The sequence below is a fragment of the Esox lucius genome, chromosome 25 (assembly GCF_011004845.1).
Source record: "Esox lucius isolate fEsoLuc1 chromosome 25, fEsoLuc1.pri, whole genome shotgun sequence".
NCBI lineage: Eukaryota > Metazoa > Chordata > Actinopteri > Esociformes > Esocidae > Esox > Esox lucius.
In genome coordinates, this window is record NC_047593.1 from 635,217 (window position 1) to 777,348 (window position 142,132).

The following is a 142,132-nucleotide window of genomic DNA, read 5'->3' on the forward strand; positions in this document are numbered from 1 at the left end:
TATCGGTTACACATAGTGACATAGGCTTGTGCTTGTACTTACGTTAATGACAGATACCTAACGTTACAAGTTAGACTAACAGCTACTGTTTTAACAATGTACTGTCACATACGAGCATACATCTTTACGATTATATTTGACTAATGACAATTAGTAATTTTTGCAATACATAATTACTTCGCAAAATATCTCTTTCTGTTAATTAAGCATAAACATAATTAACAGAAAAAAAACTTACTGTGTACTACTCCTCGTCACTTGCCATTGGAAGCTCGTAGAAGCAGCCTACGTTTCTCCCCAATCCTGCAGCTTGTGATTGCAGTACCAGTTTTGGCCACAATCCTACATAAGGTTCCTTTAACTGATAAAATGAAATGACGTGATGTCAAGGCAAAGACGTGATAACTAACGAGAACAGGGTTTCTACCGGACCGGAAGTATCAATCAGTGGAATTGGGTGTCAAATGTAAACACCTGAACTAAATAGTTTAGCTTTATCCGTATCACAATTTTATTTAATGTTAACAATATAGTTCTCAATTGATGAATGGTGATGTGTAACCAGTGACAGAGTTAATAGGCGTAACCTTTTGGAGGCATACCGGTTGTGTTGTCATTATTCAATCTTTGGCTGCCACAGTAGACATCTACCGTTTCGAGTGCGTAGTAGGCAGCTTACATAGTAAGTACAAGTAATTTTATTAGAAATTATGTTTTGAATTGTGTTGCTAGTATAAAAGCTGGCAAATGACACATTTGAACTTTTTAAGAATGTATAAACGTTAAGCTTTTATGTATTATATCTGTAGTTTAGGGGTAAGTGGAGTTCAACACAGCCTTGTTTGGAAAACACCTTTTTGGTCCTTCAGACCTTGGTATGTAGTCTTTTAACATTTAGTAATCATCAGCTTTGAATACCTGTATACGCTTGGTCTTCTGTTAACCCACATTGTTTTTATTTCAGACCAAGTAACAAACATCGGTGTCAGCTATGCTGCGGTTGTGATTTTCCGCAAGGTTGTGAACCGATGCTTCTTGTGTAAGTGCAAACATTCACAGACATTTTCAGCAGTGTTCTAAAATGTTATTTACTTTATGACAGTATGCATACAGCTGAAATCTTCTTACTCTATATATCAACCAACAGTGTGGAGCGGGTGATGTTGATGACTACAACACCATAATGCAGGGGTGTCCAAATTATTCCACGGAAGGGCCGTGTGTCTGCAGGTTTTCACTCTCCTTGTACTTGATTGACTAATTAGTTGACTAATTGGTTAGTTTCTACCCTCACCTGGTTGGTTAGGTGTGAACTGGGAACCAATTTATAGGAAAAAACTAAAACCTGCAGACACACAGCCCTCAGTGGAATGGTTTGGACACCCCTGCCGTAATGGCTTCAGTTACGGAACCCACCACCTTGTGGCTGTACAGCGTCAGAGTTTCATAGTTACTCCATTACACAATGCTTGAAAACTAAAGGTAATAGATTTTTTCAGTCAACTCATCAAAACTGTGATGTATGTAAATTAATGTTTGAGTTAGAATATTATATTAACCTGTAAGTGGATTGTTATTTACATGATTAACTAGAGAAATTATGAAAGATAGTGACCAGACCATCTCAAAACATCCAAACAACGATACCTCCATAGATAATACTCACAATACAGCAAAAAGACCCCGCATGTCAGCACCAGGGTCACCCTGTGGAAAATGTTCGCAATTTATACAAATTAAAACTTCTCTGGTATAACAGTTGATTATTTCAGGTTCAATTATGTGGATCCACGAGAACAATCACTTTCACAAAACAGAGTATAAATTCAGAGACCAACAGAGTAGTGTCATAACAATTGTTCTGATGACATATTATGGCTTCCAGCTCTTTATACTCCCCCTTATCAGCCCCCAAAATATTATCTCTAATGCTATGAGATACATACAAAACAAGTCGTCATACTAATAGGCAAACAAGATAGAACCCTACAATGCCATGGCAACCATAGTTCTAGGTCATAGTTAACAGACCTCCTGTTCTAAGCTACCCCTAGTGTCTGTCCTACACAAACAGAAGAACACAGAGGAGACACAGGCAACTTTACCTTGGAGCCAACTGAACAGGGTCGTAGATAAGGTTGAGGCCTGGTGTCTTGGTTGTGGCCCTAATCACTTCTATGAACAAGGCATGGTGACCTAGATCCTCTTCTATATGTGGCAACCATGAACAGTCTAAAGCAATCTAAGGCCTAATCTAAAAAAGTCCATCTATTATAGTTAATAAGAATCTTTAACAACCCCATCAAGAGGTACAAAACTGTGAATCTGTAGATTACACATGAGCAAGTTAAAACATTGTTGCACAGCGACAGACATTAATCCAAAGATGCTTTGTTTGGGGTTTGTTAACCATGATTAGTAGCCCACATTTTCTGGACGATCTAGTTGACATACCTACATACTCTCTGACACATACTCATTACAACAACCCGGTTGATTTTGAAAGGTTCAGATCTATAAAACAGACCGGTTATGGTGATGTTAGAGTGATACAACGGAATCAATTTGACAATGTGGAATTACGACAGTCTGTACATTTCCAAAATATTGGTGAAGTTGATGATTTTGGCACATGCTATGCTCGCATTATGGAAGGCTTGGATACTTTGATTGTTAGAGCTTCAGACTTTACTAGGACCCACCGATCATCTACAGATAGAGTTGTTTGGTGAATCACTGATCTCCTCAGTACATGCGACCATGAGAGCTGGTGAATATAATGAACACACTATTGGAAGGTTACTAGAAACTTTTATGCAAAGTAATGCAGAGCTTTTGGTTGATGAATCACTAGAGCTACTGGTGCAAATTGCCAACGACCGTGAAGGTGGTGTGGTGCAACATGAGGCTCAAACGCTGAATCAGATTATTGAAAAAAAAAGCATTTATATGTGGTGTTGAATAATGATTCTTCATGCTTTTCAATTTGTTTGATGGGTATGTTGAACCCACGGTACACGAATGATGAGGTTGATGCTGGTTTAGCATTAGATGATTGTGTGACATTCATAGATATTGCCCGGTTTTAAACAAATGACAGGATGTAACATTATTGTCTTTCACAGAGTTTCAAAACAGTGAGGACCAACATCCTAGAACTGTCTTTATGTACTTACACGACAAACATATCTATGACGAAACCTGAAAGGTTTTTTGGGGGTGCCATATGTCTGTGAGTGGTGTTATACAGGTTTTAACATCCGTGGTGATCACGGTTGTAAACACAGCTGTAGTGTATGTCTTCGTACAGATTGTCATACCCAGCCTCGGAACACAAAACAGATATGTGGATATGTTATTCTGACTTTTGTTAAGGCCATCATAAAGGCTTAAAGTTCCACAAATGTGCAGGTTGTTGGGTTAGCAGGTGTGACCAGAAGGTATACTGTGTTCATTGTGGTCATCAATACACTGTTAGTATTACCAACTATAAACCGCACAAGAGACAGTTGCCAATCCTGTGAACGGTATTCACACTGACAATTGTGTGTGTGCAATAGGCTTTGATAACGAGATGGGGTGTTTAGCCGGAGATGGTTGTGTCACTGCTTTTTTCCAAAAAGTTTAGGCAACCAAAATATTCTGAATACAACTTTATAGCACACAACTTGAAAGGCTTTGATGGTTAAATCTTGATGGAACACCTTGTTACCAACGGAATTGGTGCAACACTTATTGCTAATGGTAGCAAGCTCATGATTTTTACAGACAGCACATTCAATCTGAGATACATTGATAGTCATTGTTTCCCACAGATGATGCTGGTGGCTTTGCCAAGTGCTATGGGTTTTTTAGGATTTGAAAAAAGGCTACTTTCCTTACAAGTTTAACATCAAGGAGAATGAGAACTAAGTTTGCCCACATCCAGAACCACAATACTATGGTGTGAATACCATGATGGCTAAAGAAAATAATATTTTACGATTGCTTTGGCTTGCATGAAAGTCTTTTGCAACAGATTCCTCACCAAGGATACAATCACATTAGTCCCCTCAGACAACTATCACTGTTGTCAGAAGACATTCTCAAACAGTTCAATCCAATGGCTTGAATATCTGGCCTCTGATAATATATTGATACAGCATGCCCTGAACTGGGGTGAAATGAAAATTGGGGCATACTATGTTCATGGATATGCTGAATGCGATGTTGTGTGCATAGCCTATGCATTTCTAGACTGTTTCTGGTATGGTCACCCAAAGTGTCATTGTTCAACAAGCATGAACCCTTTGACAAAGATTCAGTACCGGTTGAGGCACCAACAATGGCTGGCAAAGCTTGAAGCTTTGAAATAAAAACACAACGTACATCCAAGCTTTCTTGAAGACCTTTGATGCCCCAGAGCACCTTGACCCCTGGGATGCTCTTTTCGGTATTCGTACCAACTCAATTCATTTTAAGTTTACGGCTCAAGAAGGGGAGACTATTCAGTATAACAATGTCTGTAGTCTTTACCCATTCTGCAACGAGACAAATACTTATCCGATTGGGCATCCAAACATAATCTTTCGAGATTTTAAACCACAAGACACGTACCGTGGTATTGTTAGGGCAAACGTGTGTCCGCCAAAAGGCCTTTACCACCCAGTTTTACCGCACAGAGTGAGTGCTAATCTGTTCTTTCCCTTGTGTAGATTATGTGCAGAGGCTGAAAACCAGGTAACTGATTGTTCACATACTGATTCAGAAAGAGATTCAACTGGTACCTGGGTTTTTATTGAACTGGTTTAGGCTGTTGAGAAACTTTATCGCATTGTGAAAATATTTGAAGTCTGGGATTTCACCAGGACATCAGATAATCTTTTTGCAGATTACATGAGAGCATTCCTGAAGCACAAGCTGGAAGCTAGTGGGTTCCCACCAACAGTCATTGACGATGATACTAAAGATCAGTATATTTGTGAATATCATGAAAAGGAGGGTGTGCAGCTTGACAAGGAAAACATTGTTGTAAACAGTGCTCGGTGATCTTTGGCCAAATTGGCAATGAAAAGTCTTTGGGGTAAGATGGGTGAGCGGACTAACCTTATGAACACAATGTTAATTACAGATCCGGAGGAGTTTAGCCACTACCTTTTTCCAGTGAAATAGAAGTTGGTCATTTCTCTTTCATCTCAGACACATTTGCAATGGTGCAGTGGCATTACACAAAACAGACACCAAACCACGTAACAGCAATATTTTTATTGCTGCTTTCACAACAGCTTATGCTAGACTCAAGTTGTATTCAGTCTTGGAGAAGTTGGATAGAGGTGTGCTCTACACAGGCCCTGATTCAGTGATCTTTGTCTCACGCCACAGGGATTGGGTGACTTGACCGATGAGTTACCAGATGGTAACAGCATTACACAATTTGTTAGTGGTGGGCCAAAGACGTACGGTTACAAAACTGTTAAAGGTCTGACCTGTCTCAAAGCAAAAGACATTAGACTCAACAGCTACAACTCGGGTATTGTAAATTTGAAGACGCTAACAAGACATGTTGATAACTATGTACGAGGTTATGGTGGTGGTGATGATCATGTCCTTGCTAATGCAGACACAATTGCTAGAATGATAAAAGAGCATTCACATTGAAAAACAGAGTAGTGTCAAAGCGCTTTAGAGTTGTATACAACAAGTGTGTACTGCTCCCAGATTACAGCACAAGGTACCTTACAGGTACTAAATGACATTCTAGGATGGATAGCGGGTTTGAACCACGACTACAACACCCATTCAGCTGCATCATTAACGGGCCCAGTAACTTGGGTAAAACTTCTGGTATCTCAGGGTTGAAAATGTATCCACCGATCCGCCCGTCGTCCAACTTCCACTGCTGTGCCAACATATCCTGGTGTAGTTGATGAATTTGGGTTAAACTCTGCATCGGTTTCTTCTGGGCTTGCATGTTGATCGGGTCTTTGCCAGCCATTTGTAATCTCTTGCTGACTCGCTGAGCAGCGGTTAAGCTGGTAGCTTTCAATGGTGTTTCACCCAAAATGTTGATCGCTGCACAATCCGCCATGATTTGTAATGTGTACGCAAGTTTACTCAGACAAGACTGAATGACCATCACCGGGGTCTGCGTGGTTTAACTGCACAGACCACCCCAACCACCTATCGCTTCATAAAATATGAAAGGTTAACACCCACTGGTTGTAAGACATCTGTTGTAGCACTTATCGGAACATAAAATGCCAGCGGGTTTAGCATTGCTGAACCCTGGCGCCTATTTGTTAAACATCAAACATCTTGCTGCTGATATATTAATTGCCTGGGAATTTAACATTCCAGAACCCTAAGACCCATTTGTAAAACATCAAGCATCTCACTACCATTATAACACCTGTCTGAGGTGCTTATCAATCGTTGTAAAACAAATTACAAAGTAACCGGACATGCATACGTCCCTCTGGAAGTTACGCACTAACACATGTCATGCAGGTGTGGAATCTGAGCATTAGGAATTACAATGTGAATGTACACTCACCTAAAGGATTATTAGATGAGGATGGACATGGTCAGAAACAATGCTCAGGTAGGCCGTGGCATTTAAACGATGCCCAATTGCCACTAAGGGGCCTAAAGTGTGCCAAGAAAACATCCCCCACACCATTACACCACCACCACCAGCCTGCACAGTGGTAACAAGGCATGATGGATCCATGTTCTCATTCTGTTTACGCCAAATTCTGACTCTACCACCTGAATGTCTCAACAGAAATCGAGACTCATCAGACAAGGGCAACATTCTTCCAGTCTTCAACTGTCCAATTTTGGTGAGCTTGTGCAAATTGTAGCCTCTTTTTCCTTTTTGTAGTGGAGATGAGTGGTACCCGGTGGGGTCTTCTGCTGTTGTAGCCCATCTGCCTCAAGGTTGTGCGTGTTGTGGCTTCACAAATGCTTTGCTGCATACCTCGGTTGTAACGAGTTGTTATTTCAGTCAAAGTTGCTCTTCTATCAGCTTGAATCAGTCGGCCCATTCTCCTCTGACCTCTAGCATCAACAAGGTATTTTCGCACACAGGACTGCCGCATACTGGATGTTTTTCCCTTTTCACACCATTCTTTGTAAACCTTAGAAATGGTTGTGCGTGAAAATCCCAGTAACTGAGCAGATTGTGAAATACTCAGACCGGCCCGTCTGGCACCAACAACCATGCCACGCTCAAAATTGCTTAAATCACCTTTCTTTCCCATTCTGACATTCAGTTTGGAGTTCAGGAGATTGTTTTGACCAGGACCACACCCCTAAATGCATTGAAGCAACTGCCATGTGATTGGTTGATTAGATAATTGCATTCATGAGAAATTGAACAGGTGTTCCTAATAATCCTTTAGGTGAGTGTATATCCGTGGGGGAAATCCATTTTGAGGATTTTCTGGTTTTATCAATAATCATCGGCCAGGATTTTTAGTCAGGTAAACTGATTGCCAGTTTCAGCGCTTGACTTAAAAAATAAGTAAAAAATAAGTGCAGGAACTGCCAAATCGCACATTAGACTACGTTTATCAAAATGTGTTAATAAGGATTGTTAAAGTAGCCTATCCCAGACAGCTCTATTGCCTTAAAATGGAACTGGAACTCTGTTTGCCTAAAATTAGAAGTACCGGTACGCCATTCCAGTTCAAGTCAAGCGCTGTTTCGAGATGAGTAGAATTGCACGTTTATCTATTTAAATAGGAAACAGACACTACTCTTGTCTGACAGTAGGTGGTGGTAATTCAACCTACGTTGAAATCTGCTGTAAGAAACCTAAAAGACCGACGGAAGTGAGGTAAACTAAAACAGAATAAATTAGTAGCGTCATGCCGGCAACATTAGAGATCCCGTAGCAACAATAAGACTTCCGGTTTTGGGATAAAAGTCTGCGGTAAAACACAATATTAACAATATTAAATTGATTTGCCGTTTTGCTTAGACTATATTGTAAAAATATAGATAATAAAAGGAATATATACATATAAAAAAGAAATGTATAGAAAAATGCTGTTTAAATGGTACTTCATAAAGGATGAATAATATACTAAGTTGGAGCACATTTAGAAATGGAAATGGAGTTAAACTATTGTTGTAAACATTTCATATCTGATGATGATGAATCCTTGATGATGTAATTCTTGTTAATTTGCTGGTGTTCATTAGTTGTATATCGGCTTGTTGTGCTAAATCCAGCAACACTATACTTTCCACCTCCTACCCCATTGCAACACACTATAACATACTATACACGAGATACATATTGCATCATACAATTGGCCACAATGTAACTCAATGGATATGAAATACATATTGCCCTTTACAGAAAAAAACTATTCTATATGCCGCAGTGAATGTATTGTAGTAAATGTTCAGGGGACTGTATAGAGGGATTATATACTAATAATTAAGGGGGACTATGTATTTGAAGTTGTTGCTGGCATTTTAATCCACCCTTGCCATTGGCCACAATGTTACACAATGGGTATAAAATACTGCACATATTGCGTCACAGAGCAAAAACTATTCTATACTTCGCAGTGAATGTATTGTAGGAAATGTTCAGGAGACTGTATAGAGTCTCCTGAACATCACATAATTGCAGACTAATCTTCTTGTAACAATGTAATCATTCAATAATGTGCACATGTACTATGGCTCTCAGAATGTTTGGTGTATTTCAGGTGCTGATATCCTGACCAGTGGTATGGCCGGACTAAAATGCCACCAACAATATATAGTGCCCCTTTTTTGGCGTGCAATCACTCAATCCACTCTCCTGACATTTTTTTACAATACATTCACTGCGGCGTATAGAATAGTTTTTGCTCTGTGATGCAGAACTGTTTTTTCTGCTTGGGTCACTATGTATTTCATATCCATTGAGTTATATTGTGGCCAATGGGATGGTGGAGTAAAATGCCAGCAACAATTGCAAATACACAGTGCCCCTTGATTTTTTTTGCATATAATTACTCTATCCACTCTCCTGAGCACATTCACTGCAGCGTATAGAATAGTTTGGTAACACTTAATTTGAAGTGGTGTGCATAAGAGTGATGTGACATTGTCATGATACTGTCATAGTCATGACATGACACATGTAAGAATCATTATGAACGTTTATGAATGTCATTAGGTGTCATTCGGTTGATTGTCATTTTTTATGCAAGGTTGACATTGTTTGGGATGTCTTTGTTATGACAACTTGACATTAACCACAACAACATTAGATTAGAGTCAACTTTGTTATTGAACAAGTACAGTACAATGACATTTAAGGAGTAGGGTAGCATGTGCAACTGAAATTCAGGGATAGCAGCAATGAGGTTCCCGACATAGTACCTGTAACAACTGAAAACTTCAGACTTTACAAGGCAGTGTCAGAGTCCAGTTGTACAAAGGGTGGATATGGTTAGTGATGGGTCACAGAATTCAGCAGTGTTACAGCAGATGGAAAGAAAGTGTTCTTGAGCCTGCTGGTGTGGGAATGAAGAGACCTATACCACCTGGCTGATGGAAGGAGGGCAAACAGTTAGTGGCATGGATGTGAAGGGTCCCTGATGATGCCACACACCCCCAGATAGCAATGAGTCGGCCCTCTAGAGACAGTAGAAGCGTCAGAATGTCTAAATCACAAACACGTTTGCCGGCTCAGCGGCAGCCGCTTTTTAAAAGCGGCATTCGCCTTCCTACCACCTGTGTTCTGCGGCCGGCCCGTGGGCCAACCGCCGTTCCACTGCCGTGATACAGAAGGCGGACCTTCCGCGGCAAATGCTATTTTCTTTTAATATTTATAGCATGCAGTTCATTGAGAATAATGATTGATCAAACCAGACTAATTTCCATTTGGTGTTTTAATTCCACATTTCAAAGTACAGTAACTGTCATTCAAACAAGATGTGTCAGATCACTGAAATAAATAACAGGCAGAAAATAATATACATATAAATACACACTACAGAACATGCAGGTTTCCAATTACATTTTGGTTAAAAAAAAAGCAGCCATACAAGCAAATTATAAACACAATAATTGTTAATAATATAAAGAGGTCAGCTCTGGGATGAAAATGATTACCAGTAAACATAAAAAGTAATGAGGATATTTGGTACCAAAGAATGTGCAGGATACCAAATAAATCGAGGTATAACATCACATTTTCAAGCCATTTCTAACAATAGGAAAAGTGGTAATAATTTAGAGTAAAGCTCTAGAGTAGAATAGACCATTATAATTGCAATGCTGACCTGAAGCACAAGATTTACACCATGCTGCAATAAGATCTGTGTCTCTTGTATCTGTGATAGACAACTTGACATATATATTTATATAAAAATACGGAGGTAAAAACAGTAGTAGAACAGACCATTATAACTGCAATGCTGACCTGTGGCACAAGGATTTACAAGCTATATTTAACAATAGAATAACACTTAAGCACTGTGACAGAATGAAAAATGCTAAAAACAGAGTAAGTAGAATATTTGGTACCAGGTAATGTGCAATATCACGTTTTAGAGGTATGAAATAAGATTTACAAACTATAATAGAATCGTTAAGACGGAATGAAATAAGCCAATACTAAAGATACAAAATAAAACAGGGTGCATTTGGTGAGTGTAGTCTGGCACTTCTGGCTTCTTGATGTTACTGACTGCAGGATAAAGAAAGTTCAGTGATGCTGGGGTGCCAGTAGTCAGCCTAGGTTTAAGGGGTCGGCTGTGGGTCCCTCTCAGCTGTGCGGCGCCTTTTTCTGCCTTCACGGTCAGATGCTCCTTTCAGGTAACGCACCTACAGGGATTCCCAGAATAAAAGAAGTAGTCAGTCCTGGTCCCTCAAATACTAAACTATGACATATATATCTAGGTCTACTACATGTAAAGGTATTAAACTAACAACCACAGGTGTTGTTTGCAAGTTGTACCTGATTGCCCAGTGAGAGCAAACGTCTTCAACATTGTCCCTACTTGCTTCACCTGCTCTTGAAGTGAGCCGCTGTCATCCGAAGCTACAAAATGAAAGGCATATGGTAATTCTGAACCTACATTACACACAAAAAAGTCAAATTTAAGAGAGTGCACGTTCTCACCTGCTTGTGCATTGCATTCCCTCAGGGCTTGGTTCTCCTCCCTCAGAGCTTGGTTTTCATTCTGGAGTCTCTGGAAATCTACATAATATATATTTTTTTAAAACAACTACTAAAGGCAATATTTTCAATACTGTTAAAACACTGGACAATAAGACATAGGCCTAGAATATACCTTCATAGCTGAAAACTTTGTGCTGTACATGAGATGCCAGGGGCGTCCAAGGGCCAATAACAAAGCGATGACTTTCTCCTATTGATAATCATTGACGTAAAAATATGTTTGAAGTAATTGCATACATTTAATGAATTGCACTTAAATGTAAAACTTAGTTTAGCGCAACGTATTACATACCTCCAGCCTTTTCACCCATATGCTGCCAGGGTAAATTTGCTGCTGGTGGTGTAAAGCTTAGTACTTGACGAGCTGGGGGAACAAACATAACCGCTTTAATTTCACTGCAGAGATTGCATATTGAGTAATGAAACAATAATTGAACTGTTCAAAGCTAATGATGTACAACACACCTCAACACCTTTTATCCAGAAAGTCAAGTGCCCTAATGAAAAACATCTTATGGATAAAAGGATTCCTAATCTTAAATAGAAGCAATAGTTTCCAAGACAAAAAACGTCACAAATAACATCACTTTACTTGTACTCAAACTCTTGGCTCTGTGAAGTGGAGTCTGGATTACTGGGGAGAAACCTGGTTCTGAGAAAGAGGGAACAGAAATTTGAAAATCTAACAAAGTGTACAGTTTAGTTACAGGATCACAAATTAAGCATCACAGCAATACATTTTACATACCAACTCTGAAGTCTACAGATGGCTCAACATTTTCCTGGTTTTCTGGAATCAATGCAACTTCTGTAGTATGTAGTGATTCAAGTGAATGTCCTGTGTGTCCCTCTCAACTCTTTTCAATATTATTTTCCTTTTGGCCCAGTAACTAGACATTGTGACTAACAATGCATTTACCTTTAAAGCCAAAACGATTGACCAACAGTAGGTCTCTTGGGTGAAGATAACCGGTTATGCTCTGGCCAAGGTATCTGCAAGAAAACGTCCCAGATAGCAATGAGTCGGCGGACCGGAGGCGGTCCTCCAAAGACAGTAGAAGCGTCAGAATGTCTAAATCGCAAACACGTTTGCCAGCTTTCCGCCGGCGGCAGACGCTTTTTAAAAGCGTCTGCCGCCGTTCTGCGGCCGGCCCGTGGTCCAACCGCCTTTCCACCGCCGTTATACAAAAGGTTTTCGAGCGATCTGCCGCTTTTATATATATATATATATATATATATATATTTAATATTTATAGCATGCAGTTTATCGAGAATAATGATTGATCAAACCAGACTAATTTCCATTTGGTGTTTTAATTCCACATTTCAAAGTACATTAACTGTCATTCAAACAAGATGTGTCAGATCACTGAAATAAATAATAGGCATAAATACACACAGAACATGCAGGTTTCCAATAAAATGTTGGTTAAAAAAAAAAAAAAGAACAGCCATACAAGCAAATTATAACACAAACACAATCATTGTTAATAATATAGAGGTCAGCTCTGGGATGAAAATAATTACCAGTAAACATAACAAGTAATGAGGATATTTGGTACCAAAGAATGTGCAGGATACCAAATAAAACGAGGTAGAACATCACATTTTCAATCCATTGAGTAAAGCTCTAGAGTAGAATATTCCATTATAATGGCATTGCTGACCTGGAGCACAATATTTACACCATGCTGCATTAAGATGTGTCTCTTGTATCTGTGATAAACAAAACTTGATATACATATATAAAAATACAGAGGTAAAAACAGTAGTAGAACAGACCATTATAACTGCAATGCTGACCTGTGGCACAAGGATTTACAAGCTATATTTAACAATAGAATAACAGTTAAGCACTGTGATGGAATGAAAAATGCTGATGTTAAAAACAGAGTAAGTAGAATATTTGGTACCAGGTAATGTGCAATATCAAGTATCAGAGGTACGAAATAGTATTTCCAAGCTATTATTAATTGAATAACAGTTAAGCACACTGATGAAATGAAAGTAGAATGTTGGTACTAGTTAATGTGCAATATCAAGTAACAGGTATGAAATAGGATTTACAAACTATAATAGAATCGTTAAGATGGAATGAAATAAGCCAATACTAAAGTTAAAATACAAAAAAAAAAAACAGGGTGGATTTGGTGAGTGTAGTCTGGCACTTCTGGCTTCTTGATGTTACTGACTGCAGGATAAAGAAAGTGTTCCAGTTCAGGGATGCTGGGGTGTCAGTAGTCAGCCTAGGTTTAAGGGGTTGGCTGTGGGTCCTTCTCAGCTGGGCGGCTTTTTCCTCCTTCAGTCTGATGCTCCTTTCAGGTAACGTGTAACGTTAACCTGGACCGCCTCATCAGTGGCATCCTGGGTTGCCGGGTTCTTCCGGAGGGCCCCTGTAGAAAATACAGATCTGTCATTACATTTGAATGGCATAAGGGCATCTACTTAAAAAAATTACTTTGAACAATGGTCTTCAGGAACAGGTCTCTAAAACAGGTTTTATCCCCTATGCCAGTCCAGGTTGTATTAACGGCAAGGTTATTAGAGAAAATACTCTGAAGCATTCTCCACACTGTTGTCTTCAGGTCCCTCCCACATCTGATAGCCAAAAACCGAAGCTGAAAATCCAAAAATGTGTTAAATTACATTTCTCGCAAGCTTCTCATACATAAATATAAAATGTGACAGGCTGTGGATTTAGACTGTAGAATATACAGTGTACAAACTTAATTTGACTTTTTAGATTACCCTACGGCCTTATAAACGAAAGCAACACACTTACAAATTGTTCCTGGAGCTCTTTATCCTCCCTCAAAATGCTGTCAAGAAACACCAAATCTTCCTGGGTGTCTAGGGGGAGTAACATCCCCTGGCAGGGATAGCTCTCCAACAGACACATTGGCACTGAAATGTTGCAGCATAGTGTCCATTTTGTTTTCCATGCTACGCACAACATCGCCAAACTCTCCAAGACGTCGCAGCACTAGGGTCTGATCTGCACCTACAGGGGTTCCCAGAATAAAAGAATAAAGTAGTCAGTCCTGGTCCCTCAATTACTAAACAATGACATTTATACCTAGGTCTAATACACGTACATGTGGACCCAGTGGGAATTAAATCAACAACCACAGGTGTTGTTTGCAAGTTGTACCTGATTGCCCAGTGCGAGCAAACATCTTCAGCATTGTCCCAAATAGCTTCACCTGCTCTTGAAGTGAGCCGCTGTCACCCGAAGCTACAAAATGAAAGGCATATGGTCATTCTGAACCTACATTACACACAAAAAAGTAAAATTAAAGAAAGAGTGCATGTTCTCACCTGCTCGTGCATGGCTCCCCTCCCTCAGGGCATGGCTCCCCTCCCGCAGGGCTTGGTTCTCCTCCCGCAGGGCTTGGTTCTCCTCCCGCAGGGCTTGGTTCTCCTCCCGCAGGGCTTGGTTCTCCTCCCGCAGGGCTTGGTTCTCCTCCCGCAGGGCTTGGTTCTCCTCCCGCAGGGCTTGGTTCTCCTCCCGCAGGGCTTGGTTCTCCTCCCGCAGGGCTTGGTTCTCGTTCTGGAAAACTAAAGGCACTATTTTCAAAACTGTTAAAAAACTGGACATTAGGACATAGGCCTAGAATATACCTTCATTGCTGAAAACTTCATGCTGTACATGCGACGCCAGGGGAGTCCAAGGGCCAATAACGGAGCGATTACTTTCTCCTATTGATAATCATTGACGTAAAAATATGTTTGAAGTTATTGCATACATGTAATGAATTGGACTTAAATGTAACAGTTTAGCGCAACGTACTACATACCTCCAGCCTTTTCACCCATTTGCTGCCAGGGTACATTTTCTGCTGGGGGTGTAAAGTTTAGTACTTGATGAACTGGGGGAAAAAACATAACAGCTTTAATTTCACTGCAGAGATTGCATATTCAGTAATGAAACAATAATTGAACTGTGCAAAGCTAATGATATGTACAACACACCTCCACACCTTTTATCCAGAAAGTCAAGTGCCCTAAAGAAAAACAGATTATGGATAAAAGGATTCCTAATCTTAAATAGAAGCAATAGTTTCCAAGACAAAAAATATCACAAATAACATCACTTACTTGTACTCAAACTCTTGGCTCTGAAGTGGAGTCTGGATTACTGGGGAGAAACCTGGTTCTGAGAAAGAGGGAACAGAAATTTGAAAATCTAACAAAGTGTACAGTTTAGTTACAGGATCACAAATTAAGCATCACAGCAATACATTTTACATACCAACTCTGAAGTCTACAGATGGCTCAACATTTTCCTGGTTTTCTGGAATCAATGCAACTTCTGTAGAATGTAGTGATTCAAGTGAATGTCCTGTTTGTCCCTCTCAACTCTTTTCATTATTATTTTCCTTTTGGCCCAGTAACTAAACATTGTGACTAACAATGTATTTACCTTTAAAACCAAAACGATTGACCAACAGTAGGTCTCTTGGGTGAAGATAATCGGTTATGCTCTGGCCAAGGTATCTGCAACAAAACCGGATTGTTAACGTTAGGAATATACAGTAGCTATGCTGTGGGGGGGAAACGTTATCAGCCAAATGTGGAACAGTGAAATTGTTAAAAATAAAATGTATTCATTGGGTGTTGTGATTCAAGTGAACACAGAATGTTCCTCAAACATAAAACGTACAGCAGTTCAGAGAATTAGAAATCACAATCGCCTTAAATCCAGTACAGTAGCAACACAGCACAAAACATGCTAGCCACAGTGTGTACTGTAACAAAGGCAAAACAGCATGTGCTAGCTAACACTTACTCTAGCTACTGGACTAGCAGCATACTTGTTCAGGCAAACAAAATAATTTAAACAACATATATACATCGTTATTTTTGTAAGAAAGACTAAGTTTAAATTTTTGTGTTTTCTAGATGTAAAGCTTTTGCTACCTATTATAGCTCGTTAAAATTCTACATGTACTAGCAACATTGCGTAAACAAGGTTACTTTAGCTAGTTAGGCAAGAACAAAGATGATTACACATTTTAAATATATAAACTAAAAACAATGTAAACATAATATTGCGTTACACAAAAAGGAAACATGTACTTACTTAAACGATGGTAGTCGATGACTTTGCTAGCTAGCAAGCTGCAACTCGCGATTGAGCGACGAACTGATGCGAATGTGTGTCTAAAACCAACATGGCCGGTCGATTTTGAGAGTATAGCCTTGTATTTAAAAGCGTCTTGCCGCCGGACGACCGCGGTCCATTAGACCGAGGCAACCATAGAGGCAACCGCCAGAGAAAATGAAGCAGTCGGACCGCCGTCATCTCGCAAGAAATGGGAGTGACGTATTCGGCGGCAAACGTTTCATCCCCGCCAGCAGGACGCACCTATAGCCGACAGCTTAGGGCCGGCGGCAAAAAGAAGCCGTGCGGATATTTTTTGCTATCTTGGCCCTGTGCAGACACTGCTTGTGCTGGAGGTCTACGATGGCCGGGAGCTGGGTACCAGTGATGTGCTGGGCTGTTTCCACCACCCGTTGCAGGGCTTTCCAGTCAACTACGGAGCAAACGCCAAACCATGCTGTGGCACAGTTAGTCAGAAACATTACCTGTCATAAACATGTCATAGCAAGCCTGATTATCTATTTATATATATATCCTGATATATCTATCTCTATTTATGAAGTTGGTTAGATAGTGATAATTTAATTCTTTTCATGTTAAAAACAAATAGAACATGGCTGAGCAAGTTTGCAAAGTGCTACCCGAACTAACACTTGACTGGAGCTAGCATACAGCTAACCAACCGAAGCCAGCTAACAACAAGGTATAGCTAATAGCTAACCCTTACAGTGCAACGACTGCAAAGTTCCTAAACAATACAGTTACAAATTAAATAATAATAATCCTAGGGATATTGTCAGGAGTGTTGTTTTCGTAAAAGTACCATACAGTAACAAATTCGTTTTGTCCAAAAGAACGCACCACCGTCATGGCATTTTACATAGACATGGGTCTCTGGCATAGTTATATTATTACCACGCTTTTCCAATCCTCTACATACACATTAACAGGCAAGTTATCAAACTGTATCGAAAGGTCCTGTGTACTTTTGTACTTTACCGACCAGGAAAACAGGATGAGAAAGACATGGCTTTTCCTTGAAGAGGAGAACGCGCAGGTGTTTGGCATGGGCAAAGTAAAATGCCAGCAATAATTGCAAATACACAGTTCCCTTTGATTCTTTTGCATATAATCACTCTATAGAGTCTCCTGAACATTTCCTACAATACATTCACTGCAGCGTATATAATAGTTGTTTCTGTATAGGGCAATATGTACTGTATATTATAGTGTTTTGCATTGGGGCTTAAAGAGGGTGTTGAAATTTTTTTGTAGCTAGATGTAGCACACCATTCCCCATGATTAGACAGGTTTGTCTTACTCTACACACCCTCCTGAACATAGCTTTCTCTTTGGAATATTCAATAGTTTATGAGCTACTAGGCAATATGTATTCCGTATTCAGTCATTGGCATTGTCAGAATTGTGCCCTTGGAACGTGTTTTAATACCAACTTTTTATAGAAATTACTCTTCAATATGATCAAATATGAATTGCTGTTAATATTTTGAGAGGTACATTTTCTTAAACAATAAACTCAATTTGTCAGTTTTGTTGGTGTCTTTTAATTTAAATTTTCGTGGCCCGGAAGTGTTTCTTTAATGTTGCTCACAAGACGCTGATGAATAAATGTTATGACACTCCTCTCTTGATCTAGCCCAGTATCTTTCACCTTCATGAACGGCAACAGAAAGGCTGCCAGAAGACAAACGTGATGAGTTCCTCAAGAAGAAGTGAAAGCGATTGGCAGGGTTTGGTCAATGAAGTAAGTCTACTCTGGTTAATGTTTTTATTTGTCCCGCACTGTAAACCGTTTGTTCCGTATGGCATGCGCATCATGATCTTTACATAGTTCTTTAGTCTTTAGCACATTAGAGCTCATTAGACAGGCGACAATTCACTCAATGAAATAAATAGGCGGTACGTCGTTTTTCAACCACTTACCAGATGCTTATGTTTTTAAACTTTTTATTTTACGTCTAATTGAAATATAAAAATCTCTATTGTAAGTTGACGCATGTTATTGAAGAGGAAGCATTTTGTTCCAGAATACAAGCTAACAGCAAATCTGTATTACCTTATTATTGTGTCAAATTGTTAGTGATATTTAAACTTCCCATAACATCATTTTGATATTACCTCTTTTTGCAAACAACTGTTTTTAATGGTGCAGAGCTGATTTTTCTCCAGTAAAACACCTAATGGAAACAATTACATTAAATCTTAAGATTAAAGGAATTTCTGCTGCAGCTGCCTCTCTCCCTGGTTAGTCCTTTCCCAGGCTATTTAATACTAGCCCCTACTGGATAAATTTCTCAGCATGGTGTTGTCTCTTTGCTTAAGTGTGCATTTTTAAAATGCTATGCATGTTTTATATTTTCATTCATTTTGAGATGACTCTAATCTTTGCTCTAACCCTTTAAACCCTATGAGATGTTTCCGCAAGGTGGGAGAATGTAGAGACAAGATTGGCCTGATTGTGATGGCGGTGGCTACAACAGTATGCTGTTGTCCACTGCCGTCACACTGGAAAACTGCTGGTCTCAATGGACTATTTAAAGATTGGTTCCCCAGTTCAAAATTATTTTCGGGTTGTCCAACTATTCTTCATTAATACAAAATCAATCAATCAATCAAATTTATTTATAAAGCCCTTTTTACAACAGCAATTACAAAGTGCTTTACAGAGACACCTGGCCTTAAACCCCAAGGAGCAAACAACAGTTGTGTTGAATTTCAGTGGCTAGGAAAAACTCCCTAAGAAGGTCGAATTTTAGGAAGAAACCTAGAGAGGACCCAGGCTCAGAGGGGTGACCAGTCCTCTTCTGGCTGTGCTGGGTGAGATATTAAGAGTCCAATTGGAATAATAAATACATTTCTCTGGGCTAAATCCAGAGTCTATTTGATTTTAGACTAGGTCAGAAGTATGACCAGGTGGACAAGGACAGGGACCGCAACGGGCCCCCCAAACCAGGTAATCCGCAGGTGTGGACCAGGACCTCATCTCCTCCTAAACTTTGAAACTGGAGAACAAAACAAAAAGAGAACCATTCCCTCTTATCCAGGCCGTTCACATTAGACAAATGCACAGCACATTGTTTTGGGAGGTATAGATAATATTTACATTTCACTCCATATTGATCATATGTCACACATTGATCATATGTCACACAGAGTTAGCTTTGTTGGCCATTGGCTGGCTAGTTGCCTATTTGTTAATACAGGACTGTTTTTATATTATGACAAACTGTATGTTGGTATGTACTCAGTTTCTGGTGTGTAAGCGCAAGTTGGAGAGCAAGAAAGAGGCCATCCTGATCTTGTCTAAGGAGCTGGACACCTGTCAGCAGGAGAGGGACCAGTACCAGCTGATGGCCAACCAGCTCAGAGAATGCCACCAGGGACTCAAGAAAAAGCACAGGGAACTCATAGTGAGTCTGCACCCTACCTCTTTTATGTACCCCAGGTGCCCCTCAACTAGGGGTATGTAACCCTGTTCTTGGAGAGCCCCAGGGTATGCAGGGTTTGCATGGTTTTTGATTTAACCAACCTCAAGGACCAGGTGTATTAATTTTAGTCAATCAGGGAACTGATTAATTAGCTTTTTTTGGTCAGTTTAGTGATTAACTAAGGGTCTGTTCACACTACCAGTTACCGGGATGACATTTCCATTTATGTAATATTTTAATAATATGTAAATACACTTCTGTTCATGAGAACCTTGCCTGTATAAATTCTGTTGCTTCGGTCTTTTGGGTTAGTTTATCTATTTAGATATTTTCATGACCTGAGGTTTGATTTGAATAAAATAACAAGTTACTATAATCAGACTATTGAAAAATATAATTTATTTTAGGGGTTTCAAAGTTAATGTGTATATGTGTGTGATTAATTTAAAATACTAAATGCCGTTCTTTTTTTGGCCTTAGAGCAGTCAATAGTTAGCGCTTGATTTTAGCAGGAGCTGTTAGGATTACGGTACCCACCCAGTAACTTTACTGGTGGTTGACTTGTCCTGAGCACACCACTTTCTTTTTTTAATGCATAGTTGGAGAGTAGGCATTCATGTTGTGAATCGTGTGTACGATAACCGCCCAGCACATCACAGGTACACAGCTCCCAGCCATCGTAGACCTCCAGTGCAAAAGTGGTGTATGTGTGTGCGGCGTCACCAGGGACCCTTCTCATCCAAGTCACAAACTGTTTGCAACTCTTTGTTCTCACACCAGCAGGCTCAAGAAAGTATTTTTTTCCATTTACTGTAACCCTGCTGATCTCTGTGACCCATCACAATCATCCATCAGGAAAGCTACTGTTTACAGGCACCCATCAGAACCCCATCTAATTACATTTCAGTCTAAACATCAAAAGACAATACCTTGAAAAGCTTAGGTGTGCTTCAGTGTGGATCAACTTACTGAATATATTCACTATTTATTGGAATAATGCAGCAGAGTTGTCCTTATAAATGAACATTCAAAAATGTTCTCACTGTAAAAATGGTTTGCTAGCAGTAATATACAGTGGGGAGAAAAAGTATTTGATAACCTGAAAAATCGGCAGTGTTTCCCACTTACAAAGCATGTAGAAGTCTGTAATTTTCATCATAGGTACTCTTCAACTGTGTGTGACGGAATAAAAAAATAATCTGGAAAATCACTGTGTAAAGATTTTCAAGTAATTAATTAGCATTTTATTGCATGACTTAAGTACATCAGAAAAACAGAACTTAATATTTGGTACAAAAACCTTTGTTTACAATTTCAGAGATCATACATTTCCTGTAGTTCTTGACCAGGTTTGCTCACACTGCAGCAAGGATTTTGGCCCACTCCTCCATACAAACTTTCTCCAGATCCTTCAGGTTTCAGGGCTGTCACTGGGCAATACAGATTTTCAGCTCCCTCCAAAGATTTTCTATTGGGTTCAGGTCTGGAGACTGGCTAGGACCTTGAGATGCTTCTTACGGAGCCACTCCTTAGTTGCCCTGGCTGTCTGTTTTGGGTCGTTGTGATGCTGGAAGACCCAGCCACGACCCATCTTAAATGCTCTTACTGAGGGAAGGAGGTTGTTGGCCAAGATCTGAAAATGATACATGGCCCCATACATCCACCCTTCAATACAGTCGTCCTGTCCCCTTTGCAGAAAAGCATACCCAAAGAATGATGTTTCCAGCTCCATGCTTCACGGTTGGGATGGTGTTCTTGGGGTTGTACTCATCCTTCTTCCTCCAAACACGGCAAGTGGAGTTTGGACCAAAAAGCTCTATTTTTGTCTCATCAGACCACATGACCTTCTCCCATTCCTCCACTGGATCATCCAGATGGTCATTGGCAAACTTCAGACGGGCCTGGACTTACGCTGGCTTGAGCAGGGGGACCTTGCGTGCGCTGCAGGATTTTAATCCATGACGGTGTAGTGTGTTACTAATAGTTTTCTTTGAGACTGTGGTCCCAGCTCTCTTCAGGTCATTGACCAGGTCCTGCCGTGTAGTTCTGGGCTGATCCCTCACCTTCCTCATGATCATTGATGCCCCACGAGGTGAGATCTTGCATGGAGCCCCAGACCGAGGGAGATTGGCCGTCATCTTGAAATTCTTCAATTTTCTAATAATTGCGCCAACAGTTGTTGCCTTCTCACCAAGCTGCTTGTCCTGTAGCCCATCCCAGCCTTGTGTAGGTCTACAATTTTATCCCTGATGTCCTTACACAGCTCTCTGGTCTTGGCCATTGTGGAGAGGTTGGAGTCTGTTTGACTGAGTGTGTGAACAGGTGTCTTTTATACAGGTAACAAGTTCAAACAGGTGCAGTTAATACAGGTAATGAGTGGAGAACAGGAGGGCTTCTTAAAGAAAAACTAACAGGTCTGTGAGAGACGGAATTCTTACTGGTTGGTAGGTGATCAAATACTTATGTCATGTAATAAAATGCAAATTCATTATTTAAAAATCATAGAATGTGATTTAGATTCTGTCTCTCACAGTTGAAGTGTACCTATGATAAAAATGACAGACCTCTACATGCTTTGTAAGTAGGAAAACCTGCAAAATCGGCAGTGTATCAAATACTTGTTCTCCTCATTGTACATTGAAGGGTCGTGTCTACCTATCACAGATCATATCTCTGGTCTGGGAAACGTGGTCAATGTAAACATTCCTCATTCCTGAGGTTCGCAGAGTGTGACCTACAGGGAGAGAATCTGTTGTTATTATTATCTAGGCACATTTAACTTCCAGTGAAACATACAATAATATACACTCACCTAAAGGATTATTAGGAACACCTTGTAGAATCTGAGCATTAATAATTACAATATGAATGTCCGTTTCATTGGAAGTGAATGTGCCTAGATAATGAGAACAACAGAAACCTCTCTGTTTGATTATCTCTCTGCAGGTTGTGGTCTAATGACCAAAGGAATGTTTACGATGGCCATTTGGCATGGGGGTTACTGTCTTGGAAACCTGATCTCTGCTAGGTAGACACACCCTTCAGTGTGTATATATCAGCTTGTAACTAAAATTACAGTGAGAAGAGATTGACTGAGATGAGATTGAGGTTGTGTAAGGAAGACCAGGTCCGTAACCTCATGAACAGGACTTTCTAATGCTGCAATAAATAATATACTTTCTCTCTCCCTTGACAAACGGGTATGCTAATTATTACAACCACTATACGTAACGGCCGATTTCTAACAACCTGTTCAATTTCTCATTAATGCAATTATCTAATCAACCAATCACATGGTAGAAAACCGGAGGTCTTATTGTTGCTACAGGATCTCTAATGTTGCCGGCATGACGCTACTAATTTATTCTGTTTTAGTTTACCTCACTTCCGTCTGTCTTTTAGGTTTCTTACAGCGGATTTCAACGTAGGTTGAATTACCACCACCTACAGTCAGACAAGAGTAGTGTCTGTTTCCTATTTAAATAGATAAGCATGCAATTGTACTCATCTCGAAATAGCGCTCAACTTGAACTGGAACGGCGTACCGGTACTTCTAATTTTAGGCAAACAGAGTTCCAGTTCCATTTTAAGGCAATAGAGCTGTCTGGGATAGGCTACTTTAACAATCCTTATTAACACATGTATTTTGATGAACGTAGTCTAATGTGCGATTTGTCAGTTCCTGCACTTATGTTTTACTTATTTTTTAAGTCAAGCGCTGAAACTGGCAAATCAGTTTACCTGTCTAAAAATACTGGCCGATGATTATTGATAAAACAAGAGTATTTACAGAAAATCCTCAAAATGGATTTCCCCCATGGATATACAGTCACCTAAAGGATTATTAGGAACACCTGTTCAATTTCTCATGAATGCAATTATCTAATCAACCAATCACATGGCAGTTGCTTCCATGCATTTAGGGGTGTAGTCCTGGCCAAGACAATCTCCTGAACTCCAAACTGAATGTCAGAATGGGAAAGAAAGGTGATTTAAGCAATTTTGAGCGTGGCATGGTGTTGGTGCCAGATGGGCCGGTCTGAGTATTACACAATCTTCTCAGTTACTGGGATTTTCACGCACAACCATTTCTAGAGTTTACAAAGAATGGTGTGAAAAGGGAAAAACATCCAGTATGCGGCAGTTCTGTGGGCGAAAATGCCTTGTTGATGCTAGAGGTCAGAGGAGAATGGGCCGATTGGTTCTAGCTGATAGAAGAGCAACTTTGACTGAAGTAACCACTCGTTACAACCGAGGTATGCAGCAAAACATTTGTGAAGCCACAACACGCACAACCTTGAGGCGGATGGGTTACAACAGCAGAAGACGCCACCGGGTACCACTCATCTCTACTACAAATAGGAAAAAGAGGCTACAATTTGCAAGAGCTCACCAAAATTGGACATTTGAAGACTGGAAGAATGTTGCCTGGTCTGATGAGTCTCGATTTCTTTTGAGACATTCAGATGGTAGAGTCAGAATTTGGCGTAAACAGAATGAGAACATGTATCCATCATGCCTTGTTACCACTGTGCAGGCTGGTGGTGTAATGGTGTGGGGGATGTTTTCTTGGCACACTTTAGGCCCCTTAGTGCCAATTGGGCATCGTTTAAATGCCACGGCCTACCTGAGCATTGTTTCTGAACATGTCCATCCCTTTATGACCACCATGTACCCATCCTCTGATGGCTACTTCCAGCAGGATAATGCACCATGTCACAAAATCATTTCAAATTGGTTTCTTGAACATGACAATGAGTTCACTGTACTGAAATGGCCCCCATAGTCACCAGATCTCAACCCAATAGAGCATCTTTGGGATGTGGTGGAACGGGAGCTTCGTGCCCTGGATGTGCATCCCACAAATCTCCAACTGCAAGATGCTATCCTATCAATATGGGCTACCTTGTTGAATCAATGCCACGTAGAATTAAGGCAGTTCTGAAGGCGAAAGGGGGTCAAACACAGTATTAGTATGGTGTTCCTAATAATCCTTTAGGTGAGTGTAATTCCACATAAGAAATGGAATAACTACGGGATCATAGACCAGCAACCTTCTATTTAGATTTACATGGCTTACATATGCTGTCAGTTATTACAGTAAGTTAGGGTCTGACATTTAAGAGATATGACAACTTGTATTTATTTAGTTAATCAAGCACTACCCATAGTTTACAATAAAACACAGTATGTTTTAAAATGCAGTATATATTTTTTTTAAAACAGTGGTTTGCTAATGTCCTTGTCACTACTGGTAGCATGAAGCAGTGCCTGCAGCCCACTTAGTTTGCACAGGTAGTCCAGCACCTCCATGATGGCACATCCATACGTGCCATCACAAGGTTTGCTTTGTTTCCCGGTACAGTCCCAATGAGTCTCGTTTTCTTGACGTGGTTAGCCGTGTACGTGTGTGCCGTTTACTTGGGTAGTGATGGCTCCAAGATTCACTGTGGGAAGACGTCAAGTAACTGGAGGGAGTTTGATGCTCTGGGCAATGATTGGCTGGGAAACCCTGGGTATTAATGTGGATGTCAATTTGACACGTCCCACCTATCTGAGCATTGTTGCAGACCATGTACACCCCTTCATGGCAATTATATTCCCTGATGGAAGTGGCCTATTTCAGTAGGATAATGCACACTGCAGATATTGTTCAGGAATGGTTCGAGGAGCATGCCCCTGAAAGTGTCCTGTGGTTTTGTGGATTCCATGCCTTGGTGGGTCAGCGCTGTTTTGGCGGAGGACCAACACGTGGAGGAACAACAGCATATTAGGCAGGTGGTCATAATGTTTTGGCATCAGTGTATGTGTAAATGTGTGCAGCATTAAAGGAATAGTTCGTCCAAAAGTCACATTTCAGTGACAGTCCCCTTACCCTGAGTTTGTCCTTCAGGCACATAGTAATTTTTAAAAAACAATCTATTATTCAGCTTTGTCTCGTTTAGTAATTAGCGTTATTAGCATCATACAAATTCATGAATGGAAACCGTACGTAGCCCTATCGCAAAACTACTATAAAACACTCCAAACTATGACAAGTGGTGTTGTTTACCTCGAAGAACATGACAATGTTGTATTCCTCTAAATACATTTTTGTGATATAATTCTCATTTGAAATAAACAGGTTCTTCCTTTGTTTACCGCTTACGGTACATTTACCGTACTGTTTAATTTGCTTGAGAGAGAAAGGAAAATACGTATATATTATGTCTGACTCTGAATACAAGCAGGAAGAAATGTTTTCTGTGGATAGAGCCTTACTTGTTCTAAACATAATACACAGAAGATGAAGTGACCGAATAGAAGCTTGGACAGCAGCTAAAGGGGTCGATGGTGAACACGTTAATCCCCATTCCTTCCCTTGCATATCCAGAGGCAATGTGTACTTTGTGTATATGCCATTGTAGAACAATGGGAGAGGTTACACATCCTTGGCTCTATCAGTTTTATTTCTACGAATATGCTGTCCAAAATTAACACCTGCCAAGCACCAAATGCAGGTAGATTTTACGTTTGGCGAGTAAATATCAGAAGGCTATCCGCCACATTGGCAGGTAAATGTTTGTTCCCAGTATTTCCCTAATATTGTAATCAGAGCGGGTGGAGAGCGGCGCCGCTGAGTTTGGATGCGCCACAACAGAAAAACGCTTACAAATAATTTTTGGAGACAACTAACAATATACACTCCAACTTGATGTATAATGCACCAGGGAGTACCGGTGTTTGTTTCCCAAGCATACATGGACCCCTATAGACCCCTCATTTGCTTTATGGTTATTAAGATGGGTCTCAGGTTTTAAAATGCTTGGCCATGTTAGATTCTGTCCACATTCGATCCATCAACAAAATCATAAAACCGGAAGTCAGGTGAAAAATGTTTTGCTTGAGTCCAAGATGATCTTACATGTTCTCCAATAATTCCAAAGTTGACACAGTCTTTTATATCAGAACACATAGGAGGTGGTCAGTGATCATAGCAACCATTACAAACCATTATTGTCTATTTTCCTCCAATGAGAAAGGTTTATCCTACATAAGACATTTGTATGGTATGTTCCAATCTTCCCTATAATCCATTGGTCTATCGATAGAGTGTATAAGTCATATGGACAACTCGTAGCAGAAGGTATGGACAGGATGTATGGATAGGATGTGTGGGGCCCATCAGTAACAGGCATCACGTCTTATACATTGTCCTTTGTTCAGAGTTAATCAGGAGTTTCTCATGCCCATAACATTTCAGCCAATTTCTCTGGTTTTACTATTCATAGGTATGTGTTTGAGTAAAATTAACAGTTTTGTTTTATTCTATAAACTACTGAAAACATTACTCCCAAATTCCAAATAAAAATATTGTCATTTAGCGTATTTATTATTAGAAAATAACTGATCAAAATAACCACAAAAATATGCATTATTTTCAGACCTCAAATAATGCAAAGAAAACCAATTTGTATAATTTTTTACCGGACCGCGTAAGTGGAGCCAGCTAAGAAGAGCGAATGTTTCTTACTGAGTGCCTGACTGACTGACTACCCCTTGTTAAATAGCGTAGTGGTTAGAGAAGCGGACTTGTGAACTATAGGTCCTGAGTTTGTATCTCCTCGCAAAGTACGCATTATGAATTATTCCGTATTGGCGAAAACTTCGCTGGCTAAAACCGAAACCTGAAACTGTGTACGGTTTTATTGCGACTGTTTCTGGCATTAAATAGTTAAACTTAAGTCTCGCTAGAAATTGCTAGATTTTTATGATAATTCCTAGGAAGTTAGTAGTTACTAGTAAGCCTATTACTGGCTAATAAGCTGTTAAAAAGGCCAGTGGCAAAAGCAATAGAGTTCATAGACGCTATTTGGGGTGGAGGAAAACTTAATAAGAAACGTTAGTCAGTTTTACACAATCCTCTATGGAGTCTAGCAACTGCTGAAATGCCGTTGCGTAGTGGTTAAAGACAGTGCCTCTCATGTGGAAGACCTAAGTTCGAATATATTGAGAGCATGACATTTATTAATTATTTCTGGTAGATTCCACGATTCTCTCATCTTGTCACTTGATGAAAAAGTTAATTATTGTCGCATTTATTGATAGTAATTGTATAAATAACTAGTATGTTGTTTTGCCATGAAAGAAAAAAATAAGTTATTATGCCATGAAATGAAATAGCTTTGGCAGACTCGCTAGCAATTTCTCTATTCTTATGACTCTTAAGTTAGTAGATACCGGTAAAGCTTATTACTGGCTAATACGCTGTTCAAACGGCCAGTGGCAAACGCAATACATAGTAAGAAACGTTAGTCAGGTTAACTGTATCAATGTCATTTACGAATGGCCAATTAACTATTAAAACAGACATGTTCAGGATAGAGACAAGAGGCTATACTGACACCCAGCACCTGTACAGCTCTGTGGGTGTAGTGGTAAACGACACAGCCTTCCATGTGGGTGTCCTGGGTTCGAATCTCAATATGGCAACATGCAGGCAGGCTGAACAAGTCTTGCCTGGTTTCTTGTTCAACAACAAAATACTAATGTTTTAACTTAGGAAGAGTTCAGAAATCAATATTTGGTGGAATAACCCAGATTCTTACTGTTGGGTGACTTTTGTTATGGACATTTTGAACTAAGGTACATTTGAGAAATGTCTGTCTTTCCATTGGCTAGTATGCAAATCTTTACTTTGATTATTACACACGTCTGTATTAGGTATTAGATACTTTTGAAGACCATGTTCTCCTGCCTAGACAAAGAAGGGTGTCATGCCTTTTGTTCCTCAGGAATGTGGTCCTTGGGGGGAAGTAGGAGCAATTGGCTTGTTTAGGTAAATGCAACAGTAAACATTATGGCAGGAAGGATAAGGTGGGGGGACAGCCCGCCCTTTGGGTAAAAACATATGTGACACGAGACAGATGGGCAACAACTTACCACACCCCTTTTAACTGTAATAAATACGAACTGTTCATGTATTACGTTAGAGACTCCTCGGACGATTATGTTTGTAAGCGTTTGACGCGTATCTCTTATTTGCAAATAATAATAAATGGTTAAACTGTGCCAAGCGAATTTTGTGTCTGTACTTCCTCATTAAAGAGTTCTGATTGATAGAATTGCCATCACACTTTATGCCACCCCTGGCAAAAAAATTCAAGTAGCTCGACTTTGTTTGATGGCTTGTGACCATCAGGTTCAGGTCTGGAGATTGGGCTGCCCATGACAGGGTCTTGATCTGGTGGTCCTACACCACACCTTGATTGACCTGGCTGTGTGGCATGGAGAATTGTCCTGCTGGAAAAAACTATTTTCAGAGTTGGGGAACTTTGTCAGAGCAAAAGGAAGCAGGTGTTCTTCCAGGATAACCTTGTACTTGGCTTGATTCATGCGTCCTTCACAAGGACAAATCTGCCCGATTCCAGCCTTTCTGAATGAAGCATCCCCATATCATCACCGGTCCTCCACCAATGTGTGCGAGACACTGTGGCTTGTAGGCCTCTCCAGGTCTCCGTCTAACCATTAAATGACCAGGTTTTGGGAAAAGATGACTCGTCAGAGAAGATGACCTTACTCCATTCCTCTATGGTCTGATCCTTATGGTCTTTTGCAAACTTCAGCCTGGCTCTTCTTTGCTTCTCATTGATTAAGGGCTTTTTTCTAGCTTTGCACGACTTCAGCCCTGCCCCTAGGAACCTGTTTCGAACCGTCCTCCCCGTGCACTTCACCCCAGCTGCTGTTTGCCATTCTTTTTGTAGGTCACTTGATGTCATCCTACGGTTGTTGAGTGACATTCGAATGAGTTGACGGTCATCTCGGTCAGTGGTTTTTGCCCTCTGCCAGTCTGTAGCTTTGTTGTCCCCAATGTCTGTTGCTTGACCTTGTTCTGAAGAACCAGCGTCTTTGAAATTATTGGGATGGAATCAATCTGACGCTCACTATCGCTCTGCCAGTAAAGCCAGAATTGAACCCTTCTTTTCCTCACTCAAATCTTTTCTTTTCAACTTTTTTGTCATGCTCAGTAGTAATTTTTTTATTCAAATTACTTTTGAGGTACTACTTGCAAATTGTTTTTGCTGGATTTTTGCCATTACTTTCCTTGTTAAATTAGATTTGGTTCAGGTAATCACCTAATCAGTACCTTTATTAAGTAAAATGAGGTGTGCCTTTGTTCGAATTTAACAGACACTGGAATGGAATGGCTGCCATACATGTAGAGATGCTGATTTTTAGAAAATGTATGAGTGGTCTAAAAAATCCAGAGGGGGGGGGGGGGTGTGTGTGTGTGTGTGTGTGTGTGTGTGTGTGTGTGTGTGTGTGTGTGTGTGTGTGTGTGTGTGTGTGTGTGTGTGTGTGTGTGTGTGTGTGTGTGTGTGTGTGTGTGTGTGTGTGTGTGTGTGTGTGTGTGTGTGTGTGTGTGTGTGTGTGTGTGTGTGTGTGTGTGTGTGTGTGTGTACATTTTATTAGAGATTACAACAACAGCAGAAACAGTTGAACTGAAAAAACAGCATTGGAAGTAAAATAAAATGAGAAAATAATAAAAAATAATAACACTACACATGTATCACTATAAACTAACACTAGGGGGGAATAGAAGTCCACATAAGTAGATTTAAATTAGTACAGATTGTTACAGTTTTTATTTCTATTTGTTTAAAAAAAATAATATTGAAGAAATATACTGTCTGAGTTCTCCATTAAATGCCATATAGCATGGTTTCTTTCTTGTGAACTTATGAATATGATATTTGGCCATAATAATGATGAGATTTATCATATACACACGTTTTTCTTTCCAAAACAATAATCAACCTCAATATTTTCACTAATAAACGTACATAGATTTTGCCAGAATTTTTTAACAAATGGACAATGCAAGAATAAATGCACAATAGATTCTTCACATTCATTACAAAAACTAACGATTACATCAGTCTTTCTTAAAAAATGTAAACATTTAATATAGCTCTTGGCTGGATAATAATAATACATTTAATTTGGGGGACGGCTTTCAAGACACTCAAGGACATCTCACATGTGGAATGGGCTTAGAAACAGTGAAGTACAACACAAAAACATTAGATTAGTGCATTTAAAACTGATATCTGAGAACTATGTTAAAAGGAGAGAGAATATGGGAAGGGTGAGAAGAGGATATGAAACCTGTGTCAAAAGGGTATAGAAAAAGGATAAAATAATGATTGTGTTGGGACTGAGGAAGAGTTGAGAGCTAGAGGTTATATGCAACCTGGAAGAGGTGGGTTTTGAGAAGTTTTTTGAATGTGTTGATTGTGTCTTGTGTGATGGCAATTTCTAAAGTCCAAACTATTTAAGAAAATGGTAGGTAAGACAGAGGAAAACTCAATTTGCACAATAATCAGTTTATTCTTGCAAGGAGAGAATACACAGGTTACAAAGTAACAATGAATAATCTCTAAAGTAAAACAGGACAAGCATCATCATTTAAAGAAGAGTAAAAAGGGGAGTGGTAATATGTATGTCAATAAAACACATTCACATGGTAATCCTTTTCAACCTTTTAGGAGTCACAATGTCTGGACACCCAAGGATAGACCCTAAAAGTGTTATACAGATTAACTCATTTACGAGTAACTAATCCACTAGTGCCGGTCAAGGATGATGTTCAAGGATGTCTCCCTGAGACAAACACCAGACCCCACTCTACCTACATTCCTTTACTTATCCAAACATGGGGACTCAGTCCTTTAATCAGTAAGAACACATCAGTGTAAGAAATTTCCCTGACAATCCGCCCTATATCATAAAATGTCATGTAATACAAACATGCAACGTTTAACCAATCAGACCATTTACATCTATTCATTAAACTTCAGACTACTACAAACAATGCTCTTGAACAACCTGATCTTTTATGATATCATCATCCCAGTAATTTGGGAACTGGAACATCTCTGAAACATCAGAATCCTCATTTACATGCTGCTGGACCATTACCTGTGTTGCAAATTTAGAAACACACACTTTTATTAAACAAGACAAAAATATACCACAAACAAACAAAAAGGCAATGGCGGCTAAAGCAGTAGTCAACAACTTGTATATTGTCATCCCCCAGGGACCAACCATAGAGGAAAGTCCTGAGAATGGGTCCCACCCATGAACTGTATGAAGCTCTTCTATTCCTTTATTAGTTTCTTGGACTAAATTAATTACTTTTTGTGATGCATCTGAAATGTATGTAAAACATTCAGATCCCACCACCTTACAGACACCGCCCTGAGAAGCCAAAATCATATCTAGGGCCATTCTGTTCTGCAGAGCAACTGAACGGGTTTCGCTCAGCTCCGTGCCTATTGCCGCAATTGTCAGTTGTCAAATTCATGTGTTTCTCCAACACTTTGGACAGAGCCATTATCTCTTCCTGTGAGGTGTATGTGCCATATCCTGGGATCAGAACACTAAATATACATTGAGTTCTAGTAAGTGTTCGCTTATGGCGAAATTGGGACTGATATAAAGCTGCCATTTCCCTGTGATCTGCTCGCCTAATCAAAGGGACCAAGTACGCCATATAGCATACTCCACCTGCGTCTCTAGGAATGCAACTGTATGCTTTCCCTCCACAGACTATATAGACCTGCTCCGGCAAAGCCCCTAGAGTCGTGAAGTTGGTTTGAGTTGTGGTGGAGCAATCACTTTGTCCTAAACTCTGTGTGGCTCCTGAAGCACCTGTAATACAGAGTGAGACATTATGCAATTCATAAACAGGTATTGGTGACCAAATCTGGGCACAATCACGCAACCTGAGTTTCTCAGGTATAGCTGGAGTAGAACAATTATGTAAATTGATGGTCATTGAATCTAAATTCATATATCTCTCCCATGGGATATAGTTAACCACCGCATCCATACGAATTGAGAAACCCGAGGGTAAGGGATTACAGGTCATACCTGATCTGACTTCATCCTCCTCAGTGCGACAGTCTGTCGGCACCAGGATCATTTGCATCCTTACAATGAAGCCACGTGCTCCTACTCGCTCGGTGTAGGTTAGCCTAAATAATTTGGTTATATTCACTCCCACAGGACGACGGTGATTGTTAAATTCTACTATCACCATATAGACCAAATCTAAGTTAGCCCCACCCGGGTGGTCAGGAACGGCAGACGGGGTATAACAGTCCTTATCTGGTGGTGTCATTTGTGCTGCCACCTCGGTCCAACCGTGTGCCTGCCAGTCTGCTACTGAAAATGGGATAGGGGTTAACATACGTGAACGTGAAGATGTTGGTATGTGTTGACAGATCCAACAATCAGTCATGTTCTTGTGTTTTGCATAGTCAACCATTATCCTAAGGGCTATGTTGTCTGGCTCTAACAGTGCTCTCCTTACTCTACTTGGTTCAGGACGTCGTGGTGCAGGAGTAGGAACTACAGTAGTACGTGCAACTGTTAAGGGACATATCATAGCGGGTCTACCTTTAGGGAAGTCAGGTGATCTGCAAGGGGTGTCATCCTCATCGGTACTGAAACACCAGTAATCCTGGATTACTCCTAGAGGTTTGGAAATGTTAACAGTACAATAATCATTATCATAACATCTCCACCTATTCACATGGTTGGGCAAATAGTATGAGGGGAACATAGTGTTCCCTCCTGTATATAGGTGAGTCCAATACCACTTATTATCCTTCAACACTGGGCTTGTCAGTACATAGCAATCCCCATCCGGGGGGCAGTTCATCATGTCACAAGAGATTAACCTAGTCCGTTCAAAATCAGGCCCTATCTGTCGTTCTGACCTTTTCTTATGGAGTACAAATGTCTCTTTCCTTGCTTCATTAGGTGTCATATTTACAATCTGTCCAGAATCATCACAGTGCGGTTTGGAAATCCACACTATCGGTATGGTGATGATAATACTCAAAATCAGCAGGCATGGTGCATCTCATTCCTCCAGACCTCCTGAAGGGGTTCCATGGTCCTTGTCTCTCTGGCTCCATGGTCGCAGGCTGTGTTGGAGTTGTTGGTTACTAGCACCACAACCCATGCCGCCCTTAGGTAACTTCAATTTACCTATTCTTTCGCCGTATCTTCTAACGCTGGAGCCTTCTTACAGTGCGTGGCGTGGACCCAGGTTCCTCGTTCGGCAACCTTGACAGCAGACTGAGTGACCAGTTGAACTTGGTATGGACCCAACCAGCGTGGCTTGCTCCAGTGCTTTCTCTTGCAGTCCTTGATGACTACCCAATCCCCAGGCTCGATGTCGTGCAGCGGGCCGTCAATGGGAGTTGGTAGAGCAGCTTTTACACTCCTGTGGATGTTGTTCAGAACCTTTGACAGATTAGTGCAGTAAGTTAACATTGTATCATTCACATGTTCTGTGGTGAGGTCTGTATGAGTAGGGGCACCTAAGCCTGTGTTCATTGGTCTTCCAGTGATGACCTCATGAGGGGAGAGGCCTGTTTTCACCCTGGGCCTTCCTCTCATGTATGTAAGCACAAGGGGGAGTGCTTTAACCCAGGTCAACCCTGTCTCCTCACCCAACTTTGAGAGTTTTATTTTAATTGTCCCATTTTCTCTTTCCACTGCCCCTCCACTCTGCGGGTGGTAGGCACAGTGAGTCTTCAGATCAACTCCTAGGTACTCAGACATCTTCTGAATAGCTCCGTTCACAAAATGTGATCCATTGTCACTTGACAGTTTCTTAGGAATACCCCATCTGGGTATGATTTCAGTCAATAGTGCCTTAGCAACCGCCGTTGCATCAGCCTTCCCAGCCGGGAAAGCCTCAACCCATTTGGAAAACATATCAACAAACACAACACAGTATTTCTTTCCCTCGCAGGGGTTTAACTCAATAAAATCCATCATTACATGGTCAAAAGGACCATCAGGAGTAGGATGGCTGGACTGGGGGACTGCTTGTCCCCGCCCTATATTAAACCTCAAACACACCAGGCATTTTGAACAAAAATGTTGAGCATAATTCGTAAAGCCCTGTGTGTACCAATACTTATTTACAATATTCACCATCCCCCCTTTTGAAGCGTGATCTTTACCATGAGAGAGCACCGCATAGAAATGAAACAGACATTTTGGTAAGCAGGGGTTACCATTAGGGCCGATCCAAACAGCATCCACATAGGATGCCCCTGCTTTCTTCCAAGCGGTTCTCTCTTTAGGCGAAGCCTGAGATTGCGCTTCAACAAGATCAGAGAGGGAAACTGTGGGGGTCAGATGGGTCATCTGCAAAGCAGAATGAGGGGGGGTCTGAGCAGCGGCTTTAGCAGCTGCATCTGCCCTGCGATTCCCAAGAGAAACAACATCTCTGCCTGTAGTATGGGCCTCACATTTACAAATGGCTACTTCCTTAGGTAACAAAACAGCTTCCAAAAGGTTACGAATAAGTTGGCCATGTTGAATCCGTGTACCAGAAGAAGTAATAAACCCCCTCATTTTCCACAATGTACCAAAGTCATGTACAACACCAAAAGCATATCTACTGTCAGTGTAAATGGTAACACTTTGACCCTCAGCAAGGATGCAAGCTTGAGTGAGAGCAAACAGTTCTGCAGCTTGAGCAGAGAGATGGTGTGGCAATCTGTGACCCTCAATCACATCATGATCAGTGACAATGGCATAACCCACATTATTGACAGCAGAAATAGGAGATTTACTAGCAGACCCATCAACATAAAAAACAAGATCACAATTCGGTAGAGGTTCATCAGACAAATCATCACGAGTAGTACACTGTTGGTTAATAACAGAGAGGCAGTCATGCGGCTCACCATCCACCTCAGTGGGGAGGAAAGTGGCCGGGTTCAAAACAGGACTCCTTACAATAGTGACATGGGGTAAAGACAGTAGAACGTTATGATAATACAGAAACCTAGCACCTGACAAATGACTAGTCTTGTGTTCCAACAAAATAGAGGCAACAGAGTGAGGAACTTGTAGCTTAAGTGGGTGGTAACACACCAGAGGCAGAGACCGCAAAACAGCATCTGCTGCCGCTGCCACAGCCTTCAGACAGTAGGGAAGGCCTTGTGCTACAGCATCCAGTCTAGAAGAAAAGTATGCAATTGGCCTCAACCTTATCACCATGTTTCTGCATTACGACTGAGGACATATAACAATTCTTTTCACAAACTGCTTGAACAAACTTCTTCTTAGGATCAGGGAGCCCTAAAGTAGGAGAGGTAGCCAAGGCCTGCTTTAAGGACCTAAAAGAAGCATCTCCCTCAGGGGTCCACACTACCCTATCATGAGACGCGAGCTTCTGGCCATGGGCCATGTCCTGTAAGGGCCGTACCAAACGAGCATATTCAGGAACCCATTGTCTACAGAAACCTGTCATGCCCAGAAAAGACAGAAGTTGAGTTTTAGTGAGAGGTTTTGGGATGCCAACAATGGCTTCTATTCTGTCTGCACTGAGACTTTTACCCTCTGGTGTTAGTTTATGGCCCAGAAAAATAACGTCTTTCTGGACTAGCTGTAGCTTATGTAAACTGGCTTTATGACCTTGCGAGGCCAAGTACTGTAGCAACAGTACAATGTCCTTTTCACATGCATCTTTATCTGGGGAACAGACAAGAAGATCATCAACGTATTGAATAAGGGTGCTGCCATGTTTAAATTGGAACCCTTCCAAGTTATCTTTTAGCGCGGACGCAAACACTGCAGGAGATTCACAATAACCTTGAGGCAATCTTGTCCATGTGTACAATTGGCCGGAAAATTCAAATGCAAACCAAAATTGCGAGTCCTTGTGCACAGGAATGCTGAAAAACGCGTTGGCTAAGTCGACCACTGAGAAAAATGTACTATTACTTGGAATTTGAGTCATGATTGTATATGGATCAGGTACAATTGGTGCGCGCGCATATACAGCCTCATTAACTTTTTTAAGATCTTGTACAAATCGCCAAGCCACAGGTTGTCAATCACTTTGGCTTTCTTTACTGGGAAAATAGGAGTGCGACAGGGGCTGTTTGGACATGGAACAATTATACCTTTTTCTAACAATGCTTTAAACACGGGAGCTATCCCTTCAATAGCCTCCGCTTTCAATGGGTATTGAGCCTGGCATGGTCTATGGGGTCCTCTAGGTGTAACTACAAGAGGCTGTGCATTGTTAATCAACCCAACATCATATTTATGCTGTGACCATAAGGAGGGTGGAACTTCCGCTAACCTAGGATCTGTAGCAGCCACCTGGACTGCACAGACCTGATGGACCCAGTCGTCATGCGGCACAAGATGTACTTCCCGTTTACCCAAAACGGTGCACCCAAACCTCTCTCTATAGGCCTGGGCTGCCACGGAAAATTCCACTCCCACCATGTGACAAGGGACCCAGTCCAACACTTTTGCACCCCTTCACCCAAGGACCCAAGCTTGCCCACGTGCCAAACACAGGTTTAGCAAGCGGGACATGGGGGTCTGAACCCTCCACATCAAAAAAGCGAGGCACCTCTCTCACATTCCGCACAGACCATGCACAAAACCCTTCCGAAGACCAGTATACATATTCACCCGTTAAAAAAATCACATTTACCATCACCAAACCACACATTCTCAAAACCAACATCCTGACTTTCTGAAACTTTCGCTGAGCAACGCAAGTCGCCCATTTCCATAAACTGGGCCGTACCTGTGTCTACTCTCTTCATCGCTTTATTTACCAACTCATGTGAAACAGCTCTAGGACCGGTACTTTCTAAATCCCACGAATAACAATGATCAACAGACTGCGCACCATTTTGAACTGCTTGCAAAACGGTACGTTTAATTCGCATGCCTTTGTCTGAACATTCTAATGTGATCCCTAACTCTGTCAAGTCCCTAGCTAACAAATTAACTGGACAACAATTGGAAAACAAAAATGAATGCCTCGGATAACGCTGGCCCTCGTCGTCTACAACCGACAGAGGGGTTGTAAATCGCTCCGTAGTCTGTCCTCCACTAGCCCCTACCGTAATTATAGTTCTACCACTCAATTTCGGAAGCGGATCCCATTCCTGGGCTCTAAGTACAGAATATCCAGCTCCAGAATCAACCAAAAATTCTATCTGTTTACCATTAATTGTAAGAAACATTGTGGGTTTAACTTGGTACTCTACATGTTCTCTAAATGCTTGTACATTAAGTGTCTGCATAACATCAATATATGCGGGGTCATGTAATGGATTGATCTCACCGGTAGATGTGTCCTGTCCTGCCCCCTCCGAGCGTCAAAACCCCTCCTGGTAGCCTTCGTTTCTCCGAGTTCCCCTTGGATTGTTCACTGTAAATCCACTGGAATTAAAATTGTCTCTATTGTTTTGTCCATCTTCCCTTGTGTCTTTTTCAGGACAATCGCGTACCCAATGTTCAAACGAGCCACACCGATGGCAACCTTTGTCATAGTTGTTTCGGTTAGCAGACCCTCGTCCTCTGCCTCTAGTCTGTGTTCGTCCTCTCGCTCTGCCCCGTCCTCGGCCTCTTTGGTCGTAACCGCTGTAAAAACCTAGTTGGGCCATCTGTAATTGGGGATGTTGCACCAAGGTCGGCCACGAGCGAAGGATAAAACTTCCGGGCAGGAGGGGGACTATTTTGAGACAGCTTCGGTGGCTTTTCCACCGTTGATTCAGGAACGGCTGCAGACTTTGCACAGTGTTATAAGGAGGAGGTCGTCAGGGAGGGCAGTCCAGGTCCACATCCACTCTAGTAGGAGAAGCCAGAACACATTGATCAGTAGTCCCTACACTACTCTGTCTAAATCTTTTATCAGTCTCTTCTTTCCACATACCATAAGCTTTCCAATCAACTTTTCGTTTCCCTTTCTGTATTTTTTTAATTTTCCCCTGCTCGTATTCCTCCAACTTCTCTTCCAATCCATGCAACTGTCTTTGGCTAAAGCTGCCATTTTTCGGAAAACCCAAAATTTCCCAGAGATTCAATTGTTCACAAGTCCAAACACCATACCTATCTTTCATTATCTCTGCTGGCCCAACGTAACTACGAGGGACGTTTAATGGTTTACTGCCGGACTTACCCATGTTCAGAAAACCTGGCAAATTAACGTGGCGAAATGCAAGATCTATTTTAGTCTAAATAGTGTGCTCTAACACATATACTTGCGTCCTAACGCAAAAAGGGAGTCCTAACTCTTAGTATACTCGCGCCCTAACGCTGAAGTGCCCTAACACTCTTATCTCAATTAACGTGTTCCAAACACCTGTTAATAGACCCGTCGGCCCATAAGTGAGATAATATAACTGCAGATTTAAAATGTGCCCTAACACATATCCAATGGCCTTTTCCAGACTGTATTGTGCGCTTACCTCCAAATTCAATTTCCACGGGCAACCTGTACTGATCATGCACAAGTCTCAGCTCCAGCCAGGCACTCCTTCTCAACCCCACAAAGGATAGCCTTTTTAGGGGGATAATGGAAGTTCCAGAAAATCTCTTTCTGGCCGTGCACGGTTAACCTGTTTGGAAAAAGGACTCAAACCGATCAGGATTAGGATCCCGGACGAGCACCCCAAATTGTGATGGCAATTTCTAAAGTCCAAACTATTTACGAAAATGGTAGGTAAGACAGAGGAAAACTCAATTTGCACAATAATCAGTTTATTCTTGTAAGGAGAGAATACACAGGTTACAAAGTAACAATGAATAATCTCTAAAGTAAAACAGGACAAGCATCATCATTTAAAGAAGAGTAAAAAGGGGAGTGGTAATATGTATGTCAATAAAACACATTCACATGGTAATCCTTTTCAACCTTTTAGGAGTCACAATGTCTGGACACCCAAGGATAGACCCTAAAAGTGTTATACAGATTAACTCATTTACGAGTAACTAATCCACTAGTGCCGGTCAAGGATGATGTTCAAGGATGTCTCCCTGAGACAAACACCAGACCCCACTCTACCTACATTCCTTTACTTATCCAAACATGGGGACTCAGTCCTTTAATCAGTAAGAACACATCAGTGTAAGAAATTTCCCTGACACTTGCACTCATTGAGGAGAGATGGAATTGGGTGAGCAGAGGGAGCAGGAGGGGACATAGATCAGGAGAAGGTCTGTGAGGTAGGAGGGAGCCAGGTGGTGGAGGGCTTTGTATGTCAGGAGGAGTGTTTTTAAGTTAATGCGGTGTTGGACAGGTAGCCAGTGTAGTTTAATGAGGATTGGTGTGATGTGCTCTATTGAGTTGGTGCCAGTGAATATTCTGTCTGCAAAATTCTGGACTAGTTGTAGTCGATTAATGAGTTTGTGAGGGATTCTGGAAAGGAGAGTTACAGGAGTCTATGCGGGAAATGATAAAGGCATTGATAAGAGTTTCAGTGTCAGAGTGAGAAAGTGAGGGACATAGTCGGGAGATGTAACGCATGTGAAAATATGCTGTCCTGATACTGGTTTGTTGGTGCTATTTGAAAGAGAGGGAATTGTCCAGCGTGACACCAAGGCTTATCACCGTTGTTGACAGGGGGACTGGTACACCAGTTATGGCAATGCTGAGTTTGTACTGTGTGGTGAGGGTAGATTTGGAGCCGATGATCTCTTTCTTGCTGCTGTTTAGTTTAGAGGTTCAGCTCTGGGGGGGGGACAGGAGATGAAGTAGAGCTGGATGTCATCAGCATAGCAGTGAAAGGGAACATTGTGGTGTCTCATGATCATACCCAGGGGAACGAGGTAAATGGTGAAGAGTAGTGGACCTAGCACCGACCCTTGGGGTACACCATGTGTGAGAGACGCACACGCTGATCTGTGACTTTTTCTTCGACAGATTGTTGATGGTAAGAGAGGTAAGAGGAAAACCAGGAAAATGCAACACCAGTGACACCAACACCACCCAGACGTTCCATGAGGTTTGGATGTGAGAGTTTATCAAAGGCTGCACTAAGGTCTAGGAGAACGAGGATAGAGAGCAGGCCTGAGTTAGCTGCATGAAGGATGTTATTGGTTATTTTGACCATGGCTGTTTCAGAGCTGTATTGTGTATTGCCAGACTGGAAAGGTTCATGGAGGTTATTTGAGTTAAGATGGTTTTGCAGTTGGACAGCCACTAACCTCTCCAATGTTTTTGGGGGTCACCGCAGCAATCTTCAGACAGGTAGGTACAACTCCTCTGGTGAGTGAGGAGTTAATTACACCAATGAGTAGTGGGGATATGGAGGGAAGGCCTGTGTTGACAATGCTTGTGGAGAGAGGGTCAAGTTGACAGGTGGATGGTTTGTATTTGGAGATCAGTTCAGTGATAAAAAGTTCAGTAGGCAGGGTGAAGTCAGAGAGGCAGTTGGAGTAGGCTGGGCCTCTTGATATATACATCTAGGACAGGTTGTGAACGGGGGTATTAAGAGGTGGTAATTGTTGATAGATGTTGTAAATTTTGGCATTGAAGAAGTTTAAGAATTTGTTGCACAGTTCAGGGGTGGGGTCATCAGGGAGGTTGTCAGGAGGTTGAAGCAAATATTTGACTGTGGAAAAGAGGACTTTTGAGTTTTTGCCCGAGTTAAATATGTCTGAATAGTAGGGTGTTCTATGATAGATATTGGGCATGAAAAGTAGCAGAAATTACACAATGTATGATGCATGTATTTTAGTTCTATTCTCTTGTTAGAAGAAGTGGTTCGTTATCTTGTGCCATATGAGGTACCGTATCACAAGCAGTTGGTATCTACTACTGAGGGGCCCCACACAACCTGATGAGCTGTGGAGCCAAGAAACTTAAGAGGGGACACTATTAGGCCATGTAAGGTTAGGATATAGAATACATGTATGTGATTGGAAGACAGACAGATATTGGAGGGGATGTGCTGGGGCATAAAATACTGTGTCCACTTTGTAATCATTGGAGAGAGGTAGAAATGAGAAATGGAAGGTCAACATCATAGACTCATGCTAAATAAAGATGGCTCTCCCCTGACTTCCAGTTGCATTTATTTTGTTCATGGATCAAACTTGGACAGAATCTAACATCTAGTAGATGAAAGGGTGGTTTTATAGTTTAACAAGTGTTCTTTGTATTCTTGAAATTGGGTTTCTAGTCCTGATTTTTTGGAGGCACGCTCAAGGTGCTGTCCAAGGGACTTTTGATTGACGGAGCTCAGGGGTGTACCATGGGGCAATGTGAGTGAAGGAAACTATACAGGTTTTGAAGGGAGCAAGGGTGTCAAGGCAGAAGGAAAGGCAGTCATTGTAATAAGTGACGAGTTCTGCGGGGGATTTTGAGACAGGGCTGGGGTATGAGTTAATCAGACGCATGAGGTCAGTGGGGTTTATGCTTTATACATTTCTAAATTTGATGGTATGATGGATTTGTTCTTGGGGAGGGGGCAGGGATTTCAAACAGAACAGTTTTGTGATCAGAAATGGATAAGAGCCAACCAGTAATGTTGTAATGTGAAACACCTGTGGAGCAAACTAAGTCCACTTTATTGTGAGTAGGGAAGGGGACATTTTGAATGATGTCTAAACTGTCAAGTAGGGGGATAAACTTCCTGCTGATTTTATCTACGTGATTATTAAAATCACCAGCAAGCAGTACATTGGGAGACATATCACAAACAGAGGTCAATAGAGATGACAGTTCTGTAAGAAACAAGATCAATGATTTTGGTGGTCGATAAATAATTAAGAAGATCAGAGGTTGGGGACCAGAGAGATTTAACAGCAAGGCATTCAAATGAAGTAAATTTGACCTTGTCATGGAACAGTATAGCATCTCTGCCCCCTCGCCCATTATAGCGAGGTTGGCTGATGTAGGAGTAACCGGGAGGGATTGCTTGATTGAGATGATAACATTCATTAGGCTGTTGCTAAGTTTCCTTGAGTAACATTATGTCCAGCCTTTTTTCTGTGATAAACTCATTTAATAGTAGGGTTTTGTTAGAGAGAGACCGGATATTGAGCAGTGCAAGTTTAAAACATTCACTTATATTTACAAAGGTCGACACCTTGCAAATGGGGCGGAGAAACACTATGCTTAATGACAACCTGGCGATTACGATGGACATGCTGGTGGATAGACCAGAAAGAAGGAATGGCAGAAGTCTAACTTTGTGAGACATTACGACGGGAGCCACAGTGAATATAACTTGGTCTGCGGAAAATATTGGTGTGAGCAAACAGGTCCGGTGGAGCCCGATAACGTAGGAGTAGTAGCTCAGTAACAGAATATTTAATTGTTACGGTAGAACTGGTGGCCAGGTAGAGGATAATCCACCAGAGAAGTAAATTAATTGAAGAGGAATGCCAGGCAGGTAGACTGAGGAGGAAGCTGTAGGGGATTTTGTATGTCCACGCATTCACAGTAGGCAGGGTGGAAGGGCAAGTGCAGGAGATCATCTCAGTTAGGACCGCCAATCGGCAGACCCTCCGGGGAGAAAATCACCTCAGCACATCTGAGCAGTAGTAAGAGCCGCTCTCAAGCTCCGAACCAGCCCTGCAGTGAAGACCCAGTGGAGGTGGGGGACTATTAGCCCAGGACAGGTAGATTGAGAAGTAGAGGATTCTCAGCAACGGAGTTAACTGATGGACATTATCTAGCAATTCTATTTGTCCCCCCAAAAAAAAAAAAAAATCCCCAGGTAGGGAAGCGGCAGCCAACTGCGCCAGCATGCTCTCTCATGGAAGTAATTTAATCCACAGTGTCCAATGGCATTTATGGATGAGTTTAAAGGAAATGTCTTTCACTTTATTGGTAACTAAGTATATATATATATATATATAGGTAAAAGCAAGAATTTCTTCCAAACTATATCATCCACAAATCCATTCCATTAAGGAATAAAATAAGGTACTGTAGTAATTTATATCTGAGACAAAGCTGTAATAGAACTTACTATTTAAAAAAATATTGGAGAAGCAAATTTTGCCTATGGGCGAGTCTTTTACATGGTTTTGTACAGTTGAAGTGTAATTGTTGAAGTGTAACCCTAGGTTGAGATTTAAAAAGCATACAAACACCAGAGGGTATCGCGCCAAAGATTTTGCATAATCCCCAGGTGTTACAGGTATCCCCTATTTAGAGAGAAACTCTTCATAGGTGAAATGAAGATCATTCTTATTTAATAACTGCTCTACCAGCAAAATATTACAAACCCGATTCCAAAAAAGTTGGGACACTGTACAAATTGTGAGTAAAAATGAATGGAATAATTTACAAATCTCCTAAACTTATATTTAATTCACAATAGAATATAGATAACATATCGAATGTTGAAAGTGAGAAATTTTGTAATGTCATGCCAAATATTGGCTCATTTTGGATTTCATGAGAGCTACACATTCCAAAAAAGTTTGGACAGGTAGCAATAAAAGGCCGGAAAAGTTAAATGTACAGATAAGGGACAGCTGGAGGACCAATTTGCAACTTATGTCAATTGGCAACATGATTGGGTATAAAAAGAGCCTATCAGAGTGGCAGTGTCTCTTAGAAGTCAAGATGGGCAGAGGATCACCAATACCCCCAATGCTGCGGTGAAAAATAGTGGAACAATATCAGAAAGGAGTTTTTCAGAGAAAAATTGCAAAGAGTTTGAAGTTATCATCATCTACAGTGCATAATATCATCCAAAGATTCTGAGAATCTAGAACAATCTCTGTGCGTAAGGGTCTAAGCCGGAAAACCATACTGGATGCCCGTGATCTTCGGGCCCTCAGACAGCACTGCATCACATACAGGAATGATACTGTAATGAAAATCACAACATGGGCTCAGGAATACTTCCAGAAAACATTGTCGTGAACACAATCCACTGTGCCATTCGCCGTTGCCGGCTAAAACTCTATAGGTCAAAAAAGCCGTATCTAAACAGGATCCAGAAGTGCAGGCGTTTTCTCTGGGCCAAGGATCATTTAAAATGGACTGTGGCAAAGTGGGAAAGTGTTCTGTGGTCAAAATATGAAGTTCATTTTGGAAAACTGGGACGCCATGTCATCCGGACTAAAGAGGACAAGGACAACCCAAGTTGTTATCAGCTAGTTCTAGAACAACATATGCTCCCATCCAGACGTCGTCTCTTTCAGGAAAGACCTTGCATTTTCCAACATGACAATGCCAGACCACATACTGCATCAATTACAATGTCATGGCTGCATAGAAGAAGGATCCGGGAACTGAAATGGCCAGCCTGCAGTCCAGATCTTTCACCCATAGAAAACATTTGGCGCATCATAAAGAGGAAGGTGCGACAAAGAAGACCTCAGACAGTTGAGCAACTAGAAGCCTGTATTAGACAGGAATGGGACAACATTCCTATTCATAAACTTGAGCAACTTGTCTCCTCAGTCCCCAGACATTTACAGTCTGTTATAAAAAGAAGAGGGGATGCCACACAGTGGTAAACATGGCCTTGTCCCAACTTTTTTGAGATGTGTTGATGCCATGAAATTTAAAATCAACTTATTTTTCCCTTAAAGTGATACATTTTCTCAGTTTACACATTTGATATGTCATCGATGTTGTATTCTGAATAAAATATAGAAATTTGAAACTTCCACATCATTGCATTCTGTTTTTATTCACAATTGTACAGTGTCCCAACTTTTTTGGAATCAGGTTTGTATTACAGAACCAATTTTCCATAAAGAGAGATTTGTGTTTATATAAAATGTAATTGTTATTCAAGATAAAATTTTATGAGGCAAAAAAATATTATATGAGAGACCATGCCAAAAAAGCCTGTCGATGAAACACAGATCATTGTAAAGGAATTTACAAACAAGAAGAAGGTTGAAGCCACCAAGGTTAGACACATGGAGAGGTATAATATTCCAAACAGAAAAAGGGTTTCCAAGAAATTGTTTCAGCCAGTTTATCTTAAAAGTATTAGTTAGTACAAAAATCCAAGAAATATAGTCCACCATTTTCATAGGAATGAATGATAATAATTTTTCCTCATAATGTGTCTTATTTTTCCAAAGAAATTGAACAACATTTTGTCTGTCTCCTTTGGTAGCTTATTGTCAAGATGCAACACCAAAGCCGCATATGTCAAACGTGAGATTCTTTCTGCCTTAGAAAATAACACACTACCTCTCAGCGCAATATCTCCATTGATTTAATTAGGGTTTCAGCAGTTCACTGGTGAAACCCTACGGTGTTTGTTCCGGTTCATTGTCATTATTATTAGGGTGTCAGCCGTTCACTGGTAAAACCTGATAGTTTTTTTTAGTGTTATTATTATTATTTGTATGCTGTTTTAAGGTGTTTTTTGCAGATTCCCGTGAGATTAAAAGGGCCCAAATGTGCACGGTAGTACAGACCCATGGGCTACAACTTCTGATGCAATGCCATGCAAATCAGCCTTATGGTGGCACTGTCACAAGCCCCAAATTTGCTCTTTTGCAAGCTAACCATGCCAACCCCATGTAAGCTAGAGTCTTGAAAATTGGTACATAGGTCTATCTCCTCACTTGGTACATTTTTGCTAATAGGACACAAAGTCGGCCATGATGGATTTTCCGCCATTTTGGATTTTGTGAAAAACACTTAAAACAACCACATGGTGGCACTATTGAGGTTTTCCACATGTGTTACCTCACCACGCTCACGTTTCAGTTAAGCCTTGAAAAGAGATAAGTCTATCTCCTCTTATGGAACATATTTGCTATTGGGATCCATTCACTTTTCCATTCAGTTTTTTTGGCCACAGCGTGGTTTTGCGTAAATAGGCACATAACTCCCAACAGGCATAATGGTTTTATAATCATATTTGTTGCATATGCTGACAACCATAAGACGACAAAAATGAGTGCAAGCAATTTTCAATTCACCACATGGTGGTGATTTTGGGATTTTTACATTTGCCAGCTCACCATGCTCACCTCGTTTGAGTTACAGCCCTGAACAGAGGTAGTTAAGTCCATTGCCAAAAAGGGAACATATTTGCAATTGGGATCCATTAACTTTTCCCTAATGGTTTTTCAGCCACTTTCAAATTTGTGAAAAACTCTTAAAACACTTCTCCTATGGCACAAAAATAATTCTGATATTCACTTGACTTAACATTTGGCATCTATGGTCAAAAGTCTTCAAAATGTATGTACCAGGTCAGTAAGACAAAAAAACATGTCCGCTATTGACCTGTGAACTTTTATAGATGTGTGTTTTTGTACATATAGGCACAAATTCTTACACGTTTAATCATATTTTATTTGTACTTCACAATCGTTAGACGACAATGTGTGCATGCACTTTTCATTTAATCACACAGTGGCACTATTGAGTGCCAAATTACCGATCTTAATGTTAATTCATATTTTGCCTGTACCTATGAAGATCTTTACATTTATATGAACAAAATCTGTTTGTGTAAGAACCTCACCACTGTTGACCAATGAACATGTGCAGGGCTTAGTTTTGCACATATTAGCACACAACTCGTACCCCAAAAATAATATTATAATTCAACTTGATACGCTTGTTTACAATCATGAAATGGGACAAAGAAATTTCCAATTAACTAAAAGGTTGCGCTATTCATTTGGCCCGATTTGCAAGCTCACCTGTAACTACTTCACTGGTAAGCAGGTTAGGGCTGTAACCAGCTAATAGTTTGTTTTAACCAGCAAGGTAGTAGATAAATGTAGCTGCCATGAACAAGAGTTGTGCAGCAACTAATGACTTTCACTCAGCAAGCACCGGTGGGCCACTAGCTTTCTGCCCAATATTAGGTTTTATTTATAATAATCCTTTACAATAATTTTGGTCATGTCACAAATGACAATGAACTGAATAAAATCTAAACAATTTATTTCAAATAGTGCAAGATGCTTACAAAAAAGCATGCATTATACAGCAAGCATACAAAATAAACATGTGCATATTATTATTATTATTATTATTTAATTAAATTTTTTATCAAATAGTGCAAGAAAATGTTTCCAGCAACAGATATAGTAAAATTACAGTATTTGAATGTGAAAAAGTAAAAAATAAACATAATACAAAACAAAATAAACAAGGGCTAGAATGGCAGTAACATACATAAGTGACCTAGCAGCAATCGATAGTTATTGAATATTATGGATACATCAGTGCAATAAGCTTATGAATTAAGAACATTCACACACAGCTTTAAATATATTAAGAGGATAATGTGATCATATACATAACACGGTACATAGCAGCAGTTAAAAAAAATAAAGAGAACTGTAGATTAGCAGCAATATTGGTTGTGCTGGAGATGTCATTCATATTCACGGCAGGTCCCTTGTACCGCGACAACGTCTTCTCCCAACTGCACGGTCAGCTGCCCCTTTCTGGTACCTGGGGACCTGGTTCTGGACAGCCTCGTCAGTGGCATCCTGGTTGGAAGGATTCTTCCTAATTGCTCCTGTAATACAGTAATCAGATGTTGTACTTAAATGGTCTGACATGATTTTGAGAATTGCATGACATTCAAGACAAATGAAATATTTAATGAAGACAAAATGCTAGCGCAACTATAGTCTTGTTTTTACCTGATTGTAGAGCCAGCTGTGTCCTCAGCTCGACCTTCTCTTTAGTCAGCTCGACATTCTCTTTAGTCAGCAACTTGATCTTCTCAAAATGTTCTGAAAGTAAAGACAGTTTGTTATTCAGTCCTAAATATCTGGTTATTTTACAATCAGAACTCAAATCGCAGTGTCCGCCAAACCTCTGCCTTCTTGCCCTTAAAATAAATTGAAATTGACAAATAAAATTGGAAGCAGCTTTAATAACAAGTTAAGCATATGGGTTAAGTGAATGAACCCACACATCTATGTAGCATTCCTCTACATGGTGGCGTGAAGTACCTCTCTGGTGCCTTGGAGTACTGTGCGAACAGGTAAATATGGTGAAACCAAGTGAACATTGCACATTACGAGATCAACATGTAATTCACATACATGATGTGGATAACATTACACAAAGAAACACGATTTAGCTAAGGTTATATATCAGTTGATAAAAGTTACAAGGAATAAGCACATATAACACTCTTACTTGTTGATAGACTAAGAAACACAATTAAGACAAGTTAGCTAATGCTGTTACCATACCTGTTCAACTGCTGATATGCGAAGAAACACAAAACATCCGAACTTGAGGATTAATGAAGAAACAAAATATAGTAAGCAACCAAACTTGTGGACACTAGAAGAAACACAAAGATTACTGTAGGTATTTAATCTCAGGCCAACGCTGTTTTTTTCATGCTCAGTTTCTATAACTTGTTTTCCTGCCAATGGTTTAAAACTTGCGTTCAGCTACCACTGACTAAAGAATTAAAATGTTAATAGAATATTGCAAACAGTCATTGTTTAATACAAAAGTCATTGATCTTTGTTTGTTTCGGGAGTTCATCAAATTGTAGTAAAACAATGTCATAATCCACATGTTGTATTGTCCAATTCAGAGCATATAGCTTATACCTTACACCCTTTGAAAACGAGTTGTTCCTTTTCCTGAACAATACTTAAAGAACCAAGTCACTAAAATGATCCAGGTTTCACATTACTAGAATGTAGGATTCCTAGCTTGAAAATGGTGTTTGTCTTGCCTTACGTGCAATTCACATTCGCTAAAGTGGCATCTACGGACACGGCGGTGTTTAAACACAGTAAAGAAGAATTGTCCCCCATGAAGCGATTAAAGTAGAGGTTATAGGCGAGTAGTTGAGCCGGTACCATGCAGTGGAAAATGGCCATTAGTTCTGGAAAAGAAATATGGCGAGCGATGGCTGTTTCTATGTGTTTACTGTATGTCTACACAAAGGTCCTTTACACAAGCAATAGTGCAAAAGTCAAAGTCTATTTTATTCATAAACTACCAATGTTGACCAAAATTATTTACACTAAGATTTAACAATATTAAAATAAAGTTAATACAAATAATCAGTACAAGAATAAAAGGGGTACAATAGCATCTCTGCTGGAAGAAAATGGCAACACAAGCAGAAACAGCAGATCACAGCGCACGCCCTCTCTTTTGGTGGCTAGCCGCCAGCGTAAACCAGTCGGGCTGCTGGTGGAAAGCTGCCTGAGATGCAAATTAGCTTATGCAAATTGAGATCAGGAGAAAAGCGGCAAAAGATGGCTAATTGTATAGCTAATTGTATATTCGTATAGCATACTTTATAGCTGTATTTGCTTAAATTAAATGGCATTATTAGTGTTTGTTTGATTGAAAAGCAAGCAGTTTTATTAGTCAGCTTTCATTACTGTGAGTGTCATCATGAGCAAGAGGAAGGATGGCAGTGACATTCATCAGTTTTTTGGGCAGCCTCAGAAAATAAAAGTAAGCTGAAAGCAGTGAGAAAATTAGTACCAGTCAGATGATAGAAGTATGATAGAATCTTTGGACTGGGGTAACCAACTAACTCCAGGTCAGTTGCAATGATGGTCCTGGAGCAATATTAATTATGATGTTGTAGGAACAAAAACATGGCGGTATCAGATGGAGTAAATATTTATGGTTAAGAGTTATAAATATTTTAATTATAATTTTATGTTTTTCTGGGGGGGACCCCAGACCCCAGGCTGATTTTGTCCACCCCAATGTTGACTCATGGCTACAGCCTTGCTTTTATGTACTTTTCATGAGATACAGTAAGTCTTTTGGGTATTCCACTGTGTTTCCTGACTTCATTATGCCCAATTTCTTAATTTCTTTATGATATTTTATTTGGGCATCATACAATATATAAGTTACCTCTTGGACAGCAGAAGACATTCTTACTTTTCATTGTATTAATGTTTGTTTTAATTCTACTGTTATAGCCTATAGTGTTTTACTGGCAAAAATACACTTACTGCCAAGATAAATAGCTAGAGTTAGGGAACAGTTTTACTGTGTGTCCTTTGATTTGAAGAATGTTCTTTGTTCAAGCTGGGGGAATGAAAACCTGGAGACTCAAGGACCCAGGGCAAATTGGAGGCTTTTTGAGCTGATACAGCCACTACAACTCCTGAATTTATTTCTCTGGTTTCTTTATTTTAGTGGTCCTGCTTTGATTTGGTTATTTTAGTTGAGGTTGTAAATATCTTCCTATTTTGCATTTAATTTGATGCACTTCAAGATTATTCTAGTTTTAACAAAAATCCAAATGCAATAATTTAATTATATAAATTGTTTTGCTCACATTCCCAACATATGGGTTCATCATTTCTGACCATCAATATATAGTACTTTATTTCTTTTATTTGATTATTAACTGAAATCATCACAATCTGACTTTTTTTGTTTGCTTGCTAGGGGTATGGTCATTTTAGTTAGATGGATAATATCCACCATTTCTTTTTTTCCCTACATTTTAGGATCGAGACCTCAGTCTGCCATCTGAAAAACGAAATCAAGTAAGTCAATCTCATGGATGCCATGGCTTCATAATCCTTGTTTTTTAGTTTGTTATATAAAAGTGGCATGGCCAGAAACCGCAAAAGTCCACTCTGATGATTTAAAAATTAATAACAATGATCATCCTATTTGCATGCTGACATTTTAGCCTGGACGAAGTGGTCAAACACAAAATTATGATTTGGTAGGGAAAATCTCTCCACTGCAATTAGGACTTGCATTTTCTCCCATGTCCCTATATGTCCTCACTCTGCGAACTGAAATAGCAGCTTGATAGGCTTATTATTGTAAGTTGGCTAAATAATAGTTTGGCGATGTAAGCTTCTGCGTCTTGTAAGAACATACTGCTGCAATGTGGTTTTGACTGCAACCTGCTTTTTCACCAAAAAATCACAATTTTCCTGTTCAATAAAGCGTAACATGCTTGAAGGAAATATTAAATAAAGAAATGATTGGCAGAGATGACTGGCTGGGACCACAAACAGTCTCATATGCTGGATAAAATGTGCAAAGATGGCCAACTTTTTGAAGTCATTGGTTTGATGGATTAAAACACAATGTCTGGTTTTGTTTATGACATTAAAAGATACGGTGTGTGTGTGTAAAAGGTTGTTTAACAGTATAGTTAGTTTGTGTTTTTACAACCACTGTAAAAAGTAATGCTTTAAAGAACTTTAAATTAATTTTAAATGTGATGGCTGAACTCCCCAATGTCAAGGATGACAGTATCACACTCATTTAGACACAGTCCTTTGTCTTTTGCTTATCAGGTGAATTTGGCGCAGCATTTAAGAGACTCCAGAGAGAAGACTAAACAGCTGTCTGAGGAGGTGAAAGAGCTCAATCAACGACTTGCTGAAGCCCAGGGGGATAACAAGGTACCTTCCTGGTTGGGGTTTAGTTAAAAAAAAAACATCTAAATTCAAGAAGTAAACACATTTCAATTCCAGTTACAATAACCGAAAATAAATTAAACTAAGAGACAGGGTAGCATGGTGTACAACCCCTTTCCCAAAAAGTATGTATGCTGTGTAAAATGCAAATATAAACAGAATGCAATGATGTTAAAATCATTTAATACCTGTATTTAATTAAAAAAATATACCGCTCAAAAAGATTAGGGCATGACTGGGCATGCTCCTGATGAGATGGCAGATAGTGTCCTGGGGGATCTCCTCCCAGACCTGAATCAGGTCATCAGTGAGCTCCTGGACTGCCTGATGCATTTCATCACAGCACCAAACTGCAGTCAGGGTACCGTTGGCTAGTGCAACCCTCCAAGGATATGCTTCTCAAGACCATCACTGATCCACTGCCAAACCGGTCATGCTGGATGATGTTGCAGGCAGCATAATGTTCGACTCTTCCATGTCGGTCATGTGCTTAGTGTGAACCTGCTCTCATCTGTGAAGAGAACAGGGCACCAATGACGGACCTGCTAATTCAGCTGGGCTGCATGTGCAACCTGAATGGGTTATAGGTAGCGCCTCATGCTACCAGTAGTGACAAGGACACTAGCAAAATGTCAAAATATAGAAGAAACTGTCAGGAAGGTTAAGGAGAGAGAAATTATCTTTGGCCACCACCTGCCAAAACCATTCTCTTTTTGGGGGTTGTCTTGCTGTTGCCTCTCCAGTGCACCTGTTGTCACTTATTTACAACAAAACAGGTGACATTGATTCACGACCACTTATGCTTCCTAACTGGACAGATTTATAGCTCTGAAGTTTAATTTACTTGGTGTTTTACTGTGATGATCACGTGTTCCCTTAATTTTTTGGAGCAGTGTAGTATGAGGATAACACATCAAATGTTGAACCAGAGAAAACATTTTGTTTATGGGAAAATATATGCCCATTTTGAATTTGATGCCAGCAACTTGTTTAAAATAAGTTGGGTTTGTGGCATTTCCTCTTCTTTTAACAACACTCGGTAAGCAGTTTGGAACTGAGGAGGCCAATTGCTGTAGTTTTGAAAGTAAAATGTTTATAGGATTATAGGATTTATAGGATTTCAGCTGCTCACCAGTTGGGGGTCTCCTTTGTCATATCTTTCGTTTCATAATGTGCCAAATGTTTTCAATGGGTGACAGGTCTGGACTGCAGAAAGGCCAGTTTAGCACCCAGACTCTTTTACTACGCAGCCATGCTGTTGTAGTATGTGAAGAATGTGGTTTGGCATTGTCTTGCTAAAATAAACAAGGCCTTCCCTAAAAATCACGTTATTGGGATGGCAACATATGTTGCTCCAAAACCTGTATGTATTGTTCAGCATTAATGTTGCCTGTCTCCCATGCCATGTACACTAATGGCCCCCCATAACATCAAGGATGTTGGCTTTTGAACTGTGCACTGATAACAAGCCGGGTGGTACTTTTTCTTTTTAGCCCGGTGGACGCAGAGTCCATGTTTTCCAAAAAAAAAATGAAAATCTGATTTGTCCGGCCGCAGGACAGTTTTCCACATCGCCTCAGTCCATCATAAATGAGCCGGAGAACCTGGTGGTGTTTCTAGTTTCTTCTTTGCATGGTAGAGTATCAACTTGCATTTATGGATGCAGTGATGTACTGCATTCACAGACAATGGTTTTCGGAAGTGTTCATGAGCCCATGCAATGATTTCCACTACAGAGTTTTTAATGCAGTGCCCAAAGATCACAGCAATTTTTTTCAGGCTTGTCCCTTGCATTCAGAGATTTGTCTGGATTCTGTGAATCTTTTAATTATTTTATGTATCGTAGATGATAAGATCCCCAAACATTTTGCAGTTTATCAGTGAGAAACGTTATTCTTAAATTGTTGCACTATTTGCTTGCACAGTCTTTCATGGAGTGGTGAACTCCAACCAATCTTTACTACTGAAAGACTCATCCTCTCTGGGATGCTCTTTTTATACCCAGTCATGTTACTGACCTTGTTGCCAGTTAACCTAATGAGTTGTGAGGAGTTCTTCCAGGTTATTTTTTTTTTATTACACAACTTTTCCAGTCCTTTTGCTGCCCCTGTCCCAGCTTTTTTGAAACACGTTGCTGGCATCAAATTCAAAGTGGGCATGTATTTTTCAAGGAACAATAACATTGTTCAGTTTCAACATTTGATATGTTGTCTGTGTACTATTTTCCATTGAATATTGGACTTAAATGATTTGCACATCTTTGCATTCTGTTTTAATTTCTATTTCACACATCGTTCCAAATTCTTTGGAAAAGGGGTTTTATATGCATTTGAAATCAACCACTGTAGTAAATTTCTGATAAATTCCCAAACTAAAGGAAATAGCCTGTATTTCACACCCCTCCACCCGCAGCTCCTGCGGATGAACATAGCTCGACAGAGATTGGGGGATGAAGAGGTGGGGGCACGACACTTCCCGGCCTATGAACGGGAAGACCTTGTCACGCAGTTGGAGATGGCGAGGGAGCAGGTGAGGAGTGGCAGAGTTGTGCAAAATGTGTCTCCCAAGAGGAAATGCCTGTTGTGCAAAATGTTAGACCAAGAGGAAATGCCTGTTGTGCCTAGGCCAAACATAGACCAATGTGTAGCATTGTAGCAACAGGAAAATGAGACATGCTACAGTGCAAGAAAAAGTGTCAAGTCAGCTAAAGTGTTGCAAAGACGAGGCATATGCACACTAATAAATACGCAATCAAATATAAATTCACAATCTCAATACTCTTAAAGATTTGTTGGAAAAAAGTAGGCAAATTCACTCTGGAACAGATAATGTGAGCGGAGCGGTTGGAAATCCCCCTCAATGCTCTCGGAGCGAAGGCTGCAAGTCTTTCACATCGCTCCGCTCAAAACCACTCTTCGCTCACAGAAAAAAAAAATGCTTCTCCAAATTTGCTACATTTATTTTCTGTTTAGTTATAATACAAAATAAAATAAAAATGTGTGATTCTGTATGTACAGTATACGTTTTTTATTAAAATATAACTCAGTTAAAATATGGGTAAATAAGGGCTATGCAACATTGTATACACTTTTGTAATCATGATGAGACCAATATTGGATTACATGAATACTTTGTTAAAGAGCTATTGAGATTTGAAGAGCCGAAGGTCTGTCGAATGTCCAATCTAAAACTTACTTCACAGCAGTCTGCATGCCTGCTGAGCTACTGGGGATGCTAAACCCCATTCTGGATAACTTTGCCAGGCGGTGAAGGTTTTAGTCCTTCCAAAAGGCTATAACGTCCTCGTCTGTGCTTGTTCTCATTGCTGTTATGTACTTCTCTACTTCACATTTTGTGTCCAGCGAGGAGCATTGCAGCTGTGTAAAGTAAGAGCTGAACATGCAAGGTCTTTTGTGTGCTTCATTTTGCTCAGGGACAGGGTCGGGTGTAGGTGTTTCTGACGCAGCAGTTACGCCTGAAAGAGTGCTGGTAGCCTCGGTCTCCTTAACACGCACCAGATCATCTCTTATCGCCCACTCTGTTGTAAATCTTGGATCCAATACAGCAGCCAGGATAAGATGCTTGTCTTTATAGTATCATGCGTGTTTCTGCAAATGCAGCAATGTCTATGGGCTGAGATATGGTAGTCAAAATGTCCTTTAATTTCCAACACTGCAGGGAGAATCATGGCCAAGGTTCCCCAATTATTTTTGCATTTTATCTGTAAAGTCCACTAGTGGCGTCAGTATGTCCATCAGAACCTGACGCCAACGCACTTCGTTTAGGGTGAGTTTGACATCATCGGATGTAGACTTCAGATTATTTTGCCATAATGGGTTTCTTTTGAAAATCTTCAGCACGGACTCAATTATATGTAATTGGCTATTCCATTGCATTATGCAGGCTGTGGTAGGACGGACTCGCAATCTGTCGGTTTCTTCTGTGTTCAATGTACTCTTCTTCAGAATTTTAGCAGGTCTCCCCACTTTCTGCGCTAACCCCATCATGCATGTTAACTGCATCCTTTATTGCGAGCTGAAGCATGTGAATTGGGCATCGTAAATGGAGATTTGACTCTGTGATGTACTGGTTTACCATCATGTCAAAGCTGTTTGTAATATGGTCAATTTGGAACGGTAAGACCGCAGGTGGATTCCAGGTTTTCCTCCTTCAATACTGGTCTCCTCAAAACCAGGTAGTTTGAAGGCCTTGACCATGTTACTTACAGCCTCTGCTGTGTGGTGTCGTTGTTTATGTTCACAGCTCAACAACACTTTTCGGTCTTTAAATGTCAGGTCAATGAAATTGGCAACAATGCCTAGGTAACTGTGTCCCCTTCTGCTTGTCCAAATGCCAGTAGACATGACGAACTCATCACCTAGTTGCATAAGGTCTTTCAGCATGGTTGGGCTGCACTTGCGAAGGGCCACATCCCTTCCCTCTCTATGCAGGCTGAGGGTTAATAGGCTCTGTGCACAAGCATATGGACGAACTTCCGCTTTAGCCAGATGTCGGCATATCATTTTCCGGTTTACTTAAGGTGATCACCCGCGTTAGTTTTTAGTAGATGTCTCCAAGACCTGCCTAAAATAAGCATTAGTGATGTCCATCGAATTGTTGATGCCTGGTCCCCAGCTCCAACAAGCAAGCGGAACAAGGGATTACATTTCTACATGTTGAGTTATCTGCACAACTACGAGGGTAAGTAGTTTACTGTGGTGTGCCGGACGGCTATCTGCTAAGCTAGTTAGCGACGTGTTCCTTTTTAGTGTAGTATTAGGCAGGACAATAGAACGCATAAAAATTCACCCTAGCCTCAAAAACGGCAAAAGAACGATGGCTGAGCTTGAACGCTAGCGCATCCCCATAGCAAGTGAATTGAAGCGAACCTTCGTTCAGCCTCTTCTAACCTGAATGAAGCTTAAAATTCCATAGCCTCAAAAAAGCACCAAAACAGGTCTCCTCTTTTATTTTACTACTGTAACCTCATTTCACAACGAAACTGAAAAATAACAACTGGCATAGGAAGTAAACATCTGGTTCTATATGGTATTAATTGCGCTTAAAACTGCGTTACGTTGAAGTATATATTTCTAGTCTAGTGTTTGAAGTCATTGAATGACGCAAGCCACATTTTATTAAAAAGAGTACATTCTCCTCATTAAAACGATGCCCCACTTGTACCTTGAAACTTAAATGAGTCACGTACATTATATTTATTTTTTTCCCCGTACAACAGCGTCACTCATCTTGTTGTGAGTTTAGGTGTTTACTAATGCGGATGAGTATTAGTAAGTAAACCGGAAACTGCAATACCGACTTCTAGACAAAAACGAAAGTTCGTCACTATGCTGGTGCACGGAGTCTATAGGGTCCATGTACACCATTTTAAAGAGAGCCTCATTCAAATACTTCTGTCTTTCCTGCGACACTGCTGGGGATTTCCGTCCAGAAAAGTAATCTTCAAATAATAATTTTTCCTGAAATGGTCGTTCCTGCTGACTCGTTCTCTGCCAATATATTAATTATGAATATTAATAATATCATTTAATAATTTCATTTAATAATCTCATAAAAAGGAAACCATTGCACCCTCCCAAATGTGTGTCGGTGCGTGAAAAGCCAAAGTATTTATATAATTGGAAAACGAAAGGATTCATGAGCAAAGCCTTTCAATTTCCAATTACTTTAAAATTAACTGATAACATAACTACAACTAAACGTTGTAATTATTAGGGTACAAGTTAGCCTCAGCTTGCTACCCACCTCGTTCCTTTCTTTCCACAATTAATATTTACTTGTAGTTACTAAATATCTGCATTCCCTCTGCTGTTTTTGGTTTTGCTCATTCCTGTAAGTTACATACTTTTTGCATCTTTTAGTTTTTTCTGTTTCTTTATTGAAGTATTGAGTAAACTCCATGATAGCTTAAGCAAATAGCTAAAATACAGCTCCGCGCTCTAATACCGCTCCACTCACCCTTCGGAGCGGTATCGGAACGGTATTTGAGTGATTAAGGGATAAGCCTTTTGACCCGCTCAAATATCACTCCTCGCTCCAGTCAAATTGGGATCTCTCCACTCCACTCACATACTCTGCTCTGGCCACATCAAAAGGTTCGGTATTGAATTTATCAGTCAAAGTTGACTGAATTGTTAAGACTACACCTTCACCTGTCCCCATAAAAGAAGCAATGTCACCCTGTTATTACACTTACTGGGTGAAATGAAGGTGATCAACTCATTCAGTCTGAACAAAGTTTATACTTTTACCATTTTAGTCATTTATCAGACACTCGAAAACAGAACAATTACAGCTCTGGAAAAAATAAAGACACCACTGCATCTCAAAAAGTTGAAAAGGAAAGTTTTGAGTGAGGAACAGAAGCTTTCGATTGGATTTGCAGTGGTCTCTTTAATTTAAAACCTTCTGTTCCTCATTCAAAACCTTCCTTTTGATTTTTTGGAAAGAAAAAAAAAAGGTGCAGTGGTCTCTTATTTTTTTCCGGAGCTGTATATTAAGCACCTCGCTTAAGGGCTCCATATATTTTTCCTTTTTTATTTGGCCTAGAATGAGGAGCTGGAGCACAGTGTACAATCGCTGACTGATGAGCTACATGATGTTAGAGCGGAGCGTAACGTATTCCAGGAGAAGGCTCAGCGGCTGAACCGTGAGGTGAACCACATCTTAAGAGGACATGAGTGTCGGATCCTAGACGTAGACGCACTCTGCATGGAGAACAGGTGTGTGTGTGTGTGTGTGTGTGTGTGCACACGTGCGGTGTGGGTGGGTATGTGTTTGTGTGTGCAGGGGGGCATACATCAAGGAGTTAACCTTCTCACTGAAAGCCCTACTTGCCATCAACTTTGCCACAAAAGCATACTTAAGGAGCCAATATCCACCCAGTGTGGTTACACAACTCCCTTTGATAGAGCACATCCTCACGCTAGCCTGTGGTTCAGTGCTTTACAGGAACAACACAGAACATACACATACAATGACATGGTTGCAAGGTTTGATTACAGCTGAAACCAGTATAATTGAAACGAGCTGGGAGTGTGATTCTTATTCGTCTCAAATACTTGCATCAATGAATGTGCCGTAGAAGCTTTCTTTTTGGACCCCTTTTTTTGACAAATCAATATTTTCTTTCAGATATTTACATGAGCGATTCAAACAACTACAGGAGGAGGTCACCATTCTCAAAATGAATCTCCTGAAGTACAAGGTATTGCAAGCAACATGCATATACAATGAGGATTTTTTTTTATCCCTGCTGATTTTGTACAATTGCCCACTGACTAAGAAATGATCAGTCTATAATTTCAATGGTAGGTTTATTTGAACAATGATAGACAGAATAACAACAAAAAAATCCAGAAAAACGTGAATTTTGTAAATTAATTTGCATTTTAATGAGTGAAATAAGTATTCGACTCCTCTGCAAAAACATGACTTAGTACTTTGTGGCAAAACCCTTGTTGGCAATCATAGAGGTCAGACGTTTCTTGTAGTTGGCCACTAGGTTTGCACGCATCTCCGGAAGGATTTTGTCGCACTCCTCATTGCAGATCTTCTCCAAGTTGTTAAAGTTTTGATGATGACGTTTGGCAACTCTAACCTTCAGCTCCCTCCACAGATTTTCTATGGGATTAAAGTCTGGAGACTGGCCAGGCCACTCCAGGACCTTAACGTGCTTCTTGTTGAGCCACTCCTTTGTTGCCTTGGCCGTGTGTTTTTGGTCATTGTCATATTGGAATACCCATTCATGACCCATTTTCAATGCCCTGGCTGAGGGAAGGAGGTTCTCACCCAAGATTTGACGGTACATGGCCCCGTCCATCGTCCCTATGATGCGATGGCGTTTTCCTGTCCACATAGCAGAAAAACACCCCCAAAGCATAATGTATCCACCTCCATGTTTGACGATGGGGGTGGTGTTCTTGGGGTCATAGGAAGCATTCCTCCTCCTCCAAACACGGCAAGTTGAGTTGATTCCAAAGAGCTCAATTTTGGTCTCATCTGACCACCCAGTTCTCCTCTGAATCATTCAGATGTTCATTGGCAAAGTTCAGACGGGCCTGTACGTGTGTGTTCTTGAGCAGAGGGACCTTGCGGGTGCTCCAGGATTTCAGTCCTTCACGACGTAGTGTGTTACCAATTGTTTTCTTGGTGACTGTGGTCCCAGCTGCCTAGAGATCATTGACAATATCCTCCCGTGTAGTTCTGGGCTGATTCCTCACCGTTCTCATGATCACTCCACGAGGTGAGAACTTGCATGGAGCACCAGACCAAGAGAGATTTACAGTTCTTTTGTGATTCTTCCATTTGTAAATAATTGCACCAACTGTTGTCACCTTCTCACCAAACTGCTTGGCGATGGTCTTGTACCCCATTCCAGCCTTGTGTAGGTCTATAATCTTGTCCCGGACATCCTTGGACAGCTCTTTGGTCTTGGCCATGGTGGAGAGTTTGGAATCTGATTGATTGATTGCTGCTGTGGACAGATGTATTTTATACAGGTAAGAAACTGAGATTAGGAGCATTCCCTTTAAGAGTGTGCTCCTAATCTCAGCTCGTTACCTATATAAAAGACACTTGGAACCCAGAAATCTATCTGATTGAGAGGGGATCAAATACTTACAGTGCGGAGAACAAGTATTTGACACACTGACGATTTTGCATGTTTTCCTTTTTGCATGTAGGGGTCAGATTTTTTTTCAAAAATCCAGAAAATCACATTGTATGATTTTTAAATAATACATTTGCATTTTATTGCATGACATAAGTATTTAATCACCTACCAACCAGTAAGAATTCTGGCTTTCACAGACCTGTTAGTTTTTCTTTAAGAAGCCCTCCTGTTTTCCACTCATTACCTGTATGAAGCCCAGAACTACACGAAAGGACCTGGTCAATGACCTGAAGAGTGCTGGGACCACAGTCTCAAAGAAAACCATTAGTAACACACTACTCCGTCATGGATTAAAATCCTCTGCAAGGTCCCCCTGCTCAAGCCAGCGCATGTCCTGGCCCGTCTGAGGTTTGCCATTTACCATCTGGATGATCTAGAGGAGGAATGGGAGAAGGTCATGTGGTCTGATGAGACAAAAATGTAGCTTTTTGGTCTAAACTCCACTCGTTGTGTTTGGAGGAAGAAGAAGGATGAGTACAACCCCAAGAACACCATCCCAACCGTGAACCATGGAGGTGGAAACATCATTCTTTGGGGATGCTTTTCTGCAAAAGGGACAGGACGACTGCACCATATTGAGGGGAGGATGGATGGGGCCATGTATCGCCAGATCTTGGCCAACAACCTCCTTCCCTCAGTAAGAGCATTGAAGATGGATCGTGGCTGGGTCTTCCAGCATGACAACGACCCGAAACACACAGCCAGGGCAACTAAGGAGTGGCTCCGGAAGAAGCATCTCCAGACCTGAATCCAATAGAAAATCTTTGGAGGGAGCTGAAAGTCCGTATTGCCCATCGACAGCCCCGAAACCTGAAGGATCTGGAGAAGGTCTGTATGGAGGAGTGGGTCAAAATCCCTGCTGCAGTGTGTGCAAACCTGGTCAAGAACTACAGGAAACTTATGAGCTCTGTAACTGCAAACAAAGGTTTCTGTACCAAATATTAAGTTCTGCTTTTCTGCTGTATCAAATACTTAATTAATTAAATGCAAATTAATTATTTAAAAATCAAACAATGTGATTTTCTGGATACAGACTTATACATGCTTTGTAAGTGGGAAAACCTGCAAAATCGGCAGTGTATCAAATACTTATTATATTTTTCAGTTGTGTATTTTGTAAAATCATTAACAAATATGTCTTGATGAGAGTATGTTGTGTAGATGAGTAACTGCATGAAACTGTGAAACACTGATGTGAAAAATGTGGAAAATTCAAGGGGATGTGGACTTTCTGGAGAATATCATCCTGCATATTTGAATATGACTCACTTCACCGGCATTTGCATTGTTTTTCAGAGTGCTCTGGGGAGTAGGAAGAACTCGAAGACATATGGCAAAGCTAACAGCAGTGCACTCACTGGGGTACTCTCAGCCAAACAAGGTGGTGTATAAACTATTCAACCACTCTTCTTTTTAAAAGCGAATGTTCACTCAACATTTTTTTGAAGTTTTAATTACTCTACAGTACAAAATGCATCATACTTACATTTTTGTTTTCCAATAGAGATTTGGAAAAAAAAAACATCACACTGAGTTTTAGGGATCATTAAAACATAAAACAAACAAACACTTAAACTCAAATGAGCAATAATAATCTGGGAAGATGTTTTGCTGATAGGGGTCCAAATTCTGTCAACCCCAATGTTTGATATTTACAGACAGGTGACAACTTAAAAGATAAACCAACATAAAGTCTCTTGACCAGGAGCCTTCAGAACAGCTTCACTGCATCTTGACATAGATTCTACGAGTCTCTGGAACTCTACTGGAGGGATGGAACAATATTCTTCATAAAGATATTCCCTCATTTGGTGATGATGGTGATCGAGAGTGCTGTCTAGAACATTGGTCCGAAATCAATTGGGTGGATTTAAATAGCATATTATTATTATTATTATTATTTCATATTTGTCAGACCCTTTCAGTGACCCTCGTGCCCTGTGGACGGAGACTTTATAATAAACACTCTTTCAAAGTCACTCTTGCTGTTTTGACACAAAATCAAGGTCAACTGAGTAGGGATGGCCATGATTAACTGTTTAACCATTAACCGATCAAAATAATTTGGACCAATTTAATACTAGCGGTTAAACGATTAAGAAAGGTTGCCATACCAATCAACGTGTCACATCATGTGCAACCAACCACACATATGGCTGCATTTCATATACTGTTCATACTATACAGTATGCTAAAGCAGTATGCAGTGCGTCTCTTTGGAAGGTACAGAAAAGTAGTAGTTCTCGGATTGTATACCACTTCCGGTCTATTTTTGAAGTACGCGAATGATGCACACAACATGGAATATTATAACCCACAAACCCTTGCGCAGTGCAAGAAGGAGGGTTTACTGACGAACGTTTCACAAAATATAAATTAGTATCTTATTGCTAAACATTATTGAAACAAATGCTTTATGTTGGCTAGCTAAGATATTGCGTGATGTCTATTTCAAGACATAAGTGCAGTTTCATTTATTGTATAATATGTATAATACTGACCGTAGTCTAATTCAGCATGATGATTAATATGCGACAAAAGGGTTTGATTTTAAGACGCAACTTTATGACGAGGTAGTATTTCCCAATACTGGCATACTATCCCTACTACATACTAAAAGTACGTACTTCACAATCTTCCTCGAAGTACGTACTTCTAGTACGTAGCATGCAGTAGCATGCCACTTTATTGACGAGGATGCCAGAGAGAGACAGCATGCCTACTAACAGAATGCCAGAGAGAAACAGCTGACAACCTCTCAGCTAAACTGATTGATGCGGTGGAGAATTGGGATCTAAATGGGAAAGTGTCGGCATGTGTCCACGACAATGCTCTCAATGTCGTGGCTGCTAACTCCCATGCGGGCAAACTGCGATTCAGTTGCCTGTTTTGCACATACACTGCAGCTGGCAGTAAATTATGGATTTAAGGTGTTTGTGCATCACGTCATCGTTGCAGTTGGGCGGCTTGTTAGACACTTCAACCACAGCAACCCTGCATACACGGCACTGGAAGCCAAACAAGAACAAATTAAACTTCCGAAACACCAGCTCATCCAGTCATACAAAAATAAATGGAACTCTGTGTGCGACATGTTTGAAAGACTTTTTGAACAATGGTGGGCAGTTACAGCAGTTCTGTCTGACCGAACAGTTACAAAGCTACAAGAAGCCAGAACCTATGAGGGGCCGTATAAGACATTATTCATTCTGGTACTCTCACATACATACATTTTCCTTTCACATACATATATTTTCACTCTCACATACATACATTTTCACTCTCACATACATACATACATTCTCCTTTCACATACATATATTCTCCTATGCATATATTTTTACTCTCACACATACATACATATATTTTCACTCTAACATACATACAGTTTTTTTTCTCTCATAAGAATATATTTTTAACTCACACATTCATACATTTTACTCTTATATTTCTATATTTTAACTCACACACAAATATATTTTTCTCTCATATTTCTATATTTAACATACATATTCATACATTTTTGATCTCATGCACATGCAGTCACAATTTTAAATAATATATGTATATAAGCAGAAAATGTATGCATGTGTAAAGAAAATATATGTATGTGTGTGTGAGAGAAAGTTTAGTGGAAACGGAAGGAGTATAGTTGAAACGGATGGCAGAACATTTCTCACGCTGTGATTGGCTGTCATCCTCAACCTGTGATTGGCTGAGAAACTCGAGCAGGGATATGTTCAGGTCGCGATCAGCATGAAGATGAGACGAACGGTTTGCAGCGAGCCATTGGAGTTTTAAGAACTATTTTAACATGCTCTGATACTATTTCTTTCATTGAGCAGCAAAGGACATGCTCATCTGCACCTAACGTTGTTCACAGCACGGCAGAAAGTGAAATGAAACAACTTTTCAGACCAGGGGGCAACTCACCCCATATGGAAAATAAATATATTTTTGCAATTATAGAAAATACATTACAAAATGTATTTTGAAGCCCTATTAAAATGCATTTTTCAGGTCCTGTGAAAGTAAAAAGATGAAATGTAATTACTGAAATATTGATTATATCACATTTAGGTTTGAAACACATTTTATAGATGTGTACATTACCAAAATACATTTAATCTTAGTCACAAATAGTCTAACGTACTAAGGTAAACTTGGTAATACCACTACTTGCCTCTCAAATCCACCTACTCCTGTTTGGAGTAGTGGTTAGCCTGCCTAACTGTGGAGCATAAGGTTGCAGGTTCAAAACACCACCTTATCATATATTTAGACATATTTTAAAAAAATGCATTAAATACATTTTCACAAATATACTTACGCGGCCAATTTCAAACCTTTTTGACATATATTTTCCAAATGTGTTCGGAAAAATGTTTTCCAAATGTATTAAAAAATATATTTAAAGGTCCCATGACATGCTACTTTTTGTAGGCTTTAATATAGGCCATAGTGGTCCCTAGTACTGTATCTGAAATCTTTTTTCAAAAATTCAGCCTTGCTGCAGAATTATAGCCACTACAATACAGTCACAGAATGAGCTTCCTTCAAACGGCCCGTATTGGTGTCTGTGACTTTAAATTTTAATGAGGATGAAAAAGACGAGGCAAGGTGGTGGGTGGGCGTGGCCTTTACTAGCTTGCGGCAAAGGTAACGTGCATGTTTACCGGTATGTCTGGATCATATTGCAATGGCACAAAGACACATTGAAGCAATTTTTGTGGTGCTGATTTGTATAACTGATTGGATTGTATATTGGTCAGTGACCGCGCTTTTTTCCCCACCTGTCTAGCCTTAACCTCCCGCAATTGTGTGCCTTCACTGTACTGACATATTGGAGTATGCACCTCCTCAGATGTAAATATATCAATTACGTTATTGTAATGAAGAGAAGGAACAACAGTCATTGCGTGGACTGGGTTGAAGTTAGTTTTAGGTTGGATATTCAACATATAATCAGGCTAACCGTCCTCCAGCGGACTCCAGCTGCTTCTGCCGCTGAAACTACTAAAAAGTTGTTGCTAAAGATTGAAGAATGTATTTCGAATATCCAACCTTAAACTAACTTCAATGGCTGTTGTTCCTTCTCTTCATTAGAGTAACGTAATTGATATATTTACATCTGAGGAAGCCAGGTCATAAACGTGACAAAGAGCATGATTGAAGCCTTACAATATGTCAGTGCAGTGAACAATTGTGGGAGGTTATGGCTAGACAGGTGGGGGAAAAAGCGCAGTCACTGACCAATATACAATCCAATCAGTTATACAAATCAGCACCACAAAAATAGAGCTTATTATTCTTACCTTTTCCTCAGACGAGGGACCCAATTGCCAAAGTGCTGCTGTGTTTGATATCGTAAAGACTGCCGTGATCCTCGGGTTTGGTCTTGTGTAGCGTGAGGCGGTCGGCCTGTAGCACTGACTTGTCCCATAAAGAAAATAAATGTATTTTAAAGGTCCCCTGACATGAAATTTTCATTTTGTGAGGTTTTTTAACATTAATATGAGTTCACCTAGCCTATATATGGTCCCAAATTTTCTAAAAATTCCATTCGGTGTAAATTGAGCATTTTCTATCTTTGACTTGGAGAAAACGGAGAATCAAACAGGCTGATCTGGACCCGTCTCTTTGTGACGTCGCAAGGAGAAATTGTTAACTCCCATGGTAACTCCCCTTTTTCTGCTTTGCCCGCCCAGAGAAAGAATTTAAATAGAGCCAGGTGTGAGGCACACGTGTGTGAGCGCGACTTCAATTTGTCTACGCGAGGAGGAGGGGCATCATGGCTTTTGAGCGAAGGAAACACAATAATTGCTCAGTAATAGGATGTAGAGATGAGCAACGAAGCCTTTTTTTACTTCCTTCATACATGCCACAGAAGAACCAGTGGAATGATTTCATTTTCTCCGGAAAAGCGCCGACACAGCTTCCCAAAGTTTTGCATGTCTGTGGCAAACATTTCACCGACGACTATGTACATAATGTTACACAACAAAATTATTTACTCCTGCGCGCACATAAATATTTAGGCTTTATATATCTTGTGTAACGTGGCTTCATGATATGAAGGGAGAACTTTTACATTTAAAAAAACCCTCTTCTCTAAACTAGAATATTTACTGATATAGATGCTAACACAGCTTTAAAATCATCACAAATCAGAGAAACATGAAAAGGCAAAAGCAGATTAGCTTTAACTTACATGATAATCAGACATCCTAACAAAGTATCATATAGACATAATATTTTTAACTAACCATTCGGAAACATCCTTCTGGAGGCGCTGAGTTGCAACTTCTTCATCCGTTGCTTCTCCATCTGGATCGGATTCTGGGTCAAACTGAAATGCTTCAATGTGTCTTCGTGCCCTTGCAATATGATCCAGACATACCGGTAAACATGCACGTTACCTTTGCCGCAAGATAGTAAAGGCCACGCCCACCCACCACCTTGCCTCGTCTTTTTCATCCTCATTAAAATTTAAAGTCACAGACACCAATACGGGCCGTTTGAAGGAAGCTCATTCTGTGACTGTATTGTAGTGGCTATAATTCTGCAGCAAGGCTGAATTTTTGAAAAAAGATTTCAGATACAGTACTAGGGACCACTATGGCCTATATTAAAGCCTACAAAAAGTAGCATGTCATGGGACCTTTAAATATATTTTTGAATACATTTGTAAATTATATTTCCGAACACATTTGGAAAATAAATGTCAAAAATGTTTGAAATTGGCCGCGTAAATATATTTGTAAAAATGAATTTAATGCATTTTTTAAAAACATGTCTAAATATATGATAAGGGGGTGTTTTGAACCTGCAACCTTATGCTCTACAGCTAGGCAGGCTAACCACTACTCCAAACAGGAGTAGGTGGATTTGAGAGACAAGTAGTGGTATTACCAAGTTTCCCTTAGTATGTTGGACTATTTGTGACTAAGATTAAATGTATTTTGGTAATGTACACATCTATAAAATGTGTTTCAAACCTAAATGTGATATAATCAATACGTCAGTAATTACATTTCATCTTTTTACTTTCACAGGACCTGAAAAATGCATTTTAATATGGGCTTCAAAATACATTTTGTAATGTATTTTCTATAATTGCAAAAATATATTTATTTTCCATATAGGGTGAGTTGCCCCCTGGTCTGAAAAGTTGTCTCATTTTACTTCCTGCCGTGCTGTGAACAACGTTAGGTGCAGATGAGCAAAAATAGTTCCTAAAACTCCAATGGCTTGCTGCAAACCGTTCGTCTCATCTCCGTCCATGCTGATCGCGACCTGAACATGTCCCTGCTCGAGTTTCTCAGCCAATCACAGGGTGAGGTTGACAGCCAATCACAGCGCGAGAAATGTTCTGCCATCTGTTTCAACCATACTCCTTCCGTTTCCACTAAACTTTCTCTCATACACACATACATTCTTCTCTCACATACATATATTTTCTTTACACATGCATACATTTTCTGCTTATATACATATATTATTTAAAATTGTGACTGCATGTGCATGAGATAAAAAATTTAGGAATATGTATGTTAAATATAGAAATATGAGAGAAAAATTAATTTGTGTGTGAGTTAAAATATAGAAATATAAGAGTAAAATGTATGAATGAGTGAGTTAAAAATATATTCTTATGAGAGAAAAAACTGTATGTATGTTAGAGTGAAAAAATATGTATGTGAAAGGAGAATGTACATACGTGAGGGTGAAAATATATGCGTGTGAAAGGAGAATGTATGTATATGACAGTGAAAATGTATGTATGTGAAAGGAGAATGTATGCATGTGAGAGTACCAGAATGAATAATGTCTTATACGGCCCCTCATAAGAACCCTCGAGATCCTAGATGAATACTGGCAGATAATGGAGGAGATTGCGCCTGTGTTGGAGACTTTAAAATGCACAAAAACCGTCATGACCACAGAAGTGGGCATGTCAAATTCCAACATTTACCCCATCACCTTCAGTCTCCGAAACACACACCTGATGAGAGCTGAGGATGACAGCCAAAGGGTGACAGAGTTTAAGGCAACGGTTCGGCAGTCCTTGAGTGACCGCATGGGGGTAAGCTATTTCGGGTTTATTTGCCTAAATATTTTTTTTTAAATAGCCTAGGAAGGAATTATTCAATTATTATCATTAGCGTGTCTTAGCTTACTATTAGTCTATTACTATGACTGTCGTAATAGCCTGTTTGGTTATGAATTAAGAGGGACATTAATTTGGCTATATTGTTAACCACAGGTTGACACTGATGAGTTGGTGGCCAAACCAGCGCTGATTGCCTCTGTCCTGGATCCTAGACATAAACATCTGTTTTTTTACAACATGGGAGAGAGAAGCCGCAAAAGAAAAACTTCTGGAAATTTGCGCTACTGTGGAAGTGGCCACTGATGAGCCTAGTGCTGTTGCTACTGGGGGAGATGAGATAGCTTGTGCTACGGGGGAAGATGATGAGACAGCGGTGCCTGCTGACCAGGCTGGTGTCGTACAACATGCCAAGGCAATGCCTTGATGTTGCTCCTGGGAGACGTCTACAGCGCCCCTCAAAAAGCTAAAGACCCAAAGGTAGAGGTGGACACCTATCTGAGAGACAATCCCCCTACATTGGATACCAATCCTCTTGACTGGTGGAGAAAAAATCAGACACGCTTCCCAAGGCTTGCTATTTTAGTGAAGCGCTATCTGTGCATCCACGGGACATCCGTTCCGTCTGAGAGGATTTTCTCCACTGCGGGTTTGACAGTAAACCGATTGTGCACAAGACTAACACCAGTCCATGTTGACATGCTGATTTAAAAAAAAAAAAAAAAAACAGTGGACGAGCTGTCCGTTCAGGCAGGTCATGCTGTAGCTGAGGAGGGAGGTTTTTTGTACTGGGAAGGAAGTTTCAATTTTGTTGGTTGTTTTTAGCCAAGTGTTTTGTTGGATGTTTTTAGCAAATTTGTTGTTAATGCTTGACTACTATTTTGCATGTAGAAATACATGTATTTTCATTAGAACAAGTTTATCTTGGTATATTTTGTTTATGGGTTACGTTACGTACATTAGTGTTTTCTTGTCGGTTAATGGTTGATTATCAATTAACAAGCGTTGGTTGTCGGTCAAAGAATAAAATACAAATGGCCATCCCTACAACTGTTCCTTCTCCGCATTATACATGGACTTGAGTGGGTAAAATGTGCATGCATCTATACAGTACATGCCACACACCACGATGGGATTTTAATTGCTTAATTTTATCATGGAGTAGACATGTATTGAAGCTTCTGCATTTACAATGAGGGAAAACATATATTGATCCCCTGCTGATTTTGTACATTTGCTCACTGACAAAGAAATTATCAGTCTGTAATTTTAATGGTAGGTTCTTTTGAACAGTGAGAGACAGATAAAAATCCAGAAGAACGCATGTACATTTCTTTTCAAATTGATTTGCATTTTAATGAGTGAAATAAGTATTTGATCCCCTCTCAATCAGAAAGATTTCTGGCTCCCAGGTGTTTTTTATACAGGTAATGAGGTGAGATTAGGAGCACACTCTTATAGGGAGTACTCCTAATCTCAATTTGTTACCTGTATAAAAGACATCTGTCCACAGAAGCAATCAATCAATCAGATTCCAAACTCTCCACCATGGCCAAGACCAAAGAGCTGTCCAAGGATGTCAGGGACAAGATTGTAGACCTAAATAAGGCTGGAATGGGCTATAAGACCATGACCAAGAAGCTTGGTGAGAAGGTAACAACAGTTGGTGCAATTATTTGCAATAGGAAGAAACACAAAAGAACTGTCAATCTCCCTCGTTCTGGGGCTCCATGCAAGATCTCACCTTGTGGAGTTGCAATGATGATGAGAATGGTGAGGAATCAGCCCAGAACTACACGGGACGATATTGTCAATGATCTCTAGGCAGCTGGGACCATAGTCATCAAGAAAACAATTGGTAACACACTACGTCGTGAAGGACTGAAATCCTGCAGCACCCGCAAGGTCCCCCTGCTCAAGAAAGCACATGTACAGGCCCATCTGAAGTTTGCAAATGAACATCTGAATGATTCAGAGGAGAACTGGGTGAAAGTGTTTTGGTCAGATGAGACCAAAATCAAGCTCTTTGGAATCAACTCAACTCGCCGTGTTTGGAGGAGGAGGAATGCTGCCTATGTCCCCAAGAACACCATCCCCACCGTCAAACATGGAGGTGGAAACATTATGCTTTTGGGGGTGTTTTTCTGCTAAGGGGACAGGACAACTTCACTGCTTCAAAGGGACGATGGATGGGGCCATGTACCGTCAAATCTTGGGTGAGAACCTCCTTCCCTCAGCCAGGGCATTGAAAATGGGTCGTGGATGGGTATTCCAGCATGACAATGACCCAAAACACACAGCCAAGGCAACAAAGGAGTGGCTCAAGAAGAGGCACATTTATTCAGGTTTTTCTTTTGATTTGTCAGCTGTCTCTATATAATAAACCAGGTGGTTTTGAATTCTGAATGCTGATTGACAGAAAGTAATTGTATATTAATGCAGTGGAACAAGGGGTTGTGGTAAATGGCCAATAAACCATGGTTAAGAACTGTTAATAGGTACACCACAGTTCTTAGCTGTGGATTATTGGGCAATATACCACAAACCCCTGAGATGCGATTTATAAACTGGTTACCAATACAATAAGAAGGTTAGAAGTGAAGTCATATCATACATGTGGTATACAATCTCATATTCCATGGCTGTCAGTCAGTCAGGATTCAAACCACCCAGTTTATAAAATACTGTATACAACTGGTATATAGTAACCGGTTTGTAATGGCAATAAGGCATTTCAGGGATTTGTGGTACATATTAATACCATGGCTAAGTGTTGTGTTAAGGCCACCCACCAGGCGTTGTGACTAAGAATGACACTGGTATATTGCCCATGTACCACATACCCTTGTGTCTTGATGCTTAATTATATACTTTTGTTCGGCAAAGATTTGATCTAGCTTTGAATCCCTTCAAGGAGATGAGCTCTACTGGATCTTACCTGTTCAAATATATAAAGTTAATGTGATTAAACATTTAGTGTGTTAACTTGCCATCTTAAAATAGAATGTATGGAAATACAGTTAGGTCTGGAAATATTTGGGCACTGACAGTTTTCATAATTGTGGCTCTGTGCGCTGGATTTGAAATGTAACAACCAAGATGCAATTGAAGTACAAACTTTCAGCTTTAATTCAAGGGGTTGAACTAAATATTGTATGAAACGTTTAGGAACTGCAACCATTTTCATACACAGTCCCCTTATTTCAGGGGCTCAAATGTAATTGCACGAATTAACACAATCATAAATGAAATTTTTAATACTTCGTCGAGAATCCTTTGCAGGCAATGATTGCTTGAAGTCTGGAACACGTGGATATCACCAAACGTTTGCCTTAAAATAACTCCTGGGTTGCTTTTGCTGTATGTTTTGGTTCATTCTCCATCTATAAAGTGAAGCGCCATCCTATCAACTTATAATATATCCCTATACACTTCAGATTTTATCCAGCTGCTTCAGTTTACTGTCACATCTTCAATAAATACTAGTTACCCAGTGCCATTGGAAGTGCCATTGGAAGCCATACATCACCCTGCCCACTGCCTCCAGTGTGTTTTACAGATGATGTGGTATGCATCGGATCATGCACTTTGGGGAACCTTCTGTATTTGCTCTTGTGAAGCTTTCTCTTTATGGTAGACTTGGATAATGATATGCTTACCTCCTGGAGAGTGTTCTGCACTTGGCTGGATGTTGTGAATGGGTTTTTCTTTACCATGGAAAGGATCCTACCATCATCCACCTCTTGTCTTCCGTGGACGTCCAGGCCTTATTGTGTTGCAGAGCTCACCAGCGCATTTTCCTCATAATTTACCAAACTGTTGATTTGGCTACTCCTAATGTTCCTGCTATCTCTCTGATGGATTCCTTTTTTTCACAGCCAAAGGATGGCCTGATTCACTTGCATTGTGAGCTCCTTTGACCACATGTTGTGGCTTCACAGCAACAGCTTCCAAATGTGAATACCATACCTGGAATCAACTCCAGACCTTTTACCTGCTTAATTGATGAAGAAATAATGAAGAAATAGCCCACACCTGTCCATGAAACAGCTTTTGAGTCAAGTGTCCAATTACTTTTGTTCCCTTGAAAAAGAGCTACATATTAAAAAGCTGTGATTCCTAAACCCTTCCTACAATTTGGATATGAATACCCTCAAATGAAAGCTGAGAGACTGCATTTTAAGGCCATGTTCATTATTTAACTAACTTGAATATATTCTGGTAAACAGCCAAAATAACAAAACCTGTGTCAGTATCCTTAAAAAATTTTTTCCTTATGCTGTAAGCACTCAATTGGCAGTATAAGCTTTGAAAGAAATCATGAAATGCGAGAAAAAATATACACATTTGTAACAATTATGTGGAACAAATCCCATTGAACTCACCGGTAAAAACATTTTTCACAGATACAGAAAGTGGGGATTTTTGGCACAAATGCTTAATTGTTCACATTTGGAAACAGGGCCAGGAAAATCTATTGAATTTTTTGATTTATATAAACAAATCACCCAAAATATCTGGGTATGGCAAGGAAACCTAAAGACTAAATCAAGTAGTCTTCTGAACATCCTTCTGAACTGTCTTAATGTTTTGTTTGTGTAGTCCATGAATTGTTGCTTTCTGAGGACAATGGATGCAGTCTGCCTGTCACATCTCAGTCAATCTCAGACCTGAAGTCCCTGGCTACAGCTCTTCTGGAGACCATCCATGAGAAGAATCTGGTCATTCAGCACCAGCGCCAAACAAACAAGTAGGGTGCTATCCTGCCCTCTAGAAATATTAAAATGTCCTCCTTAATCAGAATTTGGTTTCACATGTCATTACAATGGACCCATACTCTACGTTCCTGTAAGTTCCTACATTAATAGGCCCAAGTTCGTAAGTTTACAAACTGGGGACTAATTATGTAGTCGCTCGAACATGCATTTAAACCTGCACTGTTGTGAAGTCTAACACTCACATTAGGTAAAAATTAAAGGAAACACCATTGCTCACCGCCTGTCATTCTGTCTATTCTAAAAGTAAATGAAAGAAATAATGTTTAAAAAAAGGAATCGATTTTATGCTGTTAATAATTTGAGGCGAAAAGTTTGAAATTGTATTATTATATAATCAAAATTGCTATCATACTATCGGTTTCATCAGTTTGGATTTAAATCTTCATTAGCCTACTGAACACACTTGTCTGTGTTGCTACTATTCCTACAGGGTTCTGGGAAACCGAGTAGGAGAGCTCGAGAAGAAACTAAAGATTCTAGAGGTGTCAGGGTTATGGAGCCTCCCAGGTCTCTGTTGCCATCTTATTTTGGTTCTCTGCACTCTTTCATTATTGTTGAGAGATGAGAGGCAACATTAATTGATTATTCTGTTATAGCCTTTTCCTGCATATGACAAATGTCCAGTCGCATTGGTACCCAGTCATGTGTGTCATGAGGGATTTGATTGTTGGAGCTGTAAATGTTTTCTGCCATACTCAGTTTCTTCTCTTTCTTTTGCTTCTGCTTCCTGGAGGCCTGACTTACAATGTTACTCTGGGATTCTCTGGAAGTATGTTTCCAATGCTAGTAATTACTGCAATTATCTCATTTAAATTTTTTTTTGACATGCTTGACATTACATTTCAGTCAAATACCAGATGCTCTTATCCAGAGTGCATTGCGGTAGTGAAGAATCCAGACAACTTTACGGCTGTCACATGTGTTTTAGACATTTTGCTAACTTTGTCCTGTATTTTTGTCCAATTTACAATTACTACCACGCCACAGAGTAGTTTACAAATTAACATACTACATGTTAGAGACTTCATTGATGAGGTAGTTGATAGCTAACAATTACAGTAAATGTATAAGTAGGTTTCTTCCAATGTTCCTCTTTATCTTTGGAGTTATTTTCCTGGCCCCTGTGCTTCAGCATTTTATTGCGTGTTCTTTAGGGTTTTAGGCTGGGTATCCTTATAAGCACTTTGTTACAACTACTGATATGATGAGGTATTTATAATATCAAGAGGGATTTATTTAATTGATGTAGTTTTATTTCTATAAGCCTTTTCGTTTAATATATTAGGCCATATAAATGTTTTCTGTTCTTGCCCTGTAATCATAACCAGTTTGGATGTGTTTTTTTGCTGGACCGCGTAAGCAGAGACAACCCAAGAGAGCAAATGTCTCTTACTGAGTGACTGACTGACAGACTACCCCTTGTTAAATAGCGTAGTGGTTGGATAAGCGGACCTGCAAACTATAGGTCCTGCGTTCCAATCTCCTCACGGTCAAAATAAATTATGCATTAGGATTTTTATACCGACACTCAGTAAGTGTACAGCTCTGTGGTGTAGTGGTTAAAAGCACAGCCTGTTGTGGGAGACCCAGGTTTGAGTCCAGATGGGACAACAACATATTTTTTAATCACGGGCGGCTTGAACTAGGCTTGTCTGGTTCCTTTTCTGGTTTGATCCAATCCCTCTGAACCCAGTTTCAGCTCAAGAGAATAGCCTGGTCCCAAGCTGACTTGAGCAGTATATTCAACTCCTATTGTCATTTTTCCATTGTTCTGGGACCAGGCCATGATTTAGCTTTCCTGCCACCCATGCATACCCTGTCTTTTCTAATGTGTTATGCAACCAAAGATTAGGGAATCTGTGACGGATACAACAATCTGTTCATATATGTATGCCAGTCTGTTGTATTGAAAATAATTATCTGTAAGAGCGTTGTGTGCAGAGCAGCTTAGGAATGTAATGTTTTTGTCAGTACCATTGTTGTGATGTAGCATGTACAAGTTGTCATAGCTTGTTTATTATATAAATGTACAGGCATTATCAAAGTGCTTATGATATATTTTTTGGCTTTTTTTGTGATTGGAGGTCGAGATGCCATCACCCTGAATAAAACTCTGCTGCCTAGATACACTGTGACAAGCCCTGAGGAGAGAGAAGTACCATACACTGAACAGAGGGTTCACCCTATGGAGCAGGAAGTACATTTCACTATGCAGTCCATCACCGGTGAATGAGCCTGTGTTCTATGTAGTTATGTGGGGCCAACTGAATAAATTGCAGTAATATTAAATATCTTACATTCACATTCAGTCAATATTAAATGTATACCTTTCATTGGCTCTTATATACTATGACTTTTATTCGTCAAACAGACAATTTAAACATTCTGTTGTACTCCGTTGTTCTGGATGTTGTGATAACAATGTTACTACTGCTGCTACATCTTATCTATAGCATAACAATCTCAATTATTTTGACTGTAGATGATGGAGCAGAAAACTACATGGCAACCAATGAGACACAGATGGAAGGCATGCCCAGAGTGACAACGGATAAGGAGACAGAGTCTCCCATGTCAGAAGTAAGCATGGACACATCCAAGCAAAAAAACACAGACAAATCAGTCACCTACTGTTCTCAAGCAGCGATGATAAAACACGAATGTCAGACCATTGTCACAAATGAAATCATGGTGCACCAATTAGAAAAGACTGTAGGTGGGAGTTCATCCCTTTCCTCAAAGCCGTATTTGTAAACATCCTGCCCCTCGGACATCTTTCTACACATTTTCTTTTGTTATAGCCTAAATGTAATTTATTATCCTTTTTTTGCCATCAATCCACACAAACTACCTTATATTAACAAGCAAAAATATGTTTTTAGAATTGTATTCCAACATATTAAAAATGAATAACTTAGGTACATATGTCCAGGCTTTGGCCGGGTCATTCAAGGATATTCACAGACTTGTCCCCAAGCCACTCCAGCATTGTCTTGGGTTTGAGCTATCAGTCGTTGTCATGCTAAAAGATGAATCGTTGCCTGTCTAAGGTTCTGTCTACTCTGGATTAGGGTTTCTTTCCTCTGTATTTTTCTCTGTTCATCCGTCCCTCAAGCCTGACCAGTCTTTCAGTCCCTGCCACTGTCCAAGATCTTTTTGACCAGTTACTTAGTATGGAAGGACAGCCAGCTGTAGGAAGACTTGATGGTTTTAGATTTCTTCCATTTTAACATGACAGAGCCCACTGTGCTCCTGGGAATTTTCAGTGCTTCAGCAATTTAATTTATAAACTTGATGGCTTGGTATTTGCTCTTACAAGCACTTTGAAATGTGAAACATCCTATTGACCTCTTATAGTGGTGTGCCTTTCTGTGTCATGTCCAGTCAATTACTAATATTACTGCAAATTGCCACAGGTGGACTCCAATGCATTCTTAGAGACATCTCAAGGATACATATGAGCTCAATTTGGAGTTTCTTGGCAAAGAGACTGAATACTTATGTACATGAGATATTTCTGTTTGTTTTTATATTATAAAGTTGACAATTTTTAAAATATAGAGTGTTGTGTAGATTGAAAGCAAAAAGTAATCAATTAAATTAAGTCTATAACAGAATAAGAAGTGGAGAAAGTGAATACTTTCTGAAGGCACTATATGCTCTTCCAATTCTTCCACATAATTCCAACATGGACAACTGGGTAATATTTGCTGGAGGCATTGATCAATAATATTACAATCTATTTGCCCAATCAAAAAGACAGTCAAACCTTTTTATAATTTCCTTGTGTAATCAGTAGTAATGTCCCTATGTATTATCAGTATTAACAAATTTACTATTGAATTGCAACACAATTACAATTGAATTATTGTTGGTTTAGTTGTCAAATAAAGGTCTTTCACAGCATATTTTAAGCACAACAATGGAATTATCTTGCCCAAGATTTAGCCTTGGATGGTTTACGGTGGAATGAATACTGTTAAATTTTTTAGAAGAATAACCTTTACTTTTATTCACTGTATTACTAAAGTAATACTTGAGTTTGTTTGTGAAATCTTGAAATCACACTTATCAGTTAATTGTGAACAATTACACGGTTACAAAAGTTACATTGTGTTTCATACAATTGTTTAGTTGCATCTGTGCAAATAGCTTAGTCAAATTCTTTACTTACAATATGAATTAACTCAACACACGTTAATTACCTTTTAAATCAACCAAAGCATGACATTTGTATAGGCCTATATGATTATTTTAGATTCATTTTAAAATTAAACTATGTTGATTACTTAGATTCATTGAAAATTAAACTATGTTGATACATTTTTGCAATTATTTAGACCTACAGTGGGGAGAACAAGTATTTGATACACTGCCGATTTTGCAGGTTTTCCCACTTGCAAAGCATGTAGAAATCCTGAAAATCACATTGTATGATTTTTAAGTAATTCATTTACATATTAATATGCATATTGTATGACATAAGTATTTGATACATCAGAAAAGCAGAACTTAATATTTGGTACAGAAACTTTTGCAATTACTGAGACCATATGTTTCCTGTAGTTCTTGACCAGGTTTGCACACACTGCAGCAGGGATTTTGGCCCACTCCTCCATACAGACCTTCTCCAGATCCTTCAGGTTTCGGGGCTGTTGCTGGGCAATACGGACTTTCAGCTCCATCCAAAGGTTTTCTATTGGGTTCAGGTTTGGAAGCTGGCTAGGCCACTCCAGGACCTTGAGATGCTTCTTACGGAGCCACTCCTTAGTTGCCCTGGCTGTATGTTTCGGGTCATTGTAATGCTGGAAGACCTAGCCATGACCCATCTTCAATGCTCTTACTGAGGGAAGGAGGTTGTTGGCCAAGATTTCGCGATACGTGGCCCCATTCATCCTCCCCTCAATATGGTGCAGTCGTCCTGTCCCCATTGCAGAAATGCATCCCCAAAGAATGATGTTTCCACCTCTATGCTTCACGGTTGGGATGGTGTTCTTGGGGTTGTACTCATCCTTCTTCTTCCTCCAAACATGGCAAGTGGAGTTTTGACCAAAAAGCTCTGTTTTTGTCTCATCAGACCACATGATTGACCGTCATCTTGAACTTCTTCCAATTTTATCCCTGATGTTCTTACAGAGCTCTCTGGTCTTGGCCATTGTGGAGAGGTTGGAGTCTGTTTGAATGAGTGTGTGGACAGGTGTCTTTTATACAGGTAACGAGTTCTAACAGGTGCAGTTAATACAGGTAATGAGTGGAGAACAGGGGGGCTTCTTAAAGAAAAACTAACAGGTCTGTGAGAGCCGGAATTCTTACTGGTTGGTAGGTGATTTAATACTTATGTCATGGAATAAAATGCAAATGTATTATTTAAAAATCATACAATGTGATGTTCTGGATTTTTGTTTTAGATTCCATCTCTCACAGTTGGAGTGTACCTATGATATAAATTACAGACCTCTACATGCAAAAAGGAAAACATGCAAAATCGTCTGTGTATCAAATGCTTGCTCTCCGCACTGTAGGTATTTGATCCCCTCTCAATCAGAATGATTTCTGGGTCCCAAGTGTCTTTTATATAGGTAACGAGCTGAGATTAGGAGCACACTCTTAAAGGGAATGCTCCTAATCTCAGTTTCTTACCTGTATAAAATACATCTGTCCACAGCAGCAATCAATCAATCAGATTCCAAACTCCCCACCATGGCCAAGACCAAAGAGCTGTCCAAGGATGTCCGGGACAAGATTGTAGACCTACACAAGGCTGGAATGGGGTACAAGACCATCGCCACGCAGCTTGGTGAGAAGGTGACAGTGGGTGCAATTATTTACAAATGGAAGAACCACAATAGAACTGTCAATCTCCCTCGGTCTGGGGCTCCATGCAATTTCTCACCTCGTGAGAACGGTGAGGAATCAGCCCAGAACTACACGGGAGGATATTGTCAATGATCTCTAGGCAGCTGGGACCACAGTCACAAAGAAAACAATTGGTAACACACTACGCCGTGAAGGACTGAAATCCTGCAGCACCCGCAAGGTCCCTCTGCTCAAGAACACACAGGCCTGTCTGAACTTTGCCAATGAACATCTGAATGATTCAGAGGAGAACTGGGTGGTCAGATGAGAAATTGAGCTCTTTGGAATCAACTCAATTCACCGTGTTTGGAGGAGGTGGAATGCTGCCTATGACCCCAAGAACACCATCCCCATCGTCAAGACCTCTACATGCTTTGTAAGTAGGAAAACTCGCAAAATCGGCAGTGTATCAAATACTTGTTCTCCCCAGTGTACAATGCATAATTTGTGAAGTGTGATTACTTGATTAAAGTCTATGGTTACATTTCAATGACTATTGAGCCTAACATTTTGATTTATTTAATTTATTTATCCTCAAAACAAAAGTTTCCTTTTTGTTACTACAGTACACAGATAAGCCATAACATTATGAGCCACCTGCCTAATATTATGTAGGTCCCCCTTTTGCCGCCAATGCAACCCTGACCTATCGAGGCATGGACTCCACTAGACCTCTGAAGCTGTGCTGTGGTATCTGGCACCAGGACGTAAGCAGCAGGTCCTTTAACACTAGAACCGCCTACGGCAACTGCCGTTGAGTTTTAAAATAAATTAAATAAATAATTAATAAATAATTAAAATACATTTTGAAAGCTACACCCCTCCTCCTTCCTTGACTTTTCCTAAATAGACATATATTACACTGTGTCGTTGTCAGAATTCGAAACTGACAAATGGAAAACTATTTAGAGAAGATTTACCTGTTGTTTTCTTACCCCGTTTTCCTAGCGTTGGTATCCAAATGGTACCCAGGCGCTTATCAGCCTTCACTGAATGCATGATGTCAATGGATGAATGCGTGAGCCTTGGTTGAATTTGAATGAAATACAAGATTTCCATGACCATTAAAATATTTAATTAGGCTTTTATTGAAACATAAGTAGCCTATATTGTTTGTATTATCACACATTACAATAGGAGTTTCAGCTTATTCTGTAGGCTAATACATAAAATGTAAATATCAAATGTAAATCTACAAATATATTATGCTAAATAATTATTCACCAAACAAAATACCAGTGATATTCTTTACTAGTCACGAATTACAAACTCAACAAGCGTATTATTACGTTACAGTTTTTATATTAGGAAAGAAAAACTAAATCGCACACACATCTTATTGTCTCTCTTAGAATTTTCTCTGCTTATTTTACTTAAGATTAAGATTCAACAATCAGGAGAGGGAAACAGTGCCCTACCAATGCTGTTTAACGTAGAGGTGGGCAGCTGTTGACCTCAACTGGGGATGTCGTCGGGCGGTGGAAGGAGTACTTTGAGGATCTCCTCAATCCCGCCGTCACGTCTTCCATTGAAGAAGCAGAGTATGAGGGCTCAGAGGTGGACTCGTCCATCACCCAGGCTGAAGTCACAGAGGTAGTCAAGAAACTCCTCGGTGGCAAGGCACCGGGGGTGGATGAGATCCGCCCTGAGTACCTCAAGTCTCTGGATGTTGTGGGGATGTCTTGGTTGACACGCCTGTGCAACATCGCGTGGCGATCGGGGACAGTGCCTCTGGGATGGCAGACCGGGGTGGTGGACCGGGGGGTGTGTTCCAACTACAGGGGGATCACACTTCTCAGCCTACCCGGGAAAGTCTATGCCAGGGTACTGGAGAGGAGAATACGGCCGATAGTAGAACCTCGGATTCAGGAGGAACAGTGTGGTTTTCGTCCGGGCCATGGAACACTGGACCAGCTCTATACCCTCTACGGGGTGTTGGAGGGTTCATGGGAGTTGGCCCAACCAGTCCACATGTGTTTTGTGGATTTGGAGAAGGCATTTGACTGTGTCCCTCCCGGCATCCTGTGGAGGGTGCTTTGGGAATATGGGGTCCTGTGTCCTTTTTTATAAAAAATAAATTAACCTGGAAAATACTCGTTGAGATTAAAAATCTCTTTTTCAAGAGTGTCCTGGCCATGACAGGCAGCAGTACAACCATACATACAACACAGAATACACAGAATCGGAAAAGGGTGGCTTGCCCACTTCAGGTTGGTGGAGAGTGCCTGCTTCAAGTGGAGGAGTTTAAATATCTAGGGGTCTTGTTCATGAGTGAGGGAAGATGGAACGGGAGATTGACAGACGGATCGGTGCAGCTTCTGCAGTAATGCGGTCGATGTATCAGTCTGTCGTGGTGAAGAAAGAGCTGAGCCGCAAGGCGAAGCTCTCGGTCAATCTACGTTCCTACTCTCACCTATGGTCATGACCGAAAGGACAAGATCCCGGATACAGGCGGCCGAAATGAACTTTCTCCGCAGGGTGGCTGGGCGATCCCTTAGAGATAGGGTGAGAAGCTCGGTCACCCGGGAGGAGCTCAGAGTAGAGCCGCTGCTCCTCCACATCGAGAGGGGTCAGCTGAGGTGGCTTGGGCATCTGTTTCGGATGCCTCCGGAACGCCTTCCTGGGAAGGTGTTCCGGTCCCGTCCCACCGGGAGGAGACCTCGGGGAAGACCTAGGACACGCTGGAAGGACTATGTCTCCCGGCTGGCCTGGGAACGCCTCGGTGGAATTGCAGGGATTTCTGGCAAGTACTGGCTGTGTGCTACATGTGACAATAATCTCCCGTATTCTTCATATGAATGGGTTATGGAGTAGGGTGGCAAGACGGAAGCCTTTTCATACAAAGAAAAACATCCAAGCCCGGCGGAAGTTTGCAAAAACAAACATCAAGTCCCCCAAAAGCACGTGGGAAAATGTGTTATGGTCTAATGAAACCAAGTTTGAACTTTTTGGCCATAATTCCAAAAGGTATGTTTGGCGCAAAAACGACACTGCACATCACCCAAAGAACACCATACCCACAGCACACATCCAAATCAGCAAAAGCATGGCTTCACCAGAAGAAGAATAAAGTTTTGGAATGGCCCAGCCAGAGCCCATACCTGAATCCAATTGTGGGGTGATCTGAAAAGGGCTGTGCACAGGAGACGTCCTTGCAATCTGACAGATTTGGAGTGCTTTTGAAAAGAACAGTGGGCAAATTCTGCCAAGTCAAGATGTGCCATGCTTATAGAATCCTACCCAAAAAGACTGAGTGCTGTAATAAAATCAAAAGGTGCTTCAACAAAGTATTAGTTTAAGGGTGTGCACAGGTTGTGAGTTTTTAATTTTTCCCTAAGTTATTTTTTCAATTGAATTGTTCACATTATGGGTCACATTAAGAATGGAAAAAGTTCTGACATGATTTATCTTTGTCTCATTCATATACATCACAAAAACCTGGCATTTGAACAGGGGTGTGTAGACTTTTTATAACCACTGTATATAATGTGAACTCTGTGAGCAGGTCAGACACATCTCAGACCCAATTTACAGCATTTAGTTCACAATGGCAAAACTAGCAGTGCACTTGATAGTTTTCTTTGTTTGTGTGACGTGCAGATGCTGCAGCATATCAGCAATCGTTCTGTATCAAATTTACAAATAAAATTAATTTGATCAACTTTATCAATTTTAGTTCTACAAATAGGTTGTAGCCTATGTAATTATTTCTTTGAAATATATTGTTTTTATCAAGCAACCATGCTTTAGGCCTATGTAGGCTATTCATGCGTATATCCTTTGATTTTCACAAACTAGTTGATAATGTCTCTTATTTTACTTTGTACATCAAAATGAAGACTAAATTCTAATGGCTTTATCTTTGAATAATTTCTGTAATTTTCATTTTGTACATTTGTAGAGCCTAATAAACGAATGAAAATAGTCTAACCTATGTTCTAAGAAATAATCATTGTATCAATGTATTATTTTTTTGTACTTTTTTTTCCATATGATAAGACATTTAATACAAACACATTCTTGTATTTTTCAAGTTCATTAACCATTTAAAACAAATAAATTATGTAATTCTTAATTGCTTAGACTTTTCCATATACGTTTATGACAACCCAGTAGAAATGATGCTCTGGCTGGATGGTGATGCTGCAGAGGAGAATGTCCATGCTAATAGGGATGATTCATATGCTAATGACGCCAAAAAACGGCATTCGGCTCAGGCAAATATTGAGGGTCTGAAAGGCCTGGCGGTTCTAGTGTTAAGTCCTGTACATTGAGAGGTGGGACCTCCATGAATCGGACCTGTTTGTCCAGTACGTCCAACAGATGCTCGATTGGATTGAGATCTGGGGAATTTGGAGGCCAAGTCTACAACTCGTTGTGTTCCTCGAACCATTCCTGAACCATTTTTGCTTTGTGGCAGGGCGAATTATTCTGCTGAAAGATGTCAGTGCTATTAGGGAATACCATTGCATGGTCTGCAACAACACAGGTAGGTGGTATGTGTCAACAACAACATGACTGGCAGGACCCAAGGTTTCCAAGCAGAACATTGCCCAAAGCATCACACTGCCGCCTTCTTCACTTCCCTTCTTACCATAGTGCATTCTGGTGCCATGTGTTCTCCTGGTAAGCGACACACACACCCGTCCATCCACGTGATGTAAAAGAAAATGTGATTCATAATTGCACAGTGGTCCAGTTCTGATGCTCACATGCCCATTGTAGGTGCTTTCGGCAGTGGACAGAGGTCAGCATGGGCACCCTGACTGGTCTGCAGCTATGCAGCCCCATACGCAACAAACTGTGATGCACTGTGTTTTCTGATATCTATCAGTACCAGCATGACCTTTTTCAGCAATTTGAGCTACAGTAGCTCATCTGTTGGATCGGACCACACAGGCCAGCCTTCATCACTGCATCACTGAGCCTTGGCAGCCCATGACCCTGTTGCTGGCTTTTCCTTCCTTGTTCCACTTTTGATAGGTACTGACCATTGCAGACCGGGAACACCCAAAAAAATTCCAGATTTACCCTATTTCAGACTGAGGGGCACGTCAGGGTAAGAAGGGAAGCGCATATTGCAATGCACCCATCATGCATGTAAGCCTCTTGAGGCAGTGTTATTATCGGGGCAAAATGTACCTGAATGACTGGGTTATCCCATTAATAGACTTTTCTGATGTCATAGGTATATTCCAGAAAGACAATGCCAGGCTCATTGGGCTCAAATTGTGCAGGAGTGGTTCAGGAGGCATGATGAATCATTTGCACACATGAATAAGCCACCACAGAGTCCTGACCTTAGACCGCTTGAAAGTCTTCGGGATGTGCTGGAGAAGACCATACGGAGTGGTTCAACTCTCCCGTCATCAATACAAGATCGGCAAAAAGTTAAATAATAAATGTTGTGATATTGCATAAGGTTGTCAACAGTGCCATGGCAAATGTGTGCCATAAACAAAGCTAAAGGCATTCCAACAAAATATTAGTGTGTATGACTTTTTTGGGGGGCCAGGCAGTGTACAGGTGCATCTCAAAACATTTGAATAAAAATAATGTACTTTTCCACAATATTCAATTTTTTTAAGATGCACCTGGATATGCCAGTATGTTCCACGTGACATCAATACTATTTAAACATTTTAGAATGTCATGGCTGAGGTATGACAGGGATTCTATTCACTATTTCACTTTTTCCATGTTGTTCCAGAATAATTTTAGAATTGACCAAAAGAAAAATATCAATCTACACACAAATATCAATCTAATGACAACGCAGAAATGTACTTAAATGTTTGAAATATCACATTTACATAAGTATTACATAAGGATTGGAATTCAGCTCAGCTGTATCCTGTTTCTATTGATTCAACTTTGAGATGTGTATAATACTGGGGACCACCTGTGCTATGTTGATTGGACATGATTTGGAAATGCACACACCTGTCTGACTATGGTCCGACAACTGACATTGAATTTCAGAGCATTTATTCCCCACATCGAGAGGGGTCAGCTGAGGTGGCTTGGGCATCTGTTTCGGATGCCTCCGGAACGCCTTCCTGGGAAGGTGTTCCGGTCCCGTCCCACCGGGAGGAGACCCCGGAGAAGACCTAGGACACGCTGGAGGGACTATGTCTCCCGGCTGGCCTGGGAACGCCTCGGTGTCCCCCCGGAAGAGCTGGAGGAAGTGTCTGGGGAGAGGGAAGTCTGGGCATCTCTGCTTAGACTGCTGCCCCCGCGAACCGGCCCCGGATAAGCGGAAGAAGATGGTATGGTATGGTATGGAGCATTTATTTCAAAGGAATTGTCCGTACAGCGCTGAGACAGGATTGTGTCAAAACAGATCTGGGAAAGGGTATCAAAAAAGATTTTGGAAGCATGGAAGGTCCCCATCAACACAGAGGCCTCCATCAAGTTTGCAACCACCCAGTCTTTCTAAAGCGGGTCGCACAGCCAAATTGAGTAACCAGGGGGTAAGGGTCTTGGTTAGGGAGGTGATCAAGATCCCATTGTTCACTGAAAGAGCTCCAGTTTCTTTCTGGAGATGGGATAATCCAGCAGACGGACAACCAACTCAGCAGCACTCCATCAATATAGCATTTATTGAATGCCTCTCATCAGTAAAATGCATATGATAGCCTGCTTTGGGTTTGCTAAACAGCACCTAAAGGACTCAAACCATGAGAAGGTCTAGATTCTGTGGTCTGATGCCACTAAGATTGAGGTCTTTGGCCTGAATGCCAAGCATCATGTCTGGAGGAAACTGGACACTGTTCATCATGTGGCAGCTGTGGGGTTGCTTTTTGGAGTAGTCATGACCAAGAAAAGATGTAAGGAGCAAAGTACAGACAGATACTTGAAAGAAATATGCTCCAAAGTGTTCAGGACCTCAGACTTGGGCAAAGGTTTACCTTCCAGAAGCACAGTTACCCTAAGCACACAGCCAGGATCAAGAAGGAGTGACATTAGGATTACAAGGCAGTTGCCTTACCCACTGACCCACACTAGACATGGGGTTTTAGGATGAGTAACAACAATAGCAAGGTCGCTAGTATATGTTATAAAGACATTTTATTGTCAACGTTACATTGACCTTAGGCATCACAGCGTTGGGGTTAGGGTTAAGGTTAGATCTCACAGCACCAGGGTTAAGGTTAGTGTTAAGGTTTGGGCTACGGTTAGGAAACAAAAAAGGTTAGTTTAAGGTTACGTCTCACAGCTCTGGGGTTCAGGTTAGGGTTTGGGTTAAGGTTAGCTATCACAGCACTGGGGTTAATGTTAGGGTTATGGTTTGGGTTAGGATTACAAAGAAAATCACTTCAATCTTATGTTGTGACAACACCACTCGCCAGGACTAGTTACTGGTTCCCCAGTGGACCAGTGGGTAGCGTGCCTGGGTAAGATGTGGAAGGTCACCGCTTTTAACCATGTTGACTGTTTTTTTTTTACTGCACGTAATATATCTCACGAAATCCCCTGCCTAACATTTATGTAAAATTGTCTACGTCATCATTCTGAGACCAGGTTGGTTATTCGCAAACGTTTCTGACTGAATCTTTAAAAGCAATTACAATCGTAACAGAACATTGTACTACATCACAGAGCAATTACATCACTATATGTTAGTTGTGTATTTATGTAATTTATGTATTTCCCCACAGAATACATTTTTTAGACTAGCATGTTTGAATATAAACCCAAAACAGGGTGCCAGGCTGCCTCAAACAGGAAGTAATAAAAATATGGGGTTTTGTTGAGAAAAAGGGCAGAGTACAGGAGGTGAGCCGAGGGTTTCGGGAGCAACAGCCGACAACGGAAACGGATCAACAATCTACACCAGGACCTGAGACGGATGACATACACCTACCCACCTCCCCCTTGGTGTTTGTGCATGAACCGAACGACCCCAGTACAACAGAAAACTTTCAACAGCTCTGTGAAGAAATGGGGAGGGCCTACATAGACCCCAACTAAGGACTATGGGAGGGGTGGTAAAGTCTGAGGTCATGTGATAGTGACAAACCAATCATTGAACAATGTTGTATAATATGTATATCCTTCATACACCAAGGGAGGGAACTGAAAGATAATATTATGGTAAACCAATCATTGTACGGTTACGTGAAAATGTGTACCTCCCTCATAAAGGGCCTGAATAAAAAACTTTATAAAAGGGCCTGAAGGGTCGGATAAAGGTGCGCTTTTTGCTGTTGGAGCGATGACTAGAGAAGAGTTGATCTGACTCTTGGTTATTGGACCCTCTTAGAACCCGGCACTGTCTGTACTAGTGATTGACTAAATAAAGGTAGGAACTTGTAAACGCTCTGTCTCCTCTTGGTCTCTGTGTAGGTGTGTGATTGTCAAATGCTTGATCATAATTCCTCTGCCTCTGAGCTGCAGCCCTGTTTTTACGAGAGATAGTAGACAGTGAGATTCCGCATTCTCCATAAATCAACCTTAGACCTTGAGACGATATCAGTTTCCCATCCAGGTCCCTTGCAGGCAACTGAGAGAAAGGGGTAGACGCAATCGTCTTGAGAGTGTGTTTGGTACTGGTTTGCTCCAAGGTGGCGTAAAAATACATAAATTCCTTGAGGGATTTGGTCTGGGTTTAATATACAGTACGGTTATATTTGATAGAATATTTTAGGATAAAAGAAGTGGGTTAATTCAGGATTCTTTCCCGAGAAGGAGTACAATCCTTGATTCCCCACCATAAAAAAGATCTGACTTCTGACCACTTTAGAGCAGGGAATGCCCAGACAGACAGAGGATAAGCAAACCAGAAAATAGTTTGAACGGAACATAAGGCTATATAATGCCAACGCAAGTACGATAGGGGCGACTTTCAGTACCTCAGGCTCGATGAGTGAACCGGTTCTAAATAAGCACAACTATAAATATTGTTGAGCCTTAGGAATCGCTGGGTGGCAACATAAAAAGTTCCTCCGTCGGAGGATTGATCGATAGGACCATTCCAGACTTAGGACCCGTGTCATAAGCCAGGGTGGAACTGACCTTGCAGTGGGTCAACTTACGCTGTATTCCAGTGCCTGGTAAACTGAGTTCGGTGTAATACCTCCAAAGACGTGAAATCAAACTAAAAAGATCCTAGGGCAAGTGTGAAATAACCAAAGACGCTTGGCGCCATCACCTGAAACTGAGGTCTGATAAATAAAAGGAGGTAAGTTGATCGGGTGATCCCAGAGGTAAAGGCCGCGAAAGTTTCCAACAGGGGAATAGTGTTCTAACATCAGCATGACGTATCTCAACTGGATTCTCTACTGAATATGATTAAACTATATAATTAATTCATTAAATAAAAAGAGGTCTTTCTTACAGAATCACTTGCAGAGAACATTAGGGATATTTTTGTTGTTTGCATTGCGTACCACAAACAGACTGTATAAACTTTTGCATAGAGTTATGGATTAGGGATTTGTTTGTAAGATTAAATTTTATATATATACTGGTGTACACTGATGAGTCTGTTTCCAGCCTGAGCTCATGTGGCACAGGTGACATCTTGTGACAGGGATAGCTAGTGCAGGTACATCGGAATTGGCTAATTACATACACCTGCCAGCCCTTGGATTGTCTGGTGACTTCCTTTATAAACAAGAAGGACCCAGCCATAGACATCATATATAAAGGCTAGACGTCTCATGATGCAGTCAATTCCGGCATCACCGGTGGCCATCTTGTCACAGGCAGGCTTCCTGGCGGGCTCTGTGGTACCTGATGTAAGGTGAGTGATCAGCACTAACACAAATACTCTTATCTCTCTGAAACCTTGACGGATTTACAAACGGTTTGGTTTCTTACAAACGTTATTAACGTGGCTATAATTCTGAATGCTTGGAAATGTTGAAATTGCAGCTTTTCTTTTCTAAAAACGTCTAAATCGTGCAGCATAGTTGGATCACGGCTACTTGCGCAAGTTATTAAGGCAGATATCACAAACGAGCTGTTCGATTATAAAGATTTTACTGACACCAATAACGATTTTATGACAACTAATCTTTTGTCTAAATTACAATATTTGTGGATGTGGTTGTAGTTATTTGCTGGCTAATAACAATAAGCTTTGAGTGAGGCCTATGGCAACTAATGTTACAGTTTAGCTGCTAACCAGCGAAGTTGCACATGCTTTTCAATCCGGTTGGTTCCTATGCTGCTTGAAGGACAGCAATATGTCCTGACCTACAGGTTCAGCCAGGACCACTTGGAGCTTCTCTTCAACTCTATCAGAGCATCTGGTAGGGATCATAATTTATATTCACCAGCCGCAACACTAAGTGACACAGTGTCAGCAAATGCTTGTATTGTTTTCAGTTTATCGGTCCATATGTTTTTTTACTTTTGGTAACATGTTTTCTGAAAACATACACCCTAACCCTAAGACATACACAATACCTGGAAGTGTCACAAACCATTTTGAGTATTTAGAAAAATGCCTGTGTTTGACTATTTGTTTGCAGAACTTATCATCACTTATACAGTCTGAATTGTATGATAATGTCATTCAACCTATTTTATGTGGAAAGATCATTCAGGGGTGGCTAGTTCTAATTAGTCTTTTTTTGTAAAAACGTTTTAAGCATAAAACATTTTAAAGCATGTATTGAATATCTATACTCGTATATCTTTTTTATTTATTTATTATTATTATTTTTTTAAACGATGGCTGGAATAACAACCCTAATGCCAGCCAGTTCAATTACATCTTTAGGATGTAAAGCTGATGCAGAGGCAATGTGACGGCACAGGATGACACAGAGTCCCTACCAGCTGTCATCGACACCTCTACAAGCCTGTCAGCTGTAGATGTGTCCTCTGAAGCAGGAGAAGATCTTCCATCCCCGTTTGCTGACATTTCTGCCCTAGTACATGATCACAGCTACCTTGCCGTCCACTTCGATGGTCTTGTGGACAACGCTCTCATGTACATTTCAGGTGAAGGCTAACTGAAAGTCGATTTTCCCTATAACCAAAAGTGCCAATAGTCATGATCTGGGGAAAAACAATCTCACGATTGTCCAAAAAGAGAAGTGTTCCCTTAATTTCCCCATGCTTATTAATGATTATTGTTATAAGTTATGATATTACTAACTTAAATTTCAGGATTTGTTGTGCGACAGGCTCTGAAGAAGCTGTCGTGTGATGTCTGCCGTGCCAGCCTGGTGACAGATGCTGCATCTGCCATCAAGGACCAGAGCTACCACCTGCTGACTTTAAAAAACAATGGAGGTCTGGTGATTTCATCAGAGGGAACCATGAGGGTCGTCAGGGCAGCACAGTGGGTCATTCGGCAGTCATCAGGAAGTACCAGACGATCACAGCCCATCAAACTGCTTGAGGTTGTTTACATTGTCTGAAAAAGGATCGGTTCAGAGGATGTTTGTGTTGGGATAGACAGTATGGGATAGACAGCCACCACTATAGGCTGTTAAAAATAATTCTGTCCCTGTTTTTTAAGTTAAGGCTGCACCACATCGCCAGAATTACAATCCTCAGCTTACAGAGCAACAACATGCAACAGAAACCTAATAAAACTGTCCTATTCAAAGGGCATTAGCCCAAGGTATGTGTTTTCAAGGTACTGTCCTCTTTTACTTCAACAGTAGTGTAGTTCTTTCTACAGCATTTATTTTTTGGATATTTGTAAAGGGGAATCATGTACCAATTCTTTTGTGTGCAAATAAATGTCACTTTTATAATAGTTTAAAAATAGAGACTTGTGTAATGATTCCATATTTTTTGTAGTCATTCTATACCAGAACCCCTGACATACAATCCAAATAGTCTACAAGTAACATCAGTGTTATCTTTCATTTGATTTCATTTCATTATGCTTCTACACGAAAAGGTTGCCACACAGTAAGCATTTTATTGTCAGCATTTTGTCTGACAAAGTCCTATGGGGAGGTTCCATAGGGCGTTTTACTATACGCATGACCATACCTTGGCAAATAATGGTCTAAAGTACTCAATTTCATTCTATATTGATCTGCTTTTGCACACAGCTTCACAAGACCTGGTGCTAGGGCTCAGTTGTGTTTCTAAAGTATATCAAGTGACCTAGAGGGCTGAAATGTGGTCAGTTCAGAGATGCTTGTTATCCGGCAGAAAGAAAAAAACATGTAGTAATTAAAATAATTTTATAATAATTTTATTATAATAGTACAAAAGTGTATATGTCTTGTTGCCATTCTGTAGCCTATTTATTGATTTAACATAAATACCTTGTGTTTGTATATTCATTACACCTATCTGGTTCTGTTCAAGCATATTTTCATATGGAAGTCCATGGTTTTAATGGTTCATATGTATGCAGTGTCATAACTTCATCTCTGACATTTATAACAAACCAAACCGTTTGAAAATCGGTAGAAAAATTTGAAAGTTATGGTTATTTAAAAAGTACATGCACCATAAAACACAATGTTAAGAGTGAGCGAGCGGCCTGTGGCAAGATGGCCACCATGTGCAGACGTCGATCTCCATTGGCCAACAGCGCGGACAAGGTATCTAGCCTTTATATATGATGTCTTTGGACCCAGCACTCAGAGATGGAATAAACCAACCTGGATGTGTACTGGGTACACATGTGTACGATATGTGCTGGCTTGCTGTTGCAATCCTGATAGTTTAGATGACAATCTGAGTTAGTTAAATGACAAGGGTATTAGTCAGAGTAATAATAGAGGAAGAAGAAGGAATTACTGCCTACCTGTTTTGGGCAATAAAAGCTGACTTTCTTTATTAGCTGAAAAATCCCTCAATACAAACTACTGTTTGTGGTTACCTGCACCACTTTCCTGCAATTCTGTGTCTGGCCTCTTGTCCTACTCCCACTTTAAAGTGACTATAGGATTCAAATCCATCACAGTACATTGGGTTGCCCTGTCTTTGATGGGGTATTTAAAAAAAACTAAAAAATACAATAAAGGTTTGTGAAAGTTTTTATTTGAATACACAGTTAACTACAGTTATGAGCTATAAAATAAAAGATAAACAGAACATCAAAGAGGACCTAAAAGTTTTTGTAACTTCGAACTGGATAAAAAAAATTCAGAACAAAAAAAGGTAAAATAAACGTTTGATTCCACCATGTAACAACTGGGTAGTAAGTGTTATTTCCTAATTGCTTATGCCTCAAAAGTATAGAACATTGCTATTATTCCCCACCAATGCACATCAAATTGGGCCTTATGAAACAATTTGTCAGCGCTCTAGATAAGGAGATGGCAGCCTTCAAGTACCTTCAAGACTTCTTCCCTAAGCTGTCTGAGGCAAAAGTCAAAGCCAGTGTCTTTGTTGGACCACAGATAAAGATCATGGAATGCAATGAATTCCCCAAGAAGCTCATTAGTAAGCAGAAAGCATCTTGGAACAGCTTTGTCGCAGTGGTTCGGGGCTTCCTGGGCAATCACAAAACTATGTGGAGCTGGTTGAGACTCTGTTGAAGAACTACTGCACAATGGGGTGTAAGATGTCCCTAAAAGTCCATATTCTTGATGCTAATCTTAATAAATTACACTAGGATATACTGTACAATGAACGCCACTACCAAAGACAGTAAAATGAGAACATGGGAAACTACATTTGGGGGCTGATTCATGAAAGTGATTTATAGTACAACCGTACATCTCGAAAAACTACTTACTTCTAAATCTTTTGTAGTCATTTTGTATTACTTTAGTATTTAGTTCGGTCCAGAAATATTTGGGCACTGACACTATTTTCAAAATGTTGGCTCTGTACACCACCACAATGGATTTGAAATGAAACAACCAAGAAGCAATTGAAGTGCAGACTTTCAGCTTTAACTCAAGGGGTTAAACAAAAATATTGTATGAAACGTTTAGGAATGGCAACCATTTTCATACACAGTCCCCTTATTTCAGGGGCTTAAATGTAATTGGACATATTAACACAATCACATTTTTTCCACTTTGCCTTAAAAACTCCTGGGTTGCTTTTGCAGTATGATTTGGGCCATTGTCCATCTGTAAAGTGAAGGGCTGTCCAATCAACTTAGCTGAATTCGGCTGAATCTGAGCAGACGATCTACACTTCACAATTAATCCGGCTGCTTCTGTCTTCTGTCACATCATCAATAAACACTAGTGACCTAGTGCCATTAGAAGCCATGCATGCCCAATGCCATAACACTGCCTCCACTGTGTTTTACAGATGATGTGGTATGCTTCGAATCATGAGCCGTTCCAAGCCTTCTCCATACCATTTCTTCCCATCATTCCAATACAGGTTGATCTTAGTTTCATCTGTCCAAAGAACACTGTTCCAGAACTGGGCTGGCTTTTTTAGATATTTCTGGGCCTTTCTATTCTTGAGGCTTATAAATGGTTTGCATCTTGTGGTGAACCCTTTGTATTTGCTCATGTGAACTCCTCTCTTTATGGTAGACTTGGACAATGATACCCCTACCTCCTGTAGAGTGTTTGTCACTTGGTTGGATGTTGTGAAGGGATTTTTCTTTACCATGGAAAGTATCCTACAATCATCCACCACTGTTGTCTTCTGTGGAAATCCAGGCCTTCTTGTGTTGCAGAGCTCACCAGTGCATAGTTTTTACTCAGAATGTACCAAACTTGTTTTGGCCACTCCTAATGTTCCTGCTATCTGATGGATTTTCTTTGCAGCCTAAGCATGGCCTATTTCACTTGCATTGAGAGCTCCTTTAAACTCAGGTTGTGGGTTCACAACAACAGCTTCCAAATGTGAATGCCACACCTGGAATTAACTCCAGACCTTTTACCTGCTCAAATCATGAAGAAATGATGAAGGTATAGCTCACACCTGTCCATGAAACAGCTTTGAGTCAACTGTCCAATTACTTTCAGTCCCTTGTGGGGGCTACATTTTAAAGAGCTGTAATTCCTAAACCCTTCCTCCAATATGGATTGTGAATACCCTCAAATTAAAGCTGAGAGAGTGTCTTTAAGGCCATATTCATTATTTAACTAACTTGAATACATTTTGGTAAATAGCCAAAATAACAAAACTTGTCAGTTTCCAATTATTTCCGGACCTAACTGTAAATACATGTCAATTTGGATTCACATGTAGTTTTTTCTGACTTCATGTGAACAAAAAGACACAAATTAATTTTCTTTCTGAATAACAGCCATTGTCTATACTTAGGCTTACAAAAATAACACTTGCTACCCTGTAACAAAAATTGTGTAACATAGTGTTTCATCCCCTGCTCTGTTGTCTGCGATGGGCCTTATCCCACAGTTTTGGTCTACTCATCCCAATTGTGCAGCATGCCAGCCTTTGTCCAGCATTACCATGTAGCAGGCTCCCTGAATCCCCACCCTGGCCTAGGTCATCTACCTTCTCATGGACCACCACCGCCCGCCCCAGCACTGACAATCCCCCGAACAGAGTGGCCTCTGATTCAGTCAACTTGTGAATCCTTCCCTGGCTGGCCACAAAGTTTCCAAAGTCCCCTGGATGGTTGGGATGAAGAACCTTGTATGGGTTGTAATGGCCGCCAGTGGAATCACAGCCCTCACTGAAGTCCCCATACTGGTGGATGTGGATGGCTCTGGACTGACCATCACTCTGACTGGAGAAGCCATGGAGAAGAAAGCGGACCTTTAAGGTTCCTTCTGGGTATTCCTGTTTGAACAGAACCTGTCCATACACCTTGGGTAAACCCTCACCTAGCTTGGTGTTGGGTCTCATTTTGCAAGCTGCATAGACAGTTCTGTTAAAATCTGTGGCTTCTGGTGGGGCCATGTTGGAGGCAACCTCCTCTCCTGGTGTAGAGAAGCAGGCATGCACGCTTACCAGAACCACCAGAAGTGTTGGATGGAATGGAAGCATGGTTGTAGCTATTCTGTGTAACCTACAAGAAAAACAAAAAACATAAGCATCCAGGTTTTATGCTACACATAAGCATACTACCATAAAATTAAAGACATAGAATATTTGAGATGAGTATAAATATGAAGTTACCCATTTCTAAATGTTTTAATTTTTGATTTGTTCTGTACAGCTTGGCTTATCATAGGCATATACAGTGCCCTCCACAATTATTGGCACCCTTAGTAAAGATGAATAGAAAAGGGTTGTAAAAAATGTAATTCACCTTTTTGTGAATTAGCTGAATGTCACACTGGAAAATGCTGAAGTAAATTTATTTTGGGGAAAAAATACAGTGAGGAAAAAAATTTTTTGATCCCCTGCTGATTTTGTACGTTTGCCCACCGACAATTTTTTTCCTCACTGTATGTCAAGATATCATTAATTCTAACAAAACCATGTGTGCTACAATAATTGGCACCCCTAGAAATTCTTATTAACACATTTTAATTGAAGCATTTTGTCCATTTTACTTTTTTAAGTTCAGGGGGTAAAAAAGTGTTTATGAACATCTGAGCAGAAATCCATGACTTCCTGTTTCACTGGGGTATAAATATGAGGTGACACAGAGGCTATATTCCCTTATTCATAATCATAAATATGGGAAAGAAAAAAGAACACAAATCAAATGAGGGAAAAGTGTGTTGAGCTTGAGCATAAATCAGGGAATGACTAAAACAAAATAGCTACTTATCCGAAAATGCCTTTTATTGTATCAACCATAAGGGCAACACTAAAAAAGTTCAAACTGGAACTTTTAAAAAATTGCTTGGAAGAGGACCCAAGTTTATTTTGCCCCAACACAGTGAAGAGGATGGTAAGAGAGGCTAAAACCTCCCTGAAGATCACTGTTGGAGATTTACAGAAGAGAGTAGCATCTTGGGGCCACAAATGGCGCTTTTCCACTGCATGGTACCAGCTCGACTCTACTCGCCTCTCCAAAACTAGCATTAGACGCCACCTCCATGCCAATGAAATATTTGGAAGGTATGCCACTAAAATGCCGTTCCTGTCGTTACACCATAAACATAATTGCCTGGAGTATGCTAAATGCTACTGGAACTTTGACTGTAACCGAGTGCTATGGTCAGATGAAACCAAAATGTGTTGCTTTTGGCAACAAACACTACACAGAAAATAATCTTATGCCCACTGTGGAGGTACCATGCAAGCAAGCAAGCAAATGTATTTATATAGCACAATTCATACATCAAAGCAATTAAATGTGCTTTACAAAGAAAAAAATTTGTTCCAACTATAGGGGGATCACACTTCTCAGCCTCCCCGGGAAAGTCTATGCCAGGGTTCTGGAGAGGAGAATACGGCCGATAGTAGAACCTCGGATTCAGGAGGAACAGTGTGATTTTCGTCCGGGCCGTGGAACACTGGACCAGCTCTATACCCTCGACGGGGTGTTGGAGGGTTCATGGGAGTTTGCCCAACCAGTCCACATGTGTTTTGTGGATTTGGAGAAGGCATTCGACTGTGTCCCTCGTGGCGTCCTGTGGAGGGTGCTTCGGGAATATGGGGCCCTGGGTCCTTTGCTAAGGGCTGTCAGGTCCCTGTACGACCGAAGCAGGAGCTTGGTCCGCTTTGCCGGCAGTAAGTCAGACTTGTTCCCAGTGCATGTTGGACTCCGGCAGGGCTGCCCTTTGTCGCCGGTTCTGTTCATAATTTTTATGGACAGAATTTCTAGGCGCAGCCAGGGGCCGGAGGGTGTCAGGTTTGGGGACCACACGATTTCGTCTCTGCTCTTTGCAGATGATGTTGTCGTGTTGTCCCCTTCAAACACGAACCCTCAGCATGCACTGGGACGGTTTGTAGCCGAGTGTGAAGCGGTGGGGATGAGAAATAGTACCTCCAAATCCGAGGCCATGGTCCTCAATTTCTGTAGTAATGCGGTCGATGTATCGGTCTGTCGTGGTGAAGAAAGAGCTGAGCCGCATGGCGAAGCTCTTGATTTACCGGTCAATCTACGTTCCTACTCTCACCTATGGTCATGAACTTTGGGTCATGACCGAAAGGACAAGATCCCGGATACAGGCGGCCAAAATGAGCTTTCTCCGCAGGGTGGCTGGGCGATCCCTTAGAGATAGGGTGAGAAGCTCGGTCACCCAGGAGGAGCTCGGAGTAGAGCCGCTGCTCCTCCACATCGAGAGGGGTCAGCTGAGGTGGCTTGGGCATCTGTTTCGGATGCCTCCGGAACGCCTTCCTGGGAAGGTGTTCCGGTCCCGTCCCACCAGGAGGAGACCCCGGGGAAGACCTAGGACACGCTGGAGGGACTATGTCTCCCGGCTGGCCTGGGAACGCCTCGGTGTCCCCCCGGAAGAGCTGGAGGAAGTGTCTGGGGAGAGGGAAGTCTGGGCATCTCTGCTTAGACTGCTGCCCCCGCGACCCGGCCCCGGATGAAGTGGAAGAAGATGAATGATGAATGAAGAATGCTGTTTTGGTGACTGCTTTGATATGACTGTTAAATGTGAGGTCTGAGTCTATGAAAACACCAATTCCTGCGCACTTGATCCCTGGTTTTAAGGGCCTGAGAATCCAGCTCTTTATTAATACTTCATCCAGGTATTTATGTGCTCTATATAGTGACACAGAGAGTCTATTGAGCTGTTGTCATATGGTTCGAGAGCCGTATATATTTGAGTATCATCAGCATAGTTGTGGTAGTTTATGTTGTTGTTTTGTAGAATTTGGCCCAGGGGTAGCATATAGAGATTGAACAAAAGCGGTCCGAGAACTGATCCCTGTGGAACTCCGCATGTCATAGCCACCCTATCAGATTCATGATTACCAATGGTGACAAAGTAACTCCGGCCATCTAAAATATGATCTGAACCAATCAAGGACTGTCCCGGAGAGTCCTACCCAATATTCCAGCCTACCTTTAAGTGTTCTATGATCTACAGTGTCAAATACTGCACTGAAATCTAATAGAACCAGAACCGTTATTTTATCAGAATCACTATTCGGCTGAATATCATTTAAACTTTAATCAGGGCCATTTCAGTACTGTGGTGAGGTTGGAAACCTGACTGAAATGTGTCTAAGAGACCACTTGAGGTCACAAAATTGCTAAGTTGATTGAAGACAACCTTCTCAATGACCCTATAAAAGGGCAATTTAATACAGGTCTATAGTTGTTCATTATAGATACATTCAGGGTTCTCTTTTTTAATAGGGGCTTAATGGCAGCTGTTTTTAAAAAACTTTGGGAAAATGCCTGATTGCAGAGAGCTATTAACTATTTGCTGTAGGTCCATTGTTATAGAATTAAAAAATATATATAATAAGTCTGATGGCAGTGTGTCGAGACAGCAAGTGGAAGCTTTAAGATGTCCAACTTTTTCGTCTACGGATTTTTTATCAATTGTATTAAAATGTGACAAAATAACCAAGTTATGCCTATTGTTGAAGCTACCAAGGCTTTGTTTATAGATGTCATAGTGAATTTTGAGTTTAGTTTTCCTCCACTTACGTTCCGCTTTCCTACATTCACTTTTCAGGGCGCTTACCATCATGGTGGTTCTCCATGGTGTTTTCTGTTTGCTCATAGTTTTCTTTACCATTAACGGTGCAACACGATCCATGATATTCAATATTTTGGCATTAAAATTATCCAGGAGTACATGAACTGTCTGAGCACTTATTGTTGGAGAGATAGCTATGGCTTTAATAAATTGAGCATTGGTACTCTCATTAATGTAGCTTTTCTTAACAGAAACAGAGTTTGCTGGAACATTTGGGGTGATAAGTGAATCAAAAAAGACACAGGAATGATCAGACAGGGCCAAGTCTTTAACCATGACAGAGGAAATAGCAAGAACTTTAGAGATCTAGAATGTGGCCTTGAGAGTGTGTACGCTCTTTCACAAGTCGAGTGAGATCAAAAGTGTCAAGTAGTGCAAAAAGTTATTTGGCATTATTGTCTGTACTATTATCTATGTGGATGTTAAAATCCCCTGTAATAATAAACAAGTTATAATCAACTGATATAACAGAGAGTAGTTAAGCAAAATTCAGCAAAAAAGCAGAATATCGTGGAGGTCTGTAAATGGTTAAATGGTTAAAAACTAAATGTTGGGGGTACCCTTCAATGTAAAACAGAGATATTCAAAATAAATAAAATTACCTAGTGTATTTTCTTTGCACTGGAATGTATCTTTGAATAGGGCAGCCACTCCTCGTCCTTTCCAACCATTTCGACACGTATTCATATAGTCAAATTTTTCAGGTGCTGTCTCTTCAAGAATTGCAGCACTACAATCTTCTGTTAGTCACGTTTCAGTGAGAAACATAAGATCTAGGTATTAGGATATTATAATGTTATTTCCCAATAAGTATTTGTTTGCGAGAGATCTGATATTAAGTGAAGCCAGCTTAATAGGTATAATACGGGTTCCTGTTCTAGTAGGTTGAGGTGTATACAGTTAACAGATTAGACAAGTTTACTTTATAGGTTGCATTCTCACAATTCTTTCTATTTCTAATCAATACTGGAATAGAGATACTGGGTCCTAGCTTGTACTCAAAACAGTCGGCACTGCTATTTTAACAATAGCAGGGACCCGAAGCACATCACTGAGTATATTTTGTGCTCCGTGGAAATAAAGGACAAGGTTGTTGACGATGTGGCAGTTGTCTAAGCAATCGTTTTAGACGGGGGAGGAGTGGGACATAGTTTGTGCTCTAGTTTGGTTAGAACTAGCTCCCTGATTGGTGAGTGTTGTGGAGGGGGGAGGGTGAGTGTGGTAAAGGAGGAGAGGGGGAGTGTGATAGAGGGGGAGAGGGTAGGTGTGATTGAGGTGGAGAGGGAGTGTGGTTAAAGGGGTGGTGGGAGTTGTTGTGCCCCCATATGGGACAAGGACAACTTCTGGAAGCATTGGGTGATTTTAGTTAGAGGGTCAGGAGAGGGGGGGTGAATAATATGCCTATGAGTACTGTCCTTAATGCTTATCTTGTTTTGGATTGGCATTCCAAGAGCGTGACGTAGGTTGGCAGCAAGCAGCCGGCATCCCATGATGTTTGGATGAACCCCATCAGGTCTAAAGCGGTCTTTACAGTTCCAAAAAAGATTGGAAGTGTCAATAAACCTCATTCCATGGTTGAGGCATGCCGATGTCAGCCATGTATTCAGCCCAAGGAGTCTGCTAAAAGATTAAATTCCTTTCCCCAAGGTTGGAATGGGGCCTGAGATGAAAACTTTTTGTTGAAAGTTTTTTTCCAGTAGCATCGAAAAATCGAGAATAACCGGCAACATTTCTGTTAGCTCTCTGACCGATGTGTCAGCCATGGTTAGGTTTTCAGTCTTTGCCATTCTGATATGCTTGGTTATGTCGTCCCCAATCAAGGTAGTATCTGGCTTATCAGATATGGAGTTAGCAAAGTTTCTTCTTTCCCTCGTCCTATCAATGGTTTTAGGGCTATTTCTTGGATTTTGGTTAGCCCTAATGCTAGAGTTGGGGTTAGCTTCCCCAGGTTCATTTACACACATTTTGTTCCGAGTCAGTGGATCGTACCTGTTTTGTAGTGTGAGTTCAGGTGGTGGATTGAGGGTTGGTGCTGTCCTATTAGATTTCTTGCTGGATTTGCACATGTCCAGGGGAGAATGTCAGCCAGGTCTGTGACAGAGTGGTCTAGATTTGAAGTAATCCCTTGTATACCAATCTGTGTCCTTCCGTTGGCATTTGGTAGCTCAACCCCTAGAGTAGCTGCTCAGAGCCTCACATATTTCAAGCTGTGTTATCGTCTCATTCAGCTGTTCGCTCTAAAATTGCTCTGATCTGTTCACCAGTTTTGACTGCGTTCTATCAAGTATAGGGAAATCTTTAGAGCTCTCTAGCCTTAAGTTAGCCTGTTGTGCTACCTTAGCATTAGCATTTCTTGATTCACCTGCGGGACAAGACCCACAGTCTGACTGGAAGAGCGCTCTGGTGACTAAATCTTCTAAGCGGTTGATCCGTTCCTACAACAGCTGTCTTAGCTCCTCCATCATAAAAATCATTCAAAAATACAAAAGAACTATGCTTTTTTTATGTAATCTTTTAAAAAATTACATAAAATTGTAAAAACATGATTTAAAAATGAAACAAATGCAAAAGATTTAAAGAAGTAAGAAAAGAAAGGCTGGCAAAAGGCAGGAAGCAGGAGAGGTGTGTTATGCAACTGTATGTTTGATCAATTACACATTGATGTTGTGGGGTTGTTTTTCCTCCAAAGGCCCTGGAAACCTTGTTCCATAACATGGCACCATGAACTCCATGAAATACCAGGAGATTATAAATCTGAATCTGACTGCCTCTGAAAGGAACCTGAAACTGGGTTGTCATTGGATCTTCCAGCATCACAATGATTCTAAACATATGTCCAAATCAACACATAAATGGTTCACTGAACACAAAATCAAGCAAAATCTAAATCTGCCATGGCCACCTCAGTCCCCTGACCTAAACCTGTGGGCTTACCTGAATAGGAGAGTCCATTTTCAGAGGACCAAGGACCCTGGAGAATGTGGAGAGATTCTGTAAAGAGGAATGGTCTCAGATTCCTTGCTCTGTATTCTCCAACCTTTTGGTGAATTACCTTGACATTAACGTAAATCACGAAAATGAAAGAAATGTATAACCCTTTTTACTCATCTTTACTAGGGGTGCCAATAATTGTAGAGGGCACTTTAAGTCATAATTGAAATCTACCATTGGTCTCAGGCAGGGGTGGACTGGCCATCAGGAGGTTCGGGACTTTTCCCGGTGTGTTGGGCCGAACCAACTAACGAGGGCCACCCAGCAGCCGCTCAGTGCAATTTTTCCCGGAATGATCAGAATTTTGTGGGCCACTCAGCTTGACTTGAATTCTCTCTCCCTGTTTCTATCTCTCTGGTGCACAAAGGTCTACACAACGGCAACTCACATGGACCGACCCAATATTTCAGGGGGAGGAGTAGTGACCCCTGCAAAATTGAATTTGTCCAACCATTTGGCAGAACAGGACTGGTCAGTAGGGGTGGGCGATATTAACAAAAATTCACGATCACGATATTTTGCATTTTCCAAGCGATAATGATATACTATCACGATATACTGTAAACATTTGTTTTACTTTTATTAGCCCTTCAAAGTATTTTTTTTTTCTAAATATTGCATTTAAACATACAGAAGCAGAACGGAAGGCAAAGCACATTTCATTGATTATGTTTTTTCCTGTGCGAACATGAAACAAACAAAGGTATAAGAGTTAAATATATATGCAGTTAAATTAAATAAAATATTTCAAGTTTACAGGATGTAAGTAAATGTAAAACATTGTTTCATGCAAAACATAAGTGCATTTTTTTCAGCATAACACTGGTCATTATGAATTCAACTAACAACTCGCTGCCTCCCTCTTTACAAGTTCTGTGCCAGGAACACCAGCATATTGACAGTTTCTGGTTTCAGAGATGCCCTGTGGCATGTGACCACATTTTTGTAAATGCTCTGTCAGAGGGGAAACTTGTGGCTGGGATGCAGGGATGGAAATAAAAAATTTTGTCCATCGGCCACTGTGGCTGGTGGATTTCAAAATCTAACAGCCACTCAATGTTTTTACCAGCCACTTTCTTGTTTTTAACCAACAACGTGAAACGTGTTGACGACATACAGAGCAGTACATTATCAGATTCGTCTCGTCGTAAACTAACCAATCGCGGGACTCCCCATTGTCTGCTTTTCTCCATCGTTCTTTAAAAATTTTTTTTTTGACTTTCGCCTCTTTGTCCACTGGCTCTTCCTGAGATGTTTTCTCACCTCTTAACGCCTGCGATGTAACGCCACATATTTTTTATGTGCGCCGCCTCTAAAGTGTACGTAAAAGGATTAGTGCCAAGCAATAATACAAAAAATAAAACCATCTCGACAATAAAGACACATCGTTGTGTTTCGAGAAAAACCCAGTAATATTTCGAGAAAAAAGTCGAAATACAATCTTGAGAATAAACTCATGAAATATCGAGAATAAAAGTCGAAGTTATATGTAGAATAACGCATTCGATCAGTGTGCAGTGAGTTGGATAAATTAGTCAAGCTATAGACTTTCTTTCAGTAACAAAGAAATACTATCAACTATTAGCTAATTATGACAGAATTATAATTAGCATACGAATTTAAAAGAGAATTTGCAAGCAGCTAGGTCTTTTTAGAAAAAAAAAATGTGTCCAATTTGCGCGATGTACTCGCTTTTGTCCAACATGAATTGACAACCAGTGGACAAATGCAAGGTTATCGCTGGCTTCACCTACGCGCGATTCATCGAGGTTTCGTGGTTTCCCATAAGACGGATTATTAAACTTTATTCTTGATATTTAATGAGTTTATTCTCAAGATTGTATTTCGACTTTTTTCCTCTAAATTTAACGAGTTTAATCTCGCATTTTGATGACTTTAATGTCGAGATGGTTTTATTTTTTTTATTATTGCTTGGCACTAATCCTGTTCCGTAAAAGTGTCCGGGTGAAACAGTATGCTATTTTTATTTACCCGCCACGGTGGCCGGTAGGTGAAGCGAGTTTACCCGCCACAACACAAAATCACCCGCATTTGGCTGGTGGCGGGTGCTAATTTCCATCCCTGCTGGGATGCATAAATATTTCATTGCAAGACGACTCACTTGTGGAAAGTTGGATGCGTGACCTCGCCACCACTCCAAAGGATCAGCCTCACTGTCTGCTTCCATCATCAGAGTGTAGCTATCCAGCTCTTGCTCAATGACCTGTCTTTGGGTTAAGGCAGGTGCAGGTGCACTATTGGTATTCTTAAAGAAGCTTCCAAGGCTGATTTTGGAGCAGTGGCAGCTTGTCTCTCTCTCTGTAATCCCCTTCCACAGCAGTGTTCCCTACCAGCAGGGCTTCCGCCTCAGAGGCAGCTCTCACCTTCACCTCCACCAGCTTCTCAGTGGTCATGTATGTATTCTTGAACCTTGGGTCCAGAAATGTAGCCATGGTAAGCAACTCATCTGTTTCAGGGTTGGTGTATTTGTCAAATAGGTAATCAACTACCCTCATCTTGATGTCTCGGGTCAGTTGGGCTTCACCCTCATTTGATTTCAGAACCTCCGTCTTGAACAAATGGAGGACTGGTTTAAGATACAACACACTCACATATGCCTCTCCTGACAAGGCGTCTGTAAATTCCTGGAGGGGTTTAAGTGCTGCCATGATACATTCAAAGACATCAATGTCTTGATAATTGGGTGCAAGGTGCCTTGTTTTCTTGTCTGCTGAAAGGACATGTGTGATGGCCTTTTCCTGCTCCAGGACTCTTTCCATCATCTGCAGTCGAGATCCCCAGCTTGTCGGGGATTCCATGATGAGTTTGTGGAGGGGCAGGTTCAGTTTGTCCTGTGCACTTGGGGCCTTCTGTTTCTTGAAACTATAGGAAAATGTGCTGACCACTCTCTTGCACACTCCTGTGTCCCGGGAAAGCCGAGGTTCGTTTTGGACACTCCTCTCTGAAAAAAATAATTTTGAAAGAAATTACATCACAATTATTCAATAAACATGATAACAAATGGAATCCATCTATGGAATACATACAACTTTGGTGATTAAGAGAGCTATGTTGTTTTAGAAAACGGGGACATTTATTGAGTAGGCATTTATTAATGAAAGAGAAAAAGGATAGATGAATATATTGAAATTATAAACTAATGTGTCTATTACAAACTACAACTTTTAATAAAAGGCCTTTATTGTAGGGGCTAAAAACATGGTAAACGCCAAGGCGTTCCTGCTACTGTTTTCATACAATTATTATAGATTTGCATAACTGTATTCATCTTAACGCATAGGATCAGGCAGAATAGTCAGCTATAACGTGCATTGGACGTTGAAACTTATACTTACCAATAGCGATGTGTAGCCTGTGTCCGAAACACCCTAGTCTTGTCCATCTGTTTAGCGCCAATGTTTTGACCATGTTCGCTCCACTGTCGGTAGTCATGCAAACTTGACGCGAATCTTCCAAGCCCCAGGACGGGAGTGCCTCCCTCAGCACAGCTGCAATTATTTCTCCGGTGTGGACGTCTGGGAAATATGAGGTCTGAAGACACTTGCTTTGCTGCTTCCAGTTGTCGTCAATATAATGAATTGTAAGGCTTATGTAAGGCTCTGTGGTCCGGCTTGACCATAAGTCTGCATTGGTGGAGAAGAATATAGTTTTATTGATCTCGTTGGCAACTCTGTTCTTGCATTCCATGTAGAGATTTCAGACATGTCTTTAAGTATTTACGGCTCAGGATCTCGTATCTTGGGTCTAGTGTTCGAATCAGCTTTCTGAAACCATCTTTCTCCACTGTTTGAATTGTTAGCATGTCTTTTGCTATGTGAATACCAGTAACAAATGATGCCTCGATTGATAGCAGAGTGTGGGTCTGGCTTGTTGACGTTTTGGGAATTTCTCAGCTTCTCTGGGGATTTGTTAAACACATTCATTGTTCATATTCGCGCACGTGCATGGCTTTCAGGTGGTGAAAAAGATTGCTAGTGTTTCCACCTTTGGCTAGCACAATTCGACGACACAACTCACAGACTACTGTTTGTTGGTCGATGTCGGATAATTTGAAACCAAACCATTTCCAAACGACAGAAGAGGCCCCCTTTTTTTTAACCAATTCTTCTTCGTCCGGCACACTAACCCCACTGGCGTTATTTTCAGACATACTTAATGTTTGCTTACTCTTGCTAACAAAAGCAGCTTACTCCAGTGAACATTTGCTTCCTCTTGAGTTGCGCATGCTTGTTTGTTGACTTTCACTGGCTGGCACAATGCGTGCAGCGTCCATGCTTAAATGTTTTTTTTGTAAAATATACAAATTTGAACTAGCCCATTAGGCTGTATCACTTCACTTACATTTTATACCAAACAGAAACACTTTATTAAGACATTTAGTAATATATTGCGATATCCATGATATGGCACAATCCATATCATGACACCACGCCATACCGGTATTCGCGTTCATACCGGTATACCGCCCACCCTTACTGGTCAGTATCTTAAGCAAAGTTTTTTTTTTAGTATTTGCTGCTTCTCTTAATATATGTTGTTAAAATGTAGAGGAAGAGAAAAGGTGGTACGGAGAAAGTCAGAGATAAACGTCAACAGTCACTTGAGGCAGATGCTGCCAAGTGCAGCAACATAATCAAGATGTTTCAGACGCATACTCAGTTCAAAGGTGATGTTCCTCTCAAACCAAAGTCGAGTAGCACTATAACAGTGACGGGGAAATGGCACACATGATATCGCACTAAATTTGCTAGCTTCCCATAATTTTAGTGGTGTTCGTTATAATGTTATTTTAAAATCTAGCAATATTTTCTTCTCCTGTTGGTAAATGTTGAATGTGTGCTGCTAGCTAGCTAACCAAAGTATTGGTACAAGACAGGAGGCTAACTACTAACCTTTCAGCAAACAATAGTCTAAAGTATGTGATTTCTAATGTGTTCTTTTTTACATCTAAAGTAAGTGAATCTGAGGCAGTGGAGACAGACATGGAGTCTGCATTTGCATCGACGATAACAGGTGTGGCAAAGCAGCTATGGAGCGCTGTAGCATTTTGAACAGGGGAATTGTGTAAATTACTTAATGGTAATTTAAGAGGATGGAGAGGATGGAGGCAGGGTACGATATAAAGGAAAAAACACTGAGGAAATAGTAGAGATGGAGACAGTTGAAACAAATGCACAAGGGTCCACTGGTAGTTGAATAGCCTACCTCACTAGTCCATCATCATAAATGGAGGTAATTACAGTGATAAATAGCAATGAGTCGCATGAACTTGCAATGTTCAAGTATTTCACATGTGCGATAGAAAACAGCAGATTATTATAATGAAACCATATTTGTGAAGGCCAGCAATGTAGTTGTTGAAGTGTAGTTAATTACTTAAAAAATTATAGTAATTAACAATACTTTAACAATTACATTGCACAAGTAATATTTAGGGAAGAATCAGTCTGGTATTCAGCAGGTATTCTGTCTATAAAGGTGTGACCAGCACAGTCACCAGATCTGAACCCTATTGAGCTGTTGTGGGAGCTGCTTGGCCGTTTATTAAGCAAGAAGTGCCCATCAAACCAATCCAATTTGTGGTAGGCGTTCAGAAGGCATGGGATGAAATCTCTTCAGATTTCCTCAACAAATTGACAACGTGAATGCCAAAGGCTTAAAAAGGCTGTAATTGCTGCAAATGGAGGATTCTTTGACAAAAGCAAAGTTTGAAGAACACAATTATTATTTCACCTAAAAATAATTATTTCTAACCTAGTCAAATACTACACTCACCTAAAGGATTATTAGGAACACCATACTAATACTGTGTTTCACCCCCTTTCACCTTCAGAACGGCCTTAATTCTACGTGGCATTGATTCAACAAGGTGCTGAAAGCATTCTTTAGAAATGTTGGACCATATTGATAGGATAGCATCTTGCAGTTGATGGAATTTTGTGGGATGCACATCCAGGTCACGAAGCTCCCGTTCCACCACATCCCAAAGATGCTCTATTGGGTTGAGATCTGGTGACTGTGGGGGCCATTTCAGTACAGTGAACTCATTGTCATGTTCAAGAAACCAATTTGAAATTATTCAAGCTTTGTGACATGGTGCATTATCCTGCTGGAAGTAGCCATCAGAGGATTATGACCACGGTGGTCATAAAGGAATGGGCATGGTCAGAAACAATGCTCAGGTAGGCCGTGGCATTTCAACGATGCCCAATTGCCACTAAGGGGCCTAAAGTGTGCCAAGAAAACATCCCCCACACCATTACACCACCACCACCAGCCTGCACAGTGGTAACAAGGCATGATGGATCCATGTTCTCATTCTGTTTACGCCAAATTCTGACTCTACCATCTGAATGTCTCAACAGAAATCGAGACTCATCAGACCAGGCAACATTCTTCCAGTCTTCAACTGCCTCTTTTTCCTATTTGTGGAGATGAGTGGTACCCAGTGGGTCTTCTGCTGTTGTAGCCCATCCGCCTCAAGGTTGTGAGTGTTGTGGCTTCACAAATGCTTTGCTGCATACCTCGGTTGTAACGAGTGGTTATTTCAGTCAAAGTTGCTCATCAGCTTGAATCAGTCGGCCCATTCTCCTCTGACCTCTAGCATCTTTCGCCCACAGGACTGCCTAGAAATTGGACAGGTGTTCCTAATAATCCTTTAGGTGAGTGTATATTTCCTATTGATTTTGCAATATTTCCTATTCAAACTCATTTCATGCATGTTTTCATGGAAAACAAGGAAATGTCTAACGCCGAATTTCCACTGGCGCTTTAGCCTGGTTACAGGGCTACACCGATTTATGGACCTTTATGGAACTTTGGAACCAGACTTTCCTGTTTTGACTATACATTTGATACCAAGGATTAAGGAGGGGTGCAGGTGGGGAGTGAGGAGTAAACTATCAATGCAATTTGGATTTCCGGTTACGAAAAATAAAAGGCGATAATTTTCTGGTAGATAAATAAATCCACAAGTAAATTAATCCAGTCGGGAGGTGGTAGTGCAGTGTTGGGTGTGATTTTTTTTTTCTTCACAGTACTGAAACTGCCCTCCTCAAAGTTGTTAATGACATTCTTGTCTCTGCTGATGCTGTGGCGCCCTCAACATCCTTATCCTGCTTGACCTGAGTGCTGCCTTTGACACAGTCAGTCACCAGATCCACAGTCATTCAAAGGCTCAAAGCTTTGGGTTTTGAGGGAGCTGCACTTTCCTGTCTACACTCATACCTCACCAACTGTACTCACAACATTTTGGTCCATGGTCATAATTCTGACTCAGCTGTAGTCACACAGGACGTCCCCCAGGGTTCCATTCTTGGGCCCATGCCCATCATCTACATCCACCCCCTTGGTCAGATCCTCCGTCACCTTAAATTGGACTTCCACTGCTATGCCGATGACACTCAGATCTACCTCTGCAATAAATCCCTCACCAACCCTCCCCTGTCTCATTTTGAAACTTGCCTGACAACAATAAAAAACTGGCTGCAGCAGAACTTCCTCAAGCTTAATGATGACAAAACTCTCTGACCTTATTCCCCAATACCATTCCTCCAGGTCACTCCGCTCAGCCACTGCTGGCCTCCTTATCATCCCTCGGTCCAAGCTGCGGAGCTGTTCAAACAAGCCTTTCCCTAGCCCCTGCCCTATGTTGTTTGACCCACCCCCCTCTTTTTGGTTTTTGTTTTGTTAGCTACCATTTGTCTCTTTGATCTATCTGTAGTTGTTTGTTATATATGTATTGTAAAGCTTCTTTGGGTACTTGAAAAGCGCTATATACAGTATTATTATTATTACTATGCTTCAATAAAAAATAAAAAAAATAGCATAATCAGTCATCATTTCAAAATCAATGCCAACATTTCACAATTTCTGCCAGGGTATGCAAACTTATGAGCACAACTGTAAATAACCAATCCCAGAATTATAAGTGTAGAAGCTGATGCTTGCATATAGATTACATAGTCCAAAACAGACAGAATAGTTGCCTGGACTATTACTTTTATATTATGAAAAAGAAGGGCTCTATTAATATGAATTAATAATTTTAAAAAATTAAATAATTTGTGGGTTTTAAACAACAACTTGTCATCAAGCCAAATACAAATAATATATTGTATACTACTCTGCCTTATGATTAATCTCTAGAGACAGCTTTAGGACTCATCATTGAGTCAATGATTGGCATTTCTGTACGTAAAGAGTTCCAGTCTTTTCGGTATATTTACAAAGCTTCTGCACCATATCAGTTCAGTTTTCTAAAAGTATAGGGCTTTTTTGGAATGGGAAACATTTTCAAAACATTGCCAAAACAAGTGTAAAATACTAAAAAGACAAAAAAAATGTTTTATTTAAAATCAGAAAATTAAAAAATCTTTTAAATTGTATATTATTAGCTATTTACAGTGTATTAACTATTTGCTAATAGTTATGAAAGTATGTAAAACATACTTTATAATTTCCTTATCTTGACAATTTTGTTCATGGCCTTATCTATGACCCCAGAAATACTGAGGTCACCGGTCGCAGAATTTCCATGTTGAATTTGATATACACTCTCAAGACCAAAAATGTAAAATCCCAATAGAGACTGTCAATTTTGGATGTATCTATTGGCAACTCAACAATAAAGGCTATAACTTGTGCCCACTGCTTCTTCTCTGGACACCCCAGACCCCAGTATATGAGATGTAGATGGAATGTTTCAGGATGAGCATGTGTATGTAATTAATATCTGTTCAGTAACAATACCAACATTCCCATAATGCCTAAATGATGTGAACACAAGTATATTTCACACCTATTTGCCCAAAATATTTAACAGTAAAAAGGGATATAACGTCATAACCATTGTCTCATACAACCCGATTTACAATTAAGCAATTAGGCGCAAGTGGTGTTGTATATGGTCAATACCAGTTTATAAAAGCAATAAGGAATCTCAGGGATTTGTGGTATATATTGTCAATATACCACAGCTAAGAGCTGTTCATTGACATGATCCATCACGGAGTGCCTGGACACTGCGCTTCGCCTCATAGTATATAGACAATATACAACAAATTCCTGAGTTTACCAACACAATTAGAACAGTAAAAGGTGATCCTCATGGTATATGGTCGCATATCATTCAGTATTATAATTTAGTAAATTAGTATAGTATTTCAAACAGTTTTATTCAGAGAAATGTCAATAGCTCAGACCGAAAACATGTTTTATCAAAATAACCAAGTTATAAAGCTTCAGGGACAGATGCTCTACCATCAACATCCTTCAGTTTTCAAATTAAAAAATGTTTGTCTCATATGCCACAGCTATCAGCCAATCAGTATTCAGGATTTGAACCACCTACTTTATAATGCAAAATAAGATTTGGCTTGAATTTTCTTCAATAACCCTCTGAAGTGATTTCAACAAAGCATTTTAATAAGATTCCTCCTTCAATGAAAGATTCAACATATTCCAACCTAAAATTGGCACTCAAATTTCATGTTCAAATTTATATTTTCAGAGCTTAAAAATACATGCTATAACACACGATTATATAGTACACACTCTAGCCACTACTAGCCCACTAGAACCCACTACTAAATTCAAGTCAATCAGTAAACATCTAGTTACATATCGAAAATGCTATTAAAAGCAATGCTTATCCATCTGGCACAACCGTAAGCATATCTGTTTCTGTTTAGCCTGTATTTCTCTACTAGGTCTAAATACAACTGAGGTAAATAGGCAACGCACAATTGCCTCGGTTGTTTACATAAATTTTGAGTCCAACATGTTTAATCGTTTTTGGTAAGCAATTTCAAATCAATGATTTATTGGAATATTTATGATATCTACAGCCTACCTGTTGTCGGAATGAGGCATCAAATTTGCCACTGGAAGTTTTAATCCCCTTTAAATCTCCCTTTATGTGATCTATGCAGTTTTTGCGGGTGCCAATGAACTTGTGTAACCAGAAAGCCTAGGCGGTGGGAGGAGCAGATGGTAACAAAAAAGTGAGGGACGGTAACAAAAACATGTTTTTTTACATGCCCTACAGTATTTTCAAAGGCAATAATAGCAAAGGTATAATGGGCATTGGGCCTACACACTGTGTATACTTCACAATTCTACATTATGTTGAGCATTTCGCAAACGTGACTGCGTAATAGTAGCGATGGCCAAACGAGGCATATTAGCGTTATTTTAGCAGCAGGATATTATGCTGGCAGCACTCAGATTTTCTTTTTCACAATAAAAGCCATCATATAAATGTATAAGGCAATATAGTTGACAATCTGTTCTGTAAAAAAGAACAGACAAGAATAATATTGGAACAGACATTAAACATAAATTGTACAGACGAGATTGTTAACTATATTGCCTTATATAGGTCAATAATGGCTTTTATTTTGAAAAAAAAAAATCTTAGTTAGCGCTGCTAGCATAACATCCTGCTGCTAGAAGAACGGTAATGAAGCCTCGTATGGCAATCGCTACATAATGACCTGCGAATCATAAACGATTCGTTCGTTTTGAATGAATCTTTTCTGTGAACTGTGTGTACTGAATAACTGCTCTAGAAGATCCATTGAAGTGAATCATTTTACGCAAGAGAATCGCAGAGCTTTAGGATGCTGTGAAGTCGGAATGAAAATATACATCACCAATGCTCAGGGTTGGGTAGGTTACATTTGAAATGTAATCTGTTACAGTTACAAGTTACCTGTCCACATTTGTAATCAGTAACGTAAGTAACTTTTAGATTACTCAAAATCAGTAACGTTATGATTACTTCATATTAAGAGGCATTAGAAAACAAATAGGAATATCCCTGCTAACAATTTTCAGTTGTCACAATGTTTTTTCGACGTTATCTTGCGACCGAAATTAGGTAGCAGCAACTTTGTCAGCTGTTGTCACAACCGGAAAAGTGAACGTTTTCTTGTTGTAGATACAACGTAACTAATTGATGTTGATCGCTAGCATGTCCTAGCAACGTAGTATTTCTAAGGTTGTCAGTTGGTTATCGCGAATCCCAGGCGTCCTATCCAGCTGATCATTCATTGCCCCTTTCCTCTTACATTTTTCTGTTCATACGTACAGCTAGAATATGTACAGCTAAGTTAATTTCTATCCAGTCAACATCTTGACTGTTTTCTCCAACCTTGTGTTTATCTGCTCCAACTGTTCCATGAAATTTTAAATGTGCACAACACATTTCAGCAGGGTTCTACACTGACGTTTAGTTTGACAGGTATTATGTATAAATATTAAACATTAACTTTATCAACCCCCTCCCAGATATAATAATGGCTATGCTGTTAGATCATCAGTCCAGACATTTTCTCATAGCAAATTACATGACATATTCTGTAAAATACAAGTGCCCCATATGTAGCAAAAAAGTATATACATTTACAAACAAATCAGAACATTTATGTAATTTAAAAAAACATTTTATTCATCTGGAGTTACAAAAATCTATTGTGAACCAGAATATAGTTTTGGCCACATTCCTGTACATACATGTGTATATATGTAAATACTATGTTGAGGAAATACATTTTAATATAAGGATGTACATATATTTTCACATACATGTTTGTGTAGAAAATGTATGTTTTATTATATCCTTATTTTATACATTTTCTGTTAGAAGACCTACATACTCTGTATGCTTGAAACATTAAGTATACTCAACAGATAGGTGGTTAGATTCAAGAAAATAAACCATGTGGTTTGAATCCTGATTGGTGGATATACATGGTATATGAGACTGTATACCATGGGTATGATTTTACATAACTCAAATTACTTTGATATCTGGTTTATAAATAGCAAGGCATCTTGGGGGTTTGTGATACAGTGGGGAGAACAAGTATTTGATACACTGCCGATTTTGCAGGTTTTCCCACTTACAAAGCATGTAGAAGTCTGTAATTTTTATCATTGGTACACTTCAACTGTGAGAGATGGAATCTAACTTGCCATAAGTATTTGATCACCTACCAACCAGTAAGAATTCCGTCTCTCACAGACCTCCAGAAAATCACTTTGTATGATTTTTAAGTAATTCATTAGCATTTTATTGCATGACGTAAGTATTTGATACATCAGAAAAGCAGAACTTAATATTTGGTACAGAAACCTTTGTTTGCAATTACAGAGATCATACGTTTCCTGTAGTTCTTGATCAGGTTTGCACACACTGCAGCAGGGATTTTGGCCCACTCCTCCATACAGACCTTCTCCAGATCCTTCAGGTTTCGGGGCTGTCGCTGAGCAATACAGACTTTCAGCTCCCTCCAAATATTTTCTATTGGGTTCAGGTCTGGAGACTGGATAGGCCACTCCAGGACCTAGAGATGCTTCTTACGGAGCCACTCCTTAGTTGCCCTGGCTGTGTGTTTCGGGTTGTTGTCATGCTGGAAGACCCAGCCACGACCCATCTTCAATGCTCTTACTGAAGCAAGGAGGTTGTTGGCCAAGATCTGGCGATACATGGCCCCATCCATCCTCCCCTCAATACGGTTTCAGTTGTCCTGTCCCCTTTGCAGAAAAGCATCTCCAAAGAATGATGTTTCCACCTCCATGCTTCACGGTTGGGATGGATTCTTGGGGTTGTACTCATCCTTCTTCTTCCTCCAAACACGGCAAGTGGAGTTTACACCAAAAAGCTCTATTTTTGTCTCATTAGACCACATTAGACCTTCTCCCATTCCTCCTCTGGATAATCCAGATGGTCATTGGCAAACTTCAGACGGGCCTGGACATGCGCTGGCTTGAGCAGGGGGACATTGTGTGCGCTGCAGGATTTTAATCCATAACGGCGTAGTGTGTTATTAATGGTTTTCTTTGAGACTGTGGTCCCAGCTCTCTTCAGGTCATTGACCAGGTCCTGCCGTGTAGTTCTGGGCTGATCCCTCACCTTCCTCATGATCATTGATGCCCCACGAGATGAGAACTTGCATGGAGCCCCAGACCGAGGGAGATTGACGTCATCTTGAACTTCTTCCATTTTCTAATAATTGCGCCAACAGTTGTTGCCTTCTCACCAAGCTGCTTGCCTATTGTCCTGTAGCCCATCCCAGCCTTGTGCAGGTCTACAATTTTATCCCTGATGTCCTTACACAGCTCTCTGGTCTTGGCCATTGTGGAGAGGTTGGAGTCTGTTTGATTGAGTGTGTGGACAGGTGTCTTTTATACAGGCAACGAGTTCAAACAGGTGCAGTTAATACAGGTAATGAGTGGAGAACAGGAGGGCTCCTTAAAGAAAAACTAACAGGTCTGTGAGAGCCGGAATTCTTACTGGTTGGTAGGTGATCAAATACTTATGGCAAGTTAGATTCCATCTCTAACAGTTGAGGTGTACCTATGATAAAAATGACAGACCGCTACATGCTTTGTAAGTAGGAAAACCTGCAAAATCGGCAGTGTATCAAATACTTGTTCTCTCCACTGTACAGGTGCTGGTCATAAAATTTGAATATCATCAAAAAGTTGATTTATTTCAAAAAGTTAAACTTTTAACTTTTTGGATACCTGGTGTCCTCCCTCAGCCAATCTCTGCAAAACCTTGATAGAGTCAGCATGACACTGCTCTAACATGGGAGGACAGATCAGCAAATCATCAACATACTGGATGAGCGTTCCCTCCAGTACAAGCTCCTCTAAATCTGCCTTCAACACCTGATTGAAAATGTGTGGAGAGTGCTTAAAGCCCTGAGGTAAGCGAGTATACCTGTATTTCCTTCCCCCATTGGTGAAAGCAAACAAATGTCTACTCTCTTCAGCCAATGGGCCACACAAATGCGCCACACAGATCAATAATGTAAAAAAACTTGGCATTGGGAGGGACATTCATCAATAGCGTGTCTGGATTTGGAACCTCAGCTTGACAATCCTGCACGATTTCATTAATATGCCGCAAATCATGGACAAGCCTCCACTTTGTCTTGTCAGCTTTTAGTACTGGGAAGAGTGGTGTGTTACCATCACTAACTGTCTCTTCTAACACGTCAGCCTCTGCTAGACCTTCAGTTGTTGGCTTGATGTCTGTTTCTACATCTGGCTTCATGTAATATTTGTTTTCCACACAGGCTGTGCTCCTGGCTTTACCTTGATATACATTGGGTTTGCCAATTTAACTAGCCCTACATCCGTGTCAAGCTGCGTCCAAACTTGCTTCGCAACCACTCGTTCCATTTCCTTCCTCAACATGCTTTGTCTGTTATCAACCTCCCCTATCTGCATCTGTTGACCTATAGTGATCTCCACCTCCTGTGGTTCCCCAACCATTTCTACAAAAACAGAAATCTTCAATCAGATTCTTTTCAGGAGAGCAGAGGATAAGTGGATTGTCTGTTGTGCCTTTTTCATCATAGGCCCTAAATCTTTAGCTTTGAAACCCTTATTCACCATCAACGTAATGTGTGGGACTGACCTAGGCACATCAAAACATTTATCAATCAAACCTGCTCCCTTGGCATCACTCACTTCCATTGCTGTTCCTTATTTCCCTGGGGATGTGAGAGGCATAATAAAAGTGTCAGTAGATGCGGTATCTACCATCATTGTTGTGCCCTTATCGTTTACTTGAACCTGCAGCATTATTCCTTATCAGCCTGCAAAGTTATAGATGCAAACTCACCCTCCCCTTTTGGATTCTCTGGGCACCTTCAGTACTCTTGGTGGGTCCATGGGTTCACAGGACCCTGAGCGGGCTGGTCGTGGGGCTGTTGCCATGCTCCCTGGTTTTGGTTACTACCTTGCCAATTACCAAAACCCTGATTTTGCCTATTTCTGAGTGTGGGGCCCAGTGTCCACTGCTCTGATTGGGGACCCATGGGTTTATAGGACAATTACTTTTAGTATAACCTTCCTGATTACATCCCCAACAAATCCCCACTGGAAACCTAGGCCCCTTATTCTGATCTTTTGGCCCCCTCCTCTGGCCTTTCTGCTGCCACTGGGCAGCACTGGGGCTGTGTAAACACATTCACTACTGGTGAGGTGGGTGACTGGGGGGCCTGTGTCTGTTGTGGTGCCTGTTGACCTCCCTGGAGGACAGGTGCCATGGCCCTGGGGCCTGTGTCTTTCTCTTTTTTGTGAGCTCGTCCAGTTGTAATTGAGTGAGCTTCCTCTGCACCTCCTTCCCCTGTTCAGCCAGTCTATTTTCTCTCTGCCTGTGTCACTCCACAGCATGAATGAAATAGTCCGTGAACTCCTTGTGTGGTTTGGATTTCATCAATTCCACTTCATCCTCCAGCTTGTTCTTTACAGGAGTTGGCAGTGCTCCCACCAGCGTTTTCCTGAACATGAAGGATACTAAATCATCAGTCTCAGGGTCTTTTTCAGTTTGCAGCCTCCACTTCTCTAGCTGTGTTTCTAAGTATACGGTTTTCTGTCTCTCCCAGTGGTGTTCCTTTTAGGACATCAGAGTCTATTATGGCCGGGTATCCATCCCTTAAGGCCCCCCATAGTCGCTGTCTGTATGGGTCAAAGGACTGTCCATCCCCTTCAACAGTCCCTATCACCTGTGTTAGGCCACCATCTCGCAACACTGCCTCCATTTAAGTCGTACCCATCACCCTAACCAGCAAGGCATTTAGGTCCCCCACTGCCAGTGGTGTCCCCATAGTTAACTCCTTGAACACTCTAATCCACTTCCCTGCTCCATTATGGAGATTGGGTAGTTTAGCTACCAGGCCCTCCAAATCCTGTCATGCCCAAGGCACATACTGGGATTTGGATCCGTATGAGCGGGTAATGCTTTCTGCGTTCTCAAGCTTCACATATTTCTCTGATCCGTCTACCACTCCCTCTGACTGTTTCTCATCCTCCCATGGGTCCTCCTTATCACTCTGCACCAACTCTCTGATCGACTGCTGCAACAACTGGTCCTCTCTCTCTCTCTGCCTACGCAGCTCCTGTAGCTCGCTTTCAAGGTCTTCTATTGCTGCCCTGTGTTTATGATCTTGCTCACCATTCTGTCGAAGCAACCTTTCTATCCTCCCTTCAAACTCTTTCTCTCTCTTTCTAATAGCCCATTCTTTTCTCTTTCCATTTGTTTCTCTCTTTCCCTTTTCTTTTCTGCCACTCTCCTTCTCCTTTCCTCTGCTTCCTCTTTACTTTTACTTTGCTCCCTTAATCCCAGCATATCCAAGCATTCTTTATAGCAGTCTACTTTCATTCCAGGTCTGTCTTTCTCTTTTTTCTCCCCCATTGGGGTGGAGGTCCCTACAGGTCTTCCCTTCTCTTCTAATTCAACCTCTCCTTTTATTTCCACCATACCTGTCACCACTGGACACTGTGTCCTGTGGTATGGCGGAGGGTTATCTACCTTCTCCGCAATCCCTGCCTCTTCACTATTCCGCAGCAGACTTCTCGCTTTGGCTGTACTAGCAATCTGACCTTTCCCCTCCTCCAGGAACATTTTAATCACCTCTCTCTTTTCCTCCCCTCCGGGACGACCGCCAACTGGTCTGACGGGCTGCCTCATCCAAGATAGCCACCACAAACTTTCTCACCTGTCTATCCTCTAATCTGTCTCAGCCAACAACTCCTGGCTTTAACAACTTTTACTCAAATAACACAATAAATTATTATGTTTGAACCATATACTCGAATGATTACCCAGAAACATTAATCAGTTTTTCCTGGAACGTTATTTATTAAATAGTTTTATTCCAGTATTTGTCAATTACATTACTTTTCAAATGTTTTACACATCTCTATTTTGATCTGCATTGCAGTTCTCCCATCATACCAGTTAAAACCACACTGTATCTCCTGGTCTTTGCTTCTGCCTAATTATTCGTACATCTAATTCTGGAAGACTAGACCAAACTTTTGTTCCTGCCACCTGAACCCATATAACCTCTTTATCTTGAATTCCCCAAAGCTGCAGTCTTAAAACTATTTATTTTGTGTCTGGGTCTCGTTCAGTGGTTTTACTATCCTCAATATTGATACTGCATGGGTGGTGACAGTGATATTACAGCCAATCAGGTATGCGTGTCGATTGGAAAACAAAATCTACGTTCTTCTGGCAGCTGTTCAAATAGTGTTTGTGTGTCCTAACGGATCAACGAACCAGAACTCTTTCCATTGCTGCTCTAATTGTTTAACTACAATTACATCATAGTATGGCCAACTAGACCAAATTCGAATCGGGCCAACTTTAATCCAGACAAGCTCCACTTTATTTGCACTTCCATATGCCACTTTCCACCTGTCCAATTATTTTGCTGTATCAATGTGCCGAATTACATGCTCCCTTTCTCTTAGTATTGTGAAACCTGAGCATTAACAATTACAACATGAATGTACGTTTCATTGGAAGTGAATGTGCCTAGATTATAAGAACAACAGAAACACCTCTGTTTAGATTATCTCTCTGTAGGTTGTGCTCTGAAAACCAGAGGAATGTTTACAATGGCCACCTGGCATGGGGGTTGACTTTTAGAAACATGATCTTTGTTAGGTAGAAACACCCTTAATGTATAGGTTAGCTGGCAACTATCTTTACAGTGAGAAGACCATGGAACGTTCTCCGAATGACATCTGTGCTGCAATTTTCCAATAAACTTGAGCGAACTTCTCCCTTGATTTGATACAGGTTCTACATTATTTGACCACTATACGTAACCGCTGATTTCTAACACTGGTGCTGTGAGCCGTATGGTTGGAGATTTTGATTCTACCAAAAACTACTGTTCTTCGCTGGAGTTCCTGTGACGAAGCTGGCTGCTCGCACCCGCAAGGGATTCGGACTTTGTTCCTGTTTCCTGTGAACAACTGAAAAGTTGGTGAGTCTGAAATCCACACCATTACAGACAAATTGAGTAATACAAGAGCACAAGTAGTCGAACAAGCCCTATGACGACCCAACTAGGCCGTGATTTTGTCTGGAATCTGTCTGCAGGTGCGGACAGTCTGTCTCAATTTTGTGGAGCATTGACCAGTGTGATAAGCGCTAAACTGTATTTCGTGTGACCATATATGATACTGTGTGTTTTCTCTTGAAGATTAGAGTGTAACACTTGTCGTGGTGTAGCATTGGAGGAACCAGGCGCAGGCAGAGATCACGTTCGTTGGTTTATTAAAACAACAAACAAACCGAACACGAACGGAAAACAATAACTACTCTACTGAATGAAAATAAAGTGCGCAACAATGAGACTTAACTAACATACAAACAGTAGCACAAACAACACTCACCAGCATACAGACAGCAACAATGATCCACAATGTGGGGAGCAGAGGGGAAACATATACACATACAAACGAGCTAGATTGGGACCTGGTGTGGAAGATTGGAAACATGTGACAGTCCGGGATGTGTTTGTGAGATATGGGAACTTGTGAAAACATGGCACGGTGGCGCTGCTGCTCACCGCACCATGACAGTACCCCCCCCCAAAGGCCCGGCCACCGGACGGGCCAAGACGAACCCCAGCCCAAGGGAGGGGGGGCGGGGCAGCACAGTACCCCCATCGGCACAAACCCGCCGAGGGGGCGGAACAGCCGCGACTAACCAGGGTGGCGGAGCCGTCGGGACAGGCCGGGGAGGCAGAACCGGCTGAAGATCAGGAGCCGGCGGAGGGTCAGGGGCCTGGAGAGCCGACGGAGGGTCGGTAGCCGGCGGAGGGTCGGAGGCCGGGAGAGCCGACGATGGGTCGGTAGCCGGCGGAGGGTCGGAGGCCGGGAGAGCCGACGGAGGGTCGGTGGCCGGAAGAGCCGACGGAGGGTCGGTGGCCGGAAGAGCCGACGGAGGGTCGGTGGCCGGAAGAGCCGACGGAGGGTCGGTGGCCGGAAGAGCCGACGGAGGGTCGGTGGCCGGAAGAGCCGACGGAGGGTCGGTGGCCGGTGGAGGTTCAGAGGCCGGGAGAGCCGGGACAGGAAGGGGCGCCGGGGCGGCCGGGACAGGAAGGGGCGCCGGGGCGGCCGGGACAGGAAGGGGCGGTGCAGGCCACTCCTCCTCGGCCTCAGGCGGTGCAGGCCACTCCTCCTCGGCCTCAGGCGGTGCAGGCCACTCCTCCTCGGCCTCAGGCGGTGCAGGCCACTCCTCCTCGGCCTCAGGCGGTGCAGGCCACTCCTCCTCGGCCTCAGGCGGTGGAGGCTGCTGCCTCTGGCAGGAAGGAGGCGCTGGCTGCTGCTCCAATGCAGCAGGGGGCGCTGACTGCCGCTGCTGGCAGGTAGGAGGCGCTGGCTGCTGCTCCAATGCAGCAGGGGGCGCTGACTGCCGCTGCTGGCAGGTAGGAGGCGCTGGCTGCTGCTCCAATGCAGCAGGGGGCGCTGACTGCCGCTGCTGGCAGGTAGGAGGCGCTGGCTGCTGCTCCAATGCAGCAGGGGGCAATCGGCGCCGTGGCGCAGGGACAGGGGCGGCAGAAGGCCGCGGAGCAGGAAGCGGTGTGCGCCTAATTGCCAGCCTACAGCCTGGCCAGCCTGCACGGGGTCGAGGAGGCCCCGGACATAGAGGGGGCGCCGTCGGGGCTTCCCTCGGGCACCCACTCAGCCCCCCCCTAAAATTTTCCTGGGGGGACCTCGGGCTGAGCGTTGGGCACCTTGCCCTCTTCTGTGCTTTCCCAGACGAAGGGAAGATGTCCCTCCGCAGACGGAATGGGTACCGGGCCAGCAGCTCCTTCGTGCTGGTGATGGCCCGTTGTCTGCACGCCTCCACGAGTACACGCTCGACACGCTCCACCGTAAAGGGAGCGTCCCGCTCCATGTCTCGGTAGAGGAACGTGCCGAGCATGCATGAGAAGAGGCGGCGATTCCACAGGTGGTCTTCCTCCGTCATAGCCTGCGGGTTCCAGATTAGGTGGATCATTCTGTAACACTTGTCGTGGTGTAGCGTTGGAGGAACCAGGCGCAGGCAGAGATCACGTTCGTTGGTTTATTAAAACAACAAACAAACCGAACACGAACGGAAAACAATAACTACTCTACTGAATGAAAATAAAGTGCGCAACAATGCGACTTAACAACTAACATACAAACAGTAGCACAAACAACACTCACCAGCATACAGACAGCAACAATGACAGTGACCACAACAATGATCCACAATGTGGGGAGCAGAGGGGAAACATATATACACATACAAACGAGCTAGATTGGGACCTGGTGTGGAAGATTGGAAACATGTGACAGTCCGGGATGTGTTCGTGAGATATGGGAACTTGTGAAAACATGGCACGGTGGCGCTGCTGCTCACCGCACCATGACATAGAGTGTGATACTATACGTGATTATACAACAACTTAGTAACTTAGTACAAGTAAAAACTAAGTAAAAACAAAAAGATGACATCCTCCATTGATAAAACAGTGGAAAAAAGGGGACTGCAGCCCCAGATCTCTCATTAAGTGATATGGTTATATTCTTAGCTGGTATCGTAACAGAATCAATGAAATTGGAGAAGTGTCAGCAAGACATTGTATAAAAAAAAATGTTATCGATGTAGACAAAGATGGTTTGTGGAAGTTGACAGATGTACAGAAGGTGTGGAGTAAAGTGCAAAGGATGAGGAATAAGACAGATAAGACTCATTGGTCATTGACTGTTTTGGCGGAGATGCGGAAAAGAGAGAAAAATAATGTGACCGATGCGCATAATAATGAATGTAAGAGCTTTGGCACAATTGAAGCAGGAAAAATAAGAGGAATGGAAGAAAATGAAAACGAATTGTCTGAGATGAAAATGAAGACGATGATTGTAAAATATGTTAGTTCTGCCCCCCCCCCCCTACCCACATGCTGAGTTGAAACAAGCGGCAAAGCACGTGGTATGAGGAGGATCTGCCAGGGTGGGGGTTGAGTGAAACAGAAGAGGAGGAGACTATGAATGCGAGACCAATAAAGTCTAAGCTAACGAGAGGTCCAGATGAGGGACATTCTCCTATAATGGTTTATTCTCACAAAGCAGCTTCCCCCAAACAATTGGATGAATGGTCCAAATTATTGAAACACCCACGAGATGTTGGTTCAAAAACATGGGATCAACTGAAAAGATACAGGAAACTATATAATCTGCATCCATCTGATGCAACGCAACTTTTGGGTTATATTCTCATCAATAGGGAACATGCTGACTTGGCAGATAAAGTGAAAACAGCCTTAGGTGAGGATAAACAGGACCTCACTCAAGGATGGCGAGCAATTCAACGCTATCTCAAGAGTTTAACTATTGCAACCACAAATTGGGGCGAAATTACAAAATGTGTGCGGAAGCTAAAATAATCGTTCTTTGATTTTGAGGACTGGTTCTGTGCCATAGTAATAAGACACAGTGGCATGTGCGATGATGATGATGGGTTGAACAATATGAAGAACGGTGCTACCACTCATCAGTTAATAGTCTATTAATGATGATTTGAGGAAAGCATACGTTTCTACAACACCAGGATGGGATATAACCGCATATGGTGACACAGCAGATCACCTGTCTAGGTTAGATCGAGACATGAATCAACACACAGCTACACTCACCTAAAGGATTATTAGGAACACCATACTAATACTGTGTTTGACCCCCTTTCGCCTTCAGAACTGCCTTAATTCATTGATTCAACAAGGTGCTGAAAGCATTCCTTAGAAATGTTGGCCCATATTGATAGGATAACATCTTGCAGTTGATGGAGATTTGTGGGATGCACATCCAGGGCACGAAGCTCCCGTTCCACCACATCCCAAAGATGCTCTATTGGGTTGAGAGCTGGTGACTATGGGGGCCATTTCAGTACAGTGAACTCATTGTCATGTTCAAGAAACCAATTTGAAATGATTCGAGCTTTGTGACATGGTGCATTATCCTGCTGGAAGTAGCCACCAGAGGATGGGTACATGGTGGTCATAAAGGGATGGACATGGTCAGAAACAATGCTCAGGTAGGCTGTGGCATGTAAACAATGCCCAATTGGCACTAAGGGGCCTAAAAGTGTGCCAAGAAAACATCCCCCACACCATTACACCACCACCACCAGCCTGCACAGTGGTAACAAGGCATGATGGATCCATGTTCTCATTCTGTTTACGCCAAATTCTGACTCTGACTCTGAATGTCTCAACAGAAATCGAGACTCATCAGACCAGGCAACATTCTTCCAGTCTTCAACTGCCTCTTTTTCCTATTTGTAGTGGAGATGAGTGGTACCCGGTGGGGTCTTCTGCTGTTGTAGCCCATCTGCCTCAAGGTTGTGCGTGTTGTGGCTTCACAAATGCTTTGCTGCATACCTTGGTTGTAACGAGTGGTTATTTCAGTCAAAGTTGCTCTTCTATCAGCTTGAATCAGTCGGCCCATTCTCCTCTGACCTCTAGCATCAACAAGGCATTTTCGCCCACAGGACTGCCGCATACTGGATGTTTTTCCCTTTTCACACCATTCTTTGTAAACCCTAGAAGTGGTTGTGCGTGAAAATCCCAGTAACTGAGCAGATTGTGAAATACTCAGACCGGCCCGTCTGGCACCAACAACCATGCCACGCTCAAAATTGCTTAAATCACCTTTCTTTCCCATTCTGACATTCAGTTTGGAGTTCAGGAGATTGTCTTGACCAGGACCACACCCCTAAATGCATTGAAGCAACTGCCATGTGATTGGTTGATTAGATAATTGCATTAATGAGAAATTGAACAGGTGCTCCTAATAATCCTTTAGGTGAGTGTATATCTATGGTCCACACAATGGCCCTCATTTATCATTCTTGCGTAGAAATGGGCGTATATGCTGGCGTAAGATTTTGCTTGCACTCCTCTCACCGCCTGATTTATGAAGCTGTGCGTACCTTTAAAATCCAGGTGTACGCAATACCTGCCCTTGATAAATGCCGCGGCTGAAAACGATCGTCATTAGAATAACACGCCCCTATATATTCAAGTATCTGCTTCCCCCACGCCCTCATTTTACGCCATGGACACACGGAAGACGGCAAAAAAGAGAAACTTCTCTGACGTGGAGATTGAGACGATCACCAGGGAGGTAGAAAGAAATAAAATTGTTTTATTTGGCAGTTTAAATAGTGGAATAAAAGGCGCCCACAAAAACAAAATATGGACCCAAATTACGAGTGCTGTTAATAGTGTGGGGGTTGAGAAGCACACTCCAGCAGAGGTAAGAATGTTTTATTGCTTAATACAAGTTAAGCATGAGTTTTCTTTATTGCTTAATATAGACCGATCAAGTTAAGCATGAGTTTTCTTGTTTATTGTAGGTGAAAAAAAGTGGTCTGATTCAAAGATCGCCACAAAGAGGCGCATCTCGGCACTAAAGAGGAGCCAGAGTCAGACTGGGCGAGGCCCACCGGATCCAAGTCTCCAGCTGACGCCGAACGAGGAGCGTTATAAAGCTGTTCTTATAAAGCTGTTTGGATGAGCAAATGATCACAATGCATTTTACAGCACGCGTTTGATACAATTAGCATTTCATTTCGTATCACGTCACATGTATTGGGGTGTTCAATAGTGATGATGATGTGATGTGGAGTACCATTCATTCACATTAATAATTGCATGACAATTTGTAATATTCGTCTTATTATTTTATGATTTTTATTATTAATGACGTTTATTGTTATTTAGAAGAAGAATGTCATTATTATTATTTAGAAGAAGAATTTTTATTATTTTGTCAGTCTGAATTATATTTTGGTCATTAAAAGCCTTTTATTACTGAACCCAGTACGTGCGCAACTGCCGGGCCTAACCCTGAAACGTCATGTAAAGCGCACATGCTTGCATCTGAAGGAATACATATAAATCAAATGCTTTGGTAAAGTCACACAAATTAAACATTGAAGTCCATGTTGCACAAAAATAAATACTGAAGTTTATAATTATCTTGTTGTTTTTTTTACAGTGGGTCATAATATATCATATCTTTTAGTTTGTCAGTGCGTTAGGATTTTTATTTCTGCGCATTTCCGCACTAACTCAAAACGTGCGTACACCACCTCCTGAGCTGGCGTAGGATTTGAGAGTGCCGTACGCCAACGCCATATTGATAAATCTCAAAGTCACCGTGGTTTTGGGTGTACGCCAGGTGTACGCTGGAAATTTGGTGTACGCACTTTTGATAAATGAGGGCCAATGCAACTTCAAGATGCCTTTGATATAAAGTCTATTAAATGTCACAAGTGTGGGAAGTTTGGTCAATTTCTGAAGGACTGTGGGTTCCAACCTCAAAGTCAAAAATAAAGAAATGGATCAAACAAAGGTGGTTGGACAAAGGAACAATGTTCCACCAATACAACGCTGATGCAGAAGTTTAGCAATCTTTCTACCGAACAGCAGCAGAGACTGCTGGATGCGGTGGAGAGAAACTAACTGACCCCCTCTTGCGGCCCATCTCTTCATGTGTACACGTGAAATCAGACAGCATATATGTTAGCATATTGGTAAACCAACATCAAGTTGAATTTTTGGTAGACACAGGAGCTGAAGTGACCGTGCTGCCTATTTCCTATGCACAACATATATTGCCCCAGTACACTGGCAAGATGATGAGGGCTACGGGAGTGGGAGTGGGGAAAACAGAAATGAAACAAACGACACCTTTGCCTATCTCTATTGTTCCTATGCTAATCGAAACAAAATTGTGGTTTGGATCTTTTGATCAACCCATATTGGGTCTTGACGTCGTTATGAAATTGGACTCCACGTTGGACATACATGATGGAAAAGTCACGTGGAACCTCAGAAAAATTGAAAACTCAAACCTGTCTGCACATCCTATTTGGACTACCTCAAAGAATGAGTGTGGTAATTTGGTCATGGGGCCTGTGCGCCTAACAGGTGAAGTACCGCCATGTACTAAACAATATCCTATCAGTAAAGAAGCCATGGCTGCGACAAAGTTAGTCATTGGAGCGTTATATGCTAATGGGATTGTTGAAAAGACACACTCTGTCACGACTCCCGGGACTCAGGACAGAGGTAAGATCCAGAAGCAGATACAGACACCGGGGTAAAAGGACAATGATGATGTTTATCGTAGTAGTCGGAGATGATAGTGGAGATACGTAAGAATGTATTGTTGGAGGGTGGATAGTGGGTAGCAGTGGTACGAAGTCCGGGAGGCAAGAATGGTCAGTAGGTCAGGCAGGGTTCAGTCAACAGAGCGGGGAGTCAGTCCAGGCGAAGGTCGATAACGGGAAGGCAGAAAGGTGGTTGGGAGGGAGGTACAGGACGGGTCTCGGAACGAGGGGCTGGAAACGAAGGGGGGGGGGATAACAAAGTGAGCAGAAGATAACAAAGACAGGATACTCGGGGAATAGGATAGCTTGCTTAATTAGGTAGAGAACACGGTAATAATTACGTGGCTGTGCAATAATCCGGCAGGGACTGAAAGCAGAACTCTCCTATTTATAGGGAGAGTGGCAATCAGCCCCCCAGGTGTGTAGACTGGTGCAGGTGCTCAGGATCAGTGGTGATTACGGGTGCCTTCATGGAGTGCCGGGAACAAGGAGACTGGTACTCTGGGAGATGTAATGACAGACAAACAGCTCGGGGGGGGGCTGAGTCCTGACAAACTGTGCTTCTAATAATCCTGTGTGGTCCGTCCAAAAAGCATCAGGGGTGTGGCGTGTAACTGTGGACTATAGGAATGCCAATGAGACGATTTCCAAATTGACCCCTCTGGTGGCAGACATGTCTACCATTTTTGCTTAACTGAAGCCAACACACTCAGTGTTTTCAGTCATTGATAACGGTTTTTGGTCTGTGCCCCTACATCCTGAAGTGAGACCTTGGCTTGCATTCACAGTGGATGGTCAGCAGTTCCAATGGACCCGTCTTCTGCAGGGACTACACAATAGCCCCTCCATCTACCACCAGGCATTGCGGAGACATCTCCAGGATTTGCCTCCGATGTCATCCAATATGTCGACGACATCTTATTGGCTTCGGAAGATGAGATGACTCATGGGTGAGACCTACAAATTCTGCTTGACTTCCTCAGTGAAAAAGGGCACAAAGCCAACCCTGACTAACCACAATTCATGCAGTCCCAAGTTGTTTACTTGGGTCAACTGATTTCTCAAGGGAAAGTGAAATAACACAGAGCCGCACAACAGCAATACAGACTGTCAAAGAACCCACCACCATAAGAGAACTACATTCCTTTATGGGACTGTGTAACTATGTAACAGGTGTTGGGTGGATTCATTTGCTGAAATAGCACAACCGCTCAATGATCTCTTGAGGGGTGACCCACAGTCCAGAGATCCTGTCCAGTTCTCTGATCAACAGAGAAACGCATATATTGCATTGAAAAAAGCATTGTCTATGGTTCCTGCATTAGGGATCCCTGATACGGGGCAGCCGTTTACTCTTTTCGTGGCTGAGAAGGATGGCTACATGACATCAGTTCTCACTCAGGACCACAGCAACCGTCTGAAACCAGTGGGTTATTATTCCAAGAAATTGGATGATGGGGCCCCTGCCTGAGAGCGATGCAAGCCACATACCTTGCAGTTTCAATGGGGGCACCACTAGTCCTTGACCAACAACTTATAATCAAGTGTCCACATGCCGTGCATACTCTCCTCACGATGAATCGTGCAGCTCAGGTTACTGCCGCCTGGTGGAACAAGTGGTCTACTGTCCTAGAGGCACCCAACATTGTTATTCAGGGTGGCACGCCCACAAACCCAGCCACGTTGTTGCTTCCTTCAGATCCCACATTGCTAGATCATGATTGCACAGAGCTGGTTTTGGATCAGCTTGCTGACGAGTTCACAGTCCTACATCCTCTTGTGAACCCGGACCATGTGCTGTTTACTGATGGTTCCAGCATTGTGGACGGGGGAGAAAGGCTGGATGGGCCTTACAGTACACTTGGGTCTGCCGAGTCTGTCCAGCTTCCTCCCCCACCATCGGATCCAACTCACCACCAGGTGGTGATCAGTTGACAGCTCCGCCCCTCTCTTCACCCGTGTCCAAGACATACGGTCGCAGGTCAGATGAAACGACAACAAAGTCGATCATTGACCTGCGGCCTAGGGTGTCCTGGTGCCATGTGTACTGATGGACACCCTTATGCTTGAACATGGTGTTTGTTATGGACAAACTGTGACTAGCACAGAAGTCCAATAACTGAACACCGCTCGGGTTCAGATCAGGGGGGCCGTTCCTCCCAATCACGCCCCTCCAGGTGTCACTGTCGTTGCCCACGTGGGCGTTGAAGTCCCCCAGTAGAACGATGGAGTCCCCAGTCGGAGCACTTTCCAGCACCCCTCCCAGAGACTCCAAGAAGTTCGGGTACTCTGCACTGCCGTTCAGCCCGTAGGCACAAACAACAGTGAGAGACCTATCCCCGACCCGTAGGCGCAGGGAAATTACCCTCTCGTTCACCGGAGTAAACTCCAACACATGGTGTCAGAGCTGGGGAGCTATAAGCAAACCCACACCAGCCCGCCGCCTCTCACCATGGGCAACTCCAGAGTGGTGAAGAGTCCATCCTCTCTCAAGGAGTGTGGTTCCAGAGCCCAAGCCGTGTGTAGAGGTGATTCCGACTACCTCTAGTCGGAACCTCTCAACCTCACGCACGATCTCAGGCTCCTTCCCCACCAGCGAGGTGACGTTACACATCCCTAGAGCTAGTTTCCGTGTCCAGGGATCGGGTTGTCGAGGCCCCCGCCTTCGACTGCTGCCCAATCCTCTCCGCACCGACCCCTTATGGTCCCTCCTGTATGTGGTGAGCCCACGGGAAGGCGGCCCCACGTCGCTCGTTCGGGCTGAGCCAGGCGCTCGCATACGAGCCCCAACCCCGGGCCTGGCTCCAGGGTGGGGCCCCGGCTGCTCCATACCGGGCAACGTCATGGTGCTCGAAATGTTACTCATCATTAAAGGGTTTAGAACCGCTCTTAGTCTGACCCGTCGCCTAGGACCTGTTTGCCTTGGGAGACCCTACCAGGGGCATATAGCCCCAGACAACATAGCTCCTAGGGTCACTTGGGTACTCAAACCCCTCCACCACGTTAAGGTGGCAGTTGATGGAAGGGGTTTTACTCTTAACCTATAAATCAATACATGGACTTGCTCCTACTTACCTTGCTGAAATGATCCAGCCATACATACCTACACGTAACCTACGATTGCAAGATGCAGGCCTTTTAATTGTACCTAGAATTTCTAAACAAACAGCTGGTGGCAGGGCCTTTTCTCATAGAGCTCCACTATTGTGGAATGATCTTGCAATTAAGGTTAGAAATGCAAAGATAAATCATGTCAGAAATCTTTCCACTTTTAATGTGACCTATAATGTGAACAATTCAATTGAAAAACAAACTGAAATCTTCGAGGGGGAAAAATGAAAAATAAAAACCTAACCATAAACTGGTTGCTTAAGTGTGCACACACCCTTATAACTGGGGATGTGGCTGTGTTCAGAATTAACCAATCACATTCAAACTCATGTTAAATAGAAGTCATTACACACCTGCCATCATTCAAAGTGACTCTGATTAATCACAAATAAAGTTCAGCTTTTCTAGTAGTTTTACTGACATTTTCTTAGTTGCATCTCAGAGCAAAAGCTGTGGTCTACAGAGAGCTTCCAAAGCATTAGAGGGATGTCATTGTTGAAAGATCAGTCGGGAGAAGGGTACAAAATAATTTCCAAAGCATTAAATATACCAGGGAACCCAGCGAAGACAGTCATCATCAAGTGGAGAAAATATGGCACAACAGAGACATTACCAAGAACTGGACGTCCCTCAAAATGTATGAAAAGATGAGAAGAAAACTGGTCAGGGAGGCTTCCAAGAGGCCTACAGCAACATTAAAGGAACTGCAGGAATTTCCGTCAAGTACTGTCTGTGTGCTACATGTTACAACTATCTCCTGTATTCTTCATATGAATGGGCTATGGGGGAGGGTGGCAAGACTCAGATGAGAGTCTTGTTCAGATGAGACCAAAATCGTGCTCTTTGGCATCAACTCAATTTGCCGTGTTTGGAGGAGGAGGAATGCTGCCTATGACCCCAAGACCCTGCATCAAAGGGTCTATGGACGGGGCTATGTACCGTCAAATCTTGGGTGAGAACCTCCTTCCCACAGCCATAGCATAGAAAATGGGTCATGGATGGGTATTCCAGCATGACAATGACCCAAAACACACTGCCAAGGCAACAAAGGAGTGGCTCAAGAAGAAGCACATTAAGGTCCTGGAGTGGCCTAGCCTGTCTCCAGACCTTAATCCCATAGAAAATCTGTGGCGGGAGCTGAAGGTTCGAGTTGCCAAACATCAGCCTAAAAAACCTTAATAACTTGGAGAAGATCTGCAATGAGGAGTGGGATGTGTGCAAACCTGGTGGCCAACTACATGAAACGTCTGACCTCTGTGATTGCCAACAAGGGTTTTGCCACCAAGTACTAAGTCATGTTTTTCTGGTTTCTTTTGTTGTTATTCTGTCTCTCACTGTTCAAATATACCTACCATTAAAATTATAGACTGATAATATCTTTGCCAGTGGGCAAATGTACAAAATCAACAGGGGATCCAATAATATTTTCCCTCACTTTATCAATACAGCATGCCCTGAACCGGGATGAAATGAAAATCAGTTCCTACTATATTGATGGATATGCTGAACGCAATGGTGTGTGCACAGCCTATGAAATTCTAGGCTGTTTCTGGCACGGTCACCCAAAGTGTCATTGTTCAACAAGGACGAACCCGGTGACAAAGTTTTAAGTACGGGCTGATGCACCAGCAATGGCTGGCAAAGCTTGAAGCTTTAAAAGAACAACACAACGTACATATGGGAGTGTGAGTAGAATCAGTTTAAAAACACATCCACAGATGTCCACGCTTTCTTGAAGACCTTTGGTGCTCCAGAGTGCCTTGACCCTCGGTATGCTCTTTATGGCAGTTGGACCAAAGCAATTCATTTGAAGTTTACGGCCCAAAAAGGGGATATTATTCAGTATAACAATGTCTGTAGTCTTTGCCCATTCTGCAACAAGACAAAGACTTATGCGATTGGGCATCCAAATATAATCTTTCGAGATTTCAAACCACTAGACACCTACTTTGGTACCATCAGCTGAAAGGCCTTTATCTCCCCATTTTACCGCACAGGGTCGGTGGTAAGTTGTTCTTTGCTTTGTGTAGATTATGTGCAGAGTCTGAAAACCAGGTAACCCGATTGTTCACATACCGATTCAGAAAAAGCTTAACTGGTACCTGGGTTTCTATTGAGCTGGTTAAGGCTGTTGAGAGGTTATCGCATTGTGAGTATTCGAAGTCTGAGATTTCATCAGGACATCAGAGAATCTTTTTGCAGATTACATGAGAACATTCCTGAAGCACAAGCAGGAAGCTAGCGGCTTCCCGCCATCCGTGGTTGACAATGATGCTAAAGAACAGTATATTCGTGAATATCTTGAAAAGGAGGGTGTGCAGCTTGACAACGAAAACATTGTTGTAAACAGTGCTAGGCAATCTTTGGCTAAATGATGGGTGAGCGGACTAACCTCATGAACACAATGCTAATTACAGACTTTAGCCAATACCTTTCTTCCAGTGAAATCAAAGTTAGTAATTTCTTTTTCATCTCCAGACACAGTGGTGATGGTACAGTGTCGTTATACAAAGCCAACACCAATCAAACCATGTAATGGTAACATTTTTATTGCCGCTTTCACAACAGCTTATGCTAGACTCGAGTTGTATTCACTCTTGGAGAAGTTGGATAGACATGTACTCTATACAGACACTGATTCAGTGATCTTTGTCACATGCCCCGAGGATTGGGTACCCCCTCTGGGGCCATTCTTGAGTGACTTGACAGATGAGTTACCAGATGGTGACAGCATCGCACAGTTTGTCAGTGGTGGGCCAAAAACGTACGGTTACAAAACCCATAAAGGTCTGACCTGTCTCAAAGCAAAATACATTACACTCAGCAAAAACACAACCATTTTAAATTTGGAGACGCTAAGAACACTGGTTGATAACTTTGAATGAGGTGGTGATGATCATGTCCTTGCTAAAGCAGACACAATTGCTAGAGATAAAAGAGCATTCACACTGAAAAACAGAGTTGTCTACAACAAGCATTTACTGCTCCCAGATTACAGCACAAGGCCTTATGGATACTAAATCACATTCTAGGATGGATAGTGGGTTTGACCCACAACTACAACACCCATTCAACTGCATCATTAGCGGGCCCAGTAACTCGGGTAAAACATATTTTTTGAAGGTGTTGCTGGATAATGCTGACGTTGTTTTCTCCAAAGACATTCAGAATATTGTCTAGGTTTATTCATGTTGGCAACCGCTGTTTGACAAAATGTTGAAGTTGAGGGAGATTACCTTTATAGAAGGTCTACCAACATCGCTGTGTGATAACAATCTGATACCAATTCAGAAAAAACACCTTTTAATTATTGACGATTTAATGAAAAGTGCATCAGAGAGTTTGGAGATTTCACACAATATTCACACCACCGTAACCTGCGTGCAATTTACCTTGTCCAAAACATGTTTGTTAAAGGCAAGTCTAGTAGAACTATTTACTTGAAATCTAGTAGAACTATTAACACAAATTACCTCAACTTGTTTAAAAACCTCAGAAGATCAGTATCAGCAGACAGATTCTCTGTTCTTCATGGAGAGCAACACATCTACCTTTTGGTTATTTACTTATTGACTTTAAAGGTACAACACCAGAAGACTACCATCTGAGAAAGGGGTTGTTTTCTGGGGATTGGCTTGTCGTGTACGTTCCTAAGAAAGTTTGATCATGTCTAAATGGATTCGTAGAAATTTACCACATTTGAAGATGCTATTTAAGGCAAATTAGCTCTTAATCTAAAGCACAGTAATATACCCTTAACAGAATTGCAGCTCTGAAAAGTAAAGAGACAAAAAGCCAACATTATATACATGTCTAGAAAGAACACTTAAGTTGCAAAGAAAAGAAAAACCATCCACGAATGTGGTGTAACGAGGACGCGCGTGGAGGACGCGCGCCATCCCCCCCGACGTGGTATTCGGCGCGCGTCGTCGCCGGTCCTCTAGCCACGCCGCTCCTCCTCCCACGGCACTGTCCTGTCTTGTTATTGCACACACCTGGTGTCCATTCCCTCATTAGGTTGCCTATATTAGTTCCTGTGTTTCTGGGTGTCTTTGTGTGGTATTGTTCTATGTCTTTATATTGTGGAGAGAGGCACGTTCGTTTGAGCGTTTTATCGCCGTGTATAGCGTGCCTTTGTTGTATTATTATATTTTGGAGAATACAGTTTTGTTTATCGCCTCCCTGCGTTTGGCTCCAAGTTCTTGACACACTCCACCCGCGTAACGACACCCCGGTCTACGCTGTGGGCGACCGGGTCTGGCTCTCGACCCGGAACCTCCCTCTCCGCCTGCCCTGCCGGAAGCTGGGCCCGCGGTTTGTAGGGCCGTTCAAAGTCCTGGGGAGAGTGAACGAGGTAACTTATAAATTACAACTTCCCCCTGATTACAGGATTAATGCCTCGTTCCATGTGTCTCTCCTCAGGCCGGTGGTGGCTGGTCCCCTCCAGCAGTCTGAGGTGCGGGAGGTCCCTCCGCCCCCTCTGGACATCGAGGGGGGCCCGGCGTACTCTGTCCGTTCCATCATCGACTCGAGGCGCCGGGGGAGGGGCCTGCAGTACCTGGTGGAGTGGGAGGGGTACGGCCCGGAGGAGCGTTGCTGGGTGCCGGCGGTGGACATTCTTGATCCTGAGCTCCTCACTGACTTCCATCGTCGGCGCCCTGATCGTCCTGCGCGGCGTCCTCCGGGTCGGCCTCGGGGCCGGCGGGGGCGCGCTGCGGGAGCCGCGCGTCGAGGGGGGGGTACTGTAACGAGGACGCGCGTGGAGGACGCGCGCCATCCCCCCCGACGTGGTATTCGGCGCGCGTCGTCGCCGGTCCTCTAGCCACGCCGCTCCTCCTCCCACGGCACTGTCCTGTCTTGTTATTGCACACACCTGGTGTCCATTCCCTCATTAGGTTGCCTATATTAGTTCCTGTGTTTCTGGGTGTCTTTGTGTGGTATTGTTCTATGTCTTTATATTGTGGAGAGAGGCACGTTCGTTTGAGCGTTTTATCGCCGTGTATAGCGTGCCTTTGTTGTATTATTATATTTTGGAGAATACAGTTTTGTTTATCGCCTCCCTGCGTTTGGCTCCAAGTTCTTGACACACTCCACTACACCCAGCCGTGACATGTGGAGGTTTTCTACAACCGTTACTAAGTGTTGCTGCTCTGTTCCTAACCAGTCTAATTGTTGTTAGACAGGGGGAGCTTGACACAAATACATTGACTTTAAGTCTACCAGGGTCTGAGACTGGGGCTGATGTAGTAAACATGACTGAGACTAATCAAACTGCAGATCGAAATGTTAACCTTGTTGATGACATTTTGGATAATGTGCCTGCGAGGAGTAAGAACAATGTTGCATATATCCTAAATAGAATGCACAGGTCTAAAGATTTGACTTCATGGACTTCAAATGGTGAATTCATTTTCAACGGGGGATAATCAAGGATTTGCACCTGTTGGATCTGGTTAAAAGTGTGACAGCAACCAATAAAATTGCTGACCCTAGAAGACCCTTGGGGTCAGAGGAGTTTTTAGAGTCCGTGGCATGTCTCAACATGCCTTTTACAACTATTCCAAATGAGCTTGTAAGGCATAAAATACATTTTATAAACAAAAGCCTGCCAACACACTGGATCATTTAGCCATATCCCAGACACCTACCCCATGTTTGCATAATGACAAGGCTTCTGCATTTGATTATCAAACAACCACAGCTTTGTCTGCACCCCCTACCATAGACCCACACAATGGCTTACATTTTGATGTGTGACGTTTTTTAGTTTTTTTTTATTGTCTGTGTTTCCTTGCCAATGTGTATGTTTTACCTTGAATAATTGTTGTATGAAAAATACTATGTAAACATTAGTGTTTTACGATAAAGCAGACATACGCATGATTTACTTTTACACGTATATTTCTTCAACAACCATGATACAAATTAAACAAGCTTCATAAGATTGAGCATGTTACGTGCAATTAAACATTTACTTATCACGCTTACATCTTAGAAACTTCGAAACTTTAAGACTAGCCCTTATTTTTTTCATAAATAATCAATGTAAAAAGATATAGCATCTTTATAACTCAGACCTCCTGTCATTAGATAGAGAAAGAAAAGAAAATGTTGTCCACACGTGGTTGGTATCATGCCCTGGACTTGTTTTGAACTGTATTCCAAATTCTCACAGGTTAGTAGAAATGCACTGATTGGCTTGGGAAAATATTTCAAATCTGTGGGGTTTCCAAAACAGTCATAAAACATTCCAACACCATCATCTGTGATGTAAATAGCCAGCCAGTGCTCCCCAAGGTGATTTCTCAGGTGTGTATTAACAATCATCACTAATGCAACATCTCGGGCTGGTCCACTGGGTAGTTGGTAGTTGCTAACAACCTCGCCAACTATATTCCTCACTGCATTTTTTAAATGGGGTTTTGCTATTGAGAACACATGCTTCAACACAGGTATAGCCATCCGGAAAAGCCCTCCAAAAAGGCCCCCTAGACCGGCCCCATACATTGCAGCGCTACCATGATACCCCGGTAAACCGTTACCAGCCTGTGTTGTGTAGTATTCAATATACCTTTGAGGATCATCGTAGAGTTTCTGTGGCTGCATCTCATAGTCTAAAAGATTGTTTGACGGGTCTGAAGTGTCATTTTGCAATCACCTTTCCCACTACGAATGAAACCAACTGATTCTGATCAGATTTTACTTCAATACAGATATCATCAAACTGACTCTTGCTAAGAGTGTGGCATGTTATACGTCACTGTGACAACTACATTTTTTCCCCCTGTAATATGTACAGTTTTTAACAGCGGGTCATGACTGTCTCTTTGATAATCAATTATATCTGTGTAGATGTATAGGGTGTTAAACGCTGCCAGAATATCTGTGGGGAATGGGCCGTACAATGGGGTGTACCACCATTCGCCTGGTTTTAAGCCTAATATCTGTTCCAACGTTACACAAAATGTTACATTAAAAAGGGTCTTGCGTATTAGAAACATTCTATTTTTACATTCATCATACCCCACCCATACGCCATGTGGTTTTATAAAAATGTTGATCTCTGACACTAGTTTTCCTATGCCTTTGTAATAACCAGTGTTGAGTTCATATTTCCAAGTTTTGTCGTGTTTCGAGTCACGTAATTCAAATGCGTTTTCACCCCATGTAAAAGTCTTCCACGTATGCGGGTATTGGAAATCTATCAAAGACACTTCCCAATCCCCTTTCAAACCTATACCTTAGGCAAATTTTGTGGTACAGCACAAACTCGAATTGTTTGGATAGTTATGTCTCGATGAGTTACTAGGCAGCGTTATGTAGAAACCGTTGTCACCATTCAGGTCGCAGTCGCTGAAAATTAAGTGTTCCTGCAAATCCTAGTGTTTTATCCAGTTTGTAGGTCAAGGACTTTTTCCGATTCTATCCAACTGTTTCTCAGGCCAACCAAGCCATTTCATGAAACACATTTTTTTCCCTTTCTGTACTTTCTCATCCAGAACTGCTTCCACTTTAAAAGTTGTATCCATAGCCACAATTATTAGGGGGCCAAGAAACGAAGTTGCTGGAACCCTCTAATGTTTTTACATATTATTATTAATATTGTGTTTGTTCCGGTTCATTATTAGGGTTTCAGTAGTCCACTGTCAAAGCAAAAATTAGACACAGTGAATTGAAGTCACTGAGGGAAAAGTGAGCTTTTTGGTACTATTAACCATCCCTTCTGACCCGGCCTACACCTGTAGAGTTCTTAGATAAAACTGGTCATCTTGGCATTCACAAAGGAGAGCACAGATTCTCCTGACCTGGCTGATAAAGGAGCAAGAATGGAGACAACTAGAGCTGTTTCATGTTAACCTGCATTTGAACTATGAAGGACAACACCTTGGAATATACATCTGATTTTACGTTCTGTTACACCGGTGTGCCAAGAAATGGTTCATAACTGACTGTCTGACGTTTGGAAGAGCAGAACACTTGTGATGACTTTGGAAGTAGATCTTTTTGGAACCACGAGAGGACTTTTCAGTGAATCAAGCAATTGGCATAGGAGGACTTTGTACCAGTAACAAATTGAAGGATGTATTCAGTGATTGGTGTTTACACACCCACACATGCAACTTACCCCATCCTGTCTGGATATATGTGTCACCTGAAATCACTTCCTTTGACCAGTGATTTTAACATAAAAGCTTTTGAAAATATGTGGTCTTGGAGTTAAAACGCAGGTAATGGTCTAGAGAAGCATGTAAATGAGGATCCAGCCATTTCAGACTTTTTCCGTTCTCTAATCATTAGGGTAATAATATCAACAGGGTCATGTTGTTAAAGAGTACTTTTTTGTTGCAGTCTACATCCTAATGAGTAAATTGTTTAAGGATTGATACCAAGGGTTTATTTGGTATCAAGAGGATGGATTGTTATGGAAATTTCTTGAACTGATGTATTCTTATTGATTAAAGTATTGAGTCCCCATGTTTAGATAAGAAAAGGATGGGGGTGGATGCAGAACAATGGGTCTTAGGACAGGATAGAGGAAGATACATAACAGGGAGTAGGATGGATAAGGAACATAGGCTGTTTTTATGATACAACCATGCAGATTCTTATATCCACCCATTCCTCTATAAGTATTGAATGTACTTCCAAATGCTTTAGAGATTATTCACCGTTACTTGGTAACCTGTGTACTCTCTCTATTTGCAAATAAACCTTTAATTGTGCCAAGAGAATTTTGTCTCTGTAATTACTCCTTTAAGGGTGTGTATCGATGGAATTACCATCACAGTGGTAATATTTGGACAGTTGTTTTTCTGGGGTTTCTTTCTCTGGGAGGAGAGGGTGTTGTGTTTCTAGCGGTGCAAGGGTGGTTGAGCAGATGTTACCAGTCTTTCAGACTTCGCCTGTTTTGCAGTTGAATTCGTTTTTCACTCTGTATAAGAATCAAGATGGCGTCTGTGCTTAGTGATACACCCGCGACAACCCAGACTTACAAAATAGACCGCAGAACGGAGGAGCAAAGATTTTTTTTCAGAAATATACGTGCCATGTTTTTCACTCACAAGGCCTTCCATACCCTAGGCCCATTAAATGCACAAATCACCCCTCATAAAGCAGCCCTCATAGAAGATCTTAACATGATCTCTATAACCATCTCTATAACGCATATCTACAACGCGTCTCTATAACGTGTTACGTGTCATCTAAACAACATCATTAGGTATCGTGCAGCTGTTGAATTAATAAATTGTTGCACCTTGTTAAGAATTCTACGTGTATCAGAATTTCTGAAGAAGGACGAGGCTCCGGTCCACATGGAAATTTAGCACAAAGATTTATTAATATGAACTGATAGGTCAAAATACATGAAATACACTGCAGCGGTCAAATATTTGCTCAACCCTCGAGCTTCCACAAAATATTTGCCCCGAATCAAGATCGAACATTGGTTTTGATACTCCCGCCGCAGGGGCGGTTACTTTTCACTCTCGTGAGTAAAACCCATCCTTATTGGCTCTTTGTTGGCATGGTGACATGTTGGACGAATCTCTTTGTTTTTGCTGTCCAATGAAGAAGGACATGCTCGGTCATAGATCAACAGGTTCTTTGCATACAGGTGTGAAATCTTAACCAGGTTACAGTAATTTACATTCTATTGTCCTAACCTAGACTAGAACATCAGGGGGCTGGAGACAGGTCTCTTTGTGCTGTATAGGGGCAGTTTCATTTGTATGTTAATTGTGGGGTTTCAATCCTGTCTCTCTATCTGAGCCAGGTGTAAAGTCTGAGTCTGTGTGGCTGAGTGTAATGTATGGAGTTGCAGCATACAAGTTAATAAAACAAAAACATAAGAATACATGGTTATTAAATCAGCATTATTTAAACTTCATTTATCTCAACAACCTGCTATTGACTGCGCGGCACAAAAGTAAACAATTTCCTCCGGTCGATTTCTCTATTTTCCATCATAAAACCTACTAGGGAAGAGATGCTCTCATTGGACTGAGCGTGGAGGTTTTCAAATTTGGAGCATGCAAATGAAAAATTTGCGGAATCGTTTACTTTTGTGTGTTTAATTCTCATTAATTCTGATGACAAATTATCTGTATCAGTTGCTACACTATCACATTATTTTATTTTTGGCTTTATTTGTGATGGGATTTGAATAGAGTTGACAGGCTACTGTTTTAGTCGTTTCGATGTTGAGACATCCATAGGCGATTGATCATTAATACAACAATGTTTTCTGCTGTTAAGCGCAGATATTAGAGACCTATTCACCAATATTGAATCACCTAAACAACACACTCAGGGTTGCAGTGTCATAGGAAGATAACCCAATGTTTCTCCAGGGTTATGATGGTGTTAAAATCTTCCTTGGGTTATCCCACATTTATTGAAATAGTTGCTATTACTACAATATATTTATGTATGTATCAAATGTAGCCCTATAATTGAATTGCCTTGTGCTCTGATGCCTGCATAACCTCAACAAATACTTTTGGATTGCAATAGTTAACTTAAGGTCCATAGACTTCCTCTGCATGAAATGTATTAGAACCCTGACATTCAGACTTATAGACAGATTAAATTATGTAAAACTGACTTAAGTTCACATTCCTAGCAGTATCATACAAGCAAAAAGGATGCCCAATATGCTCTTTAAACAGCAAAGCCCATAATAAAGACATTTCCAACCTTAGTAAGGCCAAGATGTGAAGTCTTCCATGCCAAGTTTAATCTCTTTTTCTCTTCTTCTGGTCAACAGCTGTCAGATGTAAAAAAAGGTATGTAGGCCCTGGACCTCAAACTTACTGTGGTTATTTCCTTCCCAGTAGAAACACATTACTCAGCTAATATAGTCCAGACTATTAATAAATAGAATGATTTCTTCAATGTGTATTACTCAAAGGTGTAGTTTTGTACTGTATATTAGGGGGCGGGGGTGGGTCAGGGTCAATGGATACCAGGATTTTCACTCTTTTCCAGGGGGGTCTCATTGACCTGCCTGTAATATTGGGGGGGTCATGACCCCCCCGTCCTTCCCTAATTCTACACCATTGGTACTGGATATAAAGCCTGCACCCAAGGTCTAAAGGACCAAAGTGTGAGAACATTGGTGTATATAAACTATTCATATTTTAATGCAATGTATCAAGGGATAAGCATCACAAAAATGTCAGAGATTTTATTGTTCTAAATTTCAGACAGTAGTATGAAACGACAATTGCCAGACTTTAAGCAAGCAAAATATCCCCTCATGATGTACTGACATTTCTAGACCACCTGATGTATTCAAAGAAAAACTGCACATTACAAGTCTATGTCAAGACTTACACATCACAAGTGAAAGATCTAATCTATTCCAAAAAATATCTTATGTATTGAAAGACATTGCCTAAATTAGAGGGGTCTCCATCACTGCTCCAGAGATACTGTCCTGGTCGTTTTCATTCCCAATGTATATGCAGCATCATTCAGTTACTCTCTAATTATTTGAATCAAGTGAGCTAAATTAGGGTTGGAGTGAAAACAACCAGGATAGTAGCTCTCCAGCAGTAGAATTTGAGACCCCTAGTTTATGCTATTGTGAAAATAAAAAGGAACATGATATGTTCTCATGAAATACAAATGAATTAGGAAATGTTAACTTAATCATTGGATTAATGTTAATCCAATGATTACTTTAAAAGTCGAAGTCATGTTCCATCATGTCACATCACAACCCAACATACAGGGTTATTTTAACCCAACTGTACTAGTGATCCATGAGTGATGAAAGACACAGTTCTCCAACTTGACATCAATTAATGCTTTAATATGCGCGCTACTCCATAACCATCACAGGTATCGCCGTACTTCCCACTCGCGAACGTTTTACTCTACCTCTTAGGACCACGTAGGACACCAGCATTTGAGCAACAGTGCCTGAATAAAAAAGGCATTCACTTCACACCACATAATCAAACTTAACTCGCAACTATGCCTAAATAGAAAACAAATACATCGGCCCAAGTAATTTCCTAATGCAGTATATTAAAATCATATTAACATAATTCACATACTTGAGTGAACAAAGGATTGTCAAATGATCAGATCATGATATTTTGGTAATTAAATGAACAAGATCAATATAAATAAAACGTACACTGGCTAGCACAGCATACACGAGACGTTAACACCACACGTTATTCAGACGTTCCATTATACACGACCAAAGACGCGGAGTTCACACGAAACATTATTCAGACGTTCCATTA

General features: G+C 41.3%; 3 protein-coding genes and 2 long non-coding RNA genes across 11 annotated transcripts; 1 reads left to right on the plus strand and 4 right to left on the minus strand.

Annotated features, from left to right (window-relative positions):
- The first annotated feature begins 473 nt into the window (after positions 1–473).
- On the plus strand, positions 474–87,672 carry ccdc149b (coiled-coil domain containing 149b). Of its 5 annotated transcripts, XM_013132105.4 has the most exons (18): positions 475–682; positions 810–875; positions 965–1,039; positions 17,935–18,042; positions 19,547–19,708; positions 50,978–51,016; positions 51,788–51,895; positions 54,323–54,439; positions 58,481–58,653; positions 59,066–59,138; positions 61,902–61,986; positions 73,318–73,465; positions 73,924–74,000; positions 74,227–74,262; positions 75,578–75,718; positions 75,976–76,073; positions 84,333–84,408; positions 84,538–85,073. In XM_013132105.4, the coding sequence occupies exons 4-17, from the start codon at positions 17,992–17,994 to the stop codon at positions 84,393–84,395; spliced, it is 1,371 nt and encodes a 456-aa protein (XP_012987559.2). In that variant the 5' UTR covers positions 475–682; positions 810–875; positions 965–1,039; positions 17,935–17,991; the 3' UTR covers positions 84,396–84,408; positions 84,538–85,073. The 5 variants fall into 5 exon arrangements, with proteins under 5 accessions (XP_019900121.2, XP_012987559.2, XP_019900122.1 ...); XM_020044562.2 differs by lacking the exons at positions 74,227–74,262; positions 84,333–84,408; positions 84,538–85,073 and adding an exon at positions 87,114–87,672 and having other exon boundaries at positions 474–682; XM_020044563.2 differs by lacking the exons at positions 73,318–73,465; positions 73,924–74,000; positions 74,227–74,262; positions 84,333–84,408; positions 84,538–85,073 and adding an exon at positions 87,114–87,672 and having other exon boundaries at positions 477–682.
- Positions 13,464–14,532, minus strand: LOC114830661. 2 transcript variants are annotated; one of them, XR_004575463.1, is made up of 5 exons: positions 14,492–14,532; positions 14,325–14,408; positions 13,956–14,174; positions 13,728–13,791; positions 13,464–13,566 (listed from the first exon to the last, which is right to left on the minus strand). It is a non-coding gene; the product is annotated as an uncharacterized LOC114830661 (long non-coding RNA). The 2 variants fall into 2 exon arrangements; XR_003778088.2 differs by lacking the exon at positions 13,728–13,791.
- Positions 47,995–48,472, minus strand: LOC117594087. The gene is made up of 3 exons (XR_004575464.1): positions 48,436–48,472; positions 48,161–48,253; positions 47,995–48,033 (listed from the first exon to the last, which is right to left on the minus strand). It is a non-coding gene; the product is annotated as an uncharacterized LOC117594087 (long non-coding RNA).
- A 6,655-nt stretch (positions 87,673–94,327) lies between the features above and the next one.
- Positions 94,328–111,956, minus strand: LOC105005984 (superoxide dismutase 3). 2 transcript variants are annotated; one of them, XM_010864270.3, is made up of 2 exons: positions 111,648–111,956; positions 94,328–95,232 (listed from the first exon to the last, which is right to left on the minus strand). In XM_010864270.3, the coding sequence occupies exons 1-2, from the start codon at positions 111,665–111,667 to the stop codon at positions 94,575–94,577; spliced, it is 678 nt and encodes a 225-aa protein (XP_010862572.1). In that variant the 5' UTR covers positions 111,668–111,956; the 3' UTR covers positions 94,328–94,574. The 2 variants fall into 2 exon arrangements, with proteins under 2 accessions (XP_010862572.1, XP_034146797.1); XM_034290906.1 differs by lacking the exon at positions 111,648–111,956 and adding an exon at positions 103,896–104,005.
- Positions 104,029–106,162, minus strand: LOC117592725 (zinc finger BED domain-containing protein 4-like). The gene is made up of 2 exons (XM_034290905.1): positions 105,130–106,162; positions 104,029–104,735 (listed from the first exon to the last, which is right to left on the minus strand). The coding sequence occupies exons 1-2, from the start codon at positions 105,479–105,481 to the stop codon at positions 104,041–104,043; spliced, it is 1,047 nt and encodes a 348-aa protein (XP_034146796.1). The 5' UTR covers positions 105,482–106,162; the 3' UTR covers positions 104,029–104,040.
- Positions 111,957–142,132: the final 30,176 nt, after the last annotated feature.

Excerpts from the sequence above, each read along its gene's own strand:
- LOC117592725 (XM_034290905.1), bottom strand. The coding sequence starts at position 105,481 with ATGGAATGCAAGAACAGAGTTGCCAACGAGATCAATAAAACTATATTC. Across the intron at positions 104,736-105,129 it reads CAGGCTACACATCGCTATTG|AGAGGAGTGTCCAAAACGAA; the intron begins GTAAGTATAAGT and ends TATTTTTTTCAG.
- LOC105005984 (XM_010864270.3), bottom strand. The coding sequence starts at position 111,667 with ATGCCTCATTCCGACAACAG. Across the intron at positions 95,233-111,647 it reads ATGCCTCATTCCGACAACAG|GTTACACAGAATAGCTACAA; the intron begins GTAGGCTGTAGA and ends TTTTTCTTGTAG.
- ccdc149b (XM_020044562.2), top strand. The coding sequence starts at position 17,992 with ATGAGTTCCTCAAGAAGAAGTGAAAGCGATTGGCAGGGTTTGGTCAAT. Across the intron at positions 74,001-75,577 it reads AGGGTTATGGAGCCTCCCAG|GTCGAGATGCCATCACCCTG; the intron begins GTCTCTGTTGCC and ends TTGTGATTGGAG. Across the intron at positions 75,719-75,975 it reads CACTATGCAGTCCATCACCG|ATGATGGAGCAGAAAACTAC; the intron begins GTGAATGAGCCT and ends TTTTGACTGTAG.